The sequence below is a fragment of the Apodemus sylvaticus genome, chromosome 5, assembly GCF_947179515.1.
Source record: "Apodemus sylvaticus chromosome 5, mApoSyl1.1, whole genome shotgun sequence".
Lineage (NCBI taxonomy): Eukaryota > Metazoa > Chordata > Mammalia > Rodentia > Muridae > Apodemus > Apodemus sylvaticus.
Window position 1 is genome coordinate 46,037,807 of NC_067476.1, and position 144,179 is coordinate 46,181,985.

The following is a 144,179-nucleotide window of genomic DNA, read 5'->3' on the forward strand; positions in this document are numbered from 1 at the left end:
GCAGATTCTCTTTGAAAGTGTGGACCATAGAAAAGGATCGACACAAGGAGAGCTGCAAACTTTAGTGGGGAAACAGAAAGCCTGGTACAGAATAGGAGGCAGGGGGAAAAAGACCTCCTTTCTTTCCTTTGGACTGCATAGAATTCACTCTTAAGGTGTGAGCTGCATGGCCCCTGGGATTTCACTGCTCACTCCCCAGACTTCCAATTGGTGTCTCACAGTCACATATAAATATATTGCCAGTCCGTGTTACTGAGTTAGCCAAAAATGCCAAGAGGATTCTGAATGAACTGTTCGAGGCTTACCTAGTGTCTTGGCATACAGATTTCCAAAGGACTTTACATAGCTGTTGGGCAATTTCTTCTGCCTCCAGGAAAGATTTATGTCTTAAACGACCCATTTAAAATAGATATTCACAGTAGAAACTATCTAAGAAAGAAATCCATCATTTCATGATTTAACAAAAGGGGAAATTACCACATAAAATGGTGGAATTTGTAAGATACAAACACACAATTACATGAATATGTATATATTCACCCCAGTTGCCCAAACAACTATAATGCTTCTTTTAGGGAAGTAAACATTATGTATTCATCTGAAAGTGCCAATGATTTACATATTACTCAATCTCTGGGGAATTTGCAAATTAATTTCACATTCAGTTATTTGATGTACTTCATTCTTTTCAATAAATCTTTGAATCTCCAGGGGAGTTGGCCCCAGATGACCTCTCATGATATTCATCTTGGCATACCTGTCTTTGTCATTAATCTGCGTGTAGACACAGATTTCTGTATGGGATTCTCTAAGGTGACTGATGATAGTGCTTTTTTGTGTGTCTATGTAGCAGCATACTACATTAAGCAGGCTAATTTCCATGCCTTAGCATAGTCTACAATACTCTACAGCTAGGTCTTGCAGTAGAGATGTGTTAGTGATGGTAGGGGGCAAAGGCATGGGAGATAATTATATATAAAATTTTATATAAACTAAAAGACAAGTAACACAAATCAAGTAGGAAATAATGTTACTTCTGGCTATATAATCTTCATGTTGTTCATTGCATAGTGTGATAAACCTTTGTAATACTATTGAAAATGGAAGGCTACTTTTAAATATTAATCTAAGGTCAAAGTCTCTAGGTTTTATTACCTTTCTTCAGAATCTCATAAACTCTCTTATTATTTTAACCTGGAAATTTTTTTCTCCACTCAATGGTGCAGTGATGGATCCTTCTCCTAAAAGTACTCCAAAGTAGAAATTAACATGTAAATGGCATATTACAAAGTTTATTCTTTAGAAGAAAAATTACACACCATTTTCTCTAAAGCCACATTGTGGAGGTCTGCAACTGGCCACTGTGATACAGATTTGCATGGCTATTTCTTCCCACTGGCAATCAAGTCTACCACAGTGTTATAAATACTATTACTGCTTACCTGTCCATCACGCTTCCTGTGCCTTGTCTTATGATGTTGTTCTGTAGCTCAAGCGAGCTTTACAGCATTCTGTCTGCAAGGAAGCCACTTGGCTCATCCTCAGGGATTGTCTCTTCCCATCCCAGATGGCATCCACCAACACTCCAGAAAGCACAACTACAACTCTGCAGCATTTGCTAGCCGATGGAGCTTGGGTCTTTCGAAGCCTTGTGACTTTTGGCGAGAAAGAAAGAAATACAGCAATAGGTTCTTTAGAAAGCAGGGACAAATATCTTTACAACTTTGTTGGGATTAGTTGATCAGATTATTTTTTTCTGTTTATGTACTTGGCTACACAGTTACTTCTTTAATCGTGTGTCTAATTTTGCAAAAATTAGATTTATTTATTTTAAAGATTTTTTTAAAAGAAATATTATTGTATGTAAGTACACTGTACCTGTCTTCAGACACACCAGAAGAGGGCGTAAGGTCTCATTATGGATGGTTATGAGCCACCATGTGGTTGCTGGGATTTGAACTCAGGGCCTTCAGAAGAGCAGTCAGTGCTCTGAACTGCTGAGCCATCTCACCAGCCTGAAACTTATTTATTTTAATGTGTATAAATATTATTTTGTGTGCATGTATGTATTTGTGCCATGTGCTTGTCTTGTGCCTGTAAAGGTCAGAAGAAAGTATCAGATTCATGGAACTGGAGTTGCAGATGGTTCTCCAACCATGTGGGTGCTGGGAATGTATCCTGGCCCTCTGCAATAGCAACTAGTGCTCTTAGCTGCTGAACCAATTCTCCGGCCCCACTGTTTTTAATCTTTAACCTGTTGATTTCAGTAATATTCTTGATGAGGTTCACCTCACTGAAACTCAAGTTAGAGGAGCTCACAGTGTTATTATTCTTTTATTTAGTTAAAGCTGTCAACCAGTTTCATATAGCATATTTAGGTATAGGAACCATGTCTTTAAATATTGTGTATTTCCCTCCCAGAAAGGAAATGTTATACACTAGCAGAGATTTCTACATGTTCTGTATTTTAAAAAGTTTTAATTGTTTCCTGCAGTTGTTAACAGTCTGCTCAGAAGAAACAGATGAGAGCAGATGGGTTGCAATAGGGAAGTGGCCACGTATAACCGCTGCCTTACTTCTCTTGACTCTAAAGCCCATAAACTTATAAGTAACCCTTCTACCTCACAAGACTATTTAAGGGCAAAAGTGAATGTTCAAGCCTCAGGAGGCCAATGTGAGTTCATTGAAAGGTAGAGTACTGTTTGTTAGGAAGCACAAACTCTGTGAAACACGGTATAAAAGGGGGCTCATAGAGTGATGACGGTGCTCATCCCTCTCTTTTAAAAAATCCTCTGACAATTTTTACTTTTCCAATTATGTAACCATTTGTGTGTGTGTGTGTTTCTTTAAAAGAGTCATTTCAACTTTCACTGTTTATTCATTGCATCCAACATAGACTGTTCATTCAGATTGCTTTCTCTGCAAATACCTTCAGATCATATTTACTCCTACGCATTATTTTCTATGAGTTTAACACCAGTGTTTACAAATGTATTGCCACAGAGGGATCTGTTGTTCAAGACATTTTTTTCCAGAGCTAGAAGTTTTTAATATACTCTATAGCACACTCTGTCCTTTGCTTTCAGAGCAAAGAATCAACAGTATGAATAAAAAGAGTATTTTGTAATTTCCCTCCTCTTTTGCTTTCTGATTCAGGTCTTGAGGATTCATTTAAGTAGAAAATCCTTTTTTCCTTTCTTTTTTATTAGATATAGTCTTTATTTACATGCCATAAACTTAAAAGATGCTTACATTGACAGAAATAAACAGTGGCTTACATATTGGCAGAGGTGTTATCTAATGCGTGAGGCTCATTGGAAAAGCATGAAAACCCCAAGATGCATGTGTATCTCAAATGTCGACTTTCCCTGTCCCCCCCATCCCTTAACCCATCCCCCTCCCCCTGTTCACTAATCCACCCACTGTCGCTTCCCTGTCTTGGCATTCCCCTATACTGGGGCATCTAGCCTTCTCAGGACCAATCACCTCTTGAGGAGAAAATTCTTATCATTAACCAATATATCAGTGATATTGAATACCACTAAACTCCTTGGAAATTGATTCCACGTGAATCTGAAATATCACTCTTCTGCATTTGATAGTTATAAAGTTTTTTTAAACACATGCCATAAACTTAAAAGATGCTTACATTGACAGAAATAAACAGTGGCTTACATATTGGCAGAGGTTTTATCTAATGCATGAGGCTCATTGGTAAAGCATGAAAACCCCAAGATGCATGTGTATCTCTACTCAGTACCCAGGGTCTCTAAACAGACTGATACCAAGCTGGGCATGCAGAGTCACAGGGACAGCTCATAGGACGGGAAACAGATTAAAGCACATCCTTTCCTTATTTGCAAGAAAATAAAGCGGGGAAGGATGTTGACAGAAATATTGGTCGTGATGACTGGTGCCTGAGAAAAAGGCCCAAGAAATTTTATCAGCAGGAAAAAATTTTTAACAAGGCTGAAAATGTGTTACCAGCGGCAGAGTGTCTGTAGGAAAGCAAACGAACTGCAAGACATCTTGTCTGAACCGATTCTTATAACCCTGTTGTTGGGAAGGAACCAGTGTTTGCAATCCTGCCAGCTTTTCATCTGTTTTATTTAGACAAGCTCGGAAAACACAAACAGGAACTCAGTGTTAAACAATTCTGTCCTCTGAACAACCTGAAGTTTTACCGGCAGTAGCCAATATTCCAAAGACATCTGTCCCAGTGTTTGGCGTTTGTGTGTACCTTCTGTTTCTTTCAAAATAGAAGTTGCAGAGGAGAACTAATTCCACAGTTTTCGGCACCTCTCATGGTCAAGTCCCAAGATCCGTTCTAAGACTGTGAAGACAAGTCAGGCAGGTCCCTTGACATAGACACCCCTGTTTCTGGCTATAGTTCTAGAAATGGAACTGCATTTGCATAATATACAAGAGGAAAATTCAACCTGTGAAAGAAAAAAAATCATGAGAAATATAGCCAGAAATGATGAGAAATCGGGTTAGTTGACATCTCATAGTCACTATACAGCTCTCTGACATTGGACTTTTAGAGGCTCCTATTAATAGCCAAAGATTTATTGAGCAAAGCACATTAAAAAATGTCCCTCATGCTGTTGCCTGGGAAACATTTCCCAGCTATGCTGCCGTGATTGGTTCTTTCTTGGCATCAATTAGCAAACGTAACAGAACTCACTGGTCATCTGTTCAGGTTCAGGAAGCTTCAGCATCAAATCTCCCTGGCATTGCAGGAAAAGAAACCCTGACTGGAGGAGCCTCTGCCTTCAGGGCACACTCCAAGCTTAAAGGGGCACTGGCAGGATGACACTATTTTTCCCCCAATTAGGTGCTGTTACAAAAGACTGTTTATGTTCTTTCCTATTCTCCCCTCCCCTCAACTGTTAAATTTTAACTGGAACTGCATAATGTCCAGCTCTAGATTGTCTAAAATCTCAAGTTCCCCTCTCACATAAAACAGTCAAGTACTTCTCTAGCTGTCCTCGACATTTCCCCCTACTTCCTTTGTATGTAGGGACAGCCCCTCTTTTTTCTACCACCAACCAGAAAAACTGCTTTATCATCAAGTTGTGGTCCCATGGTCATGAGGAGTGTCACTCACCGAGTCCTTTGTGAGCCATTTCCAGTCAGCTTTTCCATCCCTCGAAACTCTGGGAAAGGGACCACAAGTAGGTACATAAAGTACTTTGCAGCACCTGTGAAGTGAATTTAACAGAAAACACCCTGGTGTTTGGTTACTTGAAGAAAGTGTTAGAGAGGAATCAATGTTCATCAGTCAAAAGCAAACAGGTCTTCAGGGAGGCCTGACGACCGCAATAGCAGGTTTCAAATCTAGCCTAAGGGTGGAGTGTTGGTGGCAGGGATCAATTGCTCTCATTTCTAAAAGTATAAATTTACAACAATTGAAAATGTTTAAAGGTACATACTGATCTCTAAAGGCTTTTCAGACTATGATAATTTTTGTAAAACTAACTCCAACACAGTAACCATATGAATAACCATGTGAATATCACTTATTCCTACAGTTATTTAATATTATTTTATATTGCATTATTAATAATAAAGCTAGGAATGTATAGAAAAAGTCCAAGAAGAAAGTATCAAAATCATCCATTGTCCCATTCCAAGAGATCACTGTTGTTTTAAAAAGTGATTTTGGTTTGACTTTTTTTTTCATTTAGTTTGTGCTTATATATTTAAAGCACAATAATCCCCCCAGTATTAATGGAAGAATGATTCTGGACCTACTTCTTGGCAGCAGTAGGTGGGATGTTGCAGGACCTTAAATAAAATGGTTCTGTACTGGCACAGAACCAGCCAGTCTGCATCCTCCATTACTACACCTTTTCTATACTGCTTAGGATACCTAACAGAGTATAATACAGTACAGATAGTAATTAGGGAGAAATTACAAGAAAGAGAATCTGTCCAAGTGCAGGACAAATTAATTTTTCCTACGTGTTTCTGTGTTTGGTAGACTGCTGTACATGAGAACCAATGGAAACAGAGAGTCGATTGTACTGAGACCACAGTGTGCATATTGTTCCGTGCTCAAACACAATCACCAATCCTTTATGTTTCTTGCCAGTTTTCTTCTGTGCACATTAGTTGCAATTACACATACTATATTTCTGGTAATTTTGTCATCAGCTTTCGTTCTATAAACATGTTCTTTGTTTGTACATACTCACCTCTGTAGTTTTATGGTTATCTGATATTCTACAGCATTGAGAATATATTTTTAAAAATATTTGCATGTTTCTAAATTTTTTTTAGCTATTATAAATGTGATGTATTCAAATATCTTTGTATTTAAAACTACATTATTCTTGCCCATTAAGTTTTACTATCTCTTGATTCCAAGATTTGCAGACTATCATAATTGGAGTGATATATGTAAGCATGTGCTTCCACAGGTAATAGTGTATAAGTATAATGTAATAAATTTGTTAGACTGTGAGTGGTCACAAACAGTAGAAATTATAAAGCCTAATATTATCTTATCCATTTTTATTACATGTTCTATAGGTAACCCACCAAGATTTAAAGAAATAAAGATGGCCAACTAACAGTAATAATATCCATGGTGGTCAGCTACAGGCACCAAAGTTATAATATTCAAGTATAACATGCTCTCCTATGAAGTTTCAATTCTGTTTTCATGTCCTCTCTGTGTGACTTTATATTTCCATTTAAAATCTAGGAACCACAAATGAATGAAGACGTGTGATAATTATCTTTCTGAGACTTGTTCTGTACAGTCATTATATTATCTCAAATTGCATCCATTTTCTAACAACCAATATAATTTTGTTTTTAATGGCAAAAAATTATTCATTGTACATATAGTACATTTTTTTTCTATCATTCCTCTTGGACACTTAGTCTGGTTCCATAACTCAACCTTTGTGAATTGTTCTGTAATAGTAACAATGATGATTAGTATTTCTGTGATATAGTATATGGACTTCAGGTAAATATGTATGCGTGGTAGAGACGTGTGATAGACTATTCTTTTTTAGGTTTTAGAGGGACTGCTACACTGAGTACCCTAGAGGCTAGACTAGTTTACATTTGTGTTAATAATATATGAGGGTCCTCTCTTGCCAATATCTTTATCAGTGTTAATTATTAAAATGAACACATTTTATCAGTCTGTTTATAAGGTTTTTGTTCTTCAATGTCTTGTTGGGTTTTCAAATTAATACAAGTGCAAAAAAATCTGTGGCTTAAACATACTTTCTAAATTAAACACTATATGGTCTAACATTAAGGAACAGATATATTCCTTATCCATATGATAACATATCTATAGCTCTAAAAGTCACACCCCAGTATTAGAAGGCTGCATGATTTCTTTCCCCCATAAATAAAACCAAGAGCCAAATATGCTTGGATTGTGGTTTCATGTAATAGTGTTCCATGATAAAAATAGACATGAATAATGAATACTAAACAGGAACCCGACTATATGAACCAGAAAGAAAATGCCTGCTTCATACCATGCCCTGCCACTAGCTGTAGTAGTCATGGAAGTAAGCTCGTTAATATATTTGCCTAAAGGAGAAAACTAATTTACTTCTGATATTTATTCAGGCTTCATGACTAATATAAAGCATGGAGGTGGAGTTCTTGGTTAGGAGCATAGTTTTAATCTGCCTAAAGTACTTTTATATAGTAGCATCTTAAATAGTCATCACAGTTACATTTGGTTGATGACAGTCTAGATTTGAAATGTTTTGGGAAAGGCAGCCTTTCTTAATCTTTAATACTAAGAGTTACTAAGAGAAAGAGAAAGGCCTTTTTTTTTTTTTTTTTTTTTTGGCAGGGTTTCGTTGTGTAGCATTTGCAGAGATCCTCCTGTCTCTGCCTCCTGAGTGCTGGGGTTAAAGGTATACACCAGCCACTATCGCCTGCCTGAAATTCCATGCTCCTCAACATAGCTATGATGGAATTAATTGTTATCTGAGTAGTAGACTTTGTTTACAAGCTCTCCCTGCAACGCCATTGGTGCCCTGAAGGACCAATGTGGTGCCTTTTCTTCTTTTAGAATCCTATCCTCTTGCCTGATGGAAATGACTTACATTTAGCACCAAATAGCTCTACATCTAAGCTTCACATATTTTTAACCTTGGTTAATGGTATCATCATTCATTTGGGTTGCCAAGTTGAAAGATCTGGCTATAAAAGCTCTCCTGCAGCCCTAGTTTGAGTGTCTGCAATTTGCCCATTGCCCAGTCCTTTTCTCTAACCCGAGACTACCAACCTGTTCATTCAGAGCTTCATAAATTTTTTTCCTGAAATAATTTAACAGTCTCTTGGGTTCCTTTTCCATTCTTTGACGAGTTTCCAGGGGCATGGACATGATCACGCTCTCCTCACTCTCCTGAATGGTGCAGACTGATACTAACACAGGCTCCAAGCATCTTAGTTACAAATGCTTTCTCCCAACAAACTGAACATCTTTGGACTTGCTTCCTCAGTGTTTCTCTTATGTCCATCAGCCGAGACAGGGTAATGTGCCCAGAAGAGCCACACTAGATTAAATCCTTAGTCAGACTTCCTCAGTCAGAATACTGACTGTGCTAGTTAACTAGCCTGCGTCTCAGTTACTCATCTATACAGAAGAGATGCTTTGGAAAACTCCTTTGTATGCTTGTTTCAATAATTTGTGTGAACACAGTCCACCTCATCTTTGTGTCCTTATATGTTCTTCAGTTTTAAAATACCTTCCTCATCCTGCAACTCACTCTTTACAACTATTTCTGTAAGTAGAGGGAGAGCCACCTAGGTCATTGCTTACAACATTCAACGCTCTTACAATGTCAGAGTACAAAACTCATTTCCAAGCATTTATGGTGACTATACCACAGATGCTTCCATTGCATCTATATCTGCCTATATATTTGCATCAATGACTACATATGAATAATATACCAAAGCTGTTTGCATGTATATATACATATATGTATATATGTATATATGTACATATGCATATATGTCCATTATACACATAAAAATATTTATTTCATTGGTCAAGTGTTTATGGTTTTGTATCAATGAAAAAGAAAACAAAAAAAAACAACCTCTCTTAGTCTTGATCTAAAGTGGTTTTGTGGCCTCTTTAACTATGGTATAACCTTAGTTAACATTAAAAAAAAAACATCCATTCTATTCCTTTTATTTTCTTTTAACTGTTCAGCTCATGGTTGATATTCGCTCGTACCATATAACTCCACATTTTACTTTGCTCCGTGTTAGATATCTAATTCAGCATAAGAAGAGATTACTATAGCCTCGGCTGATGCGCGCTGTGACGTAAGCATACCCTTTGTGTTCCTGGGAGCTTTGCTTCTTTGGGTTCTTTCTCTTAACAAATGTTGTTTTCTAACGCCTTTGTGGGGGTAGATGGAAGGGTGGGAGGAAATCTGGACACGTCCTAATCTGGGTCACTCTGCATAAGGATTTCTTTGCAGCCAAGTTCAGATGATTTATGTTCGTATTGTAGCTGCTATAGTCGTAGTTACAGAGCGATTCCAGCCACTTAACCTGTGCCCCCTCAGTGTTCATTCACTGATTGCTAAATTTAACATCTGCTGCCTTCACCGTCTAATGTCCAAATAAAATGAAAAGCTACAAGAATAAAACTCCACATTCCTTTGCATAGTTCTGTACATATGTTAAGCCTTACCCTTTGTAATCAAAATTACATTTTTTCTTTTACGCCCAACAGAACATATTCTTCTCCCCTCTGTCAGCCCCTCCCACAATGCCAAAAATCAGAAATAGGAAAATACTTTCCTGTGTTCCCTGTGTTCAAAGTAAGTTGTTTTACAGCTGCTGCCAACCTCCAAAACATGTTAATAATATTTGTCATTAAGTATTTTCACACTATTTTAAAGTTGAAACTCTGAGGGGCAGCACAAATCAAAATACATGCAAAATTATTGAGCATAATAAAGCTAGCTTAATTAATTAACTAGTCTAGATAAGACCAGTAGCTGAGCCATTGGACTATTAGCTCTCTAAGTCTTAAGTGAGATCAGAAGCCAGTTTATTGCACCAGGCTTTAAGTATTCCATCTTGTTGTCTGTTAGATTCTTTTCTCCCTTGCCCCAGTCACCATGTTTAGGTCCAGGTCATCACTGTTGCTACCCATGTTTTCCAACACTTTGTGTGTGGGGCAGTACTTCAGTGAGTATACTGTCTCCTTTACCTATGACATTGACTCTGCCTCTCTCATCTGCCGACCTCACAGCCTCACAGATACACAATTGTATCATGCCACTCAAATGGGGACACCACTCTTGTGTTTTCACTATTTCCACACTTTTGAACACTTGCCTTATCTCATATCTCCCCAAGTCAACTCAAATTCCCTTTTCTTCTAGTATGTAAACCATTCCCCTTGTCTTTTTATATGCTCCAAGACAACATTTATATAATAACCTCTTTTCTCCTAGAGTGCCTACGGGTGTCTTTTCCAGCATGGCATCTTTGGAATCACCTGTCTCCTTACATAGTGGCTCAGGGGACTTGGAGTTTCAGGTAGAAGCCATGGGTTCCTAAGGATCTATCCTTAAAATGTTCAGAATGGCATTTTGCAGACTCCTGGAAAAGAATTTAGTAAAAGCAGCCACAGGGGAGGTGGAAGGGCTACACTGTACTTTTTGTCTAAAGAATAATGAAGAATTTGCAACCATGATAGGCATACCTAATTTTACTATGAAAGATTTGCTTTCTCATTTAGATTATGATATCCCAAAACAAAATACTCAAGGAATTATTTTATATTATGTCGTTTTTAATAGGCACTTTCAGCATAAAGACATTATACTGATTTTACATGAAGTATATATTGGGTTGATAAGATTTTAAAATTAAAACAATGCCCCCATGTCAGCACCACTTAATTACATCCTTGGCAGCAATTTTCTCATTATTTTTATTTACTTTTTTTTTTAAGGTAGAGAGATTCCATTCTTCTAGCAAATAGTTAATATTTCACTTTTATATCCCCAGCCACTGTCTCAGAGCTTGAGACGAGGTAACTCCCCAATAAATGTTTGTTGAATTGGACTGCCTTACTCCTGGATTTTTAAGCTGACATGGCGAAGTTACTTGCTTCCCTAATAGGCTGGAAGGAGATGACAGGCAGCCTTGTCAAGGGTGAGCTCACCAGGAGGAGGGCAGATAGTACAGCCTCCAAACAGACACTCAGGACAGTGCATCTTCCTGTTCATTCTTTTAGCAGTAGTCTATGTCTGTGTTACTGAAAGTAAACGTCTTAGATTCCTTTTAATAATCTTTGCCTCTTTTGGAGGAAAAAGGATGAAATCAAACGATGTCTGTGATGCCAAACCAAATGATTCTATGATGTCAGTTTGCCTTCAGAGGAAAGCTAAACTAATAAGAATTAATTGTAAGAGCTGAACTATCTTTGTTCACAACTTTCAATACCATAAAATTAAAGTACCCCTTTAATCTTGGATGCGGTTTATTGTGTTAAGCTGTGATCTCGTCTTCCTCTGTCAGTTACAAATCTGAAGAACTCTTGGCTGATGAAAGTGTTGCATAAGCAGAAGCACAGTTGTTTATTGTGTAATGGGAGACTCGCTGTTGTAGCTTCTCTTGCCATGTTGCAGACAGAGAATTCTAGAGTGGTGGTCATAATGACATGCCTATTTTCTAATTTGTCTTAACCACGAGGCAAGTTCCTGAGATTTCGAATTATTTCTTAAACGTCTTCCATTTTTTTTTATGAGTTATGAAAGATGATCTTTTTCTCCCGAAGCCCTACTTACTTTGGATATAAAAATAATTGAATAAAATTATTGTAAACAGTTATTATAATTTTATAACCTGTGTTTTCTTATTATTAATATTAATGGCCAATGCTTGGTTAAATTCAATTTATGAAGTTGAAATGTAGAAGTATCTCTATAGATTCCATGACTTGCTCACCAGAAGGTGTTTGTTCTCCACTAGAGACTTGGAAATTAGGGTATCACATGCTACAGTCACTTACCAAGGTCATTTAAGGGAGTAGTAAGAAGGACTATTACTGTTTCATGATCCATCCTTCCTGTTTCAAGATTTCTCTGGCATCTACCTTTAGTTTTCTCTTTTTCACATAAATGAAAATTTCAGGTTTTTACATGTAACAAATTATGTCAATAGTCTTCCTATCAGAGACTCCTCATTTTCTAGACATTTGTCTTAGTTATTTTTATAGTATTTTCACTTATCTTCAGTTCTTATATCAAATTATTTCTTATGTCCTTACATTATATTCATATCTATACACAAAATTCACACATATGTGGATTTTTTTTTCCTCTTCCCTCCCACCATCTGACCCCAGAAACACCAGAGGAACTCTAAAGTAACTTGATTTTTTTTTAAATAGGGTCTTTCCTTCCACTTGGCAACCATTTTATCTCCCTCTTTTGAAGTGATGCAATGCAAGGGGAAAATGGCTGCCCTTTGTTTATTTCCTTGTGAATTTGCATGCTGACCTCATCAAAGCTATGCGAGCCAGGTGATGATGAGTATGCCACAGGAACTTTTTGTTCGCATTTTTGTGGCCCCAGGTTCTGTGTCTCCAGTGTAGCTCCTACTGTAGAAGGGGAGATGAACACGGGGGTTCTGGAGCCAACACTGGAAAACGGTGGTGCTGAAAGCACATGCCAGGATTCCTTTCGTGCTAAGAAAAGCTTACTACAGAAGACACGAAACGTTCCAGATCAATACTGATTCTTCAAATAATGTGAAAAAATGTGAAAATAAATCACTTCATTTAAGTACTTATTTTTTAATCACCCTGACTTACTCTGCATTTTTGAAGTTCAGGGGAGAAAACATGTACATTGTATTGTTTTCCTTTTAGAAAATAAGTTTATTGATTGTAGGTTGACATATGTGCATATCAATAAGCACATGAATATATGTACCTTAATTCTTTGTAAGTACTGAATGTTTACAAGGACCATTACAGTGCACTGTATATCAATCTAGTAGCATAGGAAATTCATTTTTCTGATCATTTTATGACCCTTTTGACTTTTCCTTCCATAGTATTTGTGGAATTTTCATCTATTTGCCACCAGATAATTACTGATATTTGTAAGTCAAAAGCTTTTAAATATTGATTCAGGTTGGGCAGACTATCAACCAAATATCCCATAAAATATATGGAACTTTAAATCAAATTCCATCAACTATGTAGGTTTTTGTTTGTTTGTTTGTTGTTTGCTTGTTTGAAGATCTGTAATTGATTTTCAAGTTTTGAGAATTTAGTTCTGGAAAGCTGGTGTGACTGTATTCAGACATACATTGTATATGTGTATTAAAACAATGTCAAAGCAACCAAAGGTTCCCGTAAATATAGAGCAATCATCTCTGGAAGGACTTGTTAGCATTAAAATCAGATAAGGTAAACCATATGCTGCATTGGGGTTAGCTGTCTAAAATAAGTTACTGCGATTTTAAGAATTAGTATGAGCCATCTGGTCTTTAACTTGAGATCTTTATTGTTCATTGTAGTCAGCTGTTCTAGAAATGTGTTGCCTTTTGAGAAGATAAATTAATCACCTACCTCATTTATATACTTCAATAAAAAGAGTCTAACCCTCTCATCCCCTGTCTCAAAAAGAATTGGTATCTATTTGTATTCACATGTAGCATCTTTTAGTGATGGGGATTTTACTGGAAGAAATTTTGAGGGAATCAGCATCTGGCCTCTTAGTGGGGGTTGGGGAACCAAGAAAAAAGAAATAGTTGCAATGAAAAGGTTAAAAAAGGTATGGTCAATTGGTTCATTAGAACAAGGCTCTTGGATAATATTTGTGCAACAGTACTTTCAGAAATGTAAGGTAGGAAATGGCTTGAGCAAGTTCTCTTTTCATAAACTCTTACTCAGCCTCTAATTAAAATAAAATCTATAAAACCTAGCCCCCCTCTTTTTATGGCTCTTGAATCATTTTCAATACTAATAAAATCTAGTGTGGGGATTTCCCCTAATTGTGCTGCATTAATGTCTCAGGGCAGTTCCCTTATCTGCCGTTTCTTCCCCCTCGTAGAGTCAGCTGATAAAAATATCCTTAGACACAGTGAAGTCAGTGGCAAGCCTGGCTTTCTCAGACAGAGCTCCATGTGATCACGTATAGGCAGCCTGGCTGAGGCTGATGCCGTGCCGCAAGCGGTAGGTAATGAGTCTTTGTGCGAGCGAAGCTCTTGTCTCGGAACAATAAAGCATATGGTACCAGCAATAAAACACGGGGCTGGGAAATGTGAGAAGATACCACTGAACCAGGAAGAACGGCGCCTTCCGTGATGCTGACACGTACTGTAAAAGGATAATCAATTTATTTTGGATTCTAATGAATAAAGACTGCCGGGACTGGACTACAGCTGTTTTAACAGGTCGGTGATTTTTTATAAATCCCACCCCCCCAACACTTCCTGGTATTTGATTGCATTTAAATTAGGTTGGGCTGATGTGTGGTTTTGCCTTTAAACAAAAACTTTGGAAGGTATTTCAAACGTGTAATAGGAAAGGTGCACTTGAAGTGACCCGGCAAGATTACATTTTTTGACGGAGTCAAATATAACAGAAATGCTGATGTTACTGTTTTAAACTGAAAAGTTGTTCATTCTATTTAAAAATGTATAGGTCGGACAATTTTAATTTAGTAATTTCTAATGATTTATGTATGCAGAAATATATAAAGCCAAATGACTAATAAATAGCATGTATAAAAAAGCTTTACTTTTTCATATGAAAAAAATTCTATATTGCCCTAGTCTGTATTTCTTATAGAAGATGCATCATTCAGAATTTGCTGGTATTTCTCACTATACTGCAAGGGTATCTATGTAAAATGTATAATATTTTTAAATGAAAAATGTCAATAATGTTATTTAAAGATATATTTATACATTAGTGAAATGTCCATACTAATTTTTATTTGCTTTTTATTTTCCATATTATGATTCCTTCCAGAAATGAAGAACACTTATAAAACCTTTTATATAATAGATGTTAGTTACTAACAAATGAAGAAAAATTAATTAGCTTAATTTTAAGAAAATGACTGTGCCAATCCTATGATGATCAGAATCCCTATTGCTTCAATATTTCAGAAAAGGGGAAATATGTCTTTGTGGATATTTAAAAAATATATACACACATAATATTTATCAGACAATAAGTAGCTCTTGGGTTTATGAGTAACACAGAAGTTTGTATTTCAAATAGACAGATTGCTGTGATAGGAAATCAAAGGCAGGAGTATCAAATAATAAATAGCTCACCGCTCAAATTCATTGGAAAAGAAAGATAGGGATTTCTCTGAGGTGACTCTTCGCATTTAAATACGCAGTCTAACTTTGCTCTGTTTTTACTGCTCAATCCTTTAAGGGCATCCTGGGACCTAAAATCTTTACAATTAATTTTGGGGTACCATTTAAGATGATGATCTCCCAGGCACTTGGGCACATTTAACATTTTTCAAAATGACTAAAATGACTGCAGTTAATGTGTATAGTGCCTAATGTAAATTGATGTCTGTAAGTTGTTGTTTAAACCACCACAACAAAAACATCCCATATGTCGGATTATGCATACGATACATATTCCACTTTAAAAAAAAAAGAGCTATGTCTCCAAAACAAGAGAAGTTAATGACAATTTTAAATTGGCCTTCCACACATATTTAAATGAAGTATTTGACTATTTGGGTTTCCTTGGTTACCAGAGTCGCTGCAGACAGCTTCTTATGGTGGGGAGACCATAAACAAGTAGCACAAGACTGAAACAACCGCTCAAATCTTTTATCCATTAATGGACATAGTGGGTACGATGTTGACAGCCTGGTGAAGCGTGCCCACTCCCCACTGCGGGTCCGGGTGCTCCAGGATGCAGGTACCCTGGGCGAACCGCAGCTCCACAATTCCTTACCCAGCATTCCGCTTTGGCTGCTGGAGCACTGCCTGAACCTTATGCAAATGAGAGCAGCGCAGGCTTTGACTGCAGAAGAGGAGGGGGCAGAAGGGAGTTCAAAGGTCACGGGGCTGGCTGAAAGCTGGATCAGTTGCCTGGAAAAAAAATGTATCCTGGGCTTCTGCAGCCGTGTTTTACAGCAGTTAAAGGAAGTGTGCTTTATTTCTGAAGACTTTGCAGCGTGTGCCGTGTGCCGTAGTCATTTAAAGTGCATGCAGGTACGGTGACATTTCCTGATGCGCCTGATTTTATTTCTGTTAAAGACACTGATGGTGATTGGTTATTTAAATTCACTGTGGCAATTGGCAGGCTGTTGCTGGTTTTCAAATTGTCCTTTGCTAGTTTCCTCTTCTTCTTCTGATTATTCTTTTTTCCCTCCTGCTTCACTATTTGGGGTTTTTGTTCTGATGGATTTTTTCATGAGAGAAACAGTTGGGTCTGGGCTCCTTAATAATTCCTCCTTTTGGGTATGTGTTGATTTTGGAGAGCTACCTTGTTGAAATATCTAGATAAATATTAACACTTAAATCTTTCAGTAAATTATCATTTTTTTTTACATTTTTGAAGAAACATATTTTAAAGATGTACTGAATCCTAGCCTAAGATGTTTGTGAGGTATGTGGAATTAAATAATGGAATTCTTTTGTTTGTAGTTGCAATGCACTATAGGGTAATTTTAAGAAGTTACATTTCTGTATTAGGATGGGGTTTGGTTTGGAGAATTTTTGTTCTCCATCGCATTGTTAAAAATATTACTAGAGAAGTGATTCCTTATTTTTGCTTTAAATTCCTTCAATACCTTTGGTTTTTCTAATTGTTATTTAATATCTTTGGATTTTTTTCAGACAGTGTTACTTAAATTTAACACCTTCAACTTCTTATGACTTTTCCTTTCAGTTAAATCAGGAACCTAAAGAGATCCTTGAAAATCTCATAGCAGGACGAAGAACCCCTCCCCCAACTAATATCACACTTTTGTAGAAATGTGTGATTACATCATAGTAAATCTGTCCTACACTAAGCAAGTGTGTACTAACATTCATTGTTCACACTGCTTTTTAATTTTCACATCATATTTTAAGTAAATTTAACACAATTCGACTGTTTACCCACATCATTAAAAAAATATATAAATATAACAATTCAGCAGTTTCTGTGTTGATGAGAAAAGTATGTTATTTTTCACTTGCATCGACTGTACATCTGTCTGCATTACAGATTGTGTGTGTGTGTGTGTGTGTGTTGGAAAGGATGGAGGTACAAAAGAGGCATTTAGTCATGAGATGACTGCTTTGTGGGTCTGTATTTATAGAATTATTAAAATGAAATTTATAAAGCTTACATGTAAGGAACTAGTACCTAGTAGAAAGATGTAATTATTTTCTTTACACTTAGAAAAGAAGAGGTCATTTTATTATAATGTTTGAGATGGGTCTGTTCGGCAACAGCCTCGTTCCTCTGAAATGAAGAACCATTTGAGGGGAGGAGACCAAAGCAGAAGTGTGTGGGCATTTAATCAGTGAAGGACAGTTATTTCAAATATTTATGACATTCACTTGGTGTGGTTATTCATTGCCGGGCTCACACTCTATCACTCTTTGGGGACATTATGACATTTATCCAGGACACTGAGCTGAGTTCATGAGATAGAATTTGTGTTTTGTTTTTTTAAGACTGCAAAAATTTCAGGGTTTTCTTTTTTTTCTCAACACTTCTTGTGAAACTTTCAGCGATTTAAGCTACAGGAAATATATTTTAAATAAATTGCTTCTTTTTTTTGTTGGTTAGAAATTGTTGATCTCTGATTTCAACATCATCTGCAGATATTTATGAAAATTAATAAACATTTCATGTATACATGTATGTATTCTATGTACTATAGTACACATTATATCTCAATTATAACATTGTATATATATATATACATATATATATATATATATAAAATCAACAAGCTAAACAGAGTCCTTTAAACTGTTATACTTAATTTATAATTAAAAAATATTTCTGTTAATTAACATAGTGCCAGTAGTTTGTGCCTGCTCACCCCATGTGTGTGCTGGGCATGAAAAAGAAATTAGATTAATATTAATATAGGCAGTGCAATACTTTTAACTTTGGGCATGTAGCAGCTACCAGTGAGCATATTTTGAATATAGAAATAAAAACACAGTGTGGGCAAAGAAATAGAGCCCATGAAGAGTCTTAGAGAAAACGTGATAATAGATATATATGGAATAAAGAGAATTGTTGTGCTTCTGTGAGCCACAAGAGAGCTATTTATGTCCTGAAGCTAATTTATGGCTTTGAATATCCTGGGTAATTTATGTCTCAATGCAAATTTACTCCAAACTTTGAAGTCTCTTTGCATTGGCTTAATCCATCCTACATCCATACAGATCCCAGCAGCTTGGATGAAGTATGCTCATGTTCTGGGTTTCTAAACACATATAGAAAAATGTCTTTATGTAAATATGATTCAAATTAACCTTGAGGAGTAAAGTAAATACTGTGATCTAAACACAAACTCTTGGGGGTGGATAGGTAGCTCGTACAAAGAAACACTGCCATATCTGACTTCAAAGAAATCTTTAGGGATTCTTTTTTTTCTGCTTTCTGATTCCAAGCTTGTCATTGTCTTCATTTGATGACATATTGTAGGCTCGGAAACAATTTTTGGGCAAACATACTCAGTTTAGGAGCATGTAGCAGAGTCTGAAATCTACAAATAACTATTGTCATTTCCAAATCAAGTGTATAGGTTTCCAGTTTTATTAGCACTGTATTCATCCATCTCCTGAACTTCTGCAGCCTACAAGACAGGAGGAACAAAGTGACATTTAACACCAATGGGGAAATGTTGAAAAATCGTTACTGAGTATTCAAAGCAACCACATTATTTTAACACGGCAGTTCTTAAGAAGCAATCAACGCAGGAGATTGCCTTTTGATTGCTTCCCCTAGAATTTAAATAAAATCGAATCATTTTTGTTGAGAAATATAAGCTCAACGCAATTATAAAGTGATTTTAAGGGTCTTATTAGAACTATAGCGATATTATAGTGATGTCTTGTGCAGATGGAGATGATCACAACATAAAGACTATTTTCCAAAGAACAGAAGTGTATATCTCTCAGGGTCAGTTTTTAATGCTAATGATTTTCATGGAGACAAACATAGTCACACCCTTTTCTCTGCCTTGTTGATTGAAGTAGAAATTGGTATCAGCTCTTCTTCCTGATAGCAGAGTCATTAATTTACCTTTTTAAAAAATTTATTTGCCTACTGTGAAAACCAGTCTGACTGTCCTTCAGCACACAGTAGGGACTTTAGTAGCATATGCTTGTCAGAGATATGCTTTTTATGCATTTAAGGATTTCATTGTTTTTTGTTTAATTTTTATTTGAAACATAATAATTATTCCATAAGAAAACTATTCAAAATTGAATTTTCTAATCCATCTATTCAATTTCTTCATGATTTTACATTAAGTTCTCAATCACAGAGACTTTGCTGAGCAAGGAAAGGAAATTAATATGTCACCATACTCACATGTCTGATGTACTGATCTTTACATAGATATACACATACACACACTAATTTACATGAGTGTGCCCACAGGTACATGCATATACACACACTCAAATGAGTGTGCCCACATGCACATACATGCATACACATGTACACACACATACATAGGAGTTTGACAATATACACACACTCACAAACAGGAGTATTCTCGTGTACACAGACACACACACACACACACATACACATGCACACACAAAATTTGTTTTTATTTTGTGCTCAGAGTACTCACTTGAATTTGAAATAAATGAGAAATTACTCCTGTTGTTATAAGAAGACTGACATATTAGACTATTGACAATAATTTGGCAGTGTGTTATATCTAATAGGGAGTTTATATCTACTAGGGAAATGAGAACTCTTAAGTACACAATAAAAATAGAAGGACCCACTTTTAGTGCCATTCACTAATTATTAGAGCCAGGTATACCGCTTTAGCTTTAGGAACTGTATTCTGCAAGTCTGGTGGTGCATTCACAGACTCCTTACTAATGGGACAGTGGAGGTAGCTTTGCCTCCATGCAAGCTTAGGAATCCACACATGCACTGACTTGCCCTTACACCACATGTTCATGGTTCACATTGTTCCCAGTCCCAGGGAGCATATGCCAGCATGTCATGATCTGGTACATTTTAAAACATGCTACAGGTAAAGCAGAATATGAGTTATGGTATTTAAAACTACTTTTGTAAATATGTAAACACACTCTGAAAAACTGTGTAAATCTGAAGGAATGTTGATTTCATGAGTTTAGTTCAGAAAGAAATGTTTAATGAATGAGAATAAGCCTGGTGGTGGTGGTGGTGGTGGTGGTGGTTCACACCTTTACTCCAAACCCAGCACTCAGAAACAGAAGCGGGCAGATGTCTGAGTTTAAGTCCAGCCTGGTCTATAGAGTAAGTTCTAGGACAAGGGATACACAGAAAAACCCTATCTAGAAAAAGGGGTGGGGGAGACAAGTATAAAGTATCTGGAAACAGCCCTGTATCTTATAGGGTTTTTTTTCTTTCTTACTTTATTTGCTTGGTTTTAGTTTTAAAATAAACAGTACAGCCTAGAGTGTCCCAAACTCACTATATAGCTCAGGCTGGCCTAGAGTCTTTGGGAGTCCTTCTGCTTCAGTCTCAGTGTCTCAGATAATGGAATTAGAGCTATGCACCCCCATACCCAGTTTCTGATCTTCTTTTCAACATCAACATTTCATAGGGACCAAGAAATCCTGCTTTAAAACCTGGGTGGTTTGTTTAGAACAAGAACTTGTAAACTTAGGAAAACCCAAAACATGTTTAGAAAATACAGTATGTGATACTGCATACTGTGACATTACTAGGTTTTTTCCTTATATCGCTGATTTTATGTGATTTCAGTCCCATATCATGGGATGGGCAGAGGCTGAACAAGAGCGTGGCTAAGAGCGTAGATTCAAGTGCCAACCTTGATGTCATTTCCAAGATGTGTTCTGCAGCCATTACTGTCCTAAAGCAAAAATATTCTGGATCCCCACTGAAGGTCATACCTAGGACACACTAAGAGCTAATACCTTAAATTCTAAGGAGACAGTAGAGGGAGCAGCCACCATGGCTACTGAGGTTCAAAAAGCATGTGACTTTGTAGATACCTCAAATCTCCACATGTCTGCAGGTGTGCTGAAACCATGTGTAGAGCTATTTTTATAGCCTTTACTGGTTTTCAAATTTATCCCTTTTGCTGTAGCATTTTCCCTTGCATTATGTAGTTAAGGTGTCACTTTCTCAGCTTTATTCAGATATGTCCACTGTATGAGCAGACTCTGAAATTCATTCATTATCTTTAGTACAGACAGAGCTTGGCACATCCTAGGTTTCACCTGATGACAGAGAAGTACTAATTTGTTTGCTCAATGAAATGACCTTTATGTTACAGGCTCAATGCTATTTTAAATGTCTCATGAATTGTAATATTGCTTATGCATTACTTGAACTGATTTAGTCACAGAGGTCTCCAAATGAGATTTAGAAGATTCATCTATGTTATTTTTTTACAAATAATTTTAGTACGGCGGCGGATAGAAGTGCCTTTTCTGATCAGTATCATAACTCTGCTTCTTTGGGATGTGTTTTAAGAGTGGGAAGTCCTAAACCTCAGTTTTCATCTTTGAAAAGATACTGGTGGCTTTGGTATGACTTGAGATTGCTTTTATGGGCCAGCTTTAGCTGGTACTGGTCGAACATTTAGTTACATATAAAAAAAACCCAGGCATTAAATCTTACCACATAGATTATGTCTGCTAACTGTTGTCTGATGCAATGTCAGCTTCAGGTTGAATGCCAATTGTTCTTTGCTTTAGAAAGTAAATAGCCATCATGTCTTGCCTAGGGTGGAGATTCATTTTGACGAATGTACAAAGTTATTTTTCTTACTAATCCTAAGTTTTGGAATCTCCATCCAGGGCGTGGATGAGTGTGGTCATGAAGCCTCATGGTCTTGTCTCTCAGGCCCATTTCAGGATCTAGGAGGAAAATGGTGTCACTGTTGTTTCTATATCCCTTTCCTTCACACTAGCCTGATGGTTCCTCTGAAGGAAAATATTACCAGAGCTCTTAAGCACCCTTCAGCTACACTTGTCAGACTATTTTATTATTCGGTCAGAAACTTTCTAAAGACAGAGAAAACTTCAAGTGCTAAGTAGGAAAAACTAAGTAGGAGTTAGATTTCATTGGCACTGTAATAGTGATGTGCTAAGTCTCCATCATGCTTCAAGACATTAGGCTAAATACTGGTTTTTTAGTCCTAATAGCAAGCACAGAAAATAAAATTTTCATTGTCTTCACTTGAGAATTTCTTTTCTGTTAGGATAGAAAAATGAGCCTATAACAGGCTGATGAATATTTTTCAACAGGTTTAAAAGCCTTTCCTTTTCTTAATTGGCTTTTCTCTGCCCTCACTAATGGAATAAAAAAAAAAAAAAACAAAAAACAAAAAACAAAAAAACATCCTAAAAATTGGTCTTGGAGAAAGAATTTTGATTCTTAGCCCAGCGTGTAATCAATTGAACTACTTTTCCAAATAACAGACGGTCAGTTATTAAGGGTAAGGCCATTAAAGAGCATGTTCTGGCTTTTCTGCAGGAATGTCAACCCCAATGGCACATCAAAGCACATAGCATGGGGGAGCCTCTTAGGTGTGTGTCCCAGGCACAGCCATACAAAATTCCTCTGTCATTCAACAAAACAAGTCAATTTAGCCATTCAGTCTGTGCACTGAGGAGGAAGAGAATGTGCAGAGGTATGTAGCTGCTCTTACTAGGAGGCCACAGCCTTTGCCACTTAGCCGCAAGCCATGGAGAGGGCTGCCCTAGAGCCTCTTACTAATGTTGTCATACCCCTTATTTTGGTAGGCATGGAAACTACTCTTGGCAAGTAACACTTTTAAACATACCACTTGTTAGTAGCTGACCCAGATATGATAGTGTGTGTCCTGAGCAAGCACTGGAATACATATCAGTCCGTGGCAACTTGTACATTCAAATATGATCCAGCCTCGGGTGATTTAGCAGTTGTAATAGTGTCAGACCCACTCAAGTCACGCCAGTGCAGAACAGTCACTTAAACCCGGTTTGCTACTGGCCAAGAAATAGTTTTCAGAGAATGACAGGCACTATCGTAAAATTTTGAGCTAAGGATCTATAGAGATGTCTGAAACTTGATATCATTTATTAAAGCTACCTGGTAGGGTTTGAGGAAAAGGGGTAATCGTCACCCATTAGCTTTGTGGTAAATACTCAGTGAATTCTCATTAGAATTATCATATTTGAAATGGGGCAATATAGCCATCTTTTAGGAAAGGCAGATGTTTAGGGAAATATACTCCAACCTAGAACATTCCTGTCACCCAACAAGCATATAGGTTGATAGACTGATAAACTCTAGTTTAGGTGATGGTTTAAGAATCCTGTAGGACAAAAGAATAGAACAGTGAAATTGCAAGGGATATTCTAGGAGATACATCAGGCTCTTTTCATATGTGCCAGAGAATGTGAGTCTGTAGTGCCCAGTGTAGAGCCCATGCATTTGATCCCTAGCTTCCTCCTCTAAAACAAGGCATCTCAGAGCTTGTGTTATAACTTGGATAACCCACTCATCTCAGAGCAAATGGGGCCAGTGGATCCTCCAAGTTCTTTTGACTCTGTGAACCATTGTGTTCAAATGAATTATCCCTCCAAGTTCTTTTTTCACCAAAACGAAGGGGCAAATAGCTAATCACTAGAGCACAGCTTCCTAAACTCAGATCCCATAAACAAATGCCATAAATGTTTGTGCTCTTGTGCATTTTTCCTCTGATGGGGAAGGGTCCATTGCTTTCATCTCCTTAAACTTCAAACTATCAGATGGCAAAAATGTTGATTTTCACTGCATAAGAATGAAAATAGAATCTTTAACTCAAAGTCAGAGACGTCTCTGACTCGGGGGATTCATACATTACTGGGGAATCCCACAATCATTTCTCCAACAAAAATATTTATTAGGCAGGATCGCTGCCAGGGTTCTTGGCTTACACAGACACCTGGACAAGAGAGGCGTTGGCTGACTTGTTTCTCCCACTGGCAACCCACCAGCAGCATTGTTCACATTGGTAGTGCCCCACAGAAACACCTACAGGGGTTCACCTTGTGAAATCTGTGCCAAATCTTGCTCCTCTTGGCAGCAAATAAGGTGCTTTCTTGCCAAATGGGCTGAGGCAGAAATGGCCCTAGTATTGGGGAAGAAGATACTTTTACTTTCTTAGGGAAACACATACATCTTCTCAATATGTATAGAATGATACATATCCAAGATGTCCTTGGCTTCCATAGTGTTCACTGATTAACAGCCTGGAATGGCAGCACATCTACTAATAAGGCCGACATGCTGTTCTTGAAGAAGCACTCCACATGTTCACATGTGTGCTTTCTCTCTTTCAATAAAACCTCATGCACTGTAGTCACCATACTGAAGTTTATTGGAAAACTAGAAAAGACCATGGTCCAAACATACTCTGACTTCTAAACCCAGATTACTAAGAATCCTCAGCAATATAGCTAATTTTGTGTCTCATAGCAAACAGTTCTGAGAAATTCAAATTTCCTTCCTCTTTCCCTAATCCATTATGCAACTGTTTTTGCCTTACGTTTTCCTAGCTTTTAAAAGGATCAAAAACATTTGAAGATGATGGGAAGAAATAATGTTAAATGGTAGGCACAAAGACAAGTAAAACAAGCAGAATGCGCAGTGCTTCTCCACTGTGTTCACAACACAGAAACATCTGTAGAGGATTGGACTAAAGCCCAGCATTGGCACCAACAGAAAGTCTCCAAAATGGCACTTGGCATTTGAGTGGTGACATCTCAGATGCCACCTACTTCTTGGTATTGAAGAAGTGGTTTTTGCCTTGTAGGGAATCTCAGATCTGTAGACCGCTCATGCAAAAGTATAAGAATCTGGTAAACAGGGAAAAGCAAGAAATGAAGAAAAAAAAAAAACTTTGTTTAGATGCAAACAAAGAAAATCTCTTAGAACCAAATGAAAGGCTTTGAAAAGAAGCACAAATAACTTTACAATAATTTCATTTTAGAAGGACAAATGATTAAATAATGGTGATTTTATTTAACAATAACTGAGGACTTTAGTCATTCTTTTTATTAATATGATCATGTCAGGGTAGAACATCAGAAATTAGACATAGTTTAAAAAATTTGGCATGAAAAGGATTTCATACAAACTGGCAGTTAAAAAGTTATCCATATATTTAGGAACATTTGATTAACAATTGATTGCCTCAAAGAATAAAGGTAATATATAATATGAAAATTTTAACTGAGTTCTTTTGTCGTTAATGCTACATCAACCCTTCCCACTGTCAACTGGTCGACCAGTTACTGTGGACAGCTTGGCTGCTGATGTGTCCTTGTGGCTCATGTGACCGCTCACTCTGCTTGACCCACCTCCTCTCACAAAGGAGCCTCTCTCCAGTGTGTACACTAGTCTGTCCGCAGTGGCTCTCAACTCATTCTTTGAACTTGGTGAGGCAACCAGAAGAAACCTTAAAAATCACCTCCCTGTCCTGGGTCAAGTTAAAGGACAGAAATCTCATTGTGTATAAGATTTCATCCAGACCCTGGTATTTTCTGTACCCTTGAAGTAAATAAAAGCAGGCATCCTCACATGATCAAGTTCACTGAAATAGTGTCTAAGCATTTTAAATTTTTCAAAGAATTTGTTAAAAGAATGCAAAATACTCCCACAAAAACCAAGATTGTTTTGTTCTTTGACAAGTCCTGACACCCCATCCCCCAAATGCCCTCACTGACACACTGGAAAGCAGATACTATGACTGCCTCTCTCAATATTGCTGCATAAAAGAGAAAGAGGATTTATTTTACTTATCTTTGTGATCATGTTATTCTCCCTTTTAAATTGTTTACAAAATTATTAGTACAGAGATTAACCGACTTCCCCAAGCAAATATGAACAAGGAGTTTCTAGATGGCTGCTATTATTTCTGGGCAAATGCTCCCTAAATATTAACCATGTGCCTAACACTTTTATACAATAAACACTGACTAGATGAAACAAATGCTTTGTTCCTGGTACACCGCCTCTCCATCTAGGAAGAGAGACCTTGCACCGTAAAGCAATGTTTCTCAAACTGTGGGTCTTGTCTGCTCTGGGGTCAACCAACCCTTTCACAGGGTTGGCATAGCAGATATCCTACATATCAGGTATTTACATCATGAATCATAGCAATGACAAGTTTACAGTTATGAAGTAACAATGAAATAAATTTATGGTTGGAGGTTACCACACATGAAAAACTATATTACAAGGCCACGGGTATTAGGGAAGTTGAGAACCAGCTATAAAAAAACAGTTTCAAGGCCAATGCTGCTTGACAGGTTTCCACCTTCAGGGACAGCAGGCCTGCCCTTGACTGACCAGCCCCACTCCCCCTCTTCATTTCCCCATTTTTCAGTGACTTTGTGATTCGTGCTAGTGAGCCGGCTTTCGTTTTTTTCCAGATGGATATTTATCTGGTATAGCTCCCATTTCCTGCATCAATTTTTTTTTGTTGTTGTTGATTATACATTAAGCTTACTTCCTTATCAGGAGCAATTAGGATTGTCAGATTAAAATGCAGACAGTTAAGTTGAATTTCATATAAGCAAAAATAATTTAGCCATAAGTATGTTTAAAATGGCATCCATCTCTTTTTTTTTCTGAAATTCAAATAGAACTGGGTGAAGTACATTTTCATTTATTCAATCTGGCAATTTAAAATTTTATAGTGGCACATTTGCAGATCACATAACCTGATCCTCATTTAAATGGGGATTATTTATTTATCCTTAAGGTACATTCTGTTTCTTTCCCCTGGTCTTCCCACTCTCTTAAGCAAGTAAATCAGAAATACATTAAAGGAAATAACACTTTTTCATCATCATTATTTCAGAGTGTGCTTTCATCAATGTGTTCAGAGATATTGGAGTAATGCTTATATCTCATGCAATATGAAATAAATCGCTTACACGTGATCAGGTCTATCACTGCAATACCCTAGTCCCTGGTACCAAGTTCTGTCTTACTTTGGGTTTCCATTGCAGTGAAGAGACACCATGACCAAGGCAACTCTTATAAAGGAAACATTTACTTGGGGTTGGCTCACAGTTTTAGAGGTTCAGTCCATTATCATTGACAGCAAGTATGGCAGCTCCTGGAGAAGGAGTTGAGAGTTACACATCTTGATTTGAAAGGAACAAGGAGAAACTCTCTTCCACAGTGGGCAGAGCCTGAGCATAGGATCTGAAAACCCACCCCCAAAGTGACATACTTCCAACAAGACCACAGCTCCTAATAGTGCCACTTCCCATCTGCCAAGCATATTCAAACCATCACACTTATGTAACTTAAGAACAGCCTGCTAGCAAGCATGGTTGTGAATGCTTTAATTTAAAGTAGTTATTAATTAGATTTGACAATGAAATAAGGGGTTGTTGCTGGATGGGGTAGCACAGCCACTTTAACTGTAGCACTTGGGAGGCAAAGGCAGGTGGATCTGTGAGTTCCAAGCCTGCTTGGTCTAATGGTTCCAGGTCAGCCAGAGCTATTGTGACACAGTGAGACCTTGTGTCAAAGATAAGAAGGTGTAGACAAAACGAATGGAGTCTGAGGCCCATAATCTGGTCACATAAATTCCAGGATTTTGTTGATAAATAAAAATAAATAAGATGAACTTTTATCAGACAGCAGAAGACACTGGCTTTGAAATGGACTAGAGTTCCACAAGACCCAGTGACATCCTCTGCGTCTCATCTCATCTTACAGTGCATGAACCAGTCCAGGAGTTTTCAGAAGTGTGACATGTTCATGTTCTGCTTATCATTGCCTTACGTGTTGCTCTTACATGGGGGAAAAATTTGATGTCAGTTTCATCTAATTTTGATATTCATTTAATCAACCATGCCAGCTCTTTGTTCCAGGACATGGAATCATGAGTTGTGTGATCGTTTGTTCTCCTTCCTGCAGCTTGCAGTCCTTGAGGGAAACAGACATGACACAGTAACTAAGGCTTGGATGAATGAAGTTACCGGATTTCATTCAGAGTCTGAACATGTATCCACTGTAGACCTGTTACATAGAAGGTACCGTAGAACCCCAGTAAAGAAAATAAAGAACCTCCCTCAAGTCTGTTATCAGAAGGTGTGACAATAAGAAACCAATGTGGAAATATATAAATACCCACTATAGATGAAGAGAGTAGTAAATGTATAGAAAGAGATGAAAAAGTAATTAGGAGGACAATTATCCAAAATATCTTAAAACACAGAGAAATACCAGGATTAAGACTGAACCACCCAGAGCTGAAGTCAGAGGCTCAGAATAGGTGACAAATCTGGTCAAGCTACATTGTTGAGACATTTTAAAGACATTGTGGGATTTGAACTTCGAAGATGACTTAAAGTCACTTTGGAGTTTTAAACTTCAGACTGGTGTAACAGCTTTTGTATTTTGAATTTTTCATTCTCCCTGTAACTGGAAAAAGATCCAGGGCAAATAACAGTGGATGGGAGAGAGGAATGATGGGGCATTTGTCCTGGTCCACATGTGGCAACGGTGCCTGTGACTAGCATGTTTCCTGAACTGGGCAGTGAGACCTGAGGAAAGATGCTATCTCTAGGCTTAGCACCCCATCTTCTTACATTTGAATTGTCAATGCCTGCCCAACTTTACTTCGGGCTTTCATTCTGTATAAAGCCTATTTGAAATGCTCATACCTGGCAGACAACAGTCTGGCAGATAGTGCATCTTAATAATAACATCTCCCTAAATGCTTGCACTTTTCTTCCTAATCAGATGAGGAAGATGATAGAAGAAATGACTGCATATCACTTTGCCACTCCAGTATGAAATATGCTAGAGCCTATATACCCAAAGGCAGAGGACCATTTGTCCTTCATGTTTCATTAGCATGTTTTGAACTATACATATAGTGAGATTAGACAGATGTCTTGCTTTTCACTGTTGCACAGGCAAACTGGGCCCTCAACCAGGGTCTATGTAGTCTATATGTTTCTCCACTACGCAATGCACTGTGTTTTGTCCAGTGGAGGCCCTTTTGGTTTTCAAGATCTAAACAGAAATCACATCCAGCCTTTAACTCCATAAATGCTCTTCTTATCTCAGATGAACTAATAAAGGAAGGTAAAGATCTCAATATTCATCTGTTCATCAATTACCCCCTTAAAGGATTGAGAGAGGGAGAGAGGAGCCCCAGGTATCCACCTACATGATGTGTGATGTTTAGGCCTAGCTCCTGGTTGCTGTATTTTCTGTTCCTCATCCTTGATAAATACATCCTGCTTAAGGAAGCTAGGGATTTGGGTAAGGGAAGTAAAGAGCAATGCTTTAATGGCTTCCATAGCAATGTCTTATTATAGAAATGTATGTCTTGACCGAAGGTATCCATCTTGTATTATTTTGTGTCTTGGAGTCTCTCCCTCATGAATTACTTTGCATCTTGCTTGAAGTGAAATCACTTTAAAATTTATATCCTGTCCTACTTTTATTTCAAGACTCTCCTTAAAATATCTTTTTCCCCCTCTCTGCTGGCTCCAATATGCATGAACATTTTATGCATTTCACACCCTTTAAAATGAAGAAAATAATAAGCTAATCTGAATACTTGTAAAATGAGAGTAGAACAGAGATTTTATTCTCAGGAGAACATATACTGATATTCTTTCCTGTGCCCATGAGCTAGCTCCATAGTTAAGACAATAAGGCAGAAGATGGACTTTAATAAAATAATAAGGCAGAAGATGGACTTTAATTAAACAGACATGGGACATAATTTGGGGGATATTTTGCTACTGGATGAAGTCCGTCAGAAGGGACCCTTGCACTGTGACAGCAGGTAACTTGTTTTTTTAACTTTTCCGCTATACCACTCAGTGAGTAAAGCATAAACATATTCAACACATGCCTAGAAAGAATTACTTGAAACCAAGAACAAAGACAAGATGCATAGAATACTAAGTTTGATTTATATTAAGTCACACCAGAAGTGTCCAGAGAATTGACTAGAAAATGAGCATTGGGTTGTGTCCAGTAGATTCATGGCGAGTAAATTCCAAGATGGAAGGTTCTGGAATTGAATCTGAAAATTTGGCAAGTGTTTCCCTGTTTGGGAATGTATCAGTGATACTTGTTTGATGCTTCACAAAAGACTCCAATCCCTAGGTATTTCTGACTTGGAAAATGAAATGTGTTTTTCTAAGCATCTCTCCCAGGTTACGTTGTTGCTACTGGTTCAGGTAGTAAGTTTTGAGAACTCCCAAATCAGACTGGGGAGAGCTGACTGAGCCTAGGGGGATCTGAGCCGGCTGCTTACTCTGTGATCTGCACAGGCAAGGGATGCTTTTTAGGTATTTCTGAGAGAAGTTCTGATGTCCTGTAACTGAGTGGTTTTTGGAATAGTTTTAAGGGACTTGTTCTCTCTTGATCTACTGGACTGACAGCTGTTCTTGGATAGGAAGGACTTACAATGAGAGTTCAAATTAACTGGCAGGAATGAGGTAGAATGCGTAGAATCAACTTGCAATATTTTCAGCTAAGTTAACTGAATTTCTCAAAGTGAGATTGTGTGGAAATTATCTGAGCTATTTTATGTGCAGTTTATTTACTAAAACACCTGTCTTAGAGTTTAGTTGCTGTGAAGAGATACCATGACCAAAGCAACTCTTCTAAGGCAGAACATTTAATTGAGACTGGCTTAAAAGTTCAGAGGTTTAGTCCATTATCATCAAGGCAGGATCATCATGGCAAAATCTAGGCAGGCTTGGTGCTGGAGGAGCTAAGAGTTCTACATCTTGTTCTGAAGGCAAAAAGGAGAAGACTGGCTCCCAAGCATCTAGGATGAGGGTCTTCAAGCCTGTACCCACAATGACACACCTACTCCAATAGGGTAACGCTTACTCCCAGCAAGGCCACACCTCCTAATGGTGGCACAACTTGGGCCAAGCGTATACAAACCATCACACTATCAGTATATTTAGAAGAAAGATGGTATCATTTAGCTGGTTGTTGAGGTAAAATAGAACTGATGAGAGCCAGGTAGGCACCCAGAGAAGAGAAAACTACTCACACAAAGCAAATGAATTAGAAGGAAACAAGTCCACTCGTCACTCCCTTGATCCACTCAGTGCAATTCCCAACTGAAGAGTCTTAGGAAATTTCTTGAAAGATAACAGCCTCTTCAACAACCAGGTAGCATGGGGACAAAGTTCATCTTGCAGCAGTATAAAAATGGAAACCACCTAAATTTCAGAATTGATTTCACGTGCTTCATTATGCTTTGCTAACTAGGTTCCTTGAATCCAAAAATTTCTAAATATAGAATTTTTACATCCCACTTGCAGCGTTTCTTCTAGATGGATTTTCATAGCACAACAATCATTTCAGATTTGGTGGCAGGGGAGAACCTTGCCATTTGTATTTTGTTCTTCACAGAATTTCATGGCCTCAAATGGACTTTCTTATTTTGTCACCAAAAACTAATAGTACTGAATTAAGCTGAATTATTTCTTAAAAAACATTGGAAAACCACAGAAATGCTGGTCTAACAGAAGTGTCAAGGACTTCTGTTAATTTTCAGTCTGTTTATTATTTTTTTTTCTAACTTGAAATAGAGAAATTAATCTGCTTTGTTCAAGGGGCAGCTACAGCTCAGCTCACACATTTAAAGCCACAGGAAAGCAATTGTAAACATTGGCTACACCATCTACAGTCAGATTTCAATGCTCCATTGCTCATTCCCACTCCAGGTACATGTGACAACATCGCAGCTATGAGTGGAATTTTAAAGAGGAAGTTCGAAGATGTGGACGCCTCCTCACCCTGCTCCTCTCCTCGGGAATCAGATGATGAAGTCTCCAGTAGTGAAAGTGCTGACAGCGGGGATAGCGTCAATCCATCCGCCTCGAATCACTTCACACGTGAGTACTGGAACCACCCAGTGAGCTGACTCTCAGGTTCTACAGTTGGGGGTGCAGGGGAATCATTGTGTAGCATCGGCCATTTTTATTTTTACCTTTATGTCTAGACATGTGTTTTTAAATTTTTACAATCAGTCAAATAGAAAGATCAAGTAAAAACAAAGTTGTTTTGAGGCACCATAGTAGGTCCTGTTGTTTAAGTAGAGTTGGCACTATTTGATTTGGTCCCCTTAGCTCCTTGAGTCTGTGAATGTAGGCATCTTGTTCCTCTGACTCATCAAGGAGGCATAACGCACAGTGGATGCAGATGAGATGTATGAAATAATGAATAAACTGGAGTTAGGAAGACAATGTGTCTTCCCCAAGCTGAAATGACCTGGGAGAAAAAATGAAAAGCTGGATTTTGCATTTGCTAGTGGAATGGGCCGGCAGCGATAAGAAACATTCAATCAGCCACTCGCTAAGGAAGGACAGCAGCCAAGCTCGTCCCCAGGGGTGGCCCCTCCACAGTTATTTCTTTGAGTTACAAAGTCCACCCAGGGAAAAATAAGAATGTATGCCACATCTTCAATTTCTTTCTCCACCGCCTTGTCACATTAGTCATCCCTACCTGGGACAGTACTGTGAGGTCTAACCAACGGATGTGAAATTTTCTAATGATCATACAATGTAAGCCCAAAAATTGATGTGGAGCAGCTATGTAAGCCAGGCGCTTGTGTTCCTAAAGCAGGGAGATTTGAGTGTCACAGTGTCATGTTGGATACCTGGGCTTTTGTAAAATTGCTTTTTGAGATTATAATATGATTATATCATTTCTCCTTTCCCTTTCCTCCCTCCAAACCCTGCCATGAACCCGTCCTTGATCTCGCTCAGATCTATGGGCCTCTTGTTTTCTTAAGCTGGGCTTTTTAAAATATTACATTTCTTCATCGGCTTTGTGTGTGGTGAGGAGGGGCAGGGTGTGTATGAAGTGTTGTACATATTGGGGCCCAGAGAGCAACTTGTGGGAATTTGCTTCTCATCTTCTACCATTGTAGGTTCCAGGGATCAAGTTCAGGTCCCTGTGCTTAGAAGTTTACACCTTGATCCACTAAACCCTCTGGATAGCCTAGTTTGTTTTATTTGCTTAATATATGAATCTCAATCAGGTCTTTGTTTTTGGAAATATGACAATCTCCTTTTTTTTTTGAAAGCTCAATGATTCAAACTTTCAAGAGCCTATACTATAACTGTACATACTATAACTGGCAGTATTTCTTTGAGCAATCTGAGATACATGGAAAATAAGAAACAACAGTTACAACTGTTACAGCAGAAAAAAATGACAAAAATGTGAGGACAGTGTTGCCATGATTTGTACTGCACCAGAGCACATGCTTGGTACATAGCATGCTGTTAAGAGATGAGCTTGTGCTTTTGATTTGACAGATGTATGTTGACAGATGTATATCACTTTATTCTAGTGATAAGGGTGACATCATCTCTATCAAGCACAGCACGTGAAGTGATCCGCACAAAAGGGCTCAGTAAAATATCAATATCACACACATGTTGTATTATGGATCATGATATTACCTAACCTTTACTAGATACTGGCTAACTATACTTAGAGTCTTAGTTTTCTCAACCTTCCTAATGCTGAGACTCTATAATACAGTTCATGTTGTGATGATCCCAACCATAAAATTGTTTTATTGTTGCTTCCTAACTTTTTCTTCCTACTGTTAGGAACTGTGATAGAAATATGTTTGCAAATATAGGTTTGCTAGAGTGGTTGCAACCCACAGGTGAGAACCACTGATCTTAGACTGGAATTTAGCTGTGTGCACATGTCCCAAGACATAGTTTTGATATTTCCCATTATTTCAACTCCTTTGTCATACAATATTGCTAATAGTATGCATAAAGTATCATAAAATAGTATGGATAGTGAATTACAAAAGACTTAATAAAGAGACAGATTATATTTTTGTATATAAAGATATGTAAAGTTACTATATTCTCTGGATTAATTTATAATTATAGTGTTCAGTTCCAGAAAAAACCCTCAATAAGGTCTTTTTAAGAGATGAAATGAACTAGGTAGTGATAGTGCACACCTTTAATCTCAACATTCAGAAGGGAGAGGCAGAAGGATCTCTGAGTTTAAGGCTAGCTTGGTCTACAGAGCCAAGTTCCAGGACAAACACTGATACACAGAGAAACCCTGTCTCAAAACACAAAACAAAACTTAAAAAGGAGTAAAATGTATGTATATACATATATATGAATATATATGTGAATATATATGAATATATATGAATATATATGAATTATATTCATTAAGTTAATAATTATAATAGGATTTTTTAATAAGAAGGTATATAGCCCCATGGGAAGAACAATGACTTCGGACACCCAGACACCCCAAGACTCCCAGGGACTGAACCATCAACCAAGGGGCATACATGGTTCCAGCCAAAAATGTGGCAGAGGAATGCCTTTTTGGGCATCAGTGGGAGGAGTGGTCTTTGGTCAGGTAAAGGCTCAATAGAGGCCACAACAAAGGGAAACAGATGGGGGGGGAGTTGAGGGGAAGGTGGGATTGTGTTGGGTAGAAGGGCATATACATGGAGGCAGGGGGGTTGAAGGAGGGGTAGGGAATCGTTTGGGAGGGGGGGAAATTGGGAAAGGTTTTATCATTGGCAATGTAAATAAAGAAGATACTCAGTAAAAAAAAAAGTATCCTTTCCAAAAAAGAAGAAGAAGAAGAAGAAGAAGAAGAAGAAGAAGAAGAAGAAGAAGAAGAAGAAGGTATAACATTGAACACTCATTCCAGATATGAAATTATCATTCAAAACAATATCATTGTTTTCCCCCCTATGGTGCTTTACCTAGGAAAGTATACAAAATCCTGGCCTTGTGTATGCTAGAAATTAGTATAAAGAAAATGAGTGTTATCAAATGCAAAAAGTAGGATTGCAGTAAACATTCATACAATTAATAATTTTTAAAATGAAACAATTTAAACCCTTCATGGCATGACAAAGTATATTCTATATTGATTAAATGAAAAATTTAAAAATGCTGAAATAATGAATTTGTATACTCTAAGACATTTAGCAAGACTATTGTATGCTTGGAAGGGTTAAGAAAAAAATCACATTGGAAAACATTTGACATATTTAATGATATTAAAATATCAGACTTACCCATTATAAAATTATCGAAGTAAAAAAAAGAAGCAGTTTGTATTAGAAACATGTATTTAATGAGGTACAGGATTATTCTCTAGCATTTAAAAGTACATCTATAAGTAAATTTTTGAGACGGGTTCTGAACTATTCAAGGCTAGCCTCCAGTTTACTCTGTGGCAGAAGTAAACGGCCTTGAATGCCTAGCCCTCCTAACTTTACCTTCCAAGTCATGTAATTATGTCTCCATGCCCTGTGCATGTTATGTTAGAGACTCAACCCTGGGCTTTGTGAATGCCAGGCAGACACGCTACCAACTGAGATGCCATTCGCTCACTCTCGCATACTTAACATTTTTGAGATGCAAGCTAAGGCATGCCACAAAGATAATCCATAGCATAAAACACAATTACCTCATACATTAAAGCATTTAATAAGCATAGTAATAAAAGGTAGATTAAAATACTGATACATACATTATTATATGAAATCATAAAGATTTTACCACTTTGAAGTTAGTATTCCTTCAGCTAATAGAAAAAAGTGATTCCAAAAATCAGAGAGAAGCCACAGTATACATTGTAGGTGCAGATGTTGCTTTAATGACCATGAAATTCAGAAAGTATTTGTCAGTATAAAAAAAAACATTCAAATATTTCTGGTTCTGTATTCAGAAAATATATGCAAAAGGAGAAACATCAAAAGTAATAGAAACTCGTGTTGGCGTTTGATTGTAGTGTAAGAAGACAGGAGGGGGAGGAAGGCAGCGAGGTCAGAGTGGGAGAGTGATTCGTTCTGCTACAGCAGCCCATTAATGAAGTTATTTTCATGATAGTTATAAAGATTACACCATATGCTTATGAGATACTGCGAAGAAAGGCAGAAGACAGAATCTTCTTTATACTGACAGGGAAAACCCTATACATGCTCAAAAACAAAGACTGGTGTGGTTCACTGACTTGAAAATTGGAAACAATTTGATTTGTAGAAAGATTAGGATGATGGATGGGGTTTTATATCCACTAATTTTTATTTCTGTTACTATTATAATGCATTCCAAAGAGATATGTTTCAAAGTTGTGTTGCAGAAAAAAAAATCAATCACTTTGTATTGATGTATGCAGAACAGTGGGATGAAATTTCACGAGAAATCAAGCTGGATAATAATACAGCCAAGTCATAAAGTCTCTCTCTATGTCTCTGTCTCCCTCTGTCTCTGTCTTTCTGTGTCTCTGTGTCTCTCTCTCTCTCTCTCTCTCTCTCTCTCACACACACACACACACACACCCACAAAGAGAGAGAGAGAGAGAGAGAGAGAGAGAGAGAGAGAGAGAGAGAGAGAGAGAGATCCCTGATCACTTGAAGCTGGCATTGAAGGTGGTTGTGAGTTGTCCAGGTCGGTGCTGTGAGGCAATGGTGGGTCCTCTGGAAGAGCAGCAAATGTTCTTAACTGCTAAGCCATTATTCCAACACCACAAATTCTAATTTTTAAAGGAAATTTGGTTATTAATTTGATTACAGTGGCCTTTCCAGATAGTAGTCTGTTTTGCTCCCTGCCTTCCTATTATGGGAGAGCTGGGGGAGGGAGTGTGTTGTGGGAAATAGTGAAGAGTCAATGACAACGTTTCTGCCTAGAATATAAAAGATAAGAGCAGGTCAACCAAGGCGAGAGTGGTAGTTAAAACCTTTTTTCTTTCTTTCTTTCTTTCTTTCTTTCTTTCTTTCTTTCTTTCTTTCTTTCTTTCTTTCTTTCTTTCTTTCTTTCTTTCTTTCTTTCCTTCCTTCCTTCCTTCCTTCCTTCCTTTTTTCTTTCTTTCTTTCTTTCTTTCTTTCTTTCTTTCTTTCTTTCTTTCTTTCTTTCTTTCTTTCTTTCTTTCTTTTCTTCTTTCTAAATGTATTTTAAGGCTAAGTACAGGGGCATACACCTTTCATCCATGCTCTTCAGAAACATGCAGCTAGATCCTGGTGAGTTTCAGGCCAGCTTGGTCTACATACCTAGACTTCCAGGCCAGCCAGAGCTACAAAGGAAAAAAAAAAACCATAATGATAATTTAAATTCTTTGCTACTCCAGAAATTGACGTGTAATGTTTTAGAGAATATACATACCTATACTTTACTATTTCCATTAGATTAGACAGAAGTTTATTAGCAATATCTGCTTGATGGGAATCCTGATTACAACCCTTCAAAGATTTACTAATGAATCCTATTTCCCTAACTTGCTTTCCTACAATCGAAAATGAATACAGCAGCCCTTCTTGAAATAAGGAATTTTTAAAAGTATTAAACCTTTGCAGCCTTGCAGCCTTACATTCACACTGAGATCCTGAAAATGTGGCTACCCTTATGTAAATCTCAATCATCCTGGCTTTATCCTTCCAATTTAAATGAGTGGGTGTGCTCTTTGCTGGGTAGCCAGTAGCAGCGCATTGTACATTACAGCATTTTGTTGCTTTTGCAAATATAGAAATTAATAAGATTGGTTGGTACATGTCAGACGCCATGGTAATGCAAAATGTCATACTATTCTAAGCCTCCCGTTAAGGCATTTCAATTTGTAGCATACCCCATTATGATAATAACAGCTTCAAAATGTAAATTAGGGAGAATGTGATGGCTTTTTCCTTGAACTTCTAAATTTTGCTAGGCAACCAGCACACTTACCAGTGTTCAACCAAGGTCGGAGTTTGTACTCTCCTTGGAATCGAAGCAGCAGATTCCATAGGACTGAGGAATGCTTTGTTTCATCAAATCCCTGTGGCTCCTTAGCCAGTCATTCTGTCAAAAGGAGAGCTTCAGGGGAAAGACAGGAATAATGTTTTCCCCCTGCCCTCTGAAGGCTCCTGGCACGTCGCATAAATAACGAAAAGCTGTGTGGTGAAACACAGTCCCTAAAGGAGCACATCTCCTGCAGCAGTGTGCTGACAGACAAATGCACACCATCCAGGCCTCGAAACGCAAAGGGGCCAAAGGATGGCCACTCCACACTGCACATGGGCGTGGGGAGTGGATGTCTTTCCCATTGCTAACGATTTCCAAGTCACAGAAAGCTTCCATTGAGTTGAGTTCTTTTAACATGCAGAAATTGCTATGCAATTAGGAGTTATTACAGCCATAACAAAAGTGGAAATTAATCATCACAGATGTGGTTATGATTTTTCCTAAGAGCTGAGAGTGTGTCTTTCTCCCTCTTTCCCTCCCTGTTCCCTTGGCCCACCTTTTTCTCTGAATCCACAGAGCATAAACATGTGATTCAGACATTTTTCTCCAGTTACTCCTTCTCAATCATTCCCATTTCCTGTTAGGTTTTAATCTGGTGAATCAGTAGAAAGTGAATGTGAAACTATCCCTGGCAGTACAACTGGTCTTTATTAAGCAGTTAAAATACACTGAAGACTTGGATTCAACTTCAAAAATGTGATATAATTTATGACGCAAGGTCTGTGATACCTCATGTGTGAGTCTAGGCTCTAAGGAGTATTACTGGAGTAAATATCACAGATATCCCACAGTGTGCTATTATTTAGGAAACTCATTTTTGCAGAAGTAGTCGTAGCATCTATCTCTTGCTTCCACTTTTTTTAAACAATTAGGGGAACATTTAGGCAGAAACTCATTATGGGTGTTTTTTTAAAGATTTATTTATTATATATAAGTACACTGTAGTTGTCTTCAGACACACTAGAAGAGGGCATCAGACCTCATCACAGATGGATGTAAGCCACCATGTGGTTGCTGGGATTTGAACTCAGGACCTTCAGAAGAGTAGTCAGTGCTCTTAACTGCTGAACCATCTCTCCAGCCACCCAAAAATCTTTTTTTATCTCTGTGATACTGACTGTAAAAAATGAGACTCCAAGAGAGCCCTAAATTTGATAACAAATATAAACAACATAAAGTCATCCCTAAAATGTGACCAATGCATTTAGAGATATACCCCTCCCCCAACCCTACCCCGATAACTTTGGAAAAAATAATCAGTTAGCATGAACTTGTGTGAACAGACCTGGAGCCAGCTGTAGACCACCTCTGGCATCATGACAATCACCACCAGGTTGTATGCACATCTGGATATCACAGATAGATGAGCTGAGTCATTAGATGTTTGGTCTAGTTGTCAGAAATAAAGCAGTTCAAAAGCAGGGCTAATGATGAGAGGAGGGCCAGCCTACGAACTAACAGCTGTTTTGAAAACGTACTTGAGTATTCTGTAAGGCTTTTTGATTGATGCTATGGAACTGGGATTACATGCCTTCACCTGAGAGGCTGTGCAAATCAATAATGATGTATTAGAAATAGCTAGCCATGTGACATCCTCTGGCGACATAGATCCTATTCATGCTGCAATCCCTTGTCTTCCAAACTGACTATTTAAATTCTCTGTTTGCTACAAGGTTCATATAAAAATCATTCTCCACCAAGTCTCACCCTACTCTTCCTTTTTACCACTTCTTTGGAGGCTACTGGCATTCCAGTAACATTTAAAAGCATGAGCAACGGTATGGTCTCTCCTTCCAGTTGGTGTTTACTAGCTGGCAGTGATACCTGTAACTGGACAATTGTTTGCTGGTGGCTCATTGTCTCCTGTCCTGAAGTCTTTACTTACTTGTATTAGTGACCCTCGATAGCACTCTGTGAAGTACCTGAGGAGCTCCTGCAGGATGTGTTTACAAACCCATGGAATACACACTTCCTGTAATCCAGTTTACACTGTAGCCCCCTTTCTTCCACTTGCCTTTTTCATAACCTCATTCTCTTGGCTTCCCTACAGTATTGCGTCCATCCCTTGTCTCTTTATTTTCTAGTACTAGTGGTTAAACCCAGGCCTCGTGCTTCCTAGGAAGTGCACCATTTCTTCCTATCTGTCTTCAGTCGCGTGTCCTTTGATTATTAAGCAGGGTGCTTCACATGTGGTTTTAAAAATGGGTGTTTGCTTGGGGAAGAATGGGAGCCAAGTCCTCATGTGCCCAGCAGCCAGTTAACACTTTAATGTTTGGATAATTTAATGAGTATATGGACAACTGATTCGGCCTTAACTACCTGGCATTCATTTTTATACTGGTAGGAGGTAGAAATATAAAGACAAATAGGACATATTCTGCTTTGCAAAGAAATTTACAGTCAATGCTACTTTAACATCTTTTCAACACTTAACGGCTTCTGTTTTTAAACATCACATAGCTACTGATGCATGCACCTCATCTTTTCTGAATAGTTAAAGAACTTAACAACTCATTATTTTTTGCTACTCTTATTGGTTCTGGTTCAACTCTTGTTAAAAACTTGGTAGATAATTTTATATCATATGGCTTGTCTTTTTCAATAGCACTAAATCATAGAAACTTAAAAAAAATGGTGTATTTAATTAGGACCTAGTAGTGGCATGGGGATTAGTGAAAACTGCATAGGAATTCACGATTAATAGTAATTCACAATTTGATGGGCGTCATCGTGAAGTGTCAAGATCCTGGTTTATTAGTTATTATATTCAAATATGCATGTAGTGGTGAGCAGTGTTTTAAAAAGGATTCCACTGTAATTATGTATTCCCAGCATGTGCCTTCCCGGTTTCATTTGCTTATATATAGCTTTCCCAAGCAGAAGCAGCCCTGCTGCTTAATTGGAGGCTGAGGCTGTGCAGCTGTTTATGCAGTAGCTAGCTGTATCACACACTTGAGGGAATGCAAGTCGTTGTAGTCGCTTTCACCTTCACCATCTTTCCAATCAGCTGGGGAAGAGGCGTTCCAAAGTCAGATCACTTACTGCCATATAAATACCGTTAATTCGGTTTTCATGTGATTTGTTTGAAATTCCAGTTGGGGGACCAATCATTTAGCTTCAATAAATGGTGACATCAGACTTAGCCTTTTATCTCAGGCTGCCAAGATTTATTTGAAAAAAAAAAAGTGTTCTCTTTTTTAATGTCTGGTTTGTTTCCTGTAGCCATAGTCTATATTAATGCATTTCAGATCCATGCATTGATATCTCTCGTTGTCTTACCCCAGTGTCATATCACAAGTATTATCTGCTCTGTGTCCTCCCTCCTAGGCAAACCTTCCAGATCCTTTCATCTCCCCACTGTGCCAGCCTCAGCTTTTCCCTTAGTAACAATCATTCAAGCTCTGCTGCCTGGAAACCCTCCATAGTGCCTGTGACCACGCCCATGCCCATGCTTGTGACCACACCCACCCTCCTGCTATGCCCAAACTCCACCCACACTGATCTTGAATCTCTCATACAGAACAACTTTGTGTTTTGCCCTATGATTCTTTTAAAATATATTTTATTCCTCTTTTAATTTTTTGCGATATTAGTGAAATTTTTATATATATTTTCCATATTCTTGTTTTTGTTTATGCTATTTTTACTGATTTTCAAATTTTGAATATATTTTTACTTCATATTTGAGCTCCATTGTCAGCCCGTCTGAAATCTGAGTCCACAGACATCATCTCTCGGATGCTTGTAAAAAAATGATGGGTATCTTGGAAATTCTTTCAAGTAACTCAACAAAAGAATAAATAGTAGATGAGTTGTATTTGTTAATATACCATAGATGTGAAAACAGAGGCAGCAACACTCATGTTTATTATATTGTTCTCTACATTCTGTATAACAACATTCTATAACACATAAAATATATATGCAGCCCATCTTGTTCTAAAACTTCTACAAAAGAGTAAGGGTCTAAAGAAAGGCCAAGTACAATTGTGAAAAAGAGTGAAAGGCTATATGTTTCAGTAACTAATCGTGACAATTAACATGTGAAAACACATGCTGGATTAGCCCAGTTCTGCACAAGAACAGACAGGGAGCTTAGAGACAAACCCATATTTAAATAGTGGCTTCACCTGTGCCAGAAAAGACACTACACATGAACTGGGAATGAAGCAACTGTACCAATACGTGGTGTTTTTAATCGATGGGATAGAATTCGATCCCTACCTCATTTTCATATAGGAATTTAAGTTCTGAGTGAGGTGAGGAACAAAATGTAAACATTTCAAAACTTTAAGATTTGAAAAAGAGCATATTTCATAGTGTAGAGGAAGTAAGAATAGCAAAAGAAAGTGCATTATATATAAGTATATTAAAATATTTCCATATGAATAAATGTATCTTCAAGGAAGCAAAGAGATGAGCTGAGTAGTAGAAGGAGATATTTGTTAAGTTGCTGACTGGTAAAGAACTGGTATTTCAATGAGAAGACCATCTAAAGGAAAAGCTAATGTTATAATGAAATATTTATGCAATATACATTCATAGTTGTATTGTATATGATATATAATATAATTATATTTATATAATAAACACAAAAATGCTAATACAGTTTTTAACAAGTCTGTTAGGAAATCAGTGAAATTAAAGTTGAACAAAACACCATTTTTCGTATATTACACCATCAGCTTAACAAAAAGTAAAGATCTCCATTGTATTGCTTTTACAGGAAGGCTGGAGGAGACACAAGTGGCTAATGGCCTGTGTAATTAAAGCACACTGGGTCCCTAGAGTCAAAACTGTGCTTCAGAATACGATGGAAAATCGTATGCATGAGAGTAGAGAGCTGGGTTAGGAGTCTGACTGGGCTTTCTCGCTTTCATTCTCTAAATGAAATTCACTTTCATTTTAAGTGAAGCATCTTGAAATAAGTTGGGTAAGTATTAGTATCCATAAACTACAGTTACTAAGTACATTTCACATAACAAATCCCAATCAGTTTTCCATCTCTCCACTGCTCCAAGGCCCTACCTCTCTTCTCCCCAAGAAAAGAGCAGACCTCCCAAGGATGTTAGCTAAACACAGCATAAGATAAAATAAGACTGGTCACAAATTCCTTATATCAAGCCTGGGCAAGGCAACCCAGAAAGAGGGAAGAAGTCCCAAGATGAGACAAAAGAGTCAAAGTCACCCAGCCCCCAATACACACTTAAAAAAAAATTCATTAATTTTTAGGTTTAAAATATAAAGGTTAATCCTATTATGTAAGTATTGACAACTTTCATTATATTTTACATATATTTCCTGCCTTTCTTGAATGTGACATCTATGGATCAACCCAGCATGTTTGATTTCTGCCTTGGGCACTTGACCCTTCTTTTTATCATGGTGTGTAATTTGATATTTTATACTTCCTTGGCTCCTTTCACATTCTCATCTTGTTTACAGTTTGATTGTCAATACAGGAAGGCAGAGGGACCTATAACCCAGTGATAGTCTTGCAACCCACGCTCATCGTTAGTCAGAACTAACCTTTAACAAATGTATTCGGTTCCTACCTCCTCTTCTTCACAGTGATCTTGTCAGATGTTCTCGTGAAATCCATCCCCATACATCCTTTGCTCAAGTCCTTAACACTAAACCTGTTACAGGGTCAGACTGTTGTTTTCACAGATATTTATGAAAGTCACCTGTGGCCATTGCTACCGTGCTTGCCCACAGCACCCTGCATTGTCTACAGTAAGCACCATCCTATCTGGTCCCCCTCACCAGCCCCAACGAGTTAAAACAGAATGCTGTTGTCTTTAGATCATTATCCTGAAACTAACAGTCTTTTGTTCGAGAATCAGCATAGGAGGAAAATACTTAGCTTTGTTAGATTTTTTTTTCTTTCTTTAAATGCCAATTAGATTTGTGAGAATGGTACTATGCTATATATTCATTTAATTTGATACAGTTGAAAAATCCACAAACGAAGACTATAGTTTTAGCTCTATGGCTAGAGTTCAACCTTTAATTTTAGTTTTGTTAGAATTCTTTGATGGTGATTAAATGGTTTCACATATTTCTTCATTTATAAAATATAAGTATAGATTGATCTTGAAATTAATATAAGATTCAGCTAATCCCCTTTCCCTCCCCTTCCCTCCAACTGTAGTATAGTTCTGATTATTTCTCATGTGTGTGTTATTTGTAGTAAAAATATTTGAGAAAAAATGAATTTGTTCAGTATTTATTTCTGTGTACCTATGGGGATAGTGTGCTCATGTTGAAATCCTGTTTACCATTTTCTTTTACTTTCAGCTTGTAGATGCCACAAAAGGTTAAAAAAATTATATAAATTATCTTCGTGGATTTTGCTTTGAGCTGTCTTAACTGAACCAACCATAAACTTCAAATCTAATGCATTAGGACAGTGCAAAGGGGTTTAATACGTGCCTGGATCAAACTAAGGGAAACTGGTTAGAATAAGGAGTTGTAACTGTTTACTAGTCTACTGTCAACAACACTTTGAAAACCAAATGGCGTACTCACCATATACTCAGTGATTTCTAAGAACTATCTGTCTTACCTAGGGTTTTACTGCTTTGAACAGACACCATGACCAATGTAAGTCTTATAAAAGACAACATTTAATTGGGACTGGCTTACAGGTTCAGAGATTTAGTCCATTATCATTAAGGCGGGAGCATGGCAGCATCCAGGCAGGCATGGTGCAGGAGGAGCTGAGAGTTCTATATCTTCATCTGAAGGCTGCTAGCAGAATACTGGCTTCCAGGCAGCTAGCGTAAGAGTCTTAAAGCCCACACCCACAGCAATACACCTACTCCAACAGGGCCACACCTTCTAATAGTGCCACTCCCTAGGCAAAGCATATACAAACCATCACACTATTTCTAAGTTTGCCTAAAACTGATATACATATTTTTCATGGTAGGACATTATCTCCCAACAAACTGTATGATAATTAAAATTCTCTAAAGGAAGTCACAAAAGGATGAAGAACTAGAAGGATTGAGTTGTTTTTTTTTCTTTAATATAGTTATCTATTTGTAAATGTTATATGAATAACTAAATAGGTGTTTGGGGATTCAGGTCAGAGGTAGTGCTTATCTATCAAGTGCCAGTCCCTAGTTCTGTACCTAGCACCAAGTAGGGACAGTCCAATGGAAACAGATGTGTTTATGTGCTAATTATGGCTTCCTAATTTTCAATTAAACTTGTCAGCCCAATATGTAGGCATTTAGTCAGCATATTTTCAGAGTTTTTAGGGTCATAAAGTGACCTCTATCACAAATTGAAAAACTTACCATTAATGTGATCCATCGGGAATAATCTTGGTATAGGATGACTGTCAAAACTCATGCATAAATATTAAAGTATGCTTCAAATGTAAATGTATTCATATTGCACACATTCTAATAAAAATTCTACTGAGAGATAGAAATTATAACACCCATGACCATAGGCTCATTTATTTGTAAATACTAATAAGGAATAGTATCTTCATTATAAGCTAAAATGATTAAGGCAAAATGGCTTAAATTGTAAGGGTCTTAAAGCCCACACCCACAATGACACACCTACGACAACAGGGCCACACCTTCTAATAGTGCCACTCCCTAGGCCAAGTACCCCAAAAGGTTGCCATGTTACAGGTTACAGCAGTAAACATAATGATGATAATGTTTATAAGAAAGTGCAACATGAATTTTGTTAGTGGCTAATATGAAAAGACACGATAGGTTTTTTTCTGTTTGTTTGATTTGGCTTTTTGCCATGGGAGAGAAGCTTAGGGAAGACCCCGATGCGTGTCACAAATGCTGGTATCCCTGAGTACAAACAGATTGCATTAGAATGACAGAGTCAGGTGGGATAAGAGAACAGACCACAGCAGCGACAGGACTATGTATGTCTAGAGCTTACTCTTTCTGTCCTTGCTAGTTTTAGTCCTTTAAAAATCATTAATTTGTATTAATACTCTCAGTAGTAAAAACTGACAGATACTGAGCCTTTAACAGTTGTTCTGTGGGAGGTGCTGCATGGACATCTTATGTACATTCTTGTGCGACATCATAATATATTTAAGCATCTTTACAGAATTCCAAAGCCAGTGGGAAATTTGTCTGTCTTTCAGTCTTGTGTGCAACTGACTGGATCCTGGTTTTAATGTTCTTATACTGCTTCTTATGGTGATGAAGGGGAATAGCTATATTATTCTTGTTCTAACATTTCAAACGTCAGAAACATCTCATAGCGTTTTATACCCAATTCCCAAAATATAGTATAGTCTACTATTAATAAAGCAGCGTAAAGATCCCAATCTCAATGACACATCCAACAACTATTACATGAATTGAAGGCTCTGCATTTGTGCTCTGGCTGTTCTAATAGAAATCTGTCTGTATCGGCCTCCTGAACGTTTCCATTCTGGTGCTTCTGTCTCATAGAATTTAGACCTTTGGTTTCTTGGATAGTCCTGAATCTGGACCACTTTGTTTTTTAAAGCAACATTTCCATCTCCTTAGAGTAAAAGGAATAAAGGCAGAAAGGTTGCAGATAGTGACTGAGCAGGGAACCCTGGGCGGGCGTGGTAAGCCTCTTAGCAGGCTCCTTGTAAGAAGTGTTTCAGGAATGCTGAAGCATGGGTGTTTTCACAGCTGCCTCCCTCTTGATTGACTGCATCAGGCTTTAAAAACACCTATGTGTTCATTAGCATCAGGCACCCTCTGAGCTCTTGTGTAGACCTCCTTAAAGGAAGCCTGTGAGGGCTTTTATGAGTGCTCTCCAAGGCTCGGTTTTATGGGAGATGGTCTCAGCAAGTGTTGGCTTGGTGTCATTTAGACGCATTCCCCTGAATTCTTGACACAGCCGAGTATCAATAAAATGTGACTTTTCAGAAGATACCAGGACAGAGAAGTAAGTGTTGGCACAGGTATTTGTGGGCTTTTTTTTCCTGTAACACTTATCCAGTGTGCTTTGCTGGAAGAAATCGATACCCAGAAAAATCAAAGACGAAAGGAGAGAGAGATTATGATGCCCGTTATTCGGACAGAAAATGTCCACTTAAAATACTCAAGATGGGAGAGTGGGAAAGGATAAGGGATGACAAGACAAGGGAGGGGCCTGTGGCTCAGGCACGGCATACACAGTAAAGGACAGAGCAAGTGATACTAGAGGATGTGAATTGTAAATGCAACTGCTTCTGTTAATAGCATCTCTCAAAGCAAGTGAGACAAGGCTCTCTTTTAACTTCCACTCACAGACCATCCAGATGGGTTTCTCTCATAATGATAAAACTGGTAAAGATATATATATATATATATATGTATATATATATATATACTTATCTTTTACATCCATGAGTATGATCTATCTATCTATCTATCTATCTATCTGTCTGTCTATCTATCTATTTATTTATTTATCTATTTGTTTGTTTTTTTTCGAGACAGGGTTTCTCTGTGTAGTCCTGGCTGTCCTGCATCTCACTCTGTAGACTAAGCTGGCCTCGAACTCAGAAATCTGCCTGCCTCTGCCTCCCAAGGGCTGGGATTAAAGGAGTGCGCCACCACTGCCCGGCTCATGAGTATGTTTTAATTACTACTTCAGGCTATGACGTAGGTACTCATTTTCAGATGGCAAAACTGGAATTTTAAGAAGTTTGGTTATTAATGCTTTCTTGGGGACCATTTGTCAGTGCACTGTGGAGCCAGATGAGGTCCTAGCCATTTCCACTTCAGTGTTTGAACTTGTCATATTTAAAGTAATTGATCAGTAACCCGATTATTGGTCTTCTGATGTGCCATTTCTAATCTAGGCTTTATTGTAACAATTGTAGAATTCTATGTAGGTACAACTTAATTTTTAAATATAAAATAAAATAATTAATAAACTATATAAATCAAGAGAGTTGTCATTGCACAGTTTTATTTATATTGTCAAGAAAATACACACACATACTTTAACACATCACCTCTTACCTTCAATTTGTTGTAAGAAATTATTTTTTTATAAATATTTACCATTACTTTGTTGAGATAATACATAAGTTCACAGCAAAATATTTTCCACAGTAGTAAATGCTTTTTACCACACTGAACAGTCTTCTTTAAGACATTATTTTTATGGTGGGTATCCTTGGCAACCACCTAGCTTTCCATAATTTTTAAAACTGTATTTTGAGTAGAGTAGCAAAATAAATTTACCTTGTAGCTCTCAAACTGCAGAACTAGGCCTACATGCACTATATTAACATTAATTTAACATGTTAATAAAGTACTTAAAATAATAATATGCACTTAAAATATACTATTTTGTAAATATTTTTACTAAATATTGTTATGACATATACTATGACCTGCATTCTTGGTTTTAATCTGTTAAAAGGAAATAGTACATACAGGATCCTACACTGCAGTAGATGTGGTGCCAGCCCTATTTTCAGGAGCCATGAGGTCAACCATGTAGTTAAATATGTGATTGGCAAAAAAAAAAAAAAAATAGTAGATATGTGATTGGCCTATTTGGCCTATTTAACCAGGGACATTGTCAAGCACTGAAAACAGTGGTTGGTTTATATTTTCTTCTAGATTGTTTAAAGAAGAAAAGTGGGGGAAATGGTATTCATGGAAATTATCTTTAAAGTTTGCCATTTCTGCAGCTTTGACATATTAAATGGACTCCGAAGGTCAGTAGGTATTCCTGTAGTTCTAAAGCGTACTGTCCTGTTCCGTAAAGAAGCCACTCACATAACCGATGAATGAGAAAATCTCTCAGTGTGTTTTCCTTGTTTCATGTTCCATTCACTTGCTTATTTCAATGAAAATATTAACCAGTGCTCACGTCCAGTCTACATGTAAACCATCACTGTTCAATTATAGAGAATGGCTGTGAGAGTTTCAATCACTTATTCTGTGAAAATCACTTACATGGAACTTTAGTAAAGTGTATGCTTTTATCATGTATATATTATTTATTATTTATGTAATACCTGTTATAGTAAATGTGTGCCTGAGAGACAGCTATTAAACGTTTACCAGATCATCCTTGGGTATCAGTGAACATCCTGTGATGTTCATGTTAACTCAGTAGGTTGTGTTGTTGTTGTTGTTTTTAATGTAGTCTTTTATTTTTCTGAAATTTTTTTTGAGCACTGGAGACAAAATTGACGTGTGATGTGGCAATTTGTTTCGATAAATATTAGCTCAGAACAATCTTCTTTGTTCATTTGTTTGTGTTTTCAAGACAGGATTTCTCTGTGTAACCTTGAGTGTATTAGAACTCACTCTGTTGACCAGGCTGGTCTTGAACTCACAGGATTCTAACTGCCTCTGCCTACTGAGTGCTGAGATTAAAGACATGTGCCAAATCTGCCTGGCAGAACAAATTTAAAACTAAGAATTTAGATAGTGGTTACAGCTACTCTTCCTTCCCTTAGTAGCTGTAGTGGTCCATCTTTTTCTTATGTTTCTCCACTGTCAGTCTCATTTTGCTGTAATGTTGTGTTTAATGTGTCAGCAAGTCACTCTGATTTAGTATTTGGATTTCAAGTGAAGTTAGAATGTCCAGTTCAGGATCTTCCTCGGAACAAGGGGTGGATGTGTTTTGCTGATCACCCATCATTCTGAGATCACCACTGTGTCAGCTCTCAAGGATGGCCCATGCTGGAGAACGGGCCAGTTCAGACACAGTATGTGGTTCTCAATGACCTTAGTTCACAGGCCAAAATTACTAGGATCTTCCAACAAAATTATTCTACGTGTTATTTGTCTGCCAATGGTAGGTATTTTTGTTCAAAAAGAAGTTTGAAATACTATGATACTTTGATTAACGTTCTCCATATTTTGAAACTGACATGTCTTATTTTATCATCACAATTTTCCTGTAATCGATATCAGGTAATATTTACTAGTTGCCAATCACCTCTGTCATTGAATCAAATGCTATGAAATTCATGTTAGGCTTCCTAGTTGTCAGAAAGTCATGAACATACAAAAGTGGATTTAAACATTGGAAATGTACAAGTTTTACCCCAGTCCATGAAATGGTACTGCCAGCATTAGGAAGTCTTTGCTACCCATTGGCATCATCTGTTTATGCAGACCCTACCCTCTTAAGCCATATAGACAGAGTGATTTATAGACTTGAGTGCTCTGATGGCTACAGGTAACAGTCTTCACAGTCTTGGAATGCTCTGAAGTCAAGGAAAAGAATATTTATTAGAAAATATGAGTTTGTAATGTATTAGAAGCTGCAGATCATAGCACACATCAGTATTAAGCTTAATGTTCCAGGGAAGGCAGTTACATGCGCCGTGTGAGTTGGAGAGGCTGCTCATGAGCACTATGACATTCAGGGAACATGTCTTCCTTTGTTTGTATATACACTTTATATTCTGATGTTAAGGATGGTTAAATATTTGGACCCCAAAGACATTCCCACCCAAAGTTATGTGTGACACTATCAAGAAGAGTACACAGGAACCCCATCATTTCTATAGTGTAATTTCTCCAAAATTACAGATGAAAGGGTGTCTCAGTTAGGGTTTTACTGCTGTGAACAGACACCATGACCAAAGCAAGTCTTATAAGGACAACACTTAATTGGGGCTGGCTTATAGGTTCAGAGGTTCAGTCCATTATTATTAAGGTGGGAGTATGGCAGCCTCCAGGCAGGCATGATACAGGAGTACCTGGGAGGTCTACATTTTCATCTGCAGGCCTCTAAGAGAAGACTGACTTCCAGACAGCTCGGATGAGCTAGGAACCCCCCCCCCCCGCCCCCCAGAGACACATGTATTCCAGCAAGGACACACCTCCTAATAGTGCCACTCCCTGGGCCAAGCATAGAAATCATCACAAGAGGGTGAGTAAGCTCAGAGTTAGAACATTTGCCAAATATGGTCAAAAGCCCTGGCTTGCTTACCAACACCAAAAAGCATAAAAATTAAAATAGAACAAACATATAATCTAGGACAAATGGGAGGCGATGCAAATGGCACAACCTCCATCAAGAAAGCTCTCGTACAGCCTAATCTTCAATTTAGTGTGCCCAACAGTGGATTTTCTTTAAAACCTTTTGAAAATTGAATTCACACAATCCAAATGCTAAAACGCTATAATTCATACAGACTTTTCTAACTGCTAGAAAACATTTCACTAGTGGTTAAGACCAGGGAGTAATCGGTGACTCGTGGCTATGCTATTACACCTATGGTTTGGTTCTTGTGTTTGTCTTAATCTCATATTATATGTGTGTGATTCCTTTAGCAAAATCAAGGGAAACTCCCACCAATGCCTGTCCTTTTTCTTTGGGTGTTGTAGATGAAACCGCATACCTCGCATATGGTAGAAAAGCACGTTGATACTGAGCTCCATCAATTGCCTTTATAGTTACAAAACTATACACACACACACACACACACACACACAAAGGACAAAGCAAAGTAATGTGGATCCTAAGGCGATGATGTGATGTAGAGGGTCACAAATTCTTGAGTTGAGGTAGCATTATAGCATTTCTCTACGGTCAACATCTTGGCACAAGAAAATTCCTTCTTGCCAGGAAGTGGTGGTGCATTCCATTAATCCCGGTACTCATGACGTAGATGCTGGCAAATCTCTGTGAGTTTGAGGCAAGCTTAGTCTACAGAGTGAGTGCCAGGTTAGCCAGGCTGTAACACAAAGAAACCCAGTATTGAAAGAAAGAACGAAAGAAAATGCTTCTAGGACTAAGAGAAAAGCATGACATGCTTTTATATTTTTTCCTTTGCATTGAATTAATACACCCATATTTACACCTATGTAAACCAATTGAAATTGCCATACTAGTCATCTGTTATCCAAAAGAAGAAGGAGACAAGGAAGGAGGAGGAGGAGAAGGAGGAATAGGAGGAGGAGGAAGAGAAGAAGAAGAAGAAGAAGAAGAAGAAGAAGAAGAAGAAGAAGAAGAAGAAGAAGAAGAAGAAGAAGAAGAAGAAGAAGAAGAAGAAGAAGAAGAAGAAGTGTCAAAGTTAAACACTCTCTGGATAGTGAATAAAGGATATCTGTGGAGACACCCAATTAAGAGACATTTCAATTAAGATATATTCATATAAAATAATTGCAAACTCAAAGTGGCTTTCCTGCATGAATTTTCCCATTTAGAATCAATCATAACAAATAAAGATGAGGTAATAAAGAAAAATTTGTTCTGAAATGTTGAAAAATGGTTGCCCGAGATACCACAATGACTGATCTTGGTTGTCAATACGACACCACAGGGAATAGGGGATCTTGATTAGAAAATTGCCTCTGCCAGATTGGTCTGTGCGCATGTCTGTAGGCCACTTTCTTGATTGCTGATTGATGTTGGAGGGCGGAGCACACTGTGAGTGCTCTTGTCTTCAATAGGCAGGCCTGCACAGTATAAGAACAATAACCGAAGAAGTGAGAGGAAATGAACCAGTGAACAGCATCCTTCCCTGCTCTCAGCTTCTGTCTCCTCCTGCCTTGTGTTCATGCCTTGGCTTTTCCTTAGTGCTGGACTATGAAGTATAAGATGAAACAAACTGTCTTTCACTAATTTGTTTTGGTCAGTGTTTACCACAGCAACTGAAAAGAAAAACAAAACACTAAAATATTATACACTCAGAAATAAGAGTCTATCCATCAGAACCAGGAGAGACATCCATTGTTACTTGGACAGATGACATTGTTAAAATCAACAGTACATAAGTTTTGAGTCCAAGAGTTATTATAAGATTAATAGGATAGAAAATATTTCATTCAAATATCATCACCTATTTTGACAGATTATAACTGATTTTTCATTTTACTCTACAGTGCTAGACAATAGTGGCCAGGATTAGAATTAACAGACCAACAATGTGGGCTGATGGCGAATGCTTACTGACAAGGAAGCAAGGCAATGGACCTTCTCATATTTTCATAGAAATTTATCTTAAGAATTGTGGTTTCTTTTTTTCCAGATAACATTTCTGGTTTGGCTACAGGTCAAATGACCGAAAGCTCTGTTGGCCAACCTCAAATCAAAAATTTTCCTTCTATGTGTAAACCAGTTGTTTAGTCGACATCTTTCTAAGTCTGCTTCTCAAAACGAGGACAGATGACTAAATGCCTTCTTGTCTTTCCCGATTTCTTCATTTTCAAAGAGCATAAGAATATATATGGTCTCCCTGTGATGCAGTTTAAGCTAGAAGTAGGATACAAACTATCCCAGCCGCAGCCCCCGGTAGGCTAAACAGTCCTACATCATCACAGCCTGGGTGGGCTTCTTGCCAGGTTTTCCTGCAGGCGTCCTACCAAGGTATTATTTGTATTCTGCTTTCTGCCTTTCTCTTTTTTAAAGCCATTGGTGCCAATTCTTCTTTTTCTTTTCTTCCCATTATTCTCCCAGTACTGGCAATTTTCTTTATTTATTCTTTTATTTGATAAGCTAAGATTGGAGCTAGAAAGAAAGAAAATGGAGCCTGGCCCTCAAGAAACTCTTAATTTTGTTGAATGGAGTGGAGACAAACACAGTCGTCTAACACAGCATAAAAATAAATCAGTAGACATAAAGAAAAATATATGAAACTTGATTCAAGCTGTTTAGAGGGGTGTGGAGTTACAGGCGAGGGGGTGTAGGAGTGCTTTTGATCTTATTCCATTGCAAAAATTATGTATTTTTTAAAATGTAAATACTACCTAGAGAGACATATATATATATATATATATGTTATTGCTAAATAGCATGTAAAGAGAAATAAATTCATCCTAGAGAAAAACACAGTGGATTTTAAATAGACTCACATTTTAATCTATGCTCATACGTCTGTGTGGGTGTGTGCACGTGCACACATCCCTCCCCAGCATCCAAGCATCCTTAGTTATCACTACCTCACTCGATCCAGCCTCCTGTTCTGATTCCCACTTGCTCTCTCTCCCCGTCTGTGCTATTAGATGTTGCTAAGAAGAGAATGTTTGCTTTGCTCTCAGATCCTTCAGCTTTATCAGGTCAAGAATTTTCTACAAGTCATTTCACAGAGGCTTCTCCTCTGGGGGCCTTTGAAAGGCAGATAGAGCTCTCTCTCCTTGTGCTCATCTGTCTTGAAATGTTTCCTTTCTACTGCAAATGACTCTGCATATTTTTTATATATTTTTTTAAATATCCTGATTTTTTGAGCTACTAAGTCTATCAGAGCACAGCGCCCCTCAACTGAAATTCAAGTCTTCATTGTGGATAAATAACTTTAATTTTCGCTGTTGGCATGTCATTTTTTTGGTGTTATATTACCAGAATGCCCAATCATATTATGTATGTAGGCCTCCTGTATGAGAGTGTGTTTTCTTTTGCTGTGACAAAATACGCACATGAAACACAGGCAGAAAGATTGACTTGGACTCACAATTTAAGAGGCATAGTCTATGGGCTCTTGGCTCTGCTGTTTCTGGGCCTGCGGTGAGGCAGAAAGCATCGTGGCAAGGCTGAGTCAGATACACGATAGAGGGAATCTGCTTATCTCATGGTAGTCAGACATAGGAGGGTGGGGGAGGAAGGCCAGCAACATGTATATTATCTAGGTATCCCATTCCATTGACTACTTCTGACATCTAGACCCTGTCTTCTGAACATATCTCCCCTTTTCACAGCATCACAACACAGGAGCGATTGTGAGGCATTTAAGATTCAAGCAGAAACACTCTCTGGTTCTTGTTTGTCTTTTGGTAGCTTGGTTCTAGCTACTTTTATATTTCTGAGTCAGAGTATCTCTGTTGGGAGGGAGATAGGCTGGGGAGGGTCTACAACGAGATTGAGAGAAGTAATGGTTTTCCATGGACCCTCTTTGGCCAACAATTCAATGATATGTAACCCATTTCAAGTACTGGAGTTTTGATTTGATGGCAAGAGATGTCTACTTGGGGCTTTGTCTCCTCCATTATTTAGTGATTCCACATAGATTCCTGTCATGAATGTAGATATTTTAAGAAGCTTCTGTAGTATGTTTCCATACAACCCCTGAAATGATCTTCAATTCTAGCTCCCCCTCTCTGTATTCTTTCCCTTACCACTACCAACACCCCATCTTCCCTCACCTTCTCTCTTGAATCCTTTCTTCCAGTCACCTGCCCCTGTTTATCCATAACTATATATTCTAGTTCCCCTTCCTGAGGAGACCTTCTCCTTCCCAAGTCCCTTACTCTCCACCTAACTGCTATGGCTATATGAATTGTAGCTTGCTTATCAAAGACTGAAAAGTTAACATCTGCATATAAGCAGTTATATAGCACATTTGCCTTTTGGGGTCTAGGTTACTTCACTCAGGATGATTATTTTTTAGCTCCATTCATTTATCTGTGAATTTCATGATTTCATTATTTTTAACAGTTGAATAATATTCATTGTGTAAATGTACCAAATTTTCTTAATTCATTCTCCATTGATAGACATCTAGGCTGTTTCCATTTGGGGATATTATGAATAGAGGAGCCATGAACATGGATGAGCAAGGGTCTCTCTGGTAGGTTGTAGAGCCCTTTTCGTGTATGCCCACGAGTGGTATAGCTGGATTTTTGAGGTAGCTCTATTCCCAGATTTCTGATGAACTGCCATACTGATTTCTGTAGTGACTGTAGCAGTTTACCTTCCCACTATCAATGGGAGGCTACACCCGTCGACCTGCATCCTCACCAGCCTAAGCTGTCCGTCACTTGTGTTATTAATCTTAGCCACTATGACATTGTGACAGATGTAGGAGGACATTTCAAAATAGTTTTGATTTGTATTTTTTCTGAAGACTAAGGGAGTTGAACATTTTTTGAGTGTTTCTCAGCTATTTGTTTTTATTTATTTATTTATTTTTGAGACCTCTCTGTTTATTCTTGTTTTTAATGTCTCCTTGAAATGAAGTTTTCTACCATAAGATATTTTGGTGGTTCATAGTCAGCGGTGATCTTTCTCTCCCTTCTGGAAGGTCCTGTAGAGATGGGTTCCACAAGGAGAGTGTTTGGGCCCTTTGTTTCCCAGCATTCCATGTTCTGACTCTTTTCTCATTCCCTTTCCTTCCTGCTCCTTCATTAAAAACTAGTGTCTGTTCATTCCCCTCAGTCCCCTTGGAAGCTGCACTTCCTCTGTTCCTGTGGTGCCTGCTCTTATTCTTCCTGACTCCAACAAGCCATGAACACAGGGTTCCAGCTTCCAGCAGCTCCTATTCCAGCCCAGTTACTTTGTTTCTTCTTTAATCTTGGTCCCTAAAGAAGGTCTTGGTGAAGCATCCCAGAACCCAATGAAGCAAAGGGCATATGTAAGTTGGTAGTTTTATTAAATAAGTATTATTAAAGTTTTATTTATTTTATTTTAAAAAGAATTTTCTAACATCTAGAAGCTAACAGTAAAATAATCTTTTTCTTGAATCACAGCCCAGACTTTGGTTTCTGAATATATATCCTTACCCAAGCTGCACAGGGCCTCGTAAAGAGGATAGTACAACAGCTTCTGTGTCCAGTTAGGGATTTTCCTTCCTGAACCATTCTCCAAAGTTAATCATTGTTTTCCTTTGGTGTAGGCTCACAGTCTCCTGACTCTCAGGCATTTAAGCTCAGGTTTGGCAGTTTCAAGATGCCATAGTACCTTGCTAGGCAGCTGCTCACTGCCGTTGTTAAAACACACACCTCATAAATGTCTCTTGATGAGTCCACCTTATACACAAAGGCTGGGTGTTGCCCCACCCCTGATCCTAACTAAGAAAAATACGTTTCTTATAAAGGGCGAGCAAAACCCAGAGAGGTTGTCACCTTTCCCTCCTGGCACTCCCTCCTTCCTCCTTCATGCCACTTCATTCCTTTGTTTCTTCTACCCCAGGAGTCTCAGCACCATTCGCCAGGATTTTTCTAGATGTGAGAGCTGTCCTGGTTAACCCAGGAAGCAATCGTTCTTGTTTCACAAAGAGAAAGCCCACAAAGAGGCCTTGAAGGCTGCAGAAGTTGGGAAAAAGTGCCAGAGCTAAGCCTGAAATCTCAGTCTGACTCGCTGAAGCCAACATTGTGTCACCCTGCTCTTCAGACAGATCTGTCACATTATGCTTGTACGGAAGTGACACAGAGCATCCGAAACAGTGGGGCCATCTAAAAGATCCAATTTTAAGTCTTGACTCTGTCATCTGAGTTGTGTCCTAGACACGTCACTCAAGTTTCAGAATCCATTCCTTCATCTATAAAATGGTGCCAGCCCTGTACATATGGGGCCTCATGAGTTTGTTAAGCTCCTTCCATGGGCCAGGGATAGTCACATACATTGGGGTGAGGACAAGAGACAAGACAGACACATCCCTGTTTTCAAGGAGCCACCATTGTTTTGGGAGACAGGTTCAGTACATCTCTGTCTATACTTTGGATTTCTGCACTGCCTATATTGGTTGGTTATTTCCATTCCTCTGATTTCCCACTACCTCAAATCCTTTAACTGTTTCCTAGGAAGACTTTGATACTCACTGATTCTTGTTTAGGCCGTGGAGTCTTAGTTATTGCTATGATGAAACACTACAGTAAAATACAAACTGGGGAGGAAAGGGTTTATTGGGATTATACTTCCACATCACTGTTTATCATTGGATGAAGTCACACAGGTACTCCAGCATGGCAGGAACTGAAGGCAGGAGCTGATGCTGAAGCTGTGGATGGCTTCTGCTTATTGGCTTGTTCCCTTGATTTGCTCAGCCTGCTTTCTTATAGACCCCAGGACCACCTTCCCAGGGATGGTCCCCACTCACAATGGGCTTGTCTCTCCCCAACCAATCATTAACTAAGAAAACGCCTTATCGGCCTGCTGCCTATAGACCAGTCTTATTAAGACATTTTGCAATTGAGGCTCCCTCTCCTCCAGTGACTCTAGCTTGTGTCAAGGTGACATAAAACTAGCCATCACACATGGGTTGAGTTCTTGTGATCATTCTTTCCACTCTAGAGCCTTACCTGAGAACTCATTTATGGTGATCTGCTGGAAATAACCATTCCTGCAGCTTTTAAAGAATGTCCCTTTCTTTACCTCTTTCATGTGTCCCCATTTTGTTGTCCTCTTACTTAAGTGATCATTTCACCTAAAAAGAATCTCCATCTTGTGACAAAGAGTTTCTCCCTTTGTTACACGCGGTCTCTCGTCACACAGGTCTCCCCTGACCATTAGTAAATAAATGTGCTACCGCTGATGCCCTTCCTCAGTCCGTGCCACACAGGGACATATTTGGGACATGACATTTGCCCATTCAAGAACCAAGGGCTCCACAGGCAGAGTTTGCAGACCACACTCCCACAGTATAGTTATAAAGCTGCTGCAAGGCCCAGTCATCACAACTACACTTCCTCCCTCTTGCATCATCACTCATTGTACTAGGGGGCAGCGAATGCTTCCAAGACTTCAAAAGTCAAGCAAAAAAGTTCCCTGGAAGCTGTTAATGAATTTTTGAAGCAAACGGGCAGTTTTTAGGGTCAGCTTGCTTTGTGGAATGACTATAAAGTTATCCAGTGAACTATGCGTCATCATTTTTTTTTTTTACCAGTTTAGATGGAATCAAGTTTTTGCTTTATTTGTTTTGTGTCTTGTCACTTAGAATGAGGCTGAAGTGGAGGATGGGAGCGAGCTCTCCACAGATCATTGTCTCCCAACCACCAACACTCTTCCTTCAGGTTACCGGTCTGGTAGCCTGGTATGTGTGCACACATCCTTGACCTCTTTAACTGATCACATCGCCACAGCCTGCAGTACTTACCATCTCCAGAGTCCCTCCTGCTAGACTAGTGTGGTTCTCAGAATGTGGTCCCTGAAAATAGATCCACCAGCCATGTGAGAACTACCAATCAGAAACCTGGGGATGGTGCCCAAAAATCTGTGCTTTTGCAAGACTCCAGGTGGTATTATTATATTGGAACCAGCTGGTCTCAGACTCTTTATATCTTCCTTAAAAGCGTGTTCAGGGATTCTATGTTGGTAGCTTGAAATTGGTCAAATTGAGAGTATTTACACCACAGAAATTGGCAAACACTACAAACCAGAACTTTCTGTTCTGAAAGACATCTTCTAGCCTAGGATCTCTGCCAGATGATTCTGATAGAAAGTTTGAGAATATTTTCATAAGTTGCTTCTGACACTACACCTGTTCTAGTGAACTAGTCCATGCTCTGATTCCTCGGGCTGCTTCAGACCGTATAGACAGAGAACAAGAGAGTGCACTCAAGGCTTTTCTGCTTGAAAATGTCTTCCGTGTGCACCAGTAGCCTGGCATCCCCCTGGACCCCACAGACATCCCTTACTCTTGCAGCACCCAAACTCTTGTATCCTTAAACACATCTCCCTTAAACACAGGAAAAGCTTCCGTGACCTTCACCCAAAGGCTATGGATGCTGGAGCACATCTGGGTTTGAGTTTTCTTTTCTGTAAAGTAGTTGAAGCCCTCTGGGTATGTGACTAGTCCAGGGTCACTGGGTGATACATCAAGTCAGCAGAGAGTAAGTCAGTTTAATCTGAATCTTTTACGAAATAGTCTTCCGAGTGAGCAAGGTACCCAGACATGCTTGGTGGGTGCAGAAATCACGTTAGTCAGCACAAAGGTATCAAATTCCCGGTGGTGTTCACCTGAAACAGCACACTGACAACAAAACCTCCCTCCTTTCTCAGTCTTTCTCCCCATTTAACAACTCCATCTTTAGCTTCCCTTCACACTCCCCTTTCCAACGGCTCTCTTTCATTTCTGGCCACCCTGCCTGTGCAATTCAGCCGGCTTCCCCTTCTCTCAGATCCAGAAGACCCCAAGCTGACTTCCCTTGGCTCAGCTCTGACCACTTGAAAGAAAAGTTGCGGCTTTTCCTTTTGTGCTTGGTGAATCTGATTGTTTAAAAGCAGCTCCCTTTCAAAGACTCTCAAGGAACCCTACAGAAGCTTCACCATTGTATCCGTTTGTAGACTAAAATAAGACCAAGGGGGCCCCCCCGTCTCACGGTGCCGGTTCTTTGATTTTTTAAAAGAAATAATAATAATAATAATAACTCCTTTGTTATATCTCTTTTTTTTTCACTCTGAAAAATTAAACTCTAGTCTTCTTGGTGAACAATGCATTAATCCTCAAGCCTGTGTATGTCTTTGGAATCGGTCTTTTCATTTCTTTATATGGCAACTTTGAGAATTGCATTTTTTTATTTCCTTCTGTGCCTACATCTGATTCTTTTTCTTTCATGTTTGTATTTATCCCCCGTGCTTTCTTGCCCCTCTTTATTTCATGGAGCTCTGTATTTGTATCTCTTTCTCTCCGATCACTTTGAAATATACTTCATATTTTCCATTTGTTACCCCAGCTCCCTGTGGCGTTCACTGCAGTCGGTGGTGGGTATATGCAGCGCCCATTAAAACGATGGTGGATTTCAGTGGTTGGAGCTGTATAGTAAAGACCAGGAGCCCAGGTCTACAGGGGCCTTTCCTGATCCTCTCTGCTGCCTTCTCCAGCCCCTCCTTGCTTATCGAACACACAGATCTCACTCAAAGAGAATTTAAGTACTATTCTTAATAAGTACTGACCTTCTATAGCTAGCAACTAGTGGAAATTTTATCAGAAACTCTTCTGTTACTCCTTTTGCAAAATTTGCAATGTTTAACATTTTCAAAGTCAGCACACTGATTCTTCAGAGCCAGGAGAGGAAAAGCCTATTGCTTTTGTACAGTCAACAAACATTTACTGGAAGGCTACCAAGAGACATACAGAAAGCTTCGTGAATGCCCCAGGGAGGCTAATTATCTGTTTAATGTTTTCATATTGGGGCCATAGTTTTCAATTACATGTATACCTGTTTCATTATGTTCAAAGTGAGAGATTTATTACCTGCATGAAACATTATAGAACATTAAAACTTGATCATAATTGCCTTGCTATGACAATTTCTGAACCAGATAACTTCCGAGGAAACATATTAGGTTTTACATTTAAGCGATAAAATCAATCAGTTGTCCCTGATGAACAATAGTTATAGCATGCTTTATACAACATCGGTATTTCTTTTCCCAGTGACTGCAGTTTCAAGCAGTTCACTGAGGACTGGGGTCAATATATGTGTAGACAAAATTGGCTCTGCCTGTACATTGAAGAGGGCAACGGAGCTGCTTGGTGTGTGTATACCACTAGCATTGTCAGTACAACTGAGAGATGACAACGATGGATTTTTAATATTTTAAGACAAGGGAGTTGTTGCCTTTGGTTAGAACAAGACCAATTTACAACTTGTCTGTCTTTTATAGAAATCTAACTGTATTGACACACATACTCTATTTATTGCATGGATATTTTATAGCCCCTTATGAATGGCCTCATAGAAAGCAAGCCTTGGCAACCATGCAGCTTGTGTTCACATAAATAGTAGATACATTAAGAAAATGACAAGAGGGCTTAGAGATGTGGTTTGATGGTGTAGCATATGTAAGGCACTGGGTCTAGTCCCCAAAACACCCTCTCCAAGAGAAGGAAAGCTATACTGTAAATATCAGAAGACTTAAATCTAGCAGAAGAGGCAGAAGCAGAAAGATACATTAGGTGAATCAATAACTGGATAATCAAAGTGTGTGATTATGTTTAAATTCTACTTTCATAGTTATCATCCCCTTTATAAATCATAGTCTATCAAGCTATAGCCTGTGGTAAGCCAAACTCTCTTTGTCATTAGTTTTTATAAATAAAATTTTATTGACTCCCAACCAGTTTTATTGATATTGCCTGTGAGTATTTTTGCACTATGATGACAGAATTGAATACTTACAGGAAATTGAATAGCCCACAAGTACAAAATGCTTAATACCTGGCCCATTAAAGAAAAGGCTTGTTGGTTGTACAATAAAATATGTATTAACCTGCTTCAAATAGATGTCTTAAAATATGATCACCACTTAGAACATCAAGTCAACCCTCATGCCTGGTATTTTCACCATTTTAGTGTGGCGTGAAATGGCCCGACCAGAGATGAGATCAAGATATAATTACAAGCACCAAGGTAATAGAAAGTCGCTTTAGTGTTTCAGCGCATAGAATATATATAGCCTAGGTGTTAAAGCTGAATTTGAAGAGAAAAGAAACTAATTTAATTTGTTTTCTCTGTGTCATAAATTTGTCATCCTACTAAGAACAAACTCAAGGGGTCTGGCGAGATGGCTCAGTGGGTAAAAGCCATGCTGCTCTTCCTGGGGTCCTGGATTCTATTCTCAGCACCCACATGGTAATTCGCAACTGTCTCATGCCCTTTTTTGGTCTCTGTGGGTACAAAGCACACAGCATGATGTACAGACATGCATGAAGACAAAACACCCATATAAGAAAAATAAGCAATAATTGTACTTTTGTAAAAGAAGCAAGATCAAAGAACAAAAAAATATTCTCCCTTCTTGTTAGCTTGCCTTGTGAAGTAACTTTAGATTTACATTAAAAACAAAATCAAAATCTGGAAGTCAACATTTGTCAGTGCTACAATACACTCTCCATCAGAATTCTTTACTTTGGTTTAAAAAAAAAACTTGGATTAAAATAATGTTTTTTTTCCATGGCATGTTTCCAATAAGTTTGCTCCATGATTATTGTTGTGGTCATTGTATCACCTTCTTAAAATCATAAGTTTGCATAATAACGTTTAGCTAATATGACATTTACTAAGCACCTTACCACATGTTAATTTTCATTTCCATCTACAAAGGAGAAAACCTTTATACTGTTGATTTTTAAGGCATAAAATAATTGCATTGGATATATGTAAAACGTATCTCTTTTCCTTTCCTGTATTAGGCATTATTTCATTTCTAACATGATTGTACACATACAGATGGCAAACTGTAAAAAAGCAAACAGACAAACAAAAAACCTCAGCAGAGGGCATCAGACAGTGATTATGCAGTCAAGGCTTGTTTATTTAACAGTTCCTACAGAGTTCTTACCAGTCAGTGACAATACCAAGTCACATGGTCAAATAACATGGGCCATTCAAAAGAGACTTGATAATGTAACCATCATATTGTCAGAGAAGACAGGCAAGACTATCACTAGCATTTCTTTTCACTGACTGCACTAGGAACAAGGTTGGGTTGTGGATCATTAGCTTCTCAGAGATGGTTAGTTTGGAGTCTCCATCATTAAGAACTAATGTGATGACCTCTTTGAAGTAGACTACCTTGTCATTAATAGTATTTTTACCTGTTGTATTTTTAAGAGTTGTTAAAAAGCCTATACAGAAAATTTAGGCACTTTTTTAATTTTTATATTTTTATTTTTATTTATTTATTTTATTATTATTATTTGAAACAGGGCTGTTGTAGGGCTTTTTCTTGGCTGTCCTGGAACTCACCCTGGGGACCAGGATGGCCTGGAACTACTTAGGTACTTCTTAATTACTAAGCAAAAAAGTCTCTTCAGAGAATCACATCTCTTTAATCCTGTTTTAGTGAACATTCTGGTGCCTTTCTTGATGTTTTTTTCACGTAGTAATCCATGAGCTCACACCTTTCTAAGACTCCCCACTGAGCACAGAATGAAAATCCTGCCTCTTGATACCAAGATTTAAGCTTGAATCCAGAGTAACTTATTACAAGTTCAATACACAACTGTGTGGGTATTTTAGTGTTTATTTCGTGGCACAGAGGATGTGCTTAGCGCATGTTATCAGTAACTAGTGGCAAGTACAGGGAGAGCGCCCTCTCAGATCCTTCTTACTCAGTGCATTCTGTCAGTCACAGCCTCTGGGAATCTTCTAGAACTGTCTAAATCATACCTACATCCCCAAGATCATGTTACGAGTTCAACCAACTCGTTAATTCTACATAATTTCCCTTATAGAATATTGTTATTTAATATGATTTGAGTGGCTATATTGAGCTTTTATTCTGTGGGCAATCTATGGTTTTTGGCACTTGGGTTATAACAGTAAACCAGACTGCCTAGGGCCTTGCTAATACTCTGCACAGGGGCCCTGATTCACAGAATATAGCCTAACGTGATGTGCTAATGTGGACACTCCAGGAAGGAAATGACAGATAAGAATGAGAGAGTGATGAATGGATGTCCAGTAGAGAAAGAGAAGTTAAGAGGGGGAAAAGACATGAGTAAAGTTCCAGATTACATGAAGACATTACCTAGGCCTTGTGCTATGCATTGTGAACACAAAGATAGGGACCCCAGTCTTTACTGGCAGCCCACATGAAGGGGCCAGCAGTTACACTCACCTGGGTGTGGCCTGCAGGTCGAAGGTAATCTTAACACTGGTCTAGTTGCTGCATGCGACTATATTCCTTTCACTGTTGTGACCATATGTTCTGTTCACGTGGGCATTCCTGGAGTGTGTCTAACGGTCCCCGAACACATAAGGCTCAGCGGGCTGGTGACTTCACCCAGCACAGTCCTGAGAGTCCTCCCAGACTTACTCTGCAGCTGAGAGAGCAGCTGCCCTGGAGTTGCTGTCTCAAAGTTCTCAGCTGAGCTGGCTGATTGCTCTCCCCCTGTGAATTGCTGTACACACTGCGCAGCCTGGCGGCACCATATCTGAGGAATGGGAAAGCTGCCAAAGCCTTGTAGCCAGACTGGGCCCCTAGGGAGCCTAGGAGGTTGTATCTTCCGATCTCTCGAAATGTGTTCTGCCGTCGTACCAGAGAGGCCTGTGCAATCTGGACAAGCTCATTATTTTCCCTCTGTGTCTTTTAAAAACTGTACCAGGCAGACACCATCCAGAACAAAGTGAGTCTAGTGCTACTAAAGACAATAGCCTGCTTCTATTTCCTCGTATCAAAAGAAGGCATTTTTAAATGCCACCTTTGCAGCATTCTCCGAAGCACACTTTGGACTTTTGCACTGAGGTGGGCATGTGCTGTATTAGAAAGGCTGGCATGTGGGAAATGGCAAGGGGGAAGATATCCAAGATGATTGATTGTATTCAGGGAGGAACGGTGCAGAATCTCTCTGAACACAGAGCTAGCGCCAGCTTACATCTCTAGACTGAAACTGTTATAGTTGTAAGTGGGCACTGCATGATGAATGGCAACCCCTCAGCATCTCTTTACCCACTCACTTCATATCTTCGCTTTCCCCCCTCCCTCCTAAATTTCATCCCCATGGTTGTGAATCTATCCCCATCCATCACCATTCATAAGCTTTGATAACTAAATGTGACGCCATGTCTTGTAGACCAGGAGTAAAGAAATGCATTTAATGTTGTTTGCAAACCAATTTTCCAAACTCACATAAAAAGTTCCGAAAAGGATTTTTATGAACATAAAGAGAAACAGAGAACTTACATGAACATCCTTGCTTTTAAGAGCTGCCAAAGGCAGACTCATGTGTAAACAAGTTGGCAACTTCTGCACATCCTTCTTAGAATTTGCCTAAGGTGACTGGAGATAGAACTCTGGTTAAAAGTACATTCTGCACTCCCGGAAGATCCAAGTTCTGTCCCTAACACACACATGGGACATTTCACAACCTCCAATAATTCCACCTCCAGGGAATGCCACACTTTCTTCTGGCCCCTCATCTGCATTAACAATGCCCATCCTCCATCCCTCCCCACAGACACACTTGCATAAACATAACTAAAAACCAAACTAAATCATCTAAAACAAAAGACCCGGTCGAAATGTGCTTAATATACACTTTCTTGGTGAGCAAATGAATGTGAACTCATGTATGTTTCACAGAATGCAGGAATGCATGGATGAATAGTAGTGTGTGGGTGAGGGACTCTGGGAAATGTGTAAAACAGGAAGATTGAGGTTTTTCAGATTTCTGCATATGAGAATTGTTCTTTATTGATAAAGACATAGGTCGGGATGTTTCTCTGGCCGTATGGATGTTTCATGTTATTCTGATCCACCTTTCCTCAGTTCTCATAACCAACAACATCCGTGTGAAAATGGATTCTCACATAGGACCTTGCAAAGAAACAAATTATAAAATCAACCCCATGTTTATCGTCAGCAGATAGAAACTGTAAAAATGGCACGCATAATATTTATAGATGGGATACTGTTGCATGCATATATGAACACAGAAGAAAAAATACTTTTCCATCCATTGCAGAATTTCATCTTCCTGCATTTGTTTTTACTTCTGAGTAGATGGTTACATGTTAATTGACTCGTTAGCTAAGAAGTCTTGTGAGTCTTTTTAAGTGCTAGAACGCAGCAGAGTTTGGGGTTCTGACTGTTGGCTTGAGGTGGCCGTTATGGGAGGAAAGCAGTTGAACTGCTCTCCCGAACACCACTGTGGCCTCAATGCTGAATCAGGCTAGGTTTTACTTGAGGTTAATTTCTGTTCAATTGTTTTAAGCACCATCTCAGATATGATAGCACTAAGAGCAGGCAAGGCAGAGAGCTGTGATTCTGGGATGATTCGACAAGGCCTTGGTAGGGACTTAAAAAAATATGTATCTGAATTTAAAGGAACACCCTTAAATCCCGAATAAGAAGAACAAACTTTAAAAACCTAGGGTCCTGATTATGGTGACTTGGTATCACAGAATGAAATAAAAACAGGGCCAAAACCAAGGTCCTGGTCATTACGGAGCTGCAGGTCATTACGGAGCTATGTGGAGGAAACACTGTGGCCCAGTAAATGTGAGTTCAGACCTGGCACAGAGGAGCGGGTCACTGTTTACCTGGCCGCTGCCAACAGACTAGAGCCAGCAATGAACTCCAGGTTCATTCTCTTGGCTCAGAATTAGGTGAGATTAGTGCTCACAAGTGGCTGGGACTGGGGCAGGAAGGGAATGACACATTCATAACTGTTATTAAGTGGTTTCTGTTCTTGAGAATGGCTGATAGATTCCATTCACAAGTGCTAGTGCTTACGCTTAATGGGACTTTGGAAATATAAAGCATATGGCTGTAAGTGCTTGGGTATCTGGTGACTCATTTAGAGTACTGCCCTTGCATAAGTGTGTTACACTGAATTTTATTGTTTTAAACTCAGAAAACTATGGGAGTCTTTATTAATGTACAAAATAGAGAGAAGGCAGTCTTGGTAAAACTGCAGTTCGTGATAGTTACTGCTTAAGAGATAGAAAGTTGGGACAGCACATGGAACAGATTGTTTTGAGAGTGGAACTTTCATCACTCCGAGACAAGCAATATTAGCATTGTAACATGTTGTCTTTGAATTTTAAAATCTCATTATTATATAATTGTTATGTATTATTCAGTACCTTCCCTCATATGCCCTTTATTTTGACTGAACACGAGAGCAGACTCTTTTAATATTGTTGAAGCATCTGTAAAGTCTTACAGTTTTCTAGACTCAAAAATATCTCCATATAGAAAAACAGATAAATATATATACACACATATTTCTGTAGTGGCAATTATGAGATGGATTTTAATTTTGCCATCATTGGGCACAACTGAATAATGAACATATTTTCATATAAGCTGTAAATTTTTCTGAATGTATTCTTGTTATCAGTACGGTACCTAGATTTAAAACTATTTCTTCAAAGCAGCTGAAAAGTTCCTAAGGTTTATGGCATAATTTGAGAAAATGTTTCAGATAGTGTCAATAATTAATATATTGATTAGTAATATGTCCAAAGACTCCTTTCTGTTTATGCCAAATCTGATGATATATGTATATTATTTTCTGGTTATATGGGAGAAAGTTATCTCTTGTTATTTTTGATTCTTATTTCATAATCATCCTGTCTCAGCCTCTCAAATGGTGAAATTTGAGTTATCCAAGTGTGATTTCTTAGTAAATTTAATTTCTAATGAAGTTCAGCAGCAACTTATAGATATGTTACGCTCTTGTATACTCCTAACCAGCTTTCTCTTCATGAATTTTGCTCATCTGTACACATTAGGAAAAATATCTGATATACAGAATAAAAGTAGTCTGTGGATTAGTTATTTTTCTGTTTCTGTGACAAAAATACTGTAAGCAAGGCCACTTGAGAAAGGGTAATTTTGACATATAGTGCCAGAAAGATGAGAGCCCATCATGCGTGAAACATGAGAGTAAGAAGTGGAAAGCTAGCATCTCAACCTGAGTGCAGAACAGAAGAGATCAAGAGGAAATGGCTCAAGGCTCTAATCTCAAAGCACGCCTCCACTGACAGACCTTCTGCAAGAAGGCCAGACCTCCTAACCTTCCTAAACAGTGCCACCAACTGTGAAGCGAGTGCAAACGTGACAGCCAGTGCAGGCCATGTCTCATTCAAACCACCACAGTCACCATTCCTCATTCAAGGTTCCATAAACTCTCAGTGAACAATGAGTTATTGAATGCTGAGATATTTCTCCCATGGAATCTATAGAATTCTAGCCTTTGGCCTATGGAATGAGCCTCTGGTCCTAAGACTTTCATCCATCAATCATTTTGTTTCTATGTCTTGATTATATGGACATTGTTGATTAATCAACACCTGGATGAAAAGCAAACTCTGCCTGTTATATTCTTCATAAGGGACCTCTGTATTTAAGAATACAAGACAAAATTAGCACTATATTAGAGGAGCTTTTTTAAAAATATATTTAAAATAGCAGTTACTAACAAAAACCCATAAAGATGATTCAGCTAGAAAGATGGACCTACTTTTGGTTCCAACACCTACATGGAGGAGGCTCACAACTATCTATAACTCCACTTTAGGGAGATCTGATGTCCTCTTCTGGCAGATGAATGTACCAAGCATGCACATAATGCCCAGACAGATATGTAGGCAAAACATTCATACTCATAAAATAAAAATAATTACATCTCTGCTAAGTGTGGTGTATGTGTTTAATCTCAGAAGTCAGAAGGCAGGTGTATGTGAGTTTAAGGACAGCTCAGGATGCAATGAGTTCCAGGTCAGAAAAGGCAAATGTCTCAAACAATGAAATCAAAGCCCCAAGGGTGCAAGGAAGGTGGCACTAAACATTCAGCATAAAGGGCAGGATTCTGAGTAGGAGAGCTAGCACATGTGCACCTATGATAAACAGATTCATTGTCTTCATGATCAATGATGTGGCCACAGAATGAATGGGGATATATACAGGTAAGTATAGACATGTATGTATGTATGTATGTATGTATGTATGTATGGATGGGTGGATGGGTGGGAGGATGGTGGATGATGGATGGGTAGATGAATAGAAAGATGAATAGATGGATGGTGGATGGGTCAGTGGATGAATGATGGATGGATGCTTGGATGAATGGATGGATGATGAATGGGTAGATAGATGGATGTAAAGATGAATAGATGAATGGATGGATGGTGGATGGATGGATAGATGGATGGATAGATGGATGGAAAGATAAATATATGGATGATGGATGGATGGGTAGATCGATAAACAAATAGGTAAACACATGGATGGATGAATGTCAGCCTAGTCATTCTCAAAGGAATAAATCAAAAGAGAAGAGTCCTATAGATCCTATAATTTTAAATTATTAAGCAAGAGTCACCGCAGTCTGGTACCTAAGAAGAAGCAGCAGACAGAGAAAAGGGAGGGCATTGCTGAAGCTGGGTGATGCTGAATCCAAGTCTTACTTGCCTAGTGTGACTCTAGATGAGAACCATACTAGTTCCATTTCCTTCTCCACAAAGACATTGAAATAGCTTCCTTAGACTAAATGTCTCTCGCCTTTTGTCTACTATTCATGGATACATCCTGAGAGCACAGCGTATGTTTGTCATTTGTTCTAGTGTCTCTCTTCTCCCTCTTTCCCTTCCCCTCCCTCTTCTGTCCTCCCCCTCCTTCCTTCCCTTTTAACATTTTGAAATGTACCGACTCAGACTTAAAAAAATAAATTAAAATCCTCCAATAAATGGGCAAGATAAGGGGCCAGCTGGAATGATAGTCCTCAAACACCATTGCAAGGATTTAGGTGCGTTTTTTGTCCACTAAGAGGTAGATAATGCCTGCACAGTGCCTGCCTTAAAATATGGGTAGTTCAGCAGATGTATGCATCTTTGTAACTGTCCCTGCAGTTACACTGCAGTTACCTGAAAGATTCTACACATCTGCTTTACATAGAATTTAAATTTTTTTCTTCTTTGATGATTTTACATAGTGGTCTCTCTATTCATGATTTGACCTTTACAGTTTCAATTACCTAAGTTTAAGAAAGGTCCAAAAACACTAAATAGGAAATTCCAAAATTAAGATTCATAAGTTTTAAATTGTACATCATTCTCCAAAGTGCGATAATCTCTCGCTATCCTTCTGGCCTGCCTGGGGCATTAATTATCCATTTTCCCCCAGTGTGTCAATGCTGTATATGCACCTGCTAGTCAGTAACTTAGTAACTATCTTGGTCATCAGTTTGCCTGTCATGTATTACAGAATATTCATTCCTGTAATCCCTAGAGAACTGAAGCAGGGGAGACGTGGTGTCACAAAACATAGAAGGACAGATTGACTTTGTTACCACATGGCAAGGCTGAAGGGTACACGGAAGGTTCAGTATTGAACCTTCAAGTTGACTAGATTTTCATCATCTCTGAAACACACCTGTGACGGTGTTTCCAGCAAGGGTTAAATGAGGAGGGAAGACCTGACTTAAATATAGTCAGCTCCATTGATGGCTGTGGTCTTACTACGGAATGCGGTGCAGCTTGGCTGAGTATCTGAGTCCCTGCTTTCTGTTCCTTAAATACTGTGGACATGAGGGTCCCAGCCAGATGCATGCTCCCACCAATACAACTGCTCTGAGTTCTCCATCACGAATGAGTGAACCCTCTTAAACCACGAGCCCAAATGGATGCTTCTCCCCTGAAGTTGCTCCTCTTGGGTATTCGACCACAGTAATTCAGACAAGTGATCTCACTGATTGGTTGAGCACCTAATCCATTCCCAGGGGATAAAAAGGCACACAGTAATTGTCACACCTACCAGTTACTCAGTCCCCAGTATGTTTTGTACAAAAGCATGAAAAGAAATGTGTTTAAATTCCAGACTAGTACATGTTTTAAAAGTACTAAATACAGGATTGGGACCATCAACACCACATCATAAAAGGAAGGCAGAAACTGTTGGGACCCCAACCCCAAGATTTATATGTAGTCAAGGGTTAACAGAGGAAGTTGAGACATTTTCTGCAGTAGTGTGGGTACTGATGAAGTACCTATGCTGTCATAAGCAACCCTAGGGAAATTCATTGGTTAAAAAAAGAAAGTAAGAAATGGAAGGAGGTGGGGAGCTGCAGAGAGAGGAAGGGATGAGTGGGAGGGGAAAAGCAAAGATAATAAGGGTGAATATTTATCACATGCCTATATGCGTAAAAACATCATAATGAAATCCATTACTATACACCAAAAGAAGCCATTAAAAAGAAAAATACCAAACAAAGCATTTTAATTGAAAATCCTTATCTTGTGGGGCTAGTTCCTACCAGTACATAATTAACATATTGACTGTTCAGTGTTAGGAATGCTACTGCCTCAAATTATAGGAACAATTTACAAATTTCTTTGTTGTTATTTAAAAGATACTTGCATAGTATTTACTATGTCCCAAACCCTGTCCAGTGTTTTACAAATATTACTTTATTCCTTGTAACAGCATTATATGGTATTATTAAAACCATGAGGGTCTGATTAAGTAATGTGCCCAACACCATACAGTAAAGAAATGTCATCTTTACCTAGGACCCATGAGCTAAACGATTTGGTTCTAGAGTTCATGTCTATAACCACTCCTTCCTTGTAAAAGGCCTTGTAGTCCCCAGGAAAGGAAAAGCGTGAAACACCTGAGCTATGGTCACAGTGAACTGTTTCTGACCCAGAGTTTGAGTCATTAGGGTTTAATGTAGCTCAGGCTGTGGGCTGACAGTTCAGCCGAGGCTCACAATGACTTTCTATAGTGCTGGTCCTGACAGCCTCTAAGAACCAAGCAACATGCGTCACCTACTGTTTTCTTAATTACTTAGTGTGATTATCATTCCATAGTTTCAGAGCAGGTGCAGGGAGGGGCACATATTCATGGGGTATGAGCAAAAGGATGGCACGTTAGACCACTGCAGAATCAAGACACACAAAACTGAAACCAACAGCTTCTGCAAGAGACTGGTGGGGCCTTTACATAAACAGGGAGACACTGGTACTGACTGACTTGGTGAGTCACTTCATCTTACTGAACCTCAGTTTTCTTTAGGAAGTTGTTATCATCCTGTCTTTCCTGTTTACACCATGATCATGTTGCCGAAACTTGAGCGGGTTAATCCTTACAAAGTGTGAGGAGTTGACTTTGGTCTGTGGCAAGCACCCAAAGAAAACATTACTGGTACAACACGTGAGCTCATGCCAGTGTTTCTTGCACCCAGTGTTACCTCCTCTGACTCCATGCCTCTCATTAAAATGCCTGGTCATCAAATGTTGTCTTGATACAATGTATACTGCTGGAATGGGATAAGCCATTGATGCTGTGCATTGTTTCCAAGAATCCCTGAGTCACCCCGGGCACCCTGGATTATCATCACTCAAGACATTCCCTCATGGTAGAGTTCTTTAGCTCCAAGAATCTAGCAGCCGTTCTCAGTCCTGCATCTTACTAAACACAAAGAGGTAACTTCTTTTGAATAAAATATAGTTAAATGCCTCACCTCTAGGAACAGTAATCAGCCTTTAATTCCGTCAGCATTACTCACATTTTTAAAAAGAAAGAAAGAAACAAAGAAATGAAGAAACAGAGAAAGAGATGCTTATTGTCTTTATGGAGACTCTTAAAACAAAAACCCAAGCAAAGTCCATGACCCAAGCCAGTCCACCTTATATTCATTTTATTTCTCTCTTTTTTTCTTTTGCCCAAATCTCAAGTCCAGCTGGCCAATGGCGCCTGAATGGGACTCAGCTGGGAGTTAGAGATGAAAATGTGGCTCCTATAAATCACTGTTAATGGAATTTAGACCCTGCTCCTAAGAGGGAGCCTGGAGGAACCAACAAGCAAACAGACTACTGAGACCAAGTTAGAAGTTCTGCTGTGTCAAATGATCAAAGAAGAATGGAATTTGTTTAGAAGTGATGCTCGTGAAGGATACAGAGGCTGAATCTGCTTTATGAAATGTGACCCTCATTATTCTACCCACTCTCTTGCTTCTGTTCCAAGAAACATAAACTCCTAATATGTAGAAGGACAGAAAAAGAAAAGATTGACTCTCTCTGCCCCCTTTTCTTTTTTTATATACAGTCAAAGCCTGAAGTTGAGTTTAACTTTGGAAAACCATTTATTCTTCTGACAGATACTCTATATGGCAGTAGATGGGAAAGTTCTTCTAGATACTCTGAGGTGGCTCCTGTGCAGCAAGTCATGCCTAGCAAGTGGCCTACTTACCTCATAGATGAGCCAGCAATGCTGTGGGTAATTCAGCTCCTTGGAGCTGCAAAAGCCATTGCAGTGATCTTCACACTGATCCTTTTCCTTGGCGAGATGCTTGTGAAGCAAAACATCTGGGCACCTTTTAAAGTTCTACAGGGGAAACTGCATTTCACCAACTTAAAAACACTTCATTATGTATTCTTTGGGAGAGTCTTTAGTTGGTAGATGCTCCACAAGGAAGATTGTTTCCTTAGGTCCTCGGAATACAGTTTGTACATCACATATTGCCTGCTGAGTACTTATGGTTTGTGCTTCCGTAACTGTGTCGCAGGACTCAGCAGTTAACAAGAGAGAAAGGGGCGTTAATAATATTGCAGTCAACATATGTGTTTTGTTTTCAAATGATGGTAGCTTGGAATGTTCCAACAGAGATTTGAATTAAGCAGGAAAATACAGTTTGAGGAAAGTTTCATTCCTTCTTAGTTTTCTAGGAAGTTTAAAAATGATGATGTATCTTTTTGAGAATATGAATAAATTGTTAAGGAAGTTTATTTAAATTTGCTCTGTGAGATATGAATGACTTGCAAGAAAAAAAAGACAGTGAAATTAAAGAGTGAGATTTCACAGGAATTTCAGCTTATTCTACCATCTATTAATGTGATCTTCTATTATAAAATAATTACAAAAATTGTAATAGCATTACTTGAATCAACAAATATGCATTAAATACTTCCGGAATCCAAATGCTATTTCAAATGTTTGGGATATCAGAATGGATAAAATAATTAAAATATTGATGGAACATACATTTTCATTTTTAAAGTTTTGTTTCTTAATGTCATTGAGTGTCTTGCTGGCATATGTGATTGTGTATTTGTGTGTGTATGTGTGTGCGTGTGTGTGTCTGTGTGTGTCTGTGTGTGTCTGTGTGTGTCTGTGTGTGTGTGCAATGCATATATGCCTAGTAGTACGTAAAGACACCAAGTGACGGCTTTGGGTCCCTGCAGCTGGAGTTATACTTGTTAGCTGCCCTGTGGGGAAAATCAAACTCACATCTTCTACAGGAGCAGGCAGTGTTCCTCGGACAAGTAAGCCACAGGTTTCTCGCACCTTTACATGTCTTTCTAAAGAAAAAAATAAATCTACTTCCCTAACCTCTTTGAATTTTCTACATCATATTTGTCCCAGGCATGAGACTACACCTTCCTCTAAAAATAGAACAGGCTTGCTCATTGCTTGCTATACCAGTTACCAAACTTGCTGTACCTTTGGTGCAGTTCAAAGGTATTGTGTGTCTAGAATCTATTTGGCCCCCTGCACATTGCTCAGAAACTTCTGGTGCCACAGGGGAGGTGGGGTAAGAGGAGCAGGAACCAGGGCGCTCCTGCGACGCACCACATTGTTCTGGGACCAGGAGTCTTGTCTTTGATCTCCCGTCCTTTAAATATTAATAGGATATATTAATAGGATAACTTGTTTATGATGATGTTGGGCATTGAACCCAGGGCTTCAGGAATGCTAAAGAAAGCACTCTGCCCCAGTAATATTGTCGAGTCTTAGACAATGTTTTAGTTGTAGGATTAAGTCAGTCCCCAAAATTAAAAAAACAAAAACAAAAACAAAAAACAAAACAAAAAAACAAAACCCTGCCCTTAACTTACATTCATGATTACGCTGTTTCAATTGGATAATACTTTCAAACTACTTCTTGCATGTTTAGCTTTTGTCTCAAAAATATGTCTCAGAAAATATATGTCTTAGAACATGTCTGTATCTCCTAAAATTTCATCAGGCATCAACATATTTGAAGCAGCATAAATTTTTTTCAACATGACAGTCTCTGCTCTACAATGCAGATGACAATTTAAATAACCAAGAGGCAAAAAAAAAAATCATTTCAAAAACCTGTCACTAATGGACTGCTGAAGGCAGGAATGTCAGTCATGTCTTTGCTGGAGGTCAATACCAATTAGTGATCTGCTATCTGCGGGGTTTTTCTTTCAAAATCATTTCCATTCAAGTAACTCTCATGCTACCAGCTGCTTGCTTCAGAGAGATGGACTTGCAAGCTCATTATTGTTAGGCTGTTTAGAGCCAAGTTGATTTTGTTATGTTAGATCTTCTGATGTGTAAAGTATAGTATATTTCAAATGGTTTGTTAACGTAAAGTTATGTGCGCCTGGAGCCAGGAGGACAGTGTGTCCTCTGTTCAATACATGTGTTTTCCCTTTGACAAGTGGTGCTGTAAAATAGATAAACTGGCTAGAGATTAATGAGGGAAGAAGGCATTGGATCACGAGGATTCCCGTTATACATAATGAATCTCATTTTGTTGGAATGCAATGCAAAGAGGTTTAGACTCTACACCCCTTGTAGTGGGCCTTGATCGTCCTAATGCTGTGACCTTTTAATATTTATCAGGTTTTGGTAACCCCCCCACCACCATAAAATTATTTTAGCTGCTACTTCATAACTATACTTTTGTTACCATTATGAATCATAATGTAAATATTTTTGGAGACGGGGTTTGCCTAGGGCGTCATGACCCACAGGTTGAGAACTGCTGGTCTAGAGATTTGGATGTTGGTGATTTTGCCTAGTGTGCAATCATCTGTAATTTAGTTTAGAAGTTGTGCTTAGCAGGTACACCCCCTTTCATGGCACCTGGCTGTTCCTCAGAGGTTCTGCACTGACTGCAGTGGTCCCCACCTCCCTACGTCCTTACCCAATAATGAGCAAAGGAGACCTGTGTTTTGTTTTGTTTGGGTTTTTTTTTTTTTTTAATTATAAGGCTAGGTGTGTTGTTTCTGTGGTCAGGACACTTGAGCTGTGTTGCATCTCTTATGTAGATATTGAATGGTATTTCTGTGCCATACTTGGCGCTCAACAATTCTCCAATTCCCACTCTTAAAGGAGTAGACACATACTTAATCTGTGTGCTTGTATGTCAAAACATCGTGCCTGGAGTTGCAGAACTTTATTTCTCCCAGATCTAGTAACTGGGATGTTGGCATAACATGAGCAGAGATGGTGTCCAGTGAAGGTCCTATAGATAGGACCCTCTTGCTGTGTCTTCACATTGTACAAGAGGGAAGAGTCCTTTCCGTAAGAGCGCTAATCTTTAAGGAGATTTCCAACCCCCCTCCCGCTCCCCCAACACATATTAGCTGACCTAGCAAAGACCATCCTACACTGTTCAGCCACTTGCTGCTGTGAAAATCCCTAAGAGCAGCAAGTCTTGGGGTTGGGGTTGGTGGAGGTGTGCATCATAACCCACAGTTTGGGACTGCAGTCCATCACAGAGGCTAAGGAGTGGTGGCAGGTGACTCCACATTGGCAGGAGTGTGAAGCTGAGTTCCTCACACCTTGGTGGAATGCTTAGCTGAGGGAAGAACAACCTGGGACCCCGGGTATCAAATTCAAAGCCTACACCTAGTCCCTGACAGTCTCCAACTTGTTCTCCTACGTGTTCGACAATACATCTAAGCAGCATTTCCATCTGGGGATAGGTGTTCGAACATCTGAGTTCCCTGGGCGTCTCCTATTCACACCACAGCTTTACAGAATGACATCGCTTTAGATGTTAGGCTTTCAACAAGTAAACATCCAACCCTAATAGACACTGGGGATTATGAACCTCAAGCTCAGTAACACGTGCACATGCACGCACATGCACACCTGGGCACACATACATGCACTTATTTATTTATAAAAAATTCACAGCTCAAAGTTATATATTTGGATGTTCGAAGTCCTCCCAGCTCCCTCACTGCCAACCAAGAAACAGAAGGTAGCCCCAACATTCCCAGCTACCCCAGCTGCCCTGTATTCTGGCCTTTAACCTTGCCGCTTCTCATCTTTCAAAATTTTTTGACATATGCAGCCAATAAAATATGGCTGATTAGTGTCCTATTATTTTTTTAAAATGATTTACATCTTAATTTGGAATACATGTAAGAAGGGCTTTTTTTTTTTAAGTCTGATGATATTTGTCTTTTTTTTTAAATCCCATTTTCACATTTTATCATTCCTGACAGAATTCAAAGCTCAAGGGCCTGGCCTATGATTCAGTCTAGCTCTGCAGAATAAATTCCAAGTGATCTCAGAAGAATTTTTGTTGTTGTTGTTGATTATTGAGGAGCTTTGTTCTGCTGTGTTTCTTTGTTTTTAAGCACTATTCAGACCTGGATTATTATGATGTATTGGTTTTGACAGGGCTACAATGTTGCATGGAATAGATGAAATACTGCTCAGGAAGTCATGGAGCAGGTGGGAAATGCCATTTAATCCTTCTAACCTGAGCAGCTCATGGCGGTATTGGAAAGAATGTAAAACACAGTAAACTAGGTTAGGGGAGCCGAGGAACAGCCAATGTCTCCTCCGTTCATTGTGAGAATGCCCCATGCAGCTTTCTTTTACACTGAGCTAGTCCATGCCCCCCAAATATTTCTCCAGTGGTTGTAATGAATTGCATTGCCCCTTGGTTGTATGAGCGCCCGGTGTTCTGCTGAGGAGACATATGGTTCCCATTTATTTTAATGTGTCTTTGACATCAGGAGAATTGCTGAGACAGCAGAGGGAAGTGCTTACACCTTGGACCGCAGCCAGAGCTGTGATTATTTACGTGTAGTAAGGACCACCTTTTCCCAGTAAGAAACGACGTGGTCTCGAGGTTATGCATGTTGAGGTTCTAATGAAGCTAGAGCCATGGGTTTATGCGTTTTGACAACTGTTCCTTTAGCGGTGGTGAAATGTGTTTCTTGAGCACGAAGTTTCAGTGTTTAATTGCACATGTGAAGAGATTAAGGAAACCAGCTGGGGAAGAGCTAGGACTTATTTTCTCACTGATGATAAAGGAACAGCATCACCAAGATACTGCCGTGCACATGCAATATTTTCCATCTGTGATTTAGGCTTCTCACAAAGGTAATTATGTCTCATAATATGTCTGTGTGATACAATTCATATAATATATCATAGTGACTATTAGAATTCAGATTTCTATTATTGGACCTTTTATTATTTTGCAGATATTAGGAAAGCATTTTCACATTAATTAATTAATTAGTTGGTTAGTTAGTTAATTTAGTGCTACTTGCTTACAATGAGGACAAAGTCTTCAGTAACATTTGTTCCATATGTAATTGTTAACATCACTCTGAGAAGATAACAACTATTCCCTAGAAATTTGTTATATTTTGTCAGTAAATAAAGATAGTGGGGGAAAAAACTAATAGCATTGTAAAGATTCTGTAAAATGGTTCTCCATGGAGATAAAGTCACATGGCTACTTGAATAAATGAAGCAGAAAGAATAAATTCCCAACCTCTGTTCATGCTTTGGGTGTTGCTGAGCCGAATGGCATACCTCGATTTGGCTAGTTACATTAATAGTATCTTGTTCCTCAAATATTTTGCTTGCATATTTTAATGCAATGTCCTAAGGTGATTTATAATACAAAGGTAAAACTGAAGCAGAAGGAAGACTGTAGGTCAGGTTGAAGAAGTAGCGAGCTAAGACTCATGATGCAAGGGAGTAGAGGCAGGTAGATGACTTGGTGCAAATGGAAAGGCATATAACTACGTGGGAATGGGAGGCAGAACACGTCCCTTAGTGGTACAATGTAAACTTGTTTGACTTTCATAATTTTGGTCTTTGGTACCAATGACATTTTAATGATAGAGCATCCAGCAGTCACATTACACCCTCAAGGGAGATCGAAATTATGTAAAAGGGCCTGCCCAAGGCAGACTAATTATGTATGAAAATGATATATAAAAAGATAGAAAAGAGTAGAGATTTTACTCTTTTATTTCAACTTTATAACCTTAAAGCGCATATTTTGTTTTATTTTTTTTCCTGTCAAGGATGATCAAAACAGACCCCACTTTTACAATGATTCACAACACTCATGAAATAAAATTAATAAAAGAAAATAGCTACTTAGATGTCATCGCCTCTTGTGGGTTAATCATTTTAATTGTGTGTGCCATGGAGGCTAGAAGGTCAACTTGACACTGACTGTCACCTGCAGCGTTCGGAGTTCACATCAGAATCTGGAGCAAAAAGCTGTATTTTGTACCAAGCCAAGACTATCAATAGACGACTGATCTGTTGCACTAACAGATATAAAAGGAAATGCAGTTTGCAGAGTGCTCAACACCCTGGGCTGTGCCTGTCAGGAGAGACAGAGGAGAGCTGGTCCCTCAATGCAGATCTCCTGCCAGCTCCCGCGGATGGAGCTGACAGATTGAATGGATGAGGACGTGACATGCATGTTCATGATCTTAAACAAAGCTTTTGTCGGGCAGCCTCAAGGGTCAGCTTTCCATATAATCTCTGTTTCTGCCGCTCTTGGATTTTGCATGTATATGCAGTATCTTTGGCTGCCTTAAAGGGCGCTTGTCTTTTTCACATGGTCTTCTGTGAGAGGGGTGTTTTTATACTTTACATAAACCAGACAAAAGAGTCTTGTCGTAAATGATTTAACTTAGAAGCCACAGTTCAGCAACTTCTTCCACCTGCAAGTCTCAAGGGTCACCCAATTGTGAATATTTTTAACTTAGTATTTAAAACAGGATGGGAGACAAACCTGCTTTTTGGCCTAGACCCATGTATGAATTATAAACTTTGTCCCCTGGCTAACTTCAATCGGCATGCTAACTGCTTTTGGGGGTGGGGGTATGATTTTATATTTTGGGGTAGTCTAATCTGCTTGCTGACTTACTAGTACATAAGTTGGTAGGATGTCTTGAGATGCAATAAGTTGGTAGGATGTCTTGAGGAAGAATGTCACTGAGGGGTTTAGAGAGTTGCAGAGGATATAGCTGACTGGAAAAGCATTTGTCTAGCATATGTGAGGCCCTAGGTTCAATCCCCAGTACAGCAGAGAGAGGGGGCAGGGGGGGACATTGTCATTCACATTACACAGAAACGAATATATCAGTGAGGAACCGACTTGCATTTAAGATCACTTTTGAAGATGATTTTCGTATTAACAAGAGCCTTGTTTTAAGAAGCATTGCTTCTTTACTGATTCCATGCTTTAGTGATTCTAACACTTTTCACTGATTCGGCCATAGGTGGGTAAAAAAGGTCAACTTACTTCAAATACTTAAAGTAACTTGCATTTTGTTCCAAGTTCTAAAGAAAATGTTCTCAGTTGGTCTCTGCTTGCACGTCGCCTTTCACACAGCCAAGCCTCATGGTGCTGCCTCAGCCACACCAGCCCTTTGGAGTTTCTCTCGTGGAAAGGGACTACATACTCAAGTATGCCCTACATACTTGAGCTAAATAAATCTGAGAATATGCCTGGGGCCTGTATATTAGGAAAACTTCAAGTGTGACTCAGTAAACTAAAGGGGGCAGACAGAAGAAGGCGGCATTGCTTTTGACTGCAGTTATAAGCACTCTCAAGGGCATTAGTCTCTCTTCCATGGTAGACCAATTTTCATCCCGCCTTTGGAGTTAACACTGAGGCCATGTACGCGACATCCTGCCCAGGAGAAGCCCAGCCCTGACAGTCAAATCAGGCTGGAGAGAGAGAATATTTGATCATCAGACGTCTGCAGGTGCTATTTATAAAAACCAACATAGTCTTAACTTGACAGGACATTTCTCTCAGTATCTAATCTGTTAGTTTCTATGTAAAATGGTTTTTGGTGAAAATGGATCCAATTGAGTCTCACTTTGACATGGTAAGAAGCAATTTCCACACTAATTTTATCTGTGTTAATGTTGCTTCTACCAGATTTGCCCAAATTCTAAAGGTCTGACTTAAAAGTCCATGGGCAATTTCCTTTTGTGTATATCAAACATAGGAGATAAAGTCGTATTGTTGACTTTGTACCTAAAAGATATAATTAAATTTTCCCTTTGTTTAACATAAGACTGAAACGTGAGCTTTTTAACTTTCCTATATCAAATTTAATACCAAAATACACAGTTCCTTTTCCTGTTCCCACCACCAGCAAGACGTTTTTGATGGTTACCGCCATCGAATCGAAGAAGAGAGTCTGATGGTGGTGGCAACCTTGCCTTAGAAGCATTTGTTCTACATAGCTCTCTCCTGTAATGGAATCCGTAGTCCAGACCCTCATGTGGGCCACAGTGTGGGCTGTGTGTGTGCAAAGATCAACAATAAAAAATACACATGCTAGTGGTGTTCACAAATGGCTGATTATAAATCAAAACTGGTCAGGAAAAAGTAAAACTGACAAGTCAGGTAGAAACTTGAAGTCTTGAGGAAGTATTCCAGCCTGTAAGGACAGGTGGTTTTCATTTTTTTTAAAAGTAATGTTTTGATTATTTTTTTGAGAATTTCATACAATGATTCTATTCATTTTTTTGTCCCTAACTCCTTGCAGATCCTCCCATAACTCCCTACCCACCCACTTTGTGTTCTCCCTCTCACATGACTCAGGGAGTAGGACAAAACCAGTTGAAATTTCTTAGAGCCTAATTTGGCTCATTTCATTGATTGATTTACTAACTTTCATACACTGATTTGGTCATCTTCAGATGATGTGTATGTTCTACATATGGCTGTAGACAATAATTGTTTTCTTTCTTTCCTTCCCTCCTTCTCTCCCTTCTTTCTTCCTTCCTTCCTTCCTTTTTCCTTTCCTTCCTATCTTTCTTTATCCTCCCTTCTTTCTTCTCTCTCTCTCTCTCTCTCTCTCTCTCTCTCTCTCTCTCTCTCTCTCTCTCCAGTTTTCTTTATTTCTCTCTTTCAGCAGGATCTTAGTCTGGCCTGAAGCTTACAATGTAAACCAGGCTAGCCTTGTACTTCTGATCACCCTGCCTCCACCTCCTAAGTGCTAAGATGACAGGCACATGCCACAATGCCTAGTTTTTGTTTGTTTGATTGGTTCTTTCTTGTTTGTTTGTTTGTTTGTTTTTAGCTCCTGTTTTGTATGAGATCAGAAAAATGCAGACTATTTGCCTAATCAAGGCAACTGCTTCCTTTAAAACTTGGTGAATTGTAATCTAATTGTTAGGTTTGGGTTTACATTTTCAGTTCACAGTATTTATGAATGCTTCCTTTATCTAGCATGAGGTTATTTATTGATATCCTTTCTGTTATTTATTGATATCCTTTCCTTGGTGTTGCGAGTTCATCCATTTTCCAGCTTTGGGGGTTTTATTGTTTTGGCTTTGAGAAGAGTCTCTCACTCTGCCATATAGGCTTCTGGGAAGTAGAAGCTTCCCAAGAGCTGTCTTCTGGGAGATAGACGTGACACTGTTATGCTGAGATGCTTTTGTGTCAGGGTGGTAATTGTGGTTGAAAAAAATGCAATAAACTGAAACATGCTTCAAATTGGTGTGGAATGCGAAAACTGCCTTTTTTGAAAGTAGTATTAAAAGCCACATTCTCCAGTCTTTCTTTTCCTTGCACTTGACCTCACTGCAGAAAAGCTGACTCAGACTCTGAAGACAAACAGTTCATTCATTCTGTAGCAGGCATGAATGACTAGATAGGTATATCTAGGATGTTTAAGATCCCCTAAGGCAGACGTGCTAAATGAATCTAGCCTTTTCCCCAGATGTACATAACATAAATTCTCTGTGTCTCTGTGTCTCTGTGTCTCTGTGTCTCTCTGTGTCTCTGTCTCTCTCTCTCCCTCTCCCCCTCCCTCCCTCCCTCCTTCCCTCCCTCCCTCTTTCACAATGATTTCTTATAGTGAAGTTAGTTATAGTAAGCCTGGAGGCCCATGATGCCTCCTAATGGCCCATACCAGGGCTCTGATTTAATCACCAAAAGAGGACCCTTGATGTCTTCTAAAGTTCTAGAAACCCAGGGAATTATCCATTAGACTAAATTTAGAGTATTTCAATGTACTGACTTCATCAGCGTTTACAGCATTGTCTTTACAATGCTGTTTATAATATTAAAGCCATCACCAGCACACGTGTGCACCGGAATCCCTAGCGTACAGTAGGAAGCAATATTCGTGATGCGCTTTTACAGTGTGAGCTCTACTCAGGACACAGCTGAAAAGGGCCTGCCCTCTCCCTCCTGGTCAGCCTCAAAACTTCTGAAAACAGGGTAGTTAAATTAGCTTTGGGAAAGAAGTAATATAGTAGGTACATCCAAATGGATGAAAGTTGTTTAAAATAGAATACATTGTTAAAAAAATAATTTGTCCAGAGAGCCACGGGTTTTCTAAAAACATAAGCCATAATTTGTCATAGGTATTAATGATAATAATCCTAACTGAATATAGTAAACATTTCCCCTGGTCTCTACAATTATGGCTGTGAACGCTAGTGTCTTAAGGGTATTGCTTTAATGATAACCAGATTTAAAAAAAGGTGGAAGTTTCCCCCCTAAACTCTAGAGGGTCCTGCCTCACCTGACAATCAGACAGTGACAGAGGAGGGCTTCAGGTCTGTTGGCAGAAGTTTTCTTTTTCTGGGTGTTTCTTACATCTTGACACGGTCTTCTCAGGTTTGAAGTGATTTAAGCTCACAGGTACGAAGCAGAGCAGCATCTTTAAATCAAAGTTAAAAACTGTCTCAGATGCCAGGAGTCAAAGGTGTCTCCTTGTTAGTCACTTGTTAGGAGACGCGAATAAGTATTTAAATAATGTACATGTGTGAAAACAGTTCACTTTCCGCAAATCTCTTCTGAGGAGCTAAAATAATAGAGAAGATGGAAAGGGACTGGGGGGGGGGAGGGGGCTGGGAGGGGGGAGCTTGCCACCAGGCCTGCGGAAAGGGGTCCTAACCAGACACCCTCAACATTAATAAAAGGCATTTTTTTGTTTTTCTTTTTTCTTTTCTCTCTCTCTCTCTCTCTCTCTCTCTCTCTCTCTCTCTCTCTCTCTCTCTCTCTCTCTCAGAAAAGAGGGTGTGTAGGGAAGTTGAATTTTCACAATAATGTCATTCTCTTGCTGGAGTCTCTTCTTTCTGAGTACCAGTCAGGGAAGCATCATGGTCCAGGTTTTTCCACAGGTACAACCTATCTAGAAAGTGCTGGTACATCGTAGGCCCTCTATTGGTGTTCATTATATAATTAAGCCCATCCTACCAGCCTTCCTGTAAGTGTGCGCTGGTGTTACCTTGCTGTTCAAGGCCTTCTTCTTCACTATCTATTATTTATGGGCAGGCATGCTTTCCTGAAGCGTCCATACAAACTCACTATGAACAGAGGGGCTGAGATCCACACCAATCTCCTTTCTTATCAGTCTGGAGGCCTAGATGTTGGCTGGGTCATGGTCCATCTGTAGTTCATAGAGAAACATTCTTCCTCAAATACTTGTGGTGGCATCCTTGGCTGTTTGAACTCAGTGCCTGTCCACCTTCCTGAGGTATTCCTTCGTGTGTCTCTCCATATTATCTCCCCTCTTTCTGTGTCCAGATTTGACCTTTTTGTAAGGCCACCTATCCTGTTGGATTAAGGTGACTAATGATTTCATCTTAATCCGACTGTATCTGTAAGAATCCTAGTTCCAAACAAGTTATACTCTGAAGGACTTCAGCACATCTGAGTGTGTGAAGGACATAGGTGTCAGACCTGCAACAGGATGAATGTATTTCTTTCTTGAACAATGTCTTTCTTTTACCAGTCACAAGACAATTTACTATATGATGTAAAATTTGGAGGTTTTAGGTTTAAGTTTAATTTGGACACCAATTATATAAAACAAAGTCATTTGGACTCCCTAAAAGAGACTCAACCAGATAGCCCATCCTTTTGACCAGATTCAAGAGGTCCTGTAGATATCACATATAACTCTTTTGATCAGTCTTAGGTGTACACAAACTCTCCTCAGTGATCAGGCTATTCTTCCATCCCCACAACTAATAATAATGGTTCTATCATAAAAACATCAAACATTAATTAATGTGATTTGGAAATTCCATGGTGTAACCTCACTGTTGTACACAAAAACATGCATGTTTATTAATTAAAAATAATATGAGAAACCAGTCCTGAAATTTTCTATAGCACCTTTAGTTATCTTAATATTTGTAATTAATAGCACTGTCTATGTTACTTAAAGGGGAGAGATACTATTTTACCTAATGAGAGCTATGTTAGATTTAATTTGTTAAAGTATTTTTAGTAGTGCCAATAAGCTGTTTTTCATGGATGGATTTTTTTTTTATTATTTTGGGTTATTTTATCTTTTCAGAATTATGAGCAATGCATTTCTATTGACATAGGACAACTATACATATTCACAGAGCAAGCCAGTTCTCTTACTACGTATATTAATATAATGTGCAATTATCAGTTGACTAAAATTAGCATTTTCATAAACATTTGTCATTTCTTTGTCTTAGAACCTTTCAGTACCTCTCTTCTTATTCTTTTTAAAATATTAAAGAAGTTTTTATGCCCTATAGCCACTTTTCTGTGCTGGAGAATATTAGGACTTATTCCTTTAATTTATTTTGGTAGGGTTTTTTTTAAGCATATTCTTAAAAAGGATACCCAAGATATGAAGGGTGCCATGTTGTGACTTTTCTGATCATAGTATAATATTATTTGTATGAAACCCAGAAAACCAAAGCTTGGGGGATTCAAGAAAACGAGGAATAAGATTCTGCTGCTAATTCCAAAAATAATTGGCAAAACTCCAGAAGTTTCCTTCGAGAGCAATTACAAAAACATTTGTAATACACTTTACTATGCCTAGAAAAAAAATGTAAGAAAGGAAATTAAAAGGCCTTTTTGCCAACTCTGGGATTCAGTATTTTTCAAGCCTGCAAGGCTCCCAACATTCTGATCCGCCATAGACTCTGAATCCGGGGCATTCTTGGCCTCCTCTGGGAGCTGCTGCCCTGGGCTTCGCTGACCATCTTCTTTCTCTTTCAGCTTCCTCCATCCTCAAGAGGGAGAAACGGCTGAGGACGAAGAATGTGCACTTCAGTTGTGTCACTGTGTACTACTTCACCAGGAGGCAGGGCTTCACCAGTGTGCCCAGCCAGGGTGGCAGCACTCTGGGGATGTCCAGCCGTCACAACAGCGTGCGCCAGTACACCCTGGGAGAGTTTGCAAGAGAGCAGGAGAGGCTGCACCGGGAGATGCTGAGAGAACATCTCAGGGAGGAGAAGCTCAACTCTCTAAAACTAAAGGTGAAACATTTGTTCTCCTGTTGCAAAATCTCCTGTTCATCTGAGCCAACCGTTTCTATCTATGGGGTCCGACTCTACTTTCCATGACAGACAAGCTACCCTCGGATTTCTTTTCTCCTATTTCCGTTCCTGTCTTCCTTCTTTTTATAAAGTTGTACTCTTTCCATGGGACACTTATCTGATATTATTTATTCATCCATCCCACAAATATTTACTTTTGGATATTGCTACATCATACACCACCTGTATGAGTGTGCTTGGACTGGGGCTAGGAGGAAACAAGAAATAAATGTGTTTTCCTGTCTATGAGAGGTCACATTTTAGTAGGAGCAGAAAATATCAATCAAGCAGTCAAAGGAAATTGAATCAAAATTTCATTTGGGGCTATGAGGGAAAGTTGTAAGGTGTTATAAAAGTCTTTGATGGGAAACAGATGTGGTCAGGAAGTCAAGCAATACTCCTGGAAGAAGGGAGAAGATCTGAACAAGGGAGTAGGCACAGAGGGTGGGGGGAGGGGTTGGCTGGGCCTGAGGCAGGTGAGTTACATAGGAGACTGTGGAACTGCAATAAAGGATCTGTCCCTCTTTGTCCTCAGGGAATCAAAAGTTACCATAAGTCTTAAGCACAGGTTGGAGTTGTAATGTATTATGACAATCATGTAATCATGTGAGAATAGTATGAGGATGAAGAAGGCCATGTTAAGAGAGCATAGGTGTACAGTCAGACCTGTCGGTGAAGCAGCTATGAGAGCTAGCCAGGAGAGAGGAGAAGGGAGGGTAGATTGGACTCCACATAAGAGCGACAAAGACCCATTTGAGACAAGGACTTAGGAGCTCAGATAGGCAGGCCTGGGTGATGAGCTGGATTTACAGAGGGACAGTTGGAAACAGGGATCTGGCTTGCAGGTGGATGACTGTAGGTGACACATCCTTGCTTGTTCTCTAGGATGTGGAAAGATGAAGAGGTATAAAAAAGTTGTAGATAGATGGTGAGGTCTTCTCAGACATGAGTTGGAAGACATTTATGCTGTCAAGGAGTGTGGAGACAGTATCTAAGTTGGAAAAAACAAAATCCAGAAAATACCTTTTGCTGACTAGAAGTATGGATTTCTCACCTATTAATGTATTAGAACACCCTCCCATCAATATCTAATGACAAAGAAAACATTTTGGGAATAATCCCAACAAATCCAAGACTTAAGGTCCGGAAACACCCTAAGAATCTGTCACCAGCCCTTATCTTCAATTAATGAAAGCAGAGGTGTGGCGTATGCTTCAAAATATCGTCTATTTTATATCTTACTGTTTGTTTATATGATTGTTCTCCACTGTGTGAAAGGATGGCGAGTGAAATTGAGCTGTACACACCCTATTTGAGGATGTCACACTTCCTTTCCCAACTTGTTTGGCAAGTTTCATTGAAAGTCCCTTACTGTCAAAGTTTCTATTTTTCTTACTGATTTCCCAAGTACTTATTTTAGCAATGATTATTAAGATTGCTTCTGAATTCCAGCCTTTCCCTGACAAAGATGACATTATTCACCAAGTTCAAATATTACTGAATCAACGGTAGTGGCTGCTAATCAGATTTTTTTTTCTAAGCCTTTTGTACATGCGATTGAATTTAATCCTCATAAAGAGCCAATGGAATAAAAATCACTGGAACATAGCTGAGATAAAAGAATCACGTAGGCAGTGAAGAACTACCTCACCACCTAGAAAACTGATTGTTATGATTTGATCCTTCTTCTTACATTAATTGATTACCCCATATCGGAATTGGGAAGGACACGCTATCTTCTTCCAGGGTCTGGTGGTGTGTGCAATGGATTCTAACAACTGAGTGACTGTAAGTTCATCTGAGAACTAAAGGCTTACAATGTGATTGTATGTGCGACTCTTTAAAGGAATCACAGGTAGTCTTCCACACACAGGAAGTAAGCCACTTTCATGCTGTAGTCCTTCCTCTTTTCATCCTCTTTTCTAACCAGCAGAAGAGGAAAGGAAGGAATAAAAAAAGCACTGTTGGTGACTCATTAATAAAATTATGCTCAGGGGATAGGTAAGGATGATCAGTCACCTCAGCAGGTGACACCCAGGTGGGTACCTTTTCTGGGGGTTCCTTCTCATAGGAAAGAATGCAACCATCCCTTTTGTGAGGTCAATGAAATGCATTTGGTTATCATCTCCTCTTCCAAATGACCAGGAAGCTAAGAGTTAAGGGATTCTGCAGTGATCTGAGCTTACCTTCTCCTGACTTAGTACACATGTACTCAAAAACACATGTTCCATGAAGCTAACACCTCACAGCTGTGTGGACAGGTATTCTAAAATAGGGGGAAAGCCTGCACGTTATCACAGCAGTTCTTCTAGCATACACTTTCCATATTTTAAAGAAAAGTATCATGAATTATACTTGTCTAAGGTTATACAGATAACCTTGTGAGTTATACAGATATTAAGAAATTGTATAGATTCAGACACTTAGATTTGTAGAATAAATCCAGTTTTATTGGAGGACTTCAAGTGCATCGTGTTTGTTGGCACCTCGGATGTTTCACACATTGACTATAAATAAGTAATGGAGAAAACTAATTGAATAAAACACATGTTCCAAGAAGAAATAAGTAGCTTTAGGTTTCTAAATTACAGAGTACAGTTCCGTTTTTCCTGTCAAGCCCATTCAGATGTCACACACTTCATGGTAATCAATGTAGTCATCGTAATTCTGTCCTCCTTTGCAAATTAAATGCTTAGATTTAATAATCCACACCATACTCTCGAACAATTACATTGCCCTTTATTCCTATCTCTCTGGATCCTGGGGAATGCAGCCAGCAGCTGTTTGCAGGTTCCACGGAGGGTTGGTGTCCTAGTTGCCTCCAGTTTCACCCTAGAGGACTCTACTGCATTGTTCAGAGAAATTGAATGTAGCTTCTGCAGATGTGACTTGCTTTTCCTTGCCAGTGTTTCTACAATCTAAATCACCCTTTTCTTCCTGGGATCAAAGCTCTGTTCTTCACCTCTGGTTGCCATCTCTAGCTGCTCTCTGAGACTATGTTCTTGTCTGGGTTTCTTCATTGGATGATCATGAGTGGTGCTCCGTTACTAGCTCTTCTGTGCAAATTTAAGGCAGACGATGGCCAGCTTTTAATGTTGGGTCCTCTAAAAAGAATCTATCTAGATCGTTTTTACTCAAAATCTTGGATCTATGAGTAGTGTAGTTATTTAGAGACTTATGCATGCAATATTCCAATTATCCACTTCACCTCCAGCCCAGCTTGCTGCATCTCTTCAAAAGTCTTGGGTTAATTGTCCAGAGAAAGAAAGAACTTACATGTTCTCAGAAATGCAGGGGATCAGGCACTTGGGAGAGATGGATGAATTATCTCTCAAACCCACAGTTTTCAACATTTTTAGATGTGGTTTTAATTTTATTCCTTATGTCGCAATTCGTTTTTAGATCTGTCTAATCTTGTTGGTCATGGTATTGCTGAAAGCTAATTACTGTTCACAACTTCTGTGGTAGACTTTGTAGAGATGGCTCCAGAATATACTAAGTAGTAAAACTTCTAAAAATGCATCTTAGAGGCAAGCTTCAGCATCAACCAAATGGAAAACTTCACTGTGCCAAGTACCTGCCTTGTCTTATTCAGATTTATACAACCCAGATTTTGACAAGGACAAAGAAAATATACCTAACCAAAATGATGGAGGCCAACATAGTGAGTCTCTATCCTATGTATATAGAATGAACTTAAGAATGTGTTCTTTCAGATTATTGCAGTATTTTGGTTGGCAGGGAACAATTAAGCTTATGTAATCAAACTTACATTCTTGCTGTGCAAGAAATATTACTTTTATAATTTGGGAAAAATTATGCATAAATTCTCCTAATTTAATGTGGGGTGCACTCAGTGGTGTTGCTTATTGGAATGAATTGGTGTTTTCATGCTTCCCCATGAAGGGAATATTCAAGCTCCAGATTTTGTGAAACATTAACAATGATAACTGTGTTTTCTTAGTGTCAGTTGCTTAAGTATGTCCTGGCATGCTGTTGAATGCATCCTGCTGATTATTTGCCATTGAAAGAGGCAATATTGCTCTAATCCTCAAGGAGGATGAATTTTTAGAAAAGATAAATTTTACATGTTGATATTATTTTTGGTGACTTTTGTGGTGATATGGATTCCAAAGACATCTTCATGATTTCAGATGATTTACTTATCAAGCCAGAAGGCCTCATTATGTTGCATAACTTCTGAATAAAATGATTAAAATGGCTTTAATTTGCCATTTTATGTAAGGGTCATAGCTAATAAATTGAAGAGAGATAATATAAAATTGACTAAGTATCAAAGTGTTAGTGATGTTTTCCTTGAGTTTTCCAAAGACCTTTTAAACGAGGTCATCCTAGGAAGTCTTTCATTCAATACATGTCTTATACTCAGTAGCCTGGATTAACTCTGTCTGGCTACCCAGAATGCATGACTTTGTTAAAATAATTTGTTTTCTTAAAACAACTTTAATGGAGAGCTTCATCTTCCACAGAGAAACCTACTATGGTATCCCATACCTTTTATCCCAAATTGGCACGGTGGAACACAAAATATATTGATTATCGGAAGAACTCTAAGTGTTTAAAAGCAGTGCTTGTAGACAGGGCACATATCTGAACATAGTTTATGGTTTCTATCTATTTCTGTTCTGTACTGTTCAACATTCCCACTTCGTACTACTGAGTCTGCTGAGGGGTTTTGTTGCCCTGGATTCCCCACCTCAATACAATATTGTTCACTAATACCCACCTCGTGCTACTTGATCTAGTCCTACGGATGCACTGGTGCACAGATCTTCCCAGTGTACAGAAATGTTATTACATCGTCTGCTCTCAACTCAAGTATGTTCTGTCTGTAAGTGCACATGAAGATTACAATAGCTCTGGGATCTTGATCAGTGTGTTCCTAGTAAGTAAGTAGACCAAAGAAGGAAGTCAAAGAAAGCTAAGCAAGCAAGCAAACCTCAAGTTGTTTAAGCCAAATATGCTTCCTGATATAAATCAAAAAGCTTTCATATCTCCAGGTGCAGAGGTCTCTTTAATGCAAGATGTAAAGTTTGGTTGCATTTTAACAAACAATTGTGTTGTGCCTATCCAGGGCTTTATTTTAAAAATTGTTTTACAAGGCAGAGCTAAGTTTGAGAAATTCTGCCAAAGCAGTGATTCTTAGGAGGAATGGGGCAGTGGCTCATGCATCACCCCACCATGACCTTGACCAGGAATCCGTGCCAGTAAAGAGCCCGTCACTGATGGATATAAATGATGTTCATCTGCTTCCTGGACACACAGGCAGTGCAACAGAAGCCAAGTCACTATTTTCAAAGCTGTTTTCTTTCTTCAAGCACACTTGTTAATTTAGATACTATTGTTTCATATGAAGAATGCTTATGGAATCTTCTCAGAGCCTCAAAATGAGTTCTTAGGCTTATACAAGAACAACAAATTCTCAACACAACAGTATTGGGCTTTCCAGCTATGGCGTGTGGGTTGTGGGAACAGAGTCCAGCCGAGCTGAAGACCGGGCTTCTGCACCTCACGTTTAGCTTGTCTCTATCAAGACTCAGCATAGGGTTCACCTGAACAATGGCTAGTTTTCTCTCTCACAAACCCTGTCAGGAGTTTAGTATGCACGGCTTTCATTTATCCCCTTTATGGAGACCATCTGTTTAATCTTTTTTTTTTTAGAATATTGTTCCCCAGAATTAGCATTTTTTAAAAACAATTCATTCCCATTTTGATCGTCATTTAATTTCCTTCCCCACAACTCCTCACAGATGTTACAATGAGCAATCATAACTTACACTTTTTCATTATTGTGAAGCATGAGTCGTCTGGGCCTGGGGATTCTCACACGAAGCAGCCGAGAGCTCTTCCACGCTGCTACTGCCTCCCTTTGCTATAAATCCTTCCTGACATGACTGTTCTCTAATTTCTGTTTCGAAGATCATTTTCTTCTAAGACTCTATGAAATCAGAAAAACAAATAAGTAATGATGCTTTTATCTTAGTACCTTAGGACTTAGTACCACTTAGTACCTTAGTACTTAGTACCACTTAGTGCCTTAGTGCCTTCCCTTTACCCTTTACTTCCTTCTCCTCTTACTTCTACAGTATATGTGTATATCTATATCTATATATAATTATCTTACATACTTTTATAATATATATATTTATATAGTATAAATAATAAATACATAAATAAAATATGAATGTATTTATATCTAACATAAATGCATATGGTTATATATGAATATATAATATTACATGTTGATATATCATATATGCTAATATGTATTGGTATATTTACTACATTGCTTCATGTTTATTACATCCTTTTCCCCAGCAGACTTGGGAGTTCTTAGAAGGCAGGCTACTCTCCATCCTAAAGCTCTGTACCTACCATAGGAACTGGTAGTATTGCATAGTTGTTAAGAGGATATAGTCATTTACTAAAACTAATTTATTAACCAATTCTGTGAGACTTAGCATTGCCAAGGTGCCAGAAATAGAATGGGAAGCAAGACAAACAGAGGCTTTGCTCACAGTGTGGGCACAGTACAATAGAAACATATGTCAGCCAACAAAACTAATGTGGTATAATATTACTGTGAATTAAGAAAACTTATGTTGGTTAGATCCAATCCAGAATAAACAACTAGGCTGAGAAAATCAAGACTCCCACATAAGTCACTCAGCTTTGGCCAGTTTATTTCTATCAGAATTAATACACACACACACACACACACACACACACACACACACACACACCAAGTGCTCTGGTTTCTTTTGTATTCTCTGTTCCCTGAGTCTGAATCATATCCTGTATTTCCAAAGGAGCTAAACTGGAGGAAGGATGTACCATTCTTTGTCTTTTGGCCCACTCTTGTACTGAGGTCAATTCTCCAGTCATTACTGTTATCCAATGAAGTTATGTTGGCACACTTGTTTATTTTGTTTTGAAAGAATTTTCTCTCTAAACTAGTCTCGACTATTTGGAAAACACTGTGGAGTCAACTAAACCTGGAGTTTGATTATGAGTAACTTCAGCTATTTGTTGTTCAGTAAGATTTGGACAAATGACCTTTTGCACATGCCAGTCTTCGCAACTATAGAATACTTTTTTCTGCTTTGACATGAACTGAGATAATTATGGTGCTCAGAACTTGATGTGAACACGCAACAGCCCAGGTCACTCTCAGAAGCAGAATCCTTGCTTGGATGCATGGCAATTGGTGCTCCTAGAATAGAGTGACTTTTCAGTCATAATCCCACTTTCATCTTTATATATGTGAGTAATTTTGTAAGGCCCAGAACATTTCATCACTAGACAAACCTTAAGTGCTTTACTTGAGCAATCTTGTTTCAATTTTACTTAACATTGTGTTTGTTTGTTTGTTTGTTTGTTTTGGTTTTGATTTTTGGGTTTTTTTGTTGTTTTGTTTTGATTTGTTTTTCAAGACAGGGTTTCTCTGTGTACCCCTGACTGTCCTGGACCTCACTCTGTAGACCAGGCTGGCCTCAAACTCAGAAATCTGCCTGCCTCTGCCTCCCAAGTGCTGGGATCAAAGGTGTGCACCACCAGTGCCTGGCAATTTTGCTTAATATTTGAATTCATTATATTTTCATCATTTTTTCTCATTAAAATAATTTTGCATTGAATTGGTTGTTTGCTGTTTTTAATGGCACCAAAAATTTTAACCTTATTCTTGCTAGAACACAATGCATTCACTAGGCTACATATTATCCAAATTATTGAGCTCATAGAATCAGTCCATTTCTTGGTCCATAAACAATTAAATAAAATGGAAATAAATGTTAATCTTTTAAAGTGAAGCCTTTCTCTTGTCTTGACTGCCTCAAGAGTGAGGAGTAATTGACTAGTAATTTGATATACTTGTTTTCTCTTACCTTACATTTTTCTTTAATTTGTATGCATTTATTTATCTCATAGTTTCTGGATCATGAAATCTATTGACAGTAGAATCTATCTACTTTGGAATGAAGTAAAATAAATTTAAGGTTAGCCATGAAGATGGTCCTACGCCGATGCGTGTACATGCATCAGTAAACAGGCTTAGTGGGTTTAAAAGAAAAAGACAGCAGTATTCCATGAAGTTGGGAGGGAAAGGTAGTGGGGAGATAGAGACGATATTGAAGGAGCAAGAATGGCGATAGATTTCTTTTCAAAACCTATTATGTGCATGTATTTAATTATTAATAATAAAAATTAAGTTATAGGGAAACAAATTAAGTCGACAATTAAAAATGAAAGCAAAAAAGTGGAATGTCACTTTTTCTTTGGGCATCCTGCATTCATCTCACAGAATCAAGAATCACCCTCTGAGTCTCACACTACTATGTCTTGTGTCTCTGCTGTGTCTAGATGTGCACAGTGAGCTTCTGAAATGCATTACTAATATTTACAGTGTGTCCAAATTTCCAGAATTGAAATGCTTGTAATTCTATCACTCCAAGGCAGATGATAACATTTTTAGTCCTAGAATGAGTCTAAATGGGTTTAGACAGATGCTCAAGAATAAAGTTCCATTCCCAGAGTTATCACTGATGCAGCTCATGACATTTTACAGGCCAGACAGTATGAAATAGACAAATGCATAGAAATAGAAGAAAAATATAAAATCAAAATTACGGAATCAAATCACAAATTAAGTGCTCATCAGCTAAGGGGGAAGGGGAGAAAGAGAGAAGCCTCACTTTGAAGATCTAGCATTTATTTCCATTTTTCATTGGTTAAGGACCAAGAGTGGGAGAGATCCCATGAGTCCAATCACCTGGATAACATGCAGGTTAATGAACACACCATGTTCTGGTCTATATCAGACTTTTGAACCACTGTTGCTCAAGGTGGAGCTTCTGCCTCCATTGTTGGTCTGATTGCTGGTCCAAATTCAGATTTAAGCTTCCCTCTGACAGTTTTCCTTTGTAACAACTGTGCTAACCTCCTTCTACATGTGTCTACTGTGTGTTCTCAAGGGTTCTGTGTTAACCCTAGCTCAGAAATCATTCTCAATAGAGTTAAAATTATTAGATTCCTTGTCAGTTTGGTCTGACCTATTGTGATTGGGTTATGTGCCTGCACACCCAGTGACTAAGTGCTGAAAATATTAATTATGTGAAATGTGTGTCTATGTTCCATGGCCATGGGTGGTATAGCTGTATGAAATTAGATTATTTAGATTATGACCTACACCCCTTGTGATCTTGGACAAACTATCGTTCTGGTACCACCATTTTCTCACTGGGTAAACAGATATAGTGATAACATCTACATTATGAGTCTGTGATGTTAAATGCACTAATACAGGTAAAATGTACTAGAATAGCTTCTGATACACAGATTCAATAGCTTACTATTATTGCCTCACAACTGTTTCTACAACTCTTTCACTTCCACTTCTAATCTCTCTTGCTTTCATGTGCAAACCAGAGCAGAATTAAAGACTGGGATTCTTGATAGTACTTAGAACTGTGTCTGTGTATATGTGTGTGTGTGTGTGTGTGTGTGTGTGTGTGTGTTTTGCTAGTCAAATGCTCTGTCACCAAGGTACATCACCACACCTTGGTCTTCTGAAACAGGGTTTTTATATGTGTCTGGGGCTGACCTCATATAACCTATAACTCTCTTGCTGTTACTTCCCAGATACCAAAATTACATGAATGCACCACCATGTCTGGCTTTTTTTGGTAAAGGACTTATTGTCAGTTAGTGTAAAAATAATGGGTTTCACCATGACATTTTCACAAATGTATATCAGTGAACTGTGTTTATGTAGCCCTCATTGTGGCCCTTTCTGATGTCCTTCATTTCTTTAAAAATCCCTCTTCTGTGATTATGTCATTCACTGATAGTGTTAGGGCATAGGTGATGGATGGATGGGCCAATGGACTGGTGGGTGGATACACATACATACATACATACATACATACATACATACATACATACATACGGATAGGCAGACAGATGAGAGAAGAGAAGCTATATTTGTCTGTCTTCTCTCAGTGCAGCTTCTTATTTCTACACGTGTCTCTTTAGTTCTCTTTTTTCCTAATATTGTCCCTCTTCTCCTTTTATGTCCTCTAGGCATAAATGACAATATCTACATATAATAATTTTCACACGTAATATATTTAAATATAAGTTATAGATTTTATATATAAAAATTTTGTTTTTCTGACTTTATTTTCCTTTAACTTGACACAATGATCTCTTGTTTTATCTATTTTCCTACAACTGACTCAGTTTTATTCTTGCTTAAAATTGAGTAATAACTCCATCAGAATATGTATCTAGTACTGTGTTAATGGGCATTTTGACTGGTTACATAGCTTAGCTATTGTGAGCAGTGCTGTAACCAACATAGGTTCATAAGATTAATCACTATGATATATTGGATTAGGTTCCTTTTGGTTTGTAGCCAGGAGTGGAATTGCTGGATCATATGATAGTCCTGTGTGATATTTGCTGAGAAACTTTTATACTTATTTCAATAATGACTACACCAGTTTGCATTCCTACCAATAGAGTATAAGCACTTCATTTTCTAAACATCTTTCTTAGAATTTGTTGTCATTTGTTTTGTTGATGATGTTGTGACCCAAGTTGAAATAGAATATCAATATATTCTTAATTTTAATTTTCCTAGTGTTAAAAATGTTGAATTTTTATGTAATTATTGACCATTTATATCTCTTTTTCTGAGAACTAACCAGTTAATATGCCCATTTGTTGATTGTATGATTTTAATTTGGAATGGTTCAAATTTTAATACTTTATATATTAATGCCTGGTCATGTGTATAGTTGGCAAAGATTTTTCTCCTGTTCTGAAGGCTTTATGTAGTTTTGAACCACCTTGATAGTGAGTGTATGTTTGAAAGCACTTGTTATTGTGTGTGCTGTGTGTCCAAACAGTTATTTTGTGTTTAAAATAGCTTATCCAATAACAAGTACTTTCACATTAACCATTCCAAATTAAAACCATCCAATCAACCAATGAGCATATTAACTTGTCCCAGCCCTGTACCAGGTACCAACGACACCTTTAAAACTATAAGGTATAGACATAGAATACTTCATGAGAATTGGCTCCTTTCAGTCTGCCCTGGAGAGATTTCAGGGAGTCTGAGGCTCATTGGTGTATAAAATACAGAGTCTCCTTATAAAGAGCAATTTCTGGCAGTTCAGTGGTTCTGTTTTGAGGTAGGAAAAACCAATAAAGCAGCACTCGTGTCAAGGGAGAAAAGTCCTGCAGAACCTGAATGTTCTTACCAGGGAAGATGTCTATGGAGTCCATGCAAAAGCAGAAGAGGTTGATCCCGGTAGAGCCCTGGACCTTTGCACCAGATCTTGGGAGCAGATAGATAGGTGTTGGAGGGGGGAAGAAGAGAGCTTCTTGGCTTCCTGCTCTATTGCTCTCAATGGCGAAAATACACTTAAAGTATTGTGTGTGGCCCCAAATCGTAAAGAGCATTTAAGTTAGGTGGTGGAAGCCTTGACTTAAAAAAAAAAATCTGGCTGCAGACTGCAGTTAAAGGGCATAGCAGGGAATATGTCTCAAAGGCAACAGTGATGACTGTTCTCCACTGTCATTTGAACCGGGTTCAGTGCCACCCAGTAGACACATATCTGGGACAGTGCTTCCAGAGAGGTTTAACTGAGGACAGAAGGACTGCTCTAAATGTAGGTGGCACTGTCTAGCAGGATTAATAGAAAGGCGAGAGAGTAAGCAAGCTACCTGCCCTCTGCTTCCTGGCCTTGGAAATGAAAGGCTTCTCATATTCCTGCTCCCATGCTCCTGCCGTGGTAGACTATGTCCTCTTAAACAGTAAGCCCATCTTCTTTTTCTATGTTGCTTTCTGTGAGTTGCTACATCATAGCAACTGGGGGAGGAGGGGAAGCAACCAGTAGAAGCAGCACAGAAACCAGAAACTGGACAACATAACCAACTGACCAAGCTCCACTAGATTGTCCCCGGTCTTCATTAGAAACGATATTGAAGAGTTACAGGGGGAAAGCGGGGGGAGGGGGGGTGGCAAACCTCATAAGATCACCTCCATGTTGTAGGTGATTTTGAAAAAAAATTAAAGCTCTTGAACAAGAGTGGACACACATTATAGTTATGTGGGACGGAATTTTGATTCTTAATCTTTCATTTTGAAATAAAATTACTTGGAATGGAAGGAAATGAATTATACAAGATCTGGAATTTATTTTTTAACATTTATAGACAGAGTAAACTGAATCTTTAGTCAGGCATACCAATATTTAAATTCTTTTAATTAGGTATATTCTTTATTTACATTTCAAATGTTGTCTCCTTTCCTGGTTCCCCCCTCCCGTGAAAATCCCATAAGCTATCTTCCCTTCCCCAATCAACCCACCCCCACTTCCCTGTCCTAGTATTCCTCCACATCAAGTCTTTTTAGGATCAAGGGCTTCTCCTCCCTTTGATGTCTAACAAGACCATTCTCTGCTACCAATGTGTCTGGAGCCGAGCCATGGGCTAACTCCATGTGTACTCTTTGGTTGATGGTTTTGTCCCTGAGAGCTGTGGGAGTACTGGGTGACTCATCTTGTTGTTCCTCCTATGGAGCTGCAAACCCCTTCAGCTCCTTGGGTCCTTTCTCTAGCTCCCCCATTGGGGACCCTGTACTCAGCTCAATGGCTGACTGAGAGTGTCCCCCTCTGTATTTCTCATGTTCTAGGAGATCCTCCCAGGTGATAGCTATATCCAGCTCTGGTCAGCCAGCACTTGTGAGCATCCACAATAGTGCCTGGGTTTTGTAACTATATATAGGATGCATCTCTTTTTTTAATTGTTAGGTGCCAAAAGATTATGTTACCGTAACAACTTTACTATGGTTGTAAACACTTGCTAATATCTCACTTCATATTCCTTTGTGGTAAAAACTGTTTCACAGCATTGCCCAGGCTGACTTCAAATTCACCGTCATTGTCTTTCAGTTGTAGAGCTGAGATTGCAGGCCAATGCTCCCACCCTTGGCCTCACTTTGTCTTGCTTTAAGATTTTGTATTTCTTATGATAGCTGCTTCCTCCTCTTTTGGTGGGGGGCAGGGGGAGAAATCTGTGACTTGTCATCTATACTATAGACTTTCTTGTGACAATATATCAAAATAACATCATTGCAGTATAGTGTATAGTGTATAGTGTAATATAAATGCCATGAAAAGATTGTATTTAAATGAGCATCTATCTACGTGTACTGGAGCTTGCTGCAATTCACATAGACCAGCCAGGGATTAACTAAAAGAGACCTTGGTGCTACTGGAGGAAGTGAAAGGAGACACTTCGATTGTCAAGAAGCATCACTCAGTGAAGATCTAGTATCCTGTTCAAATCCTTTGCATTTGAATGTCTTAGACCATCAGATCTTTATAATTGGAAACATGTAGACTGCTAGTCAGAGAGAATTAGAAATGCTAACCACAACCACACTAACTCCGTGGTATTGGGCATCCCAGTTTAAGCAGGATGCCCAGCTGGGCAGAAGGCCCAGTAAGAAAGTGCATGTGCTTAAGGGCTTGAGTTTAAATCCATCTCCCACAGAAAGAACTGGGTATGGCAAGTAGAGACAGGGGAATTTGAGACAAACAGATTCTGGGGGCATGTTATTCAGTCAGTATAGCTGAACAAGAAACTCCAGGTCCAGTGAGAGACACCCCCAAAAACTAAGACAAAGAATAGTAGACTAAGATCAACACCTCACTTACACACACATGTGTACATACATGCATATCTACACAGACATGTCCTCATATGTACACTTTCATAAAAATGCCAAGGGGAAATTATTATGGATCACACTAAGAAACCATGCCCATAATAAGGCCTTTCTTAGACGACAGGCCCAAGTTCTGAAATAGTCACAAAACATAACAAAGTGGCATAAGAAAATACGCCACAGGGCCCCTTCCCAACACTTTATTCCTGGTCCTTTCTTCTGTGGAAGTTTCCCTCCATGAGGGTAAAAGTCTAATTTTAATTTTTCTCTGTGGGATACTCAGATTTGAACAATCTAAGGCTATTGACCAGTAGTAAATATTTCTATCTAAATATGGACTCTTTCCTACAAAGATGAAAGCATGTCTGGTATCTCTAGAGTATTTTCACTACTTAATGGATGAATTGTCAAGTTCACCAAGCACAGTAATAGCCATAATTAATGAAATTTAGAGGGTAATAAATTAAATAATTAAACTACCTTCTATATTTAGAACATCCTTGATTTACTTCTTATGAAGTGTTTGCCTTTATTACTGAGCTGCTCCTCAAAATAATATTTTGTTCATGTGCAGGGAAAACTTTTTCAAAATGTTTTATATGAAGGAAGCAATAGGTTTTTTTTAATAGTAATAACAAGTGAAATCTATATTTAGGGCTTTCTAATGGATGAGATTAATATAGAAAAAAATATATATAGGCACAGCCATCACCAGTAGGCAAGGAGTGAGTGTCCCCACGAGTTGTTACACAGAAAGCATGCCTTTGCAGGAAGGGAGGTCTGCATGCACTCCTTCAAGAATACAGTTTGTCTCAGTCGTGGGTTGATGAGTCCTTGCCAGCATTAATCTATGTCCTTGTCTTCCTGAGAGCATGCTGACCTGACTGATTACTTCTATCATGCCCTCCTTCTTAGATTGTTCCAGGTAATAACTGTGCTTGCAGTCCCAGCAGCACAGTGCGTCTTTTATGTCCTGTATGTATGCTTTTCAGGGGCCTGAAAGACACACATATTATTTCAAGGACATGATGTTTGCTGAGTAAGGTGGTCATGGCCCCCACTGAATGTGGTCACCTCTGATCCAGAGCACATTTCCTCTGACATCAGAGATGTCAGTGTGAGCTGAGTGTAAAGACAGCTCTAGAGTGTGGGTGTCTGTAACCTCCGGTCTGGTTACAGTACAGGTCGCCCAAGCTGTATCTGTAGTCACTGATGCAGAGAGGTTAAGGGTTGCATTTAACCATCTTCTGTGCCCAGAGCATTTAAAAAGCCATTTATTTCAACACCATTGTTTCTCCTTCCTCTGACTTCTGTGGTTCCGGGGACTCTACGCATGACAGCTCAGCTCATCCGTCCTCAGCAACGCTGACGTGGGGATTTTGGACTCTGCCCAAATGACATCCGTGTTTGCTTCCTTGTCTTCATAGATGACTAAGAATGGCACCGTAGAATCCGAGGAAGCAAGCACTCTGACCGTGGATGACATTTCCGATGACGATATTGATTTAGACAACACAGAAGTAGATGAATACTTCTTCCTACAACCCCTGCCCACAAAAAAGCGGAGAGCTCTGCTGCGAGCCTCAGGGGTGAAGAAGATCGACGTTGAGGAAAAGCACGAGCTGCGGGCCATCCGCCTGTCTCGGGAGGACTGTGGCTGTGACTGCAGGGTGTTCTGTGATCCAGAAACGTGTACCTGCAGCCTGGCAGGCATTAAATGTCAGGTAAGGATTGGGAGCTCAGGCATCTGAAGAAAAACTGTCACACGACACCCCAGAAAGAAGCAGTCATGTTGTGTATAATAAGATATTTTTTTTTTTACCTGAAGAAAAAAAAAATACTGGCAAGGAAAGGCACATAATTCAAGGGGAAAGAAACCCTAATTCAAGGGCATTCATAAAATGCTTATACTGTGTATACTGTGAGTGGCAATTGAAACTGCAGCTTAGTGTATTGAAGGTGTTTCCTCTCAGATTCAGCCATTACACCAGGTTATTTTTAGCGTTTTTAAAAATACAGTCTGGGAGAGGACACTGTGTGTTCCACTTGGGTCCATATTTTCTGGTTCATCCACAGGATGCAAGTTAACAATTCATTACCAGTGGTATAGACCACCTGGAGAAGTTTCTAGCCATACAGACCTAAAAAATAAGCAAAAACAAAAACTTGCATTCTTGCCTTGTGTGAAGTAGGCATGTCAGGTAAGCACTTTGGGCTCTGTCATTTCTACGGTGAGCAAGTTGAGAGGCTGTCAGACAGATAGTGGACTCTAGACACATTTCTACAAACAAGGTCTGCAGGGCTCAGGTACTTTGCCCATCTGTTGCCTTCACTCTTTACAGTACTGAGGTAACATGGCTTGAGGCCCCCAAATATTCTCCTTCCCTCTTCCAATGAAAAATAAAATGAAGTTACAATTTACTGCCCTTACTTGGGGCTGCAATAGTTTCCTTAACAAGAAAAGGACATCTGTCTGACTGACAGCAAGATTGGCTCGAGGAGGATGGAGAAGCAAGGAGAAAACTTTTAGAGTATGAGAATAGAGTCTCATAAACGGCAACGAGTCTGTCTCGTCTCTCGGAAGCTGGGTTTTAAGTTTATATGAAAACTAGCGGGAATAGCCTTCCCGGCTGCACCTGAATGGCTATGCTTTTAAAAGCTTCCATTTTAAAACTAATTAAAGAGAAAAGCAATAGTTTATCAATTCCTTGACAAGGTGACTCTCTGGTCCCATCCATCTGAAATTTAGCGGAGCCCTGATAATGGTTACCTTCTTTTATTTTATGCAGAAATAGTTATATTCATTTAACAGGAGACATTTCCTTAATCCGATTCAAAAGAGAAAGGCGGCTGAAAGCCAGGGACAGTTCCCTTCCATTCCCTCTCTCCTGTCTTTCTTTTCTGGGTTGTGTCTGGTGCCTCATGGACATAATAAGCAAGTCCTTTACCCCCACTGAGCTAATATTTTTCTTAAAATGCCCTTTTTTTTTTTTTTTTTTTTTTGGTTTTTTCGAGACAGCGTTTCTCTGTGTAGCTCCAGCTATCCTGGAACTCACTCTGTAGACCAGGCTGGCCTCGAACTCAGAAATCCACCTGCCTCTGCCTCCCAAGTGCTGGCACCACCACCGCCCGGCGAAAATGTATTATTTTGAGAAAGGGTTTTACTAAGTTGCTTGGGCTGGTCTTCAGCTTACAGATCTCCTGATTCCCTTCAGTCACGTTCTTTGGCACAAGACTTTTGGATTGGGCTTCTCTTCTCAAGAGGAAAGCAGGTCAAGCAACCTGCACCCACCTATCAAGGGTCCGCTGAGAAGACGCAGCATTGAGATGATAGCAGTCTGCCGCTGGGTGACCCTTAGTGTCATCCCAGACATCTGGAGCAGTGAAGGTCATCTGATAAAAGGAAAGAACAGAGTAGCACGGGATGAGGTCATAGAAGGTAGATTAGTCTAGGGGCCCAAGGGAACAGTCTGCGTGTGACTTAGAAGTGTGTGGGGTTGAGTTGGACTGCACCAGAAGGGAACCGGGGTTTCAAGATGGAAACAAAAAGAGAAGGAAAGTAGAGTGGTGGAGAAATACGACAGCCCGAGGGCGCAATCAAATTTAAATTCTCAATTATCCTCAAGCCACCACTCTTGTGCAGACATTTAGAAGCAGTTTATTGCCATAACTGAAGTCTTTACTTCCCCAGCCCCTTTTACTTGCAGCTTATTTGCCGTTTGCTGAGACATGAATAGAACCTGAGTGCATTGCTTCCTTCGGAGAAGTTGTTACAAAGTCCTTAATTGTATTTGGTCTGTAATAGTTCCTTGCTGCTAATCTGTGTTCTTCCTTCCAAGGTGGATCGTATGTCTTTCCCTTGTGGCTGCACTAAAGAAGGCTGTAGTAACACAGCAGGTAGAATTGAATTTAATCCTATCCGTGTCCGGACTCATTTTTTGCACACAATAATGAAGCTTGAACTGGAGAAGAACCGAGAGCAGCAAACCCCGACTCTGAACGGCTGCCACGGAGAGATAAGCGCCCACGGTCCTTCCATGGGTCCTGTCGCTCACTCCGTAGAATATTCCATCGCAGACAATTTCGAGATTGAAACCGAGCCCCAGGCTGCCGTGCTGCACCTGCAGGACGAACTGGATTGCCAAGGAGACGAGGAGGAAGAGGAGGAGGATGGAAGCAGTTTCTGCAGTGGAGCCACTGACTCTAGCACCCAAAGCCTGGCTCCCAGTGAATCGGATGAGGAAGAGGAGGAGGAGGAGGAAGAAGAGGAAGAGGAGGAGGAAGATGATGACGACGACAAGGGAGCCGGCTTTGTAGAAGGACTCGGAGCCCACACTGAAGTGGTCCCCCTTCCTTCCGTCCTGTGTTATTCCGATGGCACAGCGGTTCATGAAAGCCACACGAAAAATGCATCATTTTATGCTAGCTCGTCAACTCTGTACTACCAAATAGATAGTCACATCCCAGGAACTCCTAGCCAGCTCTCTGACAACTATTCTGAAAGAGATGCTGTCAAAAACGGTGCCCTTTCGCTGGTGCCTTACGCCATGACCCCCGAGCGATTTGTTGACTATGCCAGGCAAGCGGAAGAGGCCTATGGGGCCTCCCACTACCCAGCTGCCAATCCGTCTGTCATCGTTTGCTGCCCCACCTCTGAAAACGATAGTGGGGTGCCCTGTAACCCCTTATATCCTGACCACAGGTCCAATCTTCCCCAAGTGGAGTTTCACTCATACTTGAAAAGCCCTTCCCAGGAAGGGTTCGTCTCCACATTGAATGGCGACAGCCACATTTCAGAGCATCCTGCAGAAAATCCTTTGAGCCTTGCGGAAAAGAGCAGATTGCATGAAGAGTGCATTCAGTCCCCCGTGGTGGAAACGGTCCCCGTTTAGTTGCTTAAATTATTCTATTATAGGACCAAGTCTTCTATTTAAAGTCACTGTATTGCCTATACTGGGCTCATCGTTGTTTAAAACTGAAGACCAAGAATATGTGGACTGTGATTAATCTTCCAGACAGTATTTCCTTCCTTCCTTTCTAGCTTCCCAACTGTGGCGTGGCACAAATACAGTCGCTATGGGGATTTTAAACGATTTTGAACTGTTTTGATAGAAAATGCTAAATTTAAAAAAAAATGCATATCTCACAGTTGCCTACCTGTCAAACTGTGTGAAACCTGCCAAGCTATGCAGATCATAGCTCCAAGTTTTAGATTATCGGGCCTGTGCAAGATTGTTAACTAAGACTAGAAAACAAGCAGATTTAGAGTCCTAATTTTTCGATATATCTGAAGATGATGGTGACTTTTTAATGTAAAAGTAATTATTGTAAGAAAAAAAAAGATTGAATCGTTTCTTGTGTATTTTATTTATGGTAGTTTAGAAGTCATGCTTTGAAAAAAAATGAACAGCATGTTCATTGAAGCTGAAGACGTGTTAGCTAGCACCACAGAGCATGCCCAGAAGATTGCGTCTGGGATCCACCCACATTTTTACGATCATGACTGAGCAGATTTGCAAATACTTTCTTAAGGATGAAATAGGCCTATTTTTGCTATGCGGGACAAATGAGTCTATATGTGCAGGTCCTTATGCAGTTTTCTCTCAAGTTAAGAGTTAGGACAATCCTCTGGTGAGGGTCTAAGTCCTCCGCTCTTCCTCAGCTGAGATAGACGGAATTGCCTTTCGTTTTCAAACAGCGTCATCTTGTTTATTAGCTTGGACAGCACCTTTAAACTCTACTCTTTCCATCAAAATGCACTTTAGTGCCCCTTCATGGTACCTCTTGTGGGATGGGGTCTCAGAATGCTTTGAAATGTTTCTTTTTAATTATTTTTTAAAAAAAGTAACTATTGTAAGGGTCATACAATAGAGAGGATTCTTCCAATGATATGAAGGAAAATGACTTGTTTCTTGTTTTCCTTCACCACACCTTGGATCTAATTCAGTCCTAACAGAGAGAAGGTGGGGTGGGGGTGGGGCAGAGCCTCAGCACCCCATCTACACCTCAGTCAACTGATCAACCCGTCTCTACAAATGCAAAAAAAAAAACGTGTATTGAGATTTCCATTTAATGACTAGCTGATTGAAGGCAGGCCTGGGCTCACATACGCATGAGGCCCCCCTTTTCTGAAGCATTTTTATCTGTCTTGCCTGGGATAGTCAGCAGCACTGCCCAGAATGCACTGCGAAGGCAGCCACCTCACATTCTCTTCCTTAGTAAAGAGAATGGATAGAAAGGAAACATGCCCCGCCCGCCTCTAGATGCCTGCTTCGAGCCTGAGCCTCGGAGAACTTTGAGCAACTTCTTTCCTATCAGCTTAAGCTGCTATAGAACAAACGTTACGGTTTCCCCTAATCATTCCGTTGAATCCGTTTCCCTGCTTTGACATCGTATTGTGACGTCACTTCTCATTCTTCATGGCTGTTTAAAATGTAGATGCACCCTCTTATGTAGCAACTGTATCTCTAATTTGTTTAATGCCTCCTTCATGTTGGCATTTGAATAACTCTCAGATTTCAGTTCCTTACAGCAGACTATTTGATTTAACCATGCTTGAATGCGTTTCAGAGTCCTCTGGTGAGAAGTGTCTATTTAAACTCGATGTGAGGGAAGTATGTTATGTTCACTTGTGGAGCTGTTCTTTCTCTGTGCCACCTCAAGACTATATCAACATTAATTTTTACTAACATTAAAAGGACTTTAGGTTTGTCATGCTACAGAAAGCAGTAATGAGGGCTAACTACTCCTTTTGGTTGCTGGCTGGGGCTAATCTGATGGGAATTTACTCAGACTGAGGTAACAAGCCCAGAGTTCTCAGCAGCGTTGGTTTCCATTATTAGCATTTGATTTCCAGTTATACTGCCTCCTGCCTATGCAATCTAAAGGGCAGGGGCTCAAAGAAGAAATGACAAAAGGCTATTGTTCCTTCATTCAAGCAAATGAAAGACTTCTGTGTTCTGTATTTGCTGGCCCACTCCATCCTCTAGAAGTATCTACTGGTGAGCCACTCGCAGGCTATTCTGAGAGCAGAGTGTGGGGAGGCCCAGAGTAACTGTGACGAGGGTAGTGGTGAGTGACAGTCCACTTCCTGGATCCTCAGAGATGTTTCTTTCCAGTCTAGCTTAATTTTGACAAGGTATGAAGCATTTTTTTATATATATATTTCACCGGGGTTTCAGAAACAGAGCTTTCTTCCTCTCTCTGTTCAATTGAAATAGAAAGTTCCACTCTGCTAGGGACAATTACTTTTCTAAGCATGAAAGTCACCATGCTATGTTTTCACATCCCTAAATAGACATCCCTCAAAAATCATAATAGGTACAGGCTACCTATTTTAGCAACAATAGCCAATCAAAACCCTGCATACCTTATCTTTATTAGACACACACAAACACAGAATGCGCATACACCATCCTCTAGAGTGGGGCAGATTGCAGGCAGTAGCTAATAATGAGTACTGGATAGTTAGTTCCTAACATACAATCAGGTTTTCCGCTTTACCTAAAAACTAGAAAGAGAGGAGAAATTTGAGAGCAATTGGTTGAAAACATTGAGTTAAAGTTACAAATACTATTAATGAGTTATTTCATTGTGACTTCCTTTCCCAGAAGGAATTGAACTGAGAACACAGTCTTCTGGATTGTTCTTCCTGCTGCTTGGCCTACTCTGTAGAGCTGCCCACATGCCAGGCAGTGCCACAGGGATGGTTGCTTTTCAAAGGGAGGGGAGCACTTAACTGCAACCAGGTTGAGACACGTTAAATCTTTGTACCAAGGGACAATGATTTGACCTGCAGCTGTGGTGTTACTTCTGTAGTATATCCAGCCAAATTTCTCTTTGCACACAGTCCCCATGTCAAGCACTATATCAACGGCAAAACCCAATGCTCCAGACCCTGTCTATTAGGTTAAAGATTTGATTTCCAGGTATACTGGCCAAACTGATTTGCAAGTCAATCAGCCGGAGCAGTCTCAATTCCCTTTAAATTTGTTTTCAATTTTTCATTGGTAGAAAGAAATAATGAAGAATATTTTAAGTTCCTCCCCCATCTATTGATCATTCAATATTAAAATGTGTATATAATCCAATTGTCTCTTTTCTTTTGGTAGATTGGATAGTAGACTTTTTGAAAGCCGGTCTTGTGATAGAATTATCTTTTTCTCACATGTCATGCCCACCACGTGTAAAATACCTAACATTTCCTCAAGGGAGGAAATCCTTATAATCATATGGCCCAGCAGGACCACCTCCTTCTGCTCACTTTTACAAAACAGTGCAAGTTATAGCAACTTGCCACCATTCTCAAGAAATGTTGAGGTTATACTGGTTATATATTCTAGGCAAAATTTTGACTTAGATTTTATTGAAAAAGATTACCATGATTTATTTTGTAATAGATACCTCACAATTTTTATTGCTAGCTTGTACAAGTTCTTCATGACTTGGCATTGGTCTTCAGAATGTGTTATCCACTTTTTCTTTTAACCAGTATTTATTGAACACCTCCTATGTTATAATACCAGCTGATCTGGTAGCAAAATGAGCACGGGACTCCCATATTTGGAAGGGTGAGGGCAAGGAAGGGTGACATGAGATGGTTAATTTAAGCCTCTTCAAACTCTTCTCCTTTGGAGTCCTCCATGTCCTGTTGGAAACACTGTCACCCATTCTTCTAATTCTGTGCAATCTGCATCTAAATACTGCTGCTTTCTTTAAATTGATGGAATTTGCTACATCCTCCTGAAGCTTAGGAAATAAGTTTGGATTCAGGGAAAAGGCTTTCAGAGAATTATTTCTTGGATGCAGCGCTATCTAAGAAAATGCCAAATTTATGCCAGTAAAGCTTCCACTAGTTTCAGGAGAAGGGTTGATTAATTCAGAACTCAAAGAACTTCAGAAACAGCAAGGGACACGACCCTCTTACTCATTTTATAAACAGCTATTAAGATGGCAAAACCCTGCACAAAGGCATTGACTGAAAGAAGACAGAAAATGAGAGAGGTTATTAGTGACCCCTTCTTTTAGCTGTAGTTACAATCCAGTGACAGTTTACAGCCATTATAGTTGACATATGAAATGCCAAGTGTAAATGGAAGGCACCTTTATGCTTGCAAGGTCAAAATGACTATAATTTGAAATTGTAACTTATTTGTTGTATCGTTACCATGAGTAACACCTGAACTGCAAGGCCTGCATACTTTTACTACCAATACGAAACTGAAGTTTCTTATTACATCATTTTCCAAGAATTAAGAGCTTGGGCTGGAGTCACTTAAATGTCATAGCTTTGCACCCACAGTTCAGTTCATCAGATATTTTCTGTAGCATGCCAGAACTTAATTGACTGAAGAACCACAATTCGAAAATTCTCTAAAATTGTGAACTGGGCATGATAAGGGTTCAGATGGAGTATAAGTTTGGAAGTGGTAATGTCTATGAACTATTACTATATCTCAGCAGTGGTGGACTGGAGGTTAGTGCACTGGACTTCATAAATGACAGACACCCCAAAACCAGAAAGGTCAGTTCCAATGTGGCTGCCCTAAGAGCCCAGCTGGTATTCTATTTGCTTGCCAACATCCAAAGCAGTTACAGTTCATTCTCTAAAATATAAGAACACAGACCTCCAGCAATCTGAAGAAAGTCTTCAAACGCATGCCCCACACACAGATACCCACCACTTAATGCTTAATGACTAATCAAATAGCATTGGCAAAAGTAAAGAACTTGGAAAGAGATTTCTAAAACAGTCACATTTGAGCAGTTCCTCTCATGAATTTTCAATCAAGAACATGAGATCTGGTTGCTAAACAGCACAGCATCTTCCTCTTTTGTTGCTTGTCAGAAATTAAAACCTAGAAGCCTGGGTTTTCTCTAGTGGTCAGTAGTAGCATTAGTCTTAACTGTATGCTGTCTTAACTGCCTTGGGATTTCTATTCCGAGGGCTTTAAATAAGAAGGGGAGTTGGGAGAGTAGGAATTACAGAACCTGAACCATATGCCTTTTCAGTTTCATTGATTATGAGTAGATTTTTTTTTAATGCCCTTAATATAGAAGCTGGAACTTTAGCACATGCAGATATTTCTTACATCTGGGAAAAGAAATCACTCCAAAGATTTATGTCCTGTGGGATACTGTTTTCTTTCCTTTCGATTAGCTTTTCACTAGACAGGACCATTGCATTGTATCTGACCCTTCATGCTTACTTACATTTCAAGAAAAGACAATTCTATTGTTATTTCATCTTTCACAAAAGCAACTAACCTTATAAAGGGGAATGATGGATGTTTTTCTAGACAGCATATATCTGAGGCAGCTTTGCTGCAATTCCTCTGTCTATCTCATTATCATAGTGATAGTAAAGTCAGTTCAAATTATAAACTTTGTCACATGTGCAAGGCCATCTAAGCATCTTTAAGGATAATGTATATTAATTGGAAAGGGCTATGAGGAGATAAATGGTGTAGAAATCAGCCTTGCTTTTGTCAAAACTGATTTACATGCCTTTCCTGATTTTTTAGTTGTAACTTTAAAATGTAGCCATAGTTAAATGTCTTGTTTCTTCTTTTTTAACTCTTTTCTAATATTTTTATCTGGCTTGGAATAAACCTAAAAGTTATTTGTTAATGAATACTTAGAAGAAAACTGAACTTTAAGAAGTCTCTTTAAAATGTGTCTAGAAAATACTGCGTCCTACTGCACACAAAATATGACTGTTCACTTTCTTGTCTAGGCCACATGCCCTAGGACTGTTTGATTGTTATTTCTGTGCTACAGAAATATTAAAAGGCAATTTGTAGCACATTTTATTCAATATTGTTTTGCCCTCTTTTCCTGTTGGTCATCAATCTTTCTCCCTTTTCTTCAAAATGCCATCAATATTAAAAACTAATTCAAAGAACTATGTGAATTATAAACATTTATTTAATTATGAAGAAAAGAATGTGATCAGTTTTAAATCTAAATTCCCCTAAAGACGGAAAAAAATAGCTAAAAGTTAGGGAATAAATTATTGCCCATTTAAAAATCAAATATTTATACTTGAATGATGTAATGGTGCCTAAATGATATCTGGACTTGATAGATTTTTAAATTTCAATAGCTGCAAATGTCATTTGTTAATTACAATTCATCACAGTCCACTGCCAGACTATGTCATGTCCAACAGGTAACTTGGAACAGCTTAATCTTTTTAAAGATATTCACAGAGACCAACTAAGCATGAATAATGGAAGTCTTGAGATTCTTCTGTAGTCTTCAGATTGTATTGACCTGAGTCTAAGAGATCTCCAGAGGTCACATGACTCGTTCATCTACCTCTGGGGAGGACTGTCACTTAGGCATATCCAATAACACAGATACCCATTTATTCTTGACACCTCTTGGGAAGATGGTTTCCTTGGCAACAGAGCCCAGCTCTTTCATGTTTTCTCACAATAAGAGCATATCTTGGCCAGTGTTTATGGAAGAGGCACCTGGCAACAGTCGTGGTAATTTGGGCAATTGTGGTGGAAGACTGTAGAGGTTGGGTCCCCCTCTTCATTTGATGATTATTACATGAGGCAATTCTCTAAATGTCTTAAGAAAGCAAATTTGAAAAGAAAATGTAAGTACTCAGACACTTAGTAATGTAACCTGCCTTGGGAAAATAAGCCAGTAGGCAGTTTTTATTCATTTATATTTACCTTTCTAAAATTACTGTCATGTTAGGGGGAGTGATTATTTTATATCCCAGTGACCAAAGTCAGGACTAGAGTCAAGTGACTTGACTTTTAAACCCTTGAATTCTCTGAGAAGTTACAATTTTAAAATGAAAAGGCCATTTTTCTATGTGCTTGCTTGTGAACAAGTACTTTCTTGGTAACCTTCTTTTAGTGTAAGTAACAAATGAGAATGTAGACTTCTCCTGGAGATGTGACTGAAGAATTTAATATGGAGTAAAAAGGACTCCAAAGAATCAGTCAGCCACCATTTGATCCCAGACTGTGTATGAGGTTGTTGTGTAAAGAATGACTGCTTACATTCTCTGGGATCAGTGGGGGTTTTTTTGTTTTTGTTTTTTTTAAAAAAAAAAACAGTGATCTAGGAAGGAGTGATTTTCCCCTTTTCTTTTCCCTTGATGAAATCACTTGACCCAGACCCTCCCTGCAGCTTTCAGAGCATTTTCTGTTTGCCACAACTCAGACACAGCGCTAACAGGAACTGAGAACCACCCGGGAAGTCAATGTTCCCATAGATCTTGCCCAATGTCAATATGGCTGCTTTTCCCCACTTAGGTGCTTGAGTGAAATGACAGCCACATGAAGATTCTTTGTTCTCATGAGTAACACTACATGGAAGTGACCCAGTGACACTTTTAGTTTTTTAAAAAAAAAAGAAAAAGAAACCGTTTCTGTAGAATGCTAATGTAATGAATGGTGAATAAAATCTGGCTTATGTTTTAATTGACTCTAGGCACCTCAACAGAAAGAAGTCTGAGGCATAGTTTATGAAACATGTTTCAAAAGTGTTTGGTGATGTATAATAAATGCTAGACAATACAATACAGAAATAGTAAAAGAAATAAAACAAATCTATAGATTACAACTCAGTTCCTAAGAACTCAACCTTTGTTTCGTCATAATAATGTTCCTCTGCCTTCCCCTTAGTTTATCAACTTTTGGTGTAATCGGCTCTTAAGACAGAGAGCTATGAATACATATGTACTGGTTATTGCCTCTTAATGCAGAAAAGGCACTTTGTTCTCTCCGTGTGTTTCCCTCAGTGTCTGTCACAGGATATCTACATTTGATAAGGAAGGTCATTTGGCATTGGTCAACAAAACGCTTTTCACATTTAAAAATCCATCCAATTGATTGCATAATGGGTAAATGTCATCCTTTGCAGTGTCTTTGTCTTAATCACAGTCTTAGGCATCAACCATGTCTCCACTTGCAAGCTGCCATAGGAACTTGGCACATTTGAAAATCCTGTAGGATGTAGTGAGCTGGTAGATCACATGACCCTCGGGACTCATTCGTCCTTCTGTCTATGTGGAAACTCTCCGTGCATTAGGAATGTTCCTTAAACCAGGGCTGTCTTCTGAGGGAAATTGTTTTAGGTGTTTGCTTTTTGGCCTGTTGGAAGCTGGCAGGGGGGGGGGAAATGCATCACTAAAACTCAGAAAAGCCACAGTATGGTAAGGTACATTTTAGCATTGATTGATTTGTATCTTTCAGCTGATTTGTATTGTTATTTTTACCTGATAGGTTTTCAATTGATACTTCATTACCATTATGTGCACTATGATGACTTGTAAAATTGAAAGGGAAGAAAATCAAATCACAATCCATACACTCATTTTATACCGTGATGTCATGTTGTATGTCACAGTTGCTAGACTGATTTCTCTTGTGTATAAGTTATGACATCAAAAATGCCAAAGGGGATATGAAATAAGCTACAATGATATTCAACAGAATTTAACCTGGACCTTATGTTGTAATTATTTATTCATATTAGCTGTAGTCTTCTGTATTTATATTTTCAGTATTTATTATGAATGACATGGAGATTCCTGTATTTATTGTGGCTTTCTGTTGCAGTGTGTGTGTATATATATATATATATATATATATATATATATATATACACATATATATTACAAGTAAGCATTTTTAAGTCTGATCTTTAAGTTTCTTTGATTAGTGGCACGTGTATTGTGCTGTACTTTTTATTATATATTGTATAATAGCTTGTCCATTTGTTTGCAACAGAGTAAAACTGGTTTCTAAGTTGTAGCTGTTGTTGCGTTTTTATTGTTATTTGTGTAAAACTGATGTTCTCCTGTCCTGAGCTTTGGTGTCTTCTGCGTTCCTTCAAATTCTTAGGCCTTCAAGAATATCTCCTTCAGGCACTGGGCAGATAGCTTCGTTGGTAAAATACAGGCCCTACAAGCAAAAGGATCTGAGTTTGGTCCCCAGAAAATCTACATAAAAGAGTGGTCCACACACTGGTAGTTTCAGCTCTGCAAAAGCAGAGACAAGCAGAGTTCTGGGGCTCACTGTCAGCCAAGCTAACTAGCGAGAGATCATCTCATTTAAACAGGGAGTAAATGTAAACATGGGAATGGTTCCTGAGGAACAACAATGAAGGCTGTCTTCTGGCACACACGCGTGTGCGCATGCACACACACATGTGTGCACCCACCTCCCTCCAGTGTCACAGATTTCATCCTTTAAAGGCTGTATGCGAAGGCAGTCTCTACAAAATGGCTCATTACATTATCATTTCGATAATGTGGGAGGCGTATTATGATTGATCCCAGAGTATAGATGCTTGCAACACTTTTCTTTCTCAGCTTCTCAACCCATTCATCAAGTAATGGTGTGTAAACAGGAAGACCAAAGGGAACTCAATGTAAATGAAATTTCAGAGGATGTTTTAGGGGGGGAAATGAACAGAACGCACTGTCTTATAACTAAAAGGTGTCCTTTAATTTCATTGTATAATTTTTTTTTAATTTTTAATTTTGCTTTGCTTCAAGCCAAAATGGTTGTGATATGATGTTGAAAACATGCGTATGCCTATCTGGTGAAAGATGTTAGCTCAAGAGAAAGCAATTTTAGAGAAACAGAACAAAGAAACACCTCATTCTCAATCTCCTGTCAAATGCAGGGCATTGCCTTCAATCAATTGTATTCAATTTCTTAATCTGAATACCAGATCTATAGTTTTGAGAGTGAACTGATATGAACTTGTTTGATGATACTATAACTCTAGTTTGATCATGCTATTTAAATATCTTCCTTCCATTCTTCCTGACAATAAAATTAAATTGATCTTCTTTGAAATGCCTTACAAGATGTTCTGAAATCTAAATATGACTAATTCTTCCCAAACGTTTTGTTCAACAGACAAATGTCTGTTTGCCTCTCCTATACCCTGACCCACAAAATAGTGCTTCAATATCACATGTTACTTAGAATTCCCCTGTATCTGATCCAATCACCTCTTATGTCCAGTATGTCACTTCCACACTTCCACAGACAGCATAATTCAAACCACCATCTACTTATTAACAAACAAACAAAAAAGACCAATCAAGCTTTGGGAAGAAAGTTCTAGCCACCCCACAACTGGTCGCTGATTATCACACTACTAAAGAAAGGGACTCTGGCACTCCACTGTGGAAGACAAACCTACAACAAGCAGAAAGCTCAGGAGTTTGTGAACAGCAACCTCTGAAGCTGGGACAGAGCCTTGCTTGTTGGGAATCTTAAACTGCACCCTAGCCTTCTGTCTTGACATCTATTCCCCAGACCTTAAATCTGGAGAAACAACACCCCCAAGATTCTACATTTCTCTTTTCTTCAGGGACACTCAAAAGATCAGGGTTCACATAAAGTACAGCCCTTGCTACTATGGTTGTTCCTACAAGCATAAGTAATACTCATCCACATCTTTCTTTCATTGTTAATTACCACTTCTGTCCTCAGCATCCACTTCTCAAAGCCCTAATGATGGTCTACTGGTGACATAGTCCATGTCTGCCTTAGTCAGGGCTTCTATTTTTGTACAAACGTCAGGACCAAGAAGCAAGTTGGGGAGGAAAGGGTTTACTTAGTCAGCTTACACTTCCACACTGCTGTTCATCACGAAAGGAAGTTAGGAATGGAACTCAAGCAGGTCAGAAAGCAGGAACTGATGCAGAGGCCATGAGGGGGATGGGGTGGGGGCATTACTCACTGGCTTCCTTCCCCTGGCTTGCTCAGCTTGCTTTCTTATAGAACCCAAGAACACCAGTCCAGGGATGATACCATCTACAAGGGGCTCTCCCACTTGATCACTAATTTGGAAAATGCCTTAGAGTTGGATCTCATGGAGGCATTTTCTCAACTGAAGCTCCTTTCCCTGTGATAACTCCAGCTTGTGTCAAGTTGACACACAAAGCGAGCCAATACAATGTCCAAGAGCCATCTGTGTGAGCTGCTTTCCTGCTCCCATGTGTAACAACAGGTCAAGTAACTCCACCAAAGCAGTAACTGTCTACTTTATCTAAAATGCTCAGACCTCTGCAGCCTTCTGCAAGCCCCTTGGTCCCTGGTAAAAGTGTACCCTTTAAAAACTGGGCCCATTAGTCTTGCAGAACTTGCTAAGTTGTAGAAGAACACATTTTCTTTTCAGTGAGTTCTGTTAAGGAAATCAGTCTGGCTTCCATTTGGGGTTCTGCACAGTTTTTCATAAGACACATGACTGGCCCTCAGTATCTGAAGGGGAGCTCTTCCAGGATCCCCATGGACTTAAAAGCAGTATGATGCTAAAGTCTTTTACATGTAAGGAAGGAGTGGTGTTGCATATAACCCATGTGCATGTTCCCATGGGGGTTATACAGCATCCCCAGATTACTTTTAATACACAATATAATGTAAATATTCTATAAAGGGTAACACGATATTGCTTAAGAAACAATGAACAAAACTCTAGGTTTGGGTCACAGATAACATTTTCTCAAACATTTTCCATCCACTCCTAGTTGAATGTATGAATGAAACTGAGCAGATATGGAAGGCAGGCTGCATCACCTTACAAAGGTGCACACACTACACCTGGATCATAAGTAGTACTTTGTTCTTGCAGAGAGTTGCTGCACTGTCAATAGGCTAGTAAGTTCAATGGCTTTAAAGCATATAGTACAACTGATGGCTCTTAGGACAGTATGTTCTGTTCACACATCCTTTTCTGGGGGGTTGTTCTGATCTGATCTGAGGCTCTGTAGGCTCCCATGTCAGAAGATCAAATCCAGAGCAAGGTCCTGAGTCCCCAAAGGTAAGAAAGACAAATTTACACTTTCCTATTATTTAATAAAAAATCCCAAATATCTTCTATCCTTCTAGGATATAAAGGGCCACTGTGATCCATTGGCCAATGATTATCCCATTAAACTTCAGGACAACAGTAGCATCCCAAGAGCTCAGAATCAACCTCTGTGCCTGAAATCTGTACAGTTGGCAGCGGCTGGAGTTTTAGCCTCCCTGGTGAGAGTAGGTCACACTTACAGGCCAGGCAGTATCTTCACATCTCCCTGACACCTAATCCCTGAGGTGGCCATGGCAACACTGGGGAAGCCTAGGATCAGGGCCAGCTGCTGTCAGCTAGCCAAGAGAATCAGCCCATATCACTACAATCCGAAACAGATGTGATCTGAGCCACAAGGATGAGCTAGCTACATGCAGTTGTAAATTTTCTCATAGACACATTTAAAAAGGAAATCAATGTTGATAACATTTTATCTAAAGTAATATATGTTTTGAATGTGTGATCAATATACAATGACTAGGAATGTTTCAAACCCGTGTTACTTTTTGGAATCCAGTGTGTTTTTGATACTTGGATATACTTCAGCCTGGAGTCATCACATGTGGCTAGTGGATGCTCTATTGGATGGTACAGGCCCAGGGAATGGTTCATCTACTACAGAGTGCGCTCTCTGGTAATAGTTGACATATGACGTAAATGTATTTACTCTTTACGGCCACTCCCCCATGCCCATCCACACACTAGTTTAAAGACATCTTTGCCATGCTCTTTTAGTATCTTTCCTTTGGGGTCTCTGCCTAGTTAGCACATTCAACCAAATCAGCCCAAGTTCACACATGGAAGACCCACGCCTTCTACTCCAACAGAAGGTTCAAGAGCACGTTTCAACCCCAAAGCTATGTGCTATGGGTTTTCCTTGTCATTGTTTTCAAAACTATTCCTGGATAAGGCTGGAATGCAACCACCATGCTTTATTATTATTATCATCATCATCATCATCATCATCATCATCATCATCATCATCATTATTTTGGCTTGTATAAGAACACTTTGTAAGCCAGCCAACCCATGCTGGGTTACAGTCAAATGCTTTTCTTCCTGCATCAATTGGCCATTCAAGATTTTCTGTAAGGACTGGGCCGAGGAAGAGCAGCGGGAAGGAGTGACGAATGCACGGGGCACACGCCTCCTGGTTGAACGTCCATGTGTCTTACAGCCTAGTTCATGCTGGAGCCATGTCGTTTGGCTTCTAGAGAGCAGCATCTGACAATCGAAGGCCACCAGTTCTGTACGTTCTTTGTAATGAATCTGTTTGTTTGCTATGTGTAAATAAGTGCACACATATGTGGTGTGCCATGTCATCACACATGTGGAAGTCAGAAAACAACCTGGGGGAGATGCTTCTCTCCTAGAAAATGAGACCCAGAGATTGAACTCAGGTTGTTGGACTTTGTTTCAAGTGAGTCCTTTACCTACTGAGCCATCTAGCCTGTTCTGTGTTTTCCTTTGACTCTGTCATAAGACATGGTTTCACAGGCACAATCTCGCATTTAGTCTCCATGATGATGCTCTGGCAACTTGCCAAGAGCTGTTTTGTCTTTTTTTTTTTTTTCAAAAGATACATATCATTTCCATATCTTACCTTTCCCATTGCTGTAACAAAGATGCTTTACAAAAGCAAATTATGGAAAGAAGGATTTCCTTTAGCTTAAAAACGTAACGTAGCCCATCATGGCAGGGAAGCATGGTGGCAGAAGCGTGAGATGGCTCGTCACACTGTACCTGAGGTCTCCTGCTTAATGCCTCCCCTACCTACTTTTATTCCAACCTGGGACCTCAAGCCATGAGACAGTACTGTATCTTCAAAGTTGACCAAATCTAGAAACTTCCTCACAGAAATGCCAAGAGGTTTGTCTCCATGCTGACTCCAGTTCCCACAAGTTGGCAAGCAAGACTGAGCATCACACTGTTGCTGTAACTGGCACCACATTGATCTCAAAGACTTTGACATGGCCCTCCCACCAGCATTTGCTATAATGCTCACAACATCCTCTCCAACCACCACAGAATACAACACGCCGTGGTCCCAATCTCAGGGCTGGCAATATTATACAAAGTACCAACAAGAGACCTTTCCTACTTTCTGTTCTTTGTGAAGCTGTCACCCTTCATATTGGCTGGTTATAGCAGTGGTCCTGATGTGGAACTTGTTGTATAGAAAACTTAAAGAGGCTCCCCTAGTCCTGTGTTCTCTGTGAGTGGTGGGAGATATGGTATGATCTTCCTACATCACCGGAATCTCAAAGATTATACTGGTTTGACAGTCCAAATTACAAGATATTATCTCCTTTCTTCCAGACTGCATGCATTTTTATTAAAAAATCTACTATAATGACAACTCATTGTTCATCTGCTCTGATTAACTTAATGCTGTGAAGGATGAAAGTCTGTGGAACATACAGAGAATTTAGATCTCTTTTTACCACTTCATATTAGTACAAAACTAAACAAATGTTATTCATTCCTGAGACATGCAAATAATTCTGATCCTCTTTTCCAAATTAGAACAGAAAGGGACACATTTGCTTAAACAGTGGCCTTATTCACATTCCTGCAGCTGCTTAACTTGTTTTACCAAATATACCCCACCTGGCACAGCACCAGTCCATGGGACTGACACTTGGCTGAATTTGCAACACACCATTTGCATTCTTCTGGAATGTAGTAGTGCATGCTTACAACCCAGCACTCAGCAGACAGGCACAAGAAAACCACATGCTCAAGTTCAGCCTGGACTCTACTGTGAGAACTTGTCTTATTAAATTCAGGGGCATGAGGTGGGGTGTAAGAAAAATAAAAGCAAAGTCACTCCATTCTCTTTTGCAAGTGTTTTTTACAAGGAGTGAAGATGACTTAACAGGGATGACTGCTTCTGAAACTTTTATGTCCTTCAGGATGCTCTTATTTCTCTCAATCACTTGAGGATGCAAACTTGAGTTGTACTTACAAACTTGAGTGGGGTAGGGGTGGCAGAAACAGCTTCAGGCTTCCATGTGTCTTCTCCCATTATGATCCTTATCTCATAGACAAAATGCCCTGCATACACACAATTCATTCCGCAGATGAACGAACTATACTAACCTCAAACATGTAGCCAAGGAAACGTCCCCTGTGGAGGTCTGAAGATCTAGTGGATTTTTGATCAACTAGTTCTTGAGCAACACTCAGTTTAATCACCTAGTCTCACATGTCCCATTATCAATGGAAAGAATACAGTGACCATTCATGTTCTTTACTCAATGTCAGTGGTCCAGTGTCAATCAGATTTTTAAATATTTTAGTGTTCCTCCTTGCCCTGACTCGTCAAGCAAGCAAATGATTCCTTTCAGAAAAGACTGAGGCCATTATCACAATGTACCCTCCCATGCTGGATGGAGATGGTGATCTTTGCTCCCAGGAGTAGAGTTTGGCATACGAGGTATTTATTTGATTTCAACATCTGTACAAAGGGTACCAGGAACATTAGGTTGTTTCTTGGAGTTCTTAATATACTTAATAAGAACAAGAAGCTCAAGGACAAGTTCACTAGAGTTTAAAAAAAAATAAACAAAAAACCCCAAAACCTCAAGGGCAGGCAAGGTATTAATCTTGGCAGGTACCTGGGGAGGCAGAAGAGAGAAACAAAGGGAGAAAATAAAAAAATAAAAAAAGACAAAGTAAAAAATAAAAAACAAAAACAAAAAAACCCACTCCATCTGAGTGAAACCAGCGTAGATGTCAGCCTCTTGGAGGACAGCAGGGAGGGGAGCTTCAGAAAATGAGGAAGGAACGCCAAAGTACTAGAGAAAGCACACCCAAGCTGTGGCCAGCATAAGGAAGAGACAGCAAAGGACACAAGAGTGACAGAAGACCCAACAGACCCACCATGGTAGTTGTAGGGGCTGCAGTAAGGGAAGGAAAAGCACCTTATCCCATTAGAGAGGTACATGTTCCTACTATCTCTTCATCATGGCTTAAGATGAGCCTGTGATTCTAAGGGCTTGTTCCTTGATCTATCTAACTGGAACACTTCGTCTCTGCCCCAGGCCAGCGATGTAGTTGGAAATAGTTTCACCCAACAGCAGCTGTCACTGAGATGTCCAGTACACATGAGAGCTGTTCCTCAGCAAGCTGAGGCTATAACATCACAGAGCCCTGCCATGGTATCTCAGGGCATGTGATATATCTACATCGTAGCCCAAGAAAGTTGTGTTTGTGAGCAGGACGTTTCCGTATAGCTAACACCACTTCTGAGGGACAAGGAGTCAATCCTCAAAGAAATATTCCTGACATATCTCTGTGAGATACATCCTGTATGTCATTTGAAAGAAGGAATGAAGATATTGGTTTTTGGTGTTGTTGTTGTTGTTGTTGTTTTTCAATCTAGGAACATCCAGTGTAAGAGGGAAGAGACAGGTAGACACTTTGAATTCAGGGGTTTTTTTTTGTTTTTGTTTTTTTTGTTTTGTTTTTTTTAAATGAATGTGTATATTTACTGGTATAAGGTTGACCCTTCATGATACTCAGACCTCACGTGAAAGAGGGACTTGAATTCTAATTGGTACAGTTTAAAGGGAAATTCATTTACCAGAGCATGCAGTAGAGTATGTTCTGAGGAGAGTGGTAGCACTAGTAAAAAGCCACAGTGAAAGGCCTAGGTAAAGGAACTGACTGTAGTACTGGGTAACTTGGGTGCCTAAAAGGCTATGAAAATGTTCCCTGTGGAATTAAAGGATGAAAGCATTGGAGGACAGACATTGCTGTAATATCAGGAGGACAATTTTGATAATCAAAAACAAACAAAAAAGCAATGCAGATTAAAAAGTTGGGTAAAGACAGAAAGAGGCGTTTCTGATCAAAGCAGTCACTACAGGCAACACTAGAGGTTTCCAATTAATTAGATTTAAGACCACAAGAGGGAGACAAGAAAAGAGAATGAATATGAAGTCAGTGGCCTGCTCACCCATGTCCTTTCGAGTGTAATAGAACTTAACTATTTGGGGCTGTAAGATGGTACAACCACTTTGGAAATCAGTCTGGATGTTCCTCAGAAAACTGGACATGACACTTACAGAGGACCCTGCTATACCTCTCCTGGGCATATACCCAAAGGATTCCCCGGCATGCAATAAAGACACATGCTCCATTATGTTCATAGCAGCCTTATTTATAATAGCCAGAAGCTGGAAAGAACCCAGATATCCCTCAAAGGAGGAATGGATACAGAAAATGTGGTATATTTACACAATGGAATACTACTCAGCAATTAGAAACAATGAATTCACAAAATTTTTAGGCAAATGGTTTGATCTGGAAAATATCATCCTAAGTGAGGTAACCCAATCACAAAAGAATACACATGGAATGCAATCTCTGATAAGTGGATATTAATTAGCCCAGAAGCCCTGAATACTCAAGGCACAAATCGCATAACAAATGAGTCCCATGAAGAAGTATGGAGAGGGTCCTGATCCTGGAAAGGATTGATCTAGCATGGGAAGGGAATATAAGGATAGAGAAAAAGGAGGGAGGTGATTGGAGAAGGGATGGAGAGAAGAAGGTTTATGGGACATATGGGGAGGGGGGATCTGGGAAAGGGGAAATCATTTGGAATGTAAACAAAGAATATAGAAAATAAAAAAATATTAAAAAATCAAAAAAAGATTTATTCTAATAATAGTAATAAAAAGAAATTAACTATTATACAGCAAAGAGGTGAGAAGCTAGGCATTTTTAGACCGTGAAGTGGTTTAGAGGGTGGAAATAAGACAGGAAGCAACTGGGAATAGCCACCATGCCTACTGGCTCACCTCTGCAGTTCCTGGCTTTGCATCTGCAGCCAGATGCCCCAAGTTCAAATCAAATGAATAAAAGCCCAGCAAAGCATCAATGGCTACGATGATGAACCACAGTCAGCAATGGCCGTGGAATATAGTGGGTTCAACTGAAGGGCGGAGTCAAGGATGATAGATGGATTTTTTCCATTTGCTCCATTCTCCTCAGTGGTGCGCTTGCTGCGGACTGGAAACACCAAGGAAGGACCACAAGAAAGAATGAATCCGAAAGCCCCGCTAATCATCTCCTCAATGAGGCACTACCTGTCATTGAAAAGTCAACACAAGGTCTCCACTCCATGCCTCACAGAAACCTCTTCTGTGCACACACTTCCTTAGTGTCACCACTCACCTGCTAGTAGGAAGCAGCCTTGGTTTCTTTGTCAAGTTCTCCCTGATAAAGCAAAGCAGTAAGCCAATTACTGAGATCATTCAGATGAAAATTTTACTTTTGCCTGAATTAGCCAGAGAATTGAGGCGTAAATGGACCTTTTCGCTTGACTGATGGGGATAATTGCTTCGCTTTGCTAGGGGAGACCTAGCTTTGGAAGTCTGTGTTTGGCCACCAAAACATGTTTGTAATATCCATTATCGACGTGTCTTGAAACAACCATGCTTGGCGAGTTGCCACTCTCAAAAGCTTGTCTGCAGCGTTTTAGGTTGCTGAAACAATGTGGGTTGGGGTGGGGGTGGGGGGGTAGATGGCATCTCTGAGAAGCTCAGTTGCTTGAATTGTTTCCTTTTTGGCCATCTCTAAAATGTGTCAGCTCAGTCCTGCTGAGGAGACCAAACAGCATCCGGGGAAGTCAGGGTTGGGGGTCTGGGGCGGGGCGTGGTTGAGCAAGTCAGTTCAGTGGATAAAACACACACACACACACACACACACACACACACACACACAGAGTGAGAATTACCTCCAGGTGCACAGGAACAAATGGCTGTTCCTGAAAGGACTGGGTGGGCGGACTTGACAGAAACATGTAATTTACATTTAATATTGAAGGAGTGAGAGGAGTTCGTAAAGAAACCTGAGCAGGAGCGGACAATTAGTAACAGCAGCGGCACTGGCAGCCAAGCCTTTGGCCTGTGTCCTAGGAAATAGGAGCTTTCGCTTAACAGCGTGGAGCACTGGAAAGAAGAAATCTGAAAGCTCAGCCTTGAGCGCTGCAGCAGCCTTTCCTGCTGTGGCGGGGATGTGAGCCCATAGGGTACAGCGCACTCAGCAATGGCCTAGAAAAGCAACTGAACAAGATGGACACTGGAAAAGCCCCGCAGACGTCAGATCTCTGTAATCACTTTGTGATGGCGCCCCTTACTGGTCAACAGGCAGAACACCAGAGCTCCACATCCTGAATGGAAAGGCAAGGCAGGTTACTGGTGTGTTCTAAGTCCCTGCGTTAAAAAAAGAAAAAAGAAGAAAAAAAAGCAATGACATTATAAGAGATCTTATTATGTTCTGAATAATGAAATAGAGGAAAGAAAATAATAGCTGTGGCTTTTATAAAACCATCAGCTTTATTCTTTGAATTGTGTGTTTAAAAGAGTGAAATGCTAAGTTTCATGATTATAAAATGACTGCTTTAAACTTTTAAATGTAATTTAGCACAGATTTTTCAAACCACGAGAAGGCATGTACAAACCACAGAACTGATCTTTCTCAAGTAACCCCTCCCCAGACTATAATAAGGAAGTTGGCATTAAAATAACCACTTTCTGTTTTGGGTTGCTATTATTTTATTGTTTGAGATAGCGCTTTAATTATGACAAATAGTGATTCCCTCAAGGAATGCTTGACATTTTGTAACAATTGCAAACCATTGGAAAATCCACTTTATTAAAATATAGATGAACTGAGAAAAATCAAACCATTGTATCTAAAGTAATAAAAATTGAGTGTTCATAGTTCACATTGTTCTGAAGGTCATTAAAATATCAAATAATCCACAAAGCATATCTCACTTTTTTTTTCTCAGCAGATTTACACATGACATCATTTACTAAAAGTAAGGAGTAGAATATTTTCCTTTGTAACCTTAATATAATTGTACTGGCAATATTCAATATTTCATGTATATTTTGATATCAAGAAGTCTTTGGAGACCAAGTTAGTTACTAGTATCAGAACGACATTTTCTTTTAACATAAACCAATACTAAGCTCTCTTACTGTGCAAAAAAATATCAGCACGAAAAAAGTTCCCACAATTATGCAGATTTTTGTTTTTTAAACAAAATCTCAGTAGATTCTGCACTTGTTAGATTACTTGTTTTGCCTAAAAAATATTCATAAAACTAGTTATCCCTTAGGTATCCCAAGGCGGCCACTGAGCTCCCAGTAGGTTCCAGCACACTTTTTAACAGAAAGAGGCCTAACGATATATTAGCTAGTTAGGTTTAATGTCTGGATAACTGATATTTCCCTTTTGCACACTAGTATATTTTTAGTCGCATGATTGTAGATAATGTTATAGAAGCAAGGAGCTTCCAAAGCCACCACAGCATCAACTCTGGTCTGCCGTCAAGCCTGCCCTGAATCCGCAGAGCCTTGCCCTTGTTCTTACTCCTCGGACAGTGGGGAAGGAGGACATTCACAATGTTCCCTTAAGATTTCTAACTGGGAGTGGCATGTGTCCCTTCCACTCAAATATTGTGAAGTCTGCCACACTGACACCAAACTGGATCTTAATTCCTATTATCAAGTGGGCACTTGCAAGTGATTACCTACAAATACGCTTTTATCGTTCACGGAAAGCAAAGGCAATAGGCAATGCTGCCCTACCATGTGCCGGTAAGGACGAGCAGAACTGGCAGGGAGCAGTACCAGTCTCCCACAGGAATCAGCACACTCACAGGATATGGTGCAATTTATGTTTTGATTTTTTTTTTTTTTAACAGAAAGAGGCCTAACAATATATTAGCTGGTTAGGTTTAATGTCTGGACTTCTTTCCAGGACTTACATTTTTACTGCAATAAATTGAGCTTAAATTGAACTCATGGGAGATTTCACAGTGATTGACTGATTAGATTGTTAGGGCCACTCAGGATAGGCAGGAGCGCGTGGCAATGGTGGGGTGGGGGAGGGGGAGCAATGGCAGGGGAGCAGCTGCTTTCAGGTCTCTGGCCTCCTCTTGAGTGTTGTCATGGTGACAACTGCCAGCAGGAACCTACTGGGAGCCCAGTGGCCGCCTTGGCTGCCAGAGCCCAGTATCAGACAATGCACCATTCCCAGCCTCCCAGAAATAAGCGGAATTGACTCTTTAGCTAGGTTGTTCTTTGCGTACTACCTAAGGGAAGATTTATTCTTGCTTGAACGTCCAATTGCCCACTGTCAGTTCAGACAAAACAACTCCATTTTCACATTTTTTTTCCTTTGTGCTTCCTCTCCACTGATTTTCCACTGATACAAAGCCATCCCATTCCTGCTTTTCAAGACAACTAATGCAGTTAATAGAGAAACTGCGACTCATGCTTTTTCTGTATAATGGAAAAACAAACAAACAAGTCCTCTAGCGGTGTGCTGCCTAACAGAGCTTCTGAGGTAGTGTAAGTTGAGTGTTCTGTGCCCGTATGCTGTTCAACACACTTGCCAGGAACTACTTGACTTGTCTCACTGACTTGTATCCTGTACAACCAAGTAACTGTATTTCCTAACTGATTTTGCCTTGTTTTACATGTAAGTAGCTACATATGGCCAGGAATATTGTGTAGAAAGCATAGCTTCAGGATTCTACCCAAACTCCACTACCTAGCCATAGAGGAAATAGTAGTAGTGCCTTCCTCAAAATTGTGTATGTATTACTGTCTCTTGTCGCTGGAAATATTTTTAAAAATGGCACCATCCCGAGTCATACCCAGTTACTCTCTGCCCGGCACTCTGGCCGCCTCTAGGCCAGCCCCAGGCAGCCATCTCCCCAGCCTCCCTTCATTTGCCTCAGAGTCCCTGTTCCTTCTCAGTCATCTACCCCCTGCGGCTAGTTGTCACAAATTCCCTTAACCCAGTAAATCAAAACTCTAGAAGCTTATAATTAATCAGTCAGATTTATATATCAATAAATTCTCAATTCACAAGATGCCCACATAATAATTTCAGAGCCAAGTGATAAAGATACAAGCTGCCCACCTAGATTAGACAAGTTATCCGAATCAATCCTTTTATGATATTCATAGTTACCTGTGGCTATTTAAAGCAGAATCTGGATTGTCTTTCTCTTCCTCCATTTTCCTTCCTTCTCCTCTTCCTCTCCTTCTCCCCCAAACTTTTCAGCTCCACCTTTCCTTCCACTGCCCAATCGCCAGCTCTAGCCTTTATTTTACAAGTTAAGGTGGGGAGAAAGTTCACAAGAAGTCACCTGTGTACAGGATTCACTCTTCAGCCCCTCCTGGGAAAGCAGAATTAACATCAAAATACAAGCAACTCCAGGGCTCTCCACAGAGTCTCTAATAGCATTCTCTAACTGGTTCTTGTAAATGTAACTCCCAGGTCCTAATCACAAAGCTAAAAAGCAGTAAAAGGGGATGATGACCTGAGTAGTTCAGGTCATACTATAGAAGCAAGACCTAAGTGGGAAAAATGCTGCTGTTTCTAAATAATTTATCACCTACATCATTGTGAATTTGAAGGCGAGCCAGAAACTAGCTAGAAGACAACAGTTCTGGTCACAGATATATTTATATCTATATATATCTATATATCTATTCCTATCCATCTATATTATTCTATATATCTACATTTACACCTTTATCACCTCTGTTTATGTCTATGTCATCTATACCTTTATCTTTATCTATATCTATCTATGCATATGTGTATATTTACTTACCTCATTAAGCATCCTCCCTAATATAACATTTGCCTATCATACACACACACACACACACATATTGAAACTGTTATATTACTGAGGATGCTCAGTGAGGTAGGTATCCTTATATTTGTTTCTGTTTGTAATTGTTGCCAGTGCTCATTTTGGGGATGTTCCTAAAATTCCTCTTCTATATTACAACAGACTTAATGTGCTTGTAGTATGCTCATGCCTTGCATACATCTCATATGTTATTTTAAACAACCCATAAATTAAGGGTCGTTCTGTGCAACACACAATTAAGCTGCATGTTAAAAAAGTTAAAGCACCTAAGAGTTTCCAGCTAATAGATGAAAGAACTCACCTCCATTCAAAAAAGTGTCTCCAGGGCTAGGTGGCTAGGAAATTCCATTCCAGTGGCTCTAGTATCTCTTGCAAATTTTAATTACCATTAAATGAGTGCCACACATTTAAATAGGTTGGAAATTTATCAGTATTCTCCATATAAAAGGGTGCTAACAGCTACAACTATTAGCCATATCAAAACCTGTACTTAGATAAGGTGCCCTAATCTGGCCAGTAGATTTTTATCTTGGGTTTGAATTAGGATAACCTTGGACATTCATAAAAATATAGATGCCAGGGCCTTACACATGGGGGATTAACTCAGAATCTCTGGGAGTAGGGGCAAGGGACTGACTTGTATGATCTCACTGAGCAGGTGGAGGTAAGAATAGGTGTTGGAAAATGTTGCCCACATCCAGGCAACTAGTAAAAGTTCAGGACTCCACTTCCAGGATAAAGGCCTTCCATGTTGGTTGACTTAATTTATGCTGTTCATTCATCCTGGAGAAGGTTGCCACGTTGAGGCAAAGAGGCCATCTCACCATGGAAACAGGACTCTGCCCCAAGATGAGAGTCCATGATACAAAGGAATGTTTCCTTCCTGGTAGAGTTCAGAAGCCTCTGCCACATGAAGAACAGGAAGGAAAGTGGTAGGAAGAAGATGACTGACAGGATATATGCACTTAGCATTGCTCTGCCCTGGGGCATCAAGCCTTCAGGGGACCAAGGGCCTACCCTCCCACTGATGCCAGATAAGGCCCCTTCAGCTCCTTCAGTCCTTCCCCTAACTCCTCCATTGGGGTCCCTGTGCTTAGTCCAATGGTTGGCTGCGAGCATCTGCCTCTGTATTGGTCAGGATCTGGCAGAGCCTCTCAGGAGACAGCTGTATCAGGCTCCTGTCAGCAAGCACTTCTTGGCATCCACAGTAGTATCTGGGTTTGTAGTCTGCAGGTGGCATGGATCCCCAGGTGAAGCAGTCTCTAGATGGCCTTTCCTTCAGTCTCTGCTCTACTCTTTGTCCCCTTATTTCCTTTAGACAGGAGCAATTCTGGGTTAACATTTTGGAGATGGGCAGGTGGTCCCATACCTCACCTGGGGAGCCTGCGTAACCTCTGGATATGATCGCAACAGCTTCTCCCTCCCCTTTGTGGGGTATTTCAGCTAATGTCATCTCACTCTTAAAAAAATTGCCCTGGGGGAGAAAAAGTAGAATTCCATTTTGGCAACTTATCTCACTCAGTCTTATCCTTTCGTTCCTGTCCTTAACTCACTGGATAAGCAAATAGTAGACACACTTTTTATTTGACTAAAGCCCACTCATTTCCATTTCTCTATCTTTCAGTACTTCCCTCTTTGCTAAGCTCTCACAGTGTTGAATGTTAAGGTTCACTGAAGGTCAAGCCCTTGCCTCTTCTTCGGGACATCAGAACTCCTGTGTCACTACAGCTATCCTTTAATAACCTCAGTGAAGCACCTTGGTGTATTCACTCCTCAGTATGAAGATCTGATTAGTTCCTTACCTTGTGAGTACTGCCTAATGTAATAATGAGGATAGAGTAGATGAATAAAGACCTTAAAACTAAGCCAGTGGTCTGTATATTCAAGTTCTCATTATGAACTAAGTTTCAACAACTGTGTAAAAATAAATACTCAGTGAAATTTATGTACTTAATTTGTTAGTTTAGTATAATGTATTAGCCAGCTTTCTGGCACCAGAATGAAGTGGTGTGGGCAATTACGTTATGAGTAGGGTATTTGGAATCAGCACTACAAAGGTTCCCATTTAGTGCTCAATTTGTCAATCAGTTTGGGATTCTAGTAAGACAACATGTCAGGGTACATGTGAATGGAGAAGCAAACCTCTCTGCTCATGGCCAGAAAGCAAAGAAAAAGAAAAAAGAGAAGAGGAAAAAACCAGGTTCCCTCTGAGATCACATCCACAGCGATGTAAAAATTTCACATTAACCTTCACATCACCTATTAACAGTTCAACCTTTAGGAAAAGCCTTATTAACACATGAGCCTACAGGTGCCATTCAGTGTCCAGGCTATGGCAGATATGTTTCATTGTTCCACTGTTAAAGTGTCTTTGGTTAATTTAGAAACAATAATATCTATACTTCCGTGGAATAAAGCCCTTTACAATAAATATATTTATTACTGAGATTTAACAAGCACACTATTCTATCACGCTGAAGTGAATTACTTAGTAGATATTAATATATGTATAGACTAGTTGCAATCATTACCATTCATCTATTTTAAAATTCCTTATTCCAAAAAAGAAAACATTTACCATTACTCCCATTCACCATTGCCCAAGTTATTGGCAAATTGCTAATCAAATTTCTCATTTCATAGAACTGATTGATTCTGGATGATTTACTTGACCTATATCACCGAATAAAGAAATTATTGGTGTCTAGCTCTTTTCACTTAGCAAACTCTTCCCACAGCTCATCTATGTTGTGACTTGCAATAGCTACATTGGGACTGAATAATATTCCATGGTCTGAATGTACATTTTATACATTTACTTGTTAATAAACATTTGAATACTTTCCATTTAATATGGATATAACATTGCCAAAGGAATTTCTATGGTCATTTTTGTTGTGGGATATATATTAATATGTTTGCAATTTTGTTGGATATACACTTAAGAGTAGAACTGCTGGGTTAAATAATAACCTGTGTGTTCAAACTTTTCTATTCCTTTGTCATGAAGGTTATAATAACCATTCTACTAGGCTATCTCACTGTGGTTTTACTTATATCTCTATAATTAATAATGATACCAAACATCTTTTCACATGCAGTATTGATTATTTATATGTCTTTTTTAGAGAGATGACTTCAATTCTTTAATTATTTTTTAAGGTTGCCGAGAATAGTAGTTTTGACTAAATAACAGTTTATAAATTGGATATACCTAAAAGCACTAGGCATAGTCATTTTTTTAATACTAACTTATTTCAGTTCACCAGGCCCTCTATGGCACCGCTGTGATGAAATCACTCTCTATTTCCTGAATGCTTTTGAGGGGGAGGTTTCTGAACTGGTTAATGCCTTTCTCCAAGTCAATGATTGATATTCAATCCCTGGCATCCATTTACCGTCTGCTGTATCACTTATATTATTTCATATTTTCATAATTAGCATCTGACATCTCATTTGCTTGTTAATTGTGTCTTCCCTTTGGAAATACAAAGTTTATGAAGCAGAGAAATTGTTGATTATCACTGTAGGATATTTGCTGGAAAAAAGTCTGTCATGTGGTAGACTGAGTTTGGATTTTAAGAACATAGGATTCACTCTTTGCAAAGGACAAGGGTCAAAGATATATGTGACAAGGGTAAGAATATTACAGAAGATTGCTAGATTTTTCAGTGTCAGACCTGTTTATTGTAATTACAATCATTAACATACTTCTAGAATTTTAGAACATATTACACATATATTTAGAAAAAATCCAAAACATAACAATACAAATACATAAATTTAATATTCTAAAAATAGGTCATTAGGGGGAAGCAAAACAAAAAGCACCAAGAGGTTAAAAAAAAAAAAAAAAAGAGTAGACAAAGGATCTGGCACAAGGAAAATACTATGTGGTTTTCAATGCTGTGTCTACATCCTCGTCCCCTGGTCTGTAGCATTCTCACATTAGTACCACAAGGAACTAAAACTTACAGGAAATAAACCCCATACTTCTTCAATACTGCAGCATGTGAACTCAGTTTAGGAGAAATGTCTTAATGTCATTTACTATCTTGTTATACTCTAATGAAATGAATCTTGCATTAGTAAGGGTTGTCATCTATCATCAGATAGGTAGATAGGTGATCATAGATAGATGATCTATGATAGATGATAGATAGATAGATAGATAGATAGATAGATAGATAGACAGATAGATGATAGATAGATGATAGATTAGATACATTAGATAGATAGATAGATGATAGATAGATAGATAGATAGATAGATGGTAGATTAGATAGATTAGATGGATGGATGGATAGATAGATAGATAGATAGATAGATAGATAGATAGATAGATAGATAGATAGATAAGAAATGATCAAAGGCACTTCAAGTTGAACCAAGAATAAAGCAGTACTCACTATTTAAATATCTGAAAAAATAGCTGTCAACCAACATTTTGAGAGAGGGTATAGAGACATATAGAGAGAGGGTATAAAGAAGGTAACTTCATATCAATTAAGAGAGTAATTAAGAACATTTCAAATGTAAACATTTATGCATTAACTATAGATACATCTGATTTCATAAAACAAGTATTACTGTATATAAAGTAATATATTCACCCCACATTATAATGGAAGGTAACTTCAATAGCACACACTCACTGATAGGTCATCCAAGCCAAAAAAAACAAAAAGCAAAAAAACAGAAACATTAGAGTTTTTGTTTTGTTTTGTTTTGTTTTGTTTTTCAGAGAAGGTTTCTCTGTGTAGCCCTGGCTGTCCTGGAACTCTCTCTGTAGACCAGGCTGACCTCGAACACAGAAATCCGCCTGCCTCTGCCTCCCAAGTGCTGGGATTAAAGGTGTGTGCCACCACCGCCAGAAACATTAGAGTTAAATGACATCATAAATCAAAAGGATTTAATGGATATCTATAGAACATTTCACTTAAACTCTAAAAAATGCACATTTTTCTTGGCAACCCATGGGATTCACTTTAAAATAGATCACATGCAAGGTCACAAAGCTGATTTCAACAAGTACAGGAAAATTAAAATAGTTTTCTGTATTCGTTCTGACCTCAAAGAAATAAAGCTAGAAACCAACCAGAAGAGCAGCTATAAAATGCTAATCAAAACTAATCAAAATGCTCCTGACTAAAGACTGGATCATTAAAGAAATCAAGAAGGAAATCTACAAGTTCCTGGAGTCTAATGAAACTGAAAAACATAGCATACCAAAACCTATGAGGTACAATAAAACCAATCCTGAGAGGAAAGTTAATAGTTCTAAATTCTCACATTAGAAAAGTAAGATAGATCTAAAACTAATAAGTTAAAGATACATCTTAGGACCATGAACAAACAATAACAAATCTAGTTCAAAACTAGAAGACCAAACCTAATAAAGATCAGGGCAGACATAAGTGAAATAGAGCCAGGCGATAGTGACTCATGCCTGTAATCCCCCGCACTTTGAAGGCCGGGGCAGGCAGATCTCTGAGTTTGAGGCCAGTCTGGTATACAGAGTGAGTTCTCAGACAGCCAGGGCTACACAAAACTAACCTTGCCTCAAAACCACAACAACAATAGGAATGAATAAAAAAAGAAGAAAGGAAGGAATAAGTAAAATTTAAAAGTAAAGGAATTGCTGAACAAGTTGGGATCTTTGGTGTAAAAAAGGGGGACAGGGGATTTTAATTAGTTGCATGCACTCTAGAGACTAGATCATGGTAAATCTCAATCTCAAATGTCAGATATCAAAACACAGGAGTGTAAAACTTAGGCGAGCCTTAGCTTAATGGGTACCCACTAAATGAACAGTGCAGAGTCAGGAATCAATGCAAAAAGCAAGAGGAATTTATTGTTCCAAAATGTTGGGGTCGCCCTGCAAATAGAGAGAGAGAACGACCATGCACAGCCTGTCCAATGAGTCTTTATACAGTTCTCAAGGTAGCAGCCATTAGGCACGATGTGATTGCGAGAACAGTGTGACTTTTAAACTGAATGATCTTTAGGGAATGAGGTAGGTGGCCAACAGTTGTGAAATGTGTCTATGAGCTCTGGGCCTCATCTACCTGCAGGTGGCCTGTAGTTGGTCCCTCCTTCCTGTGGTCTAAGGAATGTAATTAGCCCCTCTCTTCCAGAGGGGAGGGGGTGCCTATGTTCTTTATGACCTTTCTCTTTCAGGAGGGGAGGGATCTTGTAGAATTTCCCAAAGTTTCTTAGCTGACCTCTTCATTCCCTCCTTTTCTTTGACCGTACTGAATAGCTTCAATCTTGAAGCCATTGCTGGTATTCTGACAGCTGAAACTCCTGGTCTTCTGTATCTAGTTCTTTGTATCTCAGCTTTAAGATCATTAGCTGTACTGTAACTATGCGTTCCTTAACAACAGCAAACAAGTGGTTTAAAATGTAGAGGCAGAAAGTCGTCAATAGCAGGAGAACAATTAGGGGTCCTAACAGGGTGGATATGAGGGTGAGTTAACCAAGGAGAGGAGTTAAACCAAGACTTGAACAAGCCCTGACTCTGTTTTTTTTTTTTTTTCTTTTGTCTACTTGACTAGCCCTTCTTTTACCTTGGCCACCGGCTCTTTAACAACCCCAAAATGGTCTATATAAAAACAACACTCCTCAGCTAAGGTAGCACATAGCCCTCCTATTCTGCAGTACTACATCTGATTATGAAGCCAGTGATTTTTGAAGATGACTGATGGAAGTTTTGTGGTTTTTATATTTAAATTAATGGTTCTCCTCAGACTGTCATAATTTTTCTCTTGTAAGACCAAAGTGGAAGTCCTGGTGGTTGCTCTTCTACCCCAACCCCAACAGAAGGGAGACAGTGAGTGTTGTTACAGGTTTGGCAGGCAGGCACATAGGCTGGAGGAAGGAACTAGAATCTAAAGGTACCACCAGGCAGACATGATCAAGGTCAAGTGACCTTGAGCTTGAGCAGATTGTCTATCTTCTGTACCATCCAGCAGGAGTCTCTGAGGAGTTGATGTCTCTTTATATAGATCTATCTAGTCACCAGTCTGGAAGTGGTGAGGGGGTCTCTAACATCTGTAGAGCAGACAATTTTAGCCAAATTTCATGTTGTGGGATATCTCCTGGGAGGGTCCAGTGGACATCAAGGGAGTTGGGGTACCAAACAGGATCTCAAAAGGGGTCAGGTTAAAATGGCAGGGGCTGTACCATGCTCAGAACAGGGGAGGGTCACCACCCAGTCTGAGCCAGTCTCCAAGGTCAATTTAGTCAAGGTCTTTTGTAGGGTTCTGTTTATTTTCTCTGCCTCTCCTAAGCTCTGGGGATGGTATGTACAATGGAGCTTCTAATTAGTTTCCAATATCTGACTTGGAATATTCCAATGTCAATCCCTGACTTACCTTAGAGACAAAAGCACGACTATTGTCTGATCCAATTAATTACCTTGAACATTCAGAACCTCAGGAAATTTTTCTCTAATATCTTTTTAGCTACCACGGTATCTGTTTCCTTCTTGGTGAAGAATGTCTCAACCCATCTAGAGAAAAAAAATCTACAAATACTAAAACTTATTTGTAACTATTTTTACTGGCTTAACTTCTGTAAAATTGACCTCTCAATATACTCTAGGCCCTTCTCCCTTAGATCTTTTGTTCTGTTTACTTTTGGCTTCATAAGCATTTACTTGTTGGTATATCTTACATTGTTCTACTACCTCTCTGACCCAGAACCTGAAGTCTGTTATTTATATTTTAGGCCCCTTAACTGCTTGGACAAGCTCTTTATCTCCTAAATGAGTCTATCTGTATTTGGCCTAGCAAACCTTTGTTTGCTTTCTAGGGAGTATAGTTTTCTCTTTTTTACACCAAAGATCCCACCTTGTTCAGCAATTCCTTTACTTTTAAATTTTACTTATTCCTTCCTTTCTTCTTTTTTTTATTCATTCCTATTGTTGTTGTTGTTTTGAGGCAAGGTTAGTTTTGTGTAGCTGGTAGGGTGACTAGCAATCTGAGATATATCTATATCTAAGCTATATCTATATCTAATCTATATCTACATCTATATCTATATCTATGATGTATATATATATATATATAGAGAGAGAGAGATAAATACATAGATATATAGATATACCTCATATATATATATATATATATATATATCAGCAGGTGTTTCTTGCAGGCCCATAACTGGAATAGGCTCCTGCACAGCTACTCCCCGAGCCACTTGATCTGCCTGGTTCTTGCCCCAGGCCACTGAGTCTCTTCCCTTTTCATGTCCTGGGCAATGAACATTGTCAGCTTTATTAGGGTGCCTAAGAGGTCTAAGATTTTCTGTTTGTTTCCTCTGATGTGAGTAGTCCTCTCTTTTGGCATATAGGCCTGTGGACACAGGCTGTGGCAAAAGCATACCTGCTATCCATGTGGATGTTCTAAGGCTTTAATGAGGACAACTAGCTCCACTTTCTGCATCAATGTGCCAGGGGGTGGAGGTGCTGCTCAGATGACATTTGTGCTGTCTACCACAGCAGCATCTGCTTGTCTCTGACCTTTATCGAGAAACTGTTCCCATCTGTAAACCAGGTAACCTCGGCTTTTGGCAGGGTCAGTTGGAGAGGTCTCTCCTTTGGGCCAGTTAGCTGTGGTCTATCAGGCAGGAGGTGTATCTGGATCCCATTTTGGAGAGTATGTCTTGCCCCAACAGGGGCTAGGGACAGTCTGGAGTTACCCTAAATGAATGGGATACCCAGCCCATCTCTAGATCCACTATTCTTCGGGTACTCCATGAATACATTTTGCCATCAATGGTTTCTTGGACCTAAGATCTTTTCTTGGAAATGGGGCCATCAGCTTGGAGGACCGAGTGTTGAGCCTCTGTGTCCACCAAGAATTGAGTAGGTTTCCCCTCTACTCTCAGAGTGACCCTAGGTTCAGGGAGGGGGTCTGAACCTCATCTTTCTTAATCACCGTCTTTACCCAGGGCTAACACCTTTGCCATTTGGGGACACTTTTCTCAAGGCCTGGGATTTCTTGCTCCCAGCTTCTGTTTGTTACGGCGCTCTCGGGCCCAGTGGCCTCTCTCCTTGCAGTATGTGCACTGTTTCTTTTCTGTCTCTTTTCTGTTTTCTCTAACTACTGTATCCAGGACTCTCTGTAGATTTCTTCTCTGTCGCTTTTCTTTTCTTTCTGCTCTTTCTCTTTCTTTGTCTCCCTGTAATGGCAGACTTGCATTAAATTAAATCAGCAACTTGCACTAAATCCTCCAATGACTTTTCCTGTCTTTTTAGTCTCTGAAGCTTTTTCCTGATATCTCTACTAACCTGGTCTATAAATGCCATTGTCACAGTAGTTTCATGCTCCTTGTTGTTGGTGTCATAGAGTGTATATTGGCAGAATGCCTCCATGAACCATTCTAAAAAGGCTGTGGGTGATTCTCCTGGATCCAGGTTAACTGCACATACCTTGGTCAAATTTTTGGGTCATTATGTGGCTCCCATGAGACCTGCAAATGGAGTCTTGTGATGGACTTTCAGGTGCCCCTTACCTTTGTCATATTAAAGTCCCAGTCAGGTCTAGTCAGGGAAAGCCCACTGTCCATGGCAACTTGATCAATTGAGGATGACCCTGTGTCTGAGGGAGCATTCTTTCTGGCTTCCTATATTATAAATAAAACAGCCTTAGGGAAGTTGGGGGTCTCCTCCTACCCCTCCCTCCAGTAAATGGGAGTGCAATGGCCCCTGTCCTGAATGGACTGAGGATTCCAGAACTGGTACCAATGCTGGTGGGGCCATGGGGGCAAGTGTAGGGAGATAAGGATGAGGAGGGTCTTGGAGCAGGTCCAATGTTGAAGGGTCTTGGAGGATCAACTTCTTTTTAGGTCTGGGTCTCTCTTCTTGTGCTTTCTTCTTTCTGATAGCCAGAATCTGTGAAGTGGGTCTTGGGGAAAGAAAGACAGGGAGAGGGAGTCCTCTACAAGATTCTTTCAGGTAACTATATAGGGCACTTGGTCTAGGTGTCTGAACGATACTGGCCTAAAGGCTCTCTCTTTTACTGTTTTGATCACCTACAAGTCGAAGGTCCCTATGGGTGGCCACCCTATTCAAGTGGTGGGTCATTCGGAGAAGCAGAGAGTAACTAACTTGTCTTTCAGTTTGCCCAGTGTCCAAAAAAAATGGCATCAGTCTAAGTTCAAGAACACAAAATGAGATACCAACAAACACAGAGAAAAACAACCAAGACACAGACAGCTCTACCCTACCATGGGAGGGGGGGAACTGTCCAGACCCAAGAACACAGAGATAGACAATCAACATACAGTTCACCCCTTCCAGGGATGCAGAACAGAGTTGCCCCAAACAAACCAGGTGCCCCTGTCAGATAAACCATGTTAAAGCAAGACTTGACTCCCGCAGATACTGTCTTGCTGTTTTCAGAAGGAGTAGAGCCTTCCTAGCCCCCTTGGGGGAAAGGGGGCTGAAGCACTTGACTGCACCAGATACCATAGGCTCTCTGAGCCTCCCAGATGCTTGCAAGCAAACCAAAAGTTCAGACCGGTTTACAGACTCAGGCTTTGATAAACAGTGAGACAGACAAAAAAAAACAAAAAACAGAAAACAAAAAACAAAAAACAACAATAACAACAACAAAAACAAAACAAAACAAAACAAAACAAAACAAAAAAACTAGGTACGCACTCAAGACCTCCAATTCACCACTCTTCAGTGTATCCCCACAAGAGGTTGGATTCCTAGCCAATGCACCAAATGAAAGACTCTGGCAAGCCCTATAGAGTCAGGAATCAATGCAAAACATAAGAGGAATTTATAATTACAACATGTTGGGGTCACCCTGCACATGGAGACATGGAGAGAGAGAACAACCATGCACAGCCCATCTAACAAGTCTTTATACAGTTCTCAAGGCAGCAGCCATTAGGCACAATGTGATTGCCAGAACAATGACTTTTAAACTGATTGGTCTTTAGGGAATGAGGTAGGTGACTAACAGTTGTGGAATGTATCTATGAGCTCTGGTCCTCTCCTACCTGAAAGTGGCCAGTGGTCAGTCTCTCCTCCCTGTGGTCTAAGAAATGTAATTAGCCCCTCCCTTTCAGAGGGGAGGAGTGCTATGTTCTTTATGACCTTTCTCTTTCAGGAGGGGAGGGTTCTGGTGGAATTTGCCAAAGCTTCTGAGGTGACCTCTTCAGGAGCTGCACAGCTGAGGTTTGGTTTTCCTCTAATGTGGTTGGGTTTATGCTCTGACTCTTCCCTTTTGGAGTGAAAACTTTTGTTGCATATAATTTTGTAAAACCATGCTAGTTCCAGCTGGGCTCTGGGATTAACATCTACCCACCGCATGCTCACTGATGTTCTTCACACAAATGCTGGCTCCCACAGTTTCGCAAGCTGCTCAGGTCTCACCCATCTCCCATTGCTAATTTCCCAAGTTGCTTCTCTCTTTGATTGTTCTCTGCCTGGTACCAGCAATGGCAGTTTCACCCAGTTTCCTTTAGTCCCATGGAAGAAAAACACTAAAGACCTTTATATTTTAAAACTGACCAGGTAACTCAAAGGCTGGGTGAAGAATATCCTGCCCCTTCTTCCTTAGCCTCTGCAATTGCCTGCAGAGGCTACAAACGATCTGTGCCCAAGAGACCTACATGTCAGCCCACAGCCTAGTCTGACTCCCAAACCTCTCAGACCTCCTCTTCCTGTCCTGCTCAGAAATCCTGCCTCCATATTTTTGTCTAACGATTAGCTTCTACTGTCTTTATTAGCCAATCAACAATTATGGAAGCTCCTTTCTTAATAATTTTGTTAGTTAAGAGCAACTGGATATTTTAAAGAGACATGTAGTTGTTTGTTTTTTTGTTTGTTTGTTTGTTTGTTTCTATTGTGGTGCCGGGGATTGAACCCAAGGCCTTGTGCATGCTAGGAGAGCACTCTAGCACTGAGCAACATCTCTAGCCCTAGGGAATTTGTGGAGTGCTTGAGTGTAGATTATTAAAAGTTGAACTGTTTTATGTTGTTATTTTAACATGAGATCTTGGTGACAAGAAGTGAGAAGGTTATGAATAATATTAGTACATTTGACAAGCAGTTTTGCTGGTTAATTTTTGTCAATTAGACACAATCTGAGACATGGGGGCATCAACTGCGGAGTTGTCTTAATCAGCTGGTCATATCTATAGGAGCATTTTCTTGGTTAATGATTGATGTGAAAAGGCCCAACCAAATGTGGGCAGTGCCAGCCCTGAGCTGGTCCTGAGTTATATAAAAAAGCAAGCTGAGCAAGAAATGGACAGAAAACCAGCAAGCACGAATCCTCCTTAGTCTCTGCCTCAGTTCTTGTCTCCAGGTCTCTTTCTTTAGTTCCAGTGCTGGCCTGCCTGGATGATGGTCTGCACCCTATATGCCATCTCAATCCCTTCTTCCTCAAGTTGGTTTTGGCTAGTGTTTTGTCATAGCAACATAAACCTAAATAGTTCTGAGAGACCCCCAACTCAATGTTTTTAGACCGCTAAACAACTAGCCCAGCACAGAGTAACTTGTTTTTCTGCTTTCAGCTTGAGAAAGATAGCCCACCCTGTTCTAGTTCCAAAGTTTAGCTATACAATGCCCCAAGGACATTTGCTCCAGATAATCTCTAGCCTTCCTTAAGGCATAAACTATTGCCTGACTTCCTCATTCTGTACTTCCCCATTCCATGCATGTTTTGTCCTCCACCCCTTGCCTTGTGAATTGTGTCCTCCAACCCTTGTCTTGTGATTTTTCCACTTTAAATACCCCTGACTTCAGTTGCACGGATCCCACAGTCCTCTACCCCTGTGTGGTGTATGGCTGTGGATCCCAGAGCTCTGGAATAAAAGAAATCCTCATGCTATTGCATCAAGACCGTTTCTTGCGAGTGATATGGGTGTCGCCTTCCAAGGCATGGGGTGCTGGGGCACCCTTGGTTTTGGGGGTCTTAAATTTTCTTGGTGCATGGGCCAGGAAGTGTGACTTTCTTTCACATGCAAGAAACGACTTGGAGGTAAGGGAATCCCTCTGGAATGTGTGTGTGCTGGCGATGTCTTTGTTTTAAATGTCCTGAGTGTCTGTCCTGCAGTGTTTTCTGAATCTGAATCTGAGGAGATGCGTATTTTTGGTAGGCAGCTGTCCTCTCGGCTCATGAGACCAGAGGACCGTGGTGAGTAGACTACAGGTTGCGACCCTGGGAGACATCCCAGGTGTTTTGGAGGAACTCCAGGGACCCTGGAATATTCCTGTCTGAGTTTCAGAGAGGACATGGTAGTTCTACTGAATTGGCGAACTTATAAGCCCTCCTGGCCATCTGGTTTTCTGATCTGGTTCTGTTCGTCTCAGTGGAGGCGAATACTTGTCAGTTTTGTGTGTCTTTGTCTAAAGTTTGACCACTAGATGGGTGCTGCGGTTGTTTTCTGTCTGTCTCACTGTGTGTCAAGGTCTGAGTCTATAAGACTTTCTGAAAATTTTGGCTTTGCTTGCAAGCTTCTGGGGCTCAGAGAGCCTTTCTGGTGCGGTGAATTCGACTGGCAGCTGCTAGAGTCGAGACCGAGGGGGTCTGGAGGAAGCTGGACCCTGGAGAGAGCTGAATAAGGTTCTCCTCCATCTGTAAACAGCAAGACAGTAACAGTGGGAGCCATTTTGTTTTGCTGAATCTGGTCCCTGCAATGTGTGCAGGGACACCTGATGACTGAAACTGGGCCCCTCTAGGGCAAATTGTGTGATTTTCCTTGCTCTGTGTTCTTGAATCTAGAGGCCTGACGGTGGCAGGGTCAGGCTGTCTATGTGATGTTGTTTTGTATCGTGTTTTGTGTTCTTGGACTTAGATGGACGACATTATTTGGACTTTAGCCTGACTGAAAAGCAACTCTGTCTGTGGTGTCAAAATCAGGTCATGTGACTCAAGCACGCCAAAATCAGGTCACATGACTCAAGCGCACCAACTTAGAACAAAAGGAGAGACAAAATACTTGGACTCTGACACCCCTTAGTGGGGAAAATAAGTCTTGACAAGAAGCTCAATGTGGCAGGTGCGAGTATTCTGGTACATTAAGTTGGTACAAATGGCTTATTTCTTTTAATTTAACTTGTTTAAATTGTTATGACTGATATGATGTTAAACTTTGTGGTTATATTGTTCCTCTGGGAGAGAGGTCAAAATAAGGGAGACCTCCAGAAGACTAGATTCTAAAATATTAAATGAAAAATCTGTCTTTGTGATACTAAAATCTTGTTTTGAGATTTACATTACAGAAAATAGCACTCCCCTTCATATCTCAACATCCATGTTCAGATTGAAGAAACAGTCTTTCTAGAGAATATAGAAATGGTCAGATTTAAAATGGGGAGAAAATAAAATTAATTATGAAGACATAATTTCATTTGATAAAAATCTTTATAATTGTTATTAAGTTCAAGGCATAAGTTCTTATCTGATACAGGTTTTATTTTGATACAAAATCAAGGTTTTCATCAGTATAAATACTAAATTTGAAAGTACAGGATTTACACCCAGTTCTTTGTTATTATTACTGATCTGAGATGTTTAAGTCTATGAGTTTAGGGCCAAATAGAAATATAAGGCTCTGAGTTTATTGTTAGGGTGTTTTCTAGGTTTTAATCACAAATAGCTGAAGATAGTTTAACAGACAACAGTCCACATTACTTTACATAGATAGCTGGTTTTCAAAAACGTCAAAAATCCATGGAATATGATATTTATGTCTTAAAAGCTATGTTAAGCTTTCTATATATTTTCAGTTAATATTGGTCACTCTTAGATTTCTGATGGGGTTGAAGACTGTTAGTCTCACAGACAGCCCAAGCTGTTTAATCTTAAGAAACCTGATATAGATTTAAATAAATGATTTTCAGGTGACATAAAATTTAAAGCCAGGACATGAGTCAATTCTTACAATGTTAAGTTTTAAGTGTTAATTCTGACAGTCTTTTAAGATAATACAGATGAAAAGGTTCTGTTTAATTGACAGAGATGATAAATTAGGTGTTATGTCTATCTTATAGTTTATAATTTACAAAATGGTAGTAAATTATGCTCAATTGATATTTAGAGAGAACCACAGAGTGTAGCAGGAGAGGACCTGAGACCACCTATCCTGATACCAGTGGCTCTCTCACTAAGGGCATATTTCCCAAGAGACTAATTAAGCTCTTTGAGACTGTTTTATTTGTAATACAGGAAGCCAAAAAGATTACCCCCTCAGACAAAAGGTAAGAGGTGCCTGAAAGACCAACACCAGACTCCATTGGCAGGTCTTGAGGGCATGGCAGCCCACAAATTTGACCAAGGTATGTAAGGTTAAGCAGGGACCATATGAGTCACCTGCAGCTTTTCTAGAGCAGCTCATAAAGACATTCTGCCAATATACACACTATGGCTCCAGGGGCTCAGAATATAAAGCTCTATGACAATGGCTCTTATAGGCAGGGCTAGTAAAGATATCATAAAAAAGCTTCAGAGGCTAGAGGAATTTGGTGCAGATTGCCGAGAAGGTCTGTAGAAGGATTTAATGTAGGTTGTTGAGAAAGTCTGTAGAGAGATTTAGTGCAGTTTGCTGAAACAGGGAGACAGAGGAGGAAAAGAAATGGAGAAAAAGAAAGAATTAGCATGACAGAGTAGGAATGAAGCTACAGAGAATCCTGGATATAATAGTTAGAAAAAGCAGAAAAGGGAGCCAGAAAATGGCCAGTGTGTATACTGTAAAAAGAGAGGTCACTGAGCAAGAGTGTGCCCTAAGAAATAGAAGCCGGGAGCAGGAATTCCAAGGTCTTGGGAAAAGTGCCCCCAAATGGCAAACCCAGGTGTTAGCCCTGGGTGAAGACAGTGACTAGGGGAGATGGGGTTTCTGACCAGGATAACTGTGAGAGTGAAAGAGAAACCTACTCAGTTCTTGGTGGACACAGGGGCTCAACACTCGGTCTTCCAAGCCAATGGTGCTGTTTCCAAGAAAAGATCTTGGGTCTAAGAAGCCACTGGCACCAAAATGTATTCGTGGACTACCCCAAGAACAGTGGACCTAGGGATGGCATGGGTAGCCCATTCATTTAGGGTCACCCCAGATTATTCCTACTCTCTGTTGGAGTAAGACATACTCTCCAAAATAGGGAGGGGGGCAGATATGCTTCCTGCCCAATGCGCTGCAGCTAACTGGCCCAAAAAGAGAGACTGACCCCTGCTGAAAGTCGCTACAGACTGGAGCAGTTTTCTCCATGATGGAAGAAGGTGCTGCTATGGTGGACAACACAAATGTCATCTGGGTAGAAGAATCTTTACCCCCTGGCATGTCAACGCAGAAAGTGGAGCTCGTTGCCCTCACCAAGACCTTGGAACTTGGAACCAGCAAGAAAATCAACAGCCACATGTATAACAAGTACGCCTTTGCCACAGCCCACACCCACAGGGATAAATGTCAAGAGGACTGCTCACATCAGAGGAAACC

General features: G+C 39.3%; 1 protein-coding gene across 1 annotated transcript; it reads left to right on the top strand.

Moving 5' to 3' along the window:
• The first annotated feature begins 14,144 nt into the window (after window positions 1-14,144).
• Window positions 14,145-107,357, top strand: Csrnp3 (cysteine and serine rich nuclear protein 3). The gene is made up of 5 exons (XM_052182599.1): window positions 14,145-14,433; window positions 31,936-32,106; window positions 86,105-86,364; window positions 101,611-101,907; window positions 104,023-107,357. Exons 1-5 carry the CDS (start codon window positions 14,391-14,393, stop codon window positions 105,073-105,075), a joined length of 1,824 nt encoding a protein of 607 aa, XP_052038559.1. The 5' UTR covers window positions 14,145-14,390; the 3' UTR covers window positions 105,076-107,357.
• Window positions 107,358-144,179: the final 36,822 nt, after the last annotated feature.

Bases quoted from the DNA above. Each gene is read 5' to 3' on its own strand.
- Csrnp3 (XM_052182599.1), top strand. From the start codon at position 14,391: ATGAATAAAGACTGCCGGGACTGGACTACAGCTGTTTTAACAG. The intron at 14,434-31,935 runs GTCGGTGATTTT...TTCCCACTCCAG, and splicing joins GACTACAGCTGTTTTAACAG to GTACATGTGACAACATCGCA. The intron at 101,908-104,022 runs GTAAGGATTGGG...CTTCCTTCCAAG, and splicing joins TGGCAGGCATTAAATGTCAG to GTGGATCGTATGTCTTTCCC.